General features: G+C 41.1%; 6 protein-coding genes across 7 annotated transcripts; 4 read left to right on the top strand and 2 right to left on the bottom strand.

Moving 5' to 3' along the window:
- Positions 1-18819: 18819 nt before the first annotated feature.
- zranb1b (zinc finger, RAN-binding domain containing 1b) lies at positions 18820-36409 on the bottom strand. The gene is made up of 10 exons (XM_041049997.1): positions 36056-36409; positions 33766-34832; positions 28417-28604; positions 26958-27111; positions 25932-26003; positions 24012-24210; positions 22975-23095; positions 22438-22567; positions 20898-21127; positions 18820-20714 (listed from the first exon to the last, which is right to left on the bottom strand). Exons 2-10 carry the CDS (start codon positions 34736-34738, stop codon positions 20496-20498), a joined length of 2286 nt encoding a protein of 761 aa, XP_040905931.1. The 5' UTR covers positions 34739-34832; positions 36056-36409; the 3' UTR covers positions 18820-20495.
- An 866-nt stretch (positions 36410-37275) lies between these two features.
- abraxas2 (abraxas 2, BRISC complex subunit) lies at positions 37276-45106 on the bottom strand. 2 transcript variants are annotated; one of them, XM_041049986.1, is made up of 9 exons: positions 44981-45106; positions 43512-43602; positions 43067-43103; positions 42495-42561; positions 41894-42084; positions 41691-41813; positions 41160-41244; positions 40920-41037; positions 37276-40637 (listed from the first exon to the last, which is right to left on the bottom strand). In XM_041049986.1, the coding sequence occupies exons 1-9, from the start codon at positions 45050-45052 to the stop codon at positions 40054-40056; spliced, it is 1368 nt and encodes a 455-aa protein (XP_040905920.1). In that variant the 5' UTR covers positions 45053-45106; the 3' UTR covers positions 37276-40053. The 2 variants fall into 2 exon arrangements, with proteins under 2 accessions (XP_040905920.1, XP_040905921.1); XM_041049987.1 differs by having other exon boundaries at positions 41691-41810.
- Positions 44967-49651, top strand: eef1akmt2 (EEF1A lysine methyltransferase 2). Its single transcript, XM_041049988.1, has 6 exons — positions 44967-45265; positions 45932-45997; positions 46185-46299; positions 46472-46579; positions 48145-48361; positions 49145-49651. Exons 1-6 carry the CDS (start codon positions 45156-45158, stop codon positions 49240-49242), a joined length of 714 nt encoding a protein of 237 aa, XP_040905922.1. The 5' UTR covers positions 44967-45155; the 3' UTR covers positions 49243-49651.
- Positions 49652-52257: 2606 nt separating this feature from the next.
- On the top strand, positions 52258-77192 carry LOC121189539 (protein FAM53B-like). The gene is made up of 5 exons (XM_041049745.1): positions 52258-52432; positions 63939-64229; positions 66665-66719; positions 68818-69692; positions 75957-77192. The coding sequence occupies exons 2-5, from the start codon at positions 64149-64151 to the stop codon at positions 76308-76310; spliced, it is 1365 nt and encodes a 454-aa protein (XP_040905679.1). The 5' UTR covers positions 52258-52432; positions 63939-64148; the 3' UTR covers positions 76311-77192.
- A 28992-nt stretch (positions 77193-106184) lies between these two features.
- Positions 106185-108795, top strand: nkx1.2la (NK1 transcription factor related 2-like,a). Its single transcript, XM_041050280.1, has 2 exons — positions 106185-106401; positions 107704-108795. The coding sequence occupies exons 1-2, from the start codon at positions 106185-106187 to the stop codon at positions 108315-108317; spliced, it is 831 nt and encodes a 276-aa protein (XP_040906214.1). The 3' UTR covers positions 108318-108795.
- A 9448-nt stretch (positions 108796-118243) lies between these two features.
- Positions 118244-134066, top strand: LOC121190112 (carbohydrate sulfotransferase 15-like). The gene is made up of 8 exons (XM_041050700.1): positions 118244-118474; positions 127601-128270; positions 129341-129680; positions 130891-131034; positions 131904-132060; positions 132278-132434; positions 133339-133486; positions 133645-134066. The coding sequence occupies exons 2-8, from the start codon at positions 127797-127799 to the stop codon at positions 133833-133835; spliced, it is 1611 nt and encodes a 536-aa protein (XP_040906634.1). The 5' UTR covers positions 118244-118474; positions 127601-127796; the 3' UTR covers positions 133836-134066.
- Positions 134067-139800: the final 5734 nt, after the last annotated feature.

Below are 139800 nucleotides of genomic sequence, written 5' to 3'. Positions count from 1 at the left end.
CATCATCTCTTTATTTCTATCCTCTTGCCCCATTTGTTATTTTGATCCTCATCATCTCTTTATTTCTATCCTCTTGCCCCGTTTGTTATTTTGATCCTCATCATCTCTTTATTTCTATCCTCTTTCCCCGTTTGTTATTTTCATCCTCAACCTCATGCCCTCTTAGCTAGTTCCATCTTCATGCCCTCTTTGCTAGTTTCATCCTCATGCCCTGTTTGTTATTTTCATCCTCAACCTCATGCCCTTTTTGCTAGTTCCATCCTCATGCCCTCTTTGCTAGTTTCATCCTCATGCCCTGTTTGTTATTTTAATCCTCATCATCTCTTTATTTCTATCCTCTTGCCCCGTTTGTTATTTTCATCCTCAACCTCATGCCCTCTTTGCTAGTTCCATCCTCATACCCCCTTTGCTAGTTCCATAGCATGCCCTGTTTGCTACTTCCATCCTTATGCCCTGTTTGCTAGTTCCATCTTCATGCCCCCGTTTTTTATTTTCATCATCATGCCCCCATCTTTCTTAATGCTGTGTTGTGCCATGACAGGTTTTCCTCTAGTTGTTGAACACGTCCAACATGACCACTCATTATTCAGGCATATCTATAAACACATCTATATATCTATAGCTATTTAAACAGGGCTTTGTCTCTGCCTCTTGTAGTTTTTTTTTTATTTTGCTGCTGTAATTTGTTGGTTGTTTCCAACCATCGCCCACACATTTCTCCATTTAACATGGTAGCCCGTTAGATCCTTATCCGTCCGTTGTCCATTTTGTTGATTTTCCTGCCAATTTAAATGTGATGTAGTCATTTTAATTTCTCCGTCCAAGATGTCGCCACCTGTCCACTCGTCATCATTTCATTTATTGTTCGTCCATTTTGATGATTTTCCCGCCAATTTACATCTGATGAAGACATTTTAATCTCCACCTGTCCGCTCGTTGTCATTTTATTTGCTCGTCCATTTTGATGAATTTCCTGCCAATTTACATCTGATGAAGACATTTTAATTTCTCTGTCCAAGACATCTCCACCTTTCCGCTCGTCGTCATTTTATTTATTGTTCGTCCATTTTGATGAATTTCCTGCCAATTTACATCTGATGAAGACATTTCTCCGTCCAAGATGTCTCCACCTTCACATCTGATGAAGACTTTTCTCCGCCCAAGATGTCTCCACCTTCACATCTGATGAAGACATTTCTCCGCCCAAGGTGTCTCCACCTTTACATCTGATGAAGACATTTCTCCGTCCAAGATGTCTCTACTTGTCTGCACGTTGTCCAGTTTTATGATTTTCCTGCCAATCTACAAAGTTATGTGCTGTCGCTGTTGGTGATGTGTTTTCTGTTGCTACCATGTCATGAAGATATTTTAGTTTCTCCAACATGGCCACCTCCGCATCACTGTGTATTGTGTTGGATGTCTCAGCTGGTCTGTCTCTATGTGGGTCGGTCTCTGTCTGTCTCTATGTGAGTCTGTCTGTCTCTGTGTGGGTCTTTAACGTGTGAAGAAGACGAAGGCAGAGCTAGACCGAGTCCTCCCTGATGAAGGCAACGCCACCCTGCACCTCTGCACCATGTGATTGATCTCTGCGGATACTTACCAGTGTGTTCTGTCAGATACATCATCCACTTCAGCCAAATCTGTCTGTGCTCTGTATTTATGCTAATTGGTTTTCTTGTTTTGCAGAACCCCCAACACCAGACACAACAGTCAGAGATTCTAAGACCAGGTCGAAGGTTGTGAAGGGCAGAGACCTTTGTTGTCTAACTAATGACATCGTACTCAGGTGATCCTTAGCTTTGATTGTCTTGGTGTAGTTTTCAGCCAGTCTCTGATGGACGGGGGTGGCGTGTCATGTATGGGCGTAGTGGCCCGTTGTGGAATATATCTTATTGTGCTTTGTGGATGTATAATTGCAGGATGCATGAGCCAGATGGTGCCAGGTGATGACGAAGGCTGCCGTAGGTTCTGAGGTTTCCTGTGCCGCTTTAGAATTTAGCGTGGGACGCTGTGACCCAGAGGAGCTGAGTCCCACTGACTACAGTCACCTGAGTTCACAGTGAGACAGGTGAGAATGGTGTAGTCTGGTTCTGAGCTGTAAATTAAAGACTAAATATGGTCCAGGCTTCAGTGCCTCGGTCCTCCAGAGGACTCTCCAGCTCAGGAGCTGGGCCTCAGTCATAATGAGGATCAGTCAAATTAAAAAAAAAAACAAAAACAAACACACCTTGAAATACACAGTACAAGTTAGCTTGGTGATGCACACCTGTTAACCCTGTGAGACCTGAACTATGAAAGAATGGTCAGAAAATTCTAATTTTTCAAATATGAACTCTTTATTTGTCCCTTTGACAAAATGTAAAAAAAAAAAATTTAAAAAAAAAAATTCTAAGTATATTTTTTGTTTGTATCACACATGTCAAAACATTTAGAAAAGTGAGGAGTGTCTACCAGGAGTCAGTATACGAGCATAAGAGTTCATCTAAAAGGGTTAAATGCAAAGTTTATGCTTGATGGTGATGCAATGAGTCCCAGAAATGTGGGTATCATATATGATACGTACGGGCTCACAGGGTTAAAGGTGGACCGCCGCCATAACACACTGTCAAACCTCCTCCACATTTTACCCCAGTACACGTTATTACTGCGTCCTGGGTTTCTGTCGGTATTTTCCAACCCCACTGGTCAGAATTTCAGGTGAAAATGTTCTTTACAAATAGTTTGAATTTTGAGTCGAGGACAAGTTGGCTGCATTAAATAAATGATGTTTAATATTTAATCCTTATCTCCTATATAAGTGCATTGCATTTTATTTATTTATTTTTTGTTTTGTTTTTACTGACGTATTGAAACTGATACCATTGCTGTTTTTAAGACCGGATGGTATACCTTATTACTGCCCAACACTACTGTCAGGTGTGTTAACCTGGTTAACTCAGGGTAACGTGGTGGAGTAGGTACTCAGCAAAGAGAGAGTGTGTGAGGGAGAGAGTGAGATAAAATACCACACACCCCCCCATCATGAACTTCAGTCAGGACCAAACCTGAAAACATCAGAGGCTCCAGACTCGACTCACACTAACTCTGTTTTCTTCTTCTTTTTCAGGTAGATCTACGAACTGTAAGTCTGCTTTTTCTTTAATATGTTGTTTGGATGTTCGCCGAACCGTCACTGCTGTCAGCCACCGTGCCTCTGCCTCTTGTATTTTTTATTTTTCTACTGTGCTTTGTTATTTTGATCCTCATGCCCTCTTTGTTATTTTGATCCTCATGACCCCTTAGTTATTTCCATCCTCATGCCCTGTTTATTTTCGTCCCTGTGCCGTGTTTTTTAGTTCCATCCTCATACTTGTGCCCTGTTTGTTATTTTCATCTCTTGCCCATTTTTCTAGTTCCATCCTCATGCCCTGCTTGTTATATTCATCCTCATGCCCCGTTTGTTATTTTCATCCTCATCTTCATGCCCCGTTTGTTATTTTCATCTCTTATCTATAGCTATTTAAAACGGGGCTTTGTCTTTGCCTCTTGTAGCTGGTCTGTCTCTGTGTCTCTATGTGGGTCTGTCTTTTTGAGTCTGTCTCTATGTGAGTCTGTCTCTATGTGGGTCTTGGACGTGTGAAGAAGACGAAGGCCGAGCTGGACCGAGTCCTCCCGGATGAAGGCGACGCCACCCCCACCTCTGCACCATGTGATTGATCTCTGTGGATACTGACCAGTGTGTTCTGTCAGATAGATCATCCACTTCAGCCAAATCTGTGTGTGCTCTGCATTTATGCTAATTGATTTTTTTGTTTTGCAGACCCCCCCAACACCAGACACGACAGTCAGAGACTCTAAGACCAGGTCGAAGGTTGTGAAGGGCAGAGACCTTTGTTGTCTAACTAATGACATCGTACTCAGGTGATCCTTAGCTTTGATTGTCTTGGTGTAGTTTTCAGCCAGTCTCTGATGGACGGGGGTGGCGTGTCATGTATGGGCGTAGTGGCCCGTTGTGGAATATATCTTATTGTGCTTTGTGGATGTATAATTGCAGGATGCATGAGCCAGATGGTGCCAGGTGATGACGAAGGCTGCCGTAGGTTCTGAGGTTTCCTGTGCCGCTTTAGAATTTAGCGTGGGACGCTGTGACCCAGAGGAGCTGAGTCCCACTGACTACAGTCACCTGAGTTCACAGTGAGACAGGTGAGAATGGTGTAGTCTGGTTCTGAGCTGTAAATTAAAGACTAAATATGGTCCAGGCTTCAGTGCCTCGGTCCTCCAGAGGACTCTCCAGCTCAGGAGCTGGGCCTCAGTCATAATGAGGATCAGTCAAATTAAAAAAAAAAACAAAAACAAACACACCTTGAAATACACAGTACAAGTTAGCTTGGTGATGCACACCTGTTAACCCTGTGAGACCTGAACTATGAAAGAATGGTCAGAAAATTCTAATTTTTCAAATATGAACTCTTTATTTGTCCCTTTGACAAAATGTAAAAAAAAAAAATTTAAAAAAAAAAATTCTAAGTATATTTTTTGTTTGTATCACACATGTCAAAACATTTAGAAAAGTGAGGAGTGTCTACCAGGAGTCAGTATACGAGCATAAGAGTTCATCTAAAAGGGTTAAATGCAAAGTTTATGCTTGATGGTGATGCAATGAGTCCCAGAAATGTGGGTATCATATATGATACGTACGGGCTCACAGGGTTAAAGGTGGACCGCCGCCATAACACACTGTCAAACCTCCTCCACATTTTACCCCAGTACACGTTATTACTGCGTCCTGGGTTTCTGTCGGTATTTTCCAACCCCACTGGTCAGAATTTCAGGTGAAAATGTTCTTTACAAATAGTTTGAATTTTGAGTCGAGGACAAGTTGGCTGCATTAAATAAATGATGTTTAATATTTAATCCTTATCTCCTATATAAGTGCATTGCATTTTATTTATTTATTTTTTGTTTTGTTTTTACTGACGTATTGAAACTGATACCATTGCTATTTTTAAGACCGGATGGTATACCTTATTACTGCCCAACACTACTGTCAGGTGTGTTAACCTGGTTAACTCAGGGTAACGTGGTGGAGTAGGTACTCAGCAAAGAGAGAGTGTGTGAGGGAGAGAGTGAGATAAAATACCACACACCCCCCCATCATGAACTTCAGTCAGGACCAAACCTGAAAACATCAGAGGCTCCAGACTCGACTCACACTAACTCTGTTTTCTTCTTCTTTTTCAGGTAGATCTACGAACTGTAAGTCTGCTTTTTCTTTAATATGTTGTTTGGATGTTCGCCGAACCGTCACTGCTGTCAGCCACCGTGCCTCTGCCTCTTGTATTTTTTATTTTTCTACTGTGCTTTGTTATTTTGATCCTCATGCCCTCTTTGTTATTTTGATCCTCATGACCCCTTAGTTATTTCCATCCTCATGCCCTGTTTATTTTCGTCCCTGTGCCGTGTTTTTTAGTTCCATCCTCATACTTGTGCCCTGTTTGTTATTTTCATCTCTTGCCCATTTTTCTAGTTCCATCCTCATGCCCTGCTTGTTATATTCATCCTCATGCCCCGTTTGTTATTTTCATCCTCATCTTCATGCCCCGTTTGTTATTTTCATCTCTTATCTATAGCTATTTAAAACGGGGCTTTGTCTTTGCCTCTTGTAGCTGGTCTGTCTCTGTGTCTCTATGTGGGTCTGTCTTTTTGAGTCTGTCTCTATGTGAGTCTGTCTCTATGTGGGTCTTGGACGTGTGAAGAAGACGAAGGCCGAGCTGGACCGAGTCCTCCCGGATGAAGGCGACGCCACCCCCACCTCTGCACCATGTGATTGATCTCTGTGGATACTGACCAGTGTGTTCTGTCAGATAGATCATCCACTTCAGCCAAATCTGTGTGTGCTCTGCATTTATGCTAATTGATTTTTTTGTTTTGCAGACCCCCCCAACACCAGACACGACAGTCAGAGACTCTAAGACCAGGTCGAAGGTTGTGAAGGGCAGAGACCTTTGTTGTCTAACTAATGACATCGTACTCAGGTGATCCTTAGCTTTGATTGTCTTGGTGTAGTTTTCAGCCAGTCTCTGATGGACGGGGGTGGCGTGTCATGTATGGGCGTTATGGCATGTTGTGCAATATATCTTATTGTGCTTTGTGGATGTATAATTGCAGGATGCACGAGCCAGATGGTGCCAGGCGGTGACGAAGGCTGCTGTAGGTTCCGAGGTTTCCTGTGCCACTGTAGAATTCAGCGTGGGACGCTGTGACCCAGAGGAGCTGAGTCCCACTGACTACAGTCACCTGAGTTCACAGTGAGACAGGTGAGAATGGTGTAGTCTGGTTCTGAACTGTAAATTAAAAACTAAATATGGTCCAGGCTTCAGTGCCTCGGTCCTCCAAAGGACTCTCCAGCTCAGGAGCCGGGTCTCAGTCATAATGAGGATCAGTCAAATAAAAAAAAAAAACAACAACAACAAACAAACAAACACACCTTCAAATACACAGTACAAGTTAGCTTGGTGATGCACACCTGTTAAAGGTGGACCGCCGCCATAACACACTGTCAAACCTCCTCCACATTTTACCCCAGTATACGTTATTACTGCGACCTGGGTTTCCGTTAAAATCTGTCGGTATTTTCCAACCCCACTGGTCAGAATTTCAGGTGAAAATATTCTTTACAAATAGTTTAAAGGTGCCCTGTTTATTTTCGTCCGTGCCGTGTTTTTTAGTTCCATCTTCATACTTGTGCCCTGTTTTCATTTTCATCTCTTGCCCATTTTGCTAGTTCCATCCTCATGCCCTGTTTGTTATATTCATCCTCATGCCCAGTTTGTTTTTTTCATCCTCATTCCCCGTTTGTTATTTTCATCCTCATCTTCATGCCCCGTTTGTTATTTTTATCTCTTATCTATAGCTATTTAAAACAGGGCTTTGTCTTTGCCTCTTGTAGCTGGTCTGTCTCTGTGTCTCTATGTGGGTCTGTCTGTCTTTTTGAGTCTGTCTCTATGTGATTCTGTCTCTGTGTGGGTCTTTGACGTGTGAAGAAGACGAAGGCTGAGCTGGACCGAGTCCTCCCTGATGAAGGCGACGCCACCCCCACCTCTGCACCATGTGATTGATCTCTGCGGATACTGACCAGTGTGTTCTGTCAGATACATCATCCACTTCAGCCAAATCTGTCTGTGCTCTGCATTTATGCTAATTGATTTTTCTTGTTTTGCAGACCCCAACACCAGACACGACAGTCAGAGACTCTAAGACCAGGTCGAAGGTTGTGAAGGGCAGAGACTTTTGTTGTCTAACTAATGACATCGTACTCAGGTGATCCTTAGCTTTGATTGTCTTGGTGTAGTTTTCAGCCATAACCCTGAGAGCCCAAGCTTAAACCTGACGTTAGCTGGCTAATCACAGGTCCTGCCTTATGGTCCAGGCCTCAGGTCTGCATTCAGACTAATTGACTTTTCTCTTTGATTTAACAGAGAAACGGCTCCTCTAGTGAAGAAGGCAGGAGAAGGACAGGGATGCCGACTTGACCTCGTCCAGGTTCACATGGAACTAATTCAGAGAGGTCAGTGACACCTGTCGGTCTGCTGAAGTAGCTACTAGTTAGCTTCAAAATGAGAGCGTTCAGGTAGAGTTGGGCGGTATCCAAACTTTCACACCGTCAAACCTCCTCCACATTTTACCCTGGTATACGTTATTACTGCGACCTGGGTGTCCGTTAAAATCTGCCGGTATTTTCTAACCCCGCCGGTCAGAATGTCAGGTGAAAATATTCCTTACAAATACAGTTTGAATTTTTCGTCAAAGATATTACAAGTGTGGACGAGTCGGCTGCATTAAATAAATGATGTTTAATATTTAAGCCTTATCTCCTATATAAGTGTTTTGCATTTTTATTTTTTAAACTGACTAACGTGGTGGAGTAGGTGCTCAGTAAAGAGAGAGTGTGTGAGTGAGAGTGTGAGATAAAATACCACACACACCCCCCATCATGAACTTCAGTCAGGACAAGACCAAACCTGAAAACATCAGGGGTTCCAGACTCGACTCACAACTCTGCTTTCTTCTTTTTTTTTCAGGTAGATCTACGAACTGTAAGTCTGCCTTTTCTTTAATATATGGTTTTATTTTGCTACTGTGCTTTATTTTGATCCTCATGCCCTCTTTGTTATTTTGACCCTCATGCCCTCTTTATTTTGACCCTCATGCCCTGTTTGTTATTTTGATCCTCATGCCCTCTGTTAAGCAAGAGAGCGGCAATCAAAAGTAAGATCTGAACTCATGTTGAAGGTTTGCTTTAGTCTGTTTGCATTTTACTTATTGCTAATGATTGGGGTTTTTTTCCTCTGTTTTAGTCATATGTCCAACCTTAAGGAAGGCTGGAAAGGGAGTGTTGTGGCCTGAACTGATCCACCAAGCCCTGGACACCGCCTAGATCTCCGGACCTCACCTCTGAAGGCCTGTTGCAGCCCACATCGCGCAAGTCTGCAAGCTGCTCTTCAAACTACAGGGCACAACCAGGAAGTGAGTCTGCTGCATCTAGGAGGTGGATGGGCTGATTTTCTGCGTAGTGAAGCTCAAGTGCTGATTAAGCACAGACTGTGACCATTTATTAACTCTGTTGCTGGAACCGAAGTTTTACCAGCTCTTCACTTGTGATGCCTCAAGAGGAGACGGTTTCAGGAAAAGTGCAAATGAAACTTTGTAAATGTGTTTCTGATGTTGCTTTCTCAAGCAGTTATTCAGCCCATGGATGATGTTTTATGAATGCATTTAAAATCTGTATTAGCATCTGAGATACATTTGTGATCACATTTTTTGATATTGAGTAAAATCATTGTTCAGTTAAGTTTTCCATCAGTAAATGGTGGAGGTACACAGGCACGTCTGATGTAGATCGATTGGGAATCCTCCAAAGTAAGAGTTGATTTTTCAATAGTATTCAGCCTGTGTCCTGATCATAGTTGCATTGCTGTCCATCATCACCAGCCAAATTTTGATTGAAGCTTTATTGTACAGGAAGAGTCAGTTGGACTGGCTCTGGCTCGTCTTGCTCTGCCAGGTTTCGTTTCTAGGGGAGACTGGAGTAGGACCTTTCTGGGTTGAAGTAGGTATGGTGAGGAAAAGTTTTTGCGATTCTTATGTTCTTTGGCGTCGGCACATAGGGAGGCCTCCCGGCAGGGGAATTTTTCCCACCCCTGTAAAGCGCTACGTACGGTCAATCGCGGACAAGATTCACTGCAGTATCAAGGCATGTGGGGTTATTTGGGTCAGGTTTAAGTGTAGGTAGGTTTGAACCTTTTTTTTTCCTTAAATTGCATGGTGGACAGGGTAAGGGAAGGAAGCCTGGCAGAGTGACGACTCAGATAGCTCAGACGTCTGTAAAGATCCACCCAGTTTGGGTATATTTGCTTCATTTTCCATCTAGTGGTGATGATGAACGCAGTGACCACTGTGAAAACCTAACAGATGTGTCAGGTTTACCAGGTTGAACAACGATGAGTAATTTGCTTCTACTGAGCTATGTGCTATTGACATACTTGAAATGAGACATTGTCATGGGCTGAATTGAAGAGAAAGTCTTTAGGATAACAGGCTTTGTCTTGAAGTAGAATTGCTAATCTTTATAAGTCTGAACAGAGTGACAGCCATTTCAGAAGGCAAACCTAAAAAGATGTTAACAGATAATAGAAAAATCTTTTAATTTGTTTCAAAAACCATGTCAAAGACACTAGAAGGGAAGACACAGTTAAGGCCTCGTTCCAATTCTTGAAGGAACAGAGTTAGGAAGACACGATGAAGTTTGGACAAACCATAAATTCTGCTTAAATGACTTTGTAGCTGCTGTAGCTCGATTATGAGTGAACTGAGGCCTTATTCTGTGGATGAACTTCCAGTGATGGTGTTACTCTCTTTATCCATGCCATTTACTTTTACATTGTCTGTTGCACACATTGCTCCGCTATTGTCAGTTTTAGGTCTTTTAGCACTTATTTTATATACTTGTCATGTTATTTATTTTAGTTGAACTTTACGTATTTATGTGTATGGGTTTTTTAATCTTTTGTTTTCATAGTTACCCTTTTTCTAAAATTTTTGTTTTTGTGAATTTATTTAACTTTGTCACTTGGATGAAGTAGTGCTTGATGCTTTGTGTTTATTTTTTTAATTTCTTGCTTTACATTAGGACTTTTCTGTCTCTGAGCCCAAAACATGGAGCTGTCAACCTGTTGATATGGTTTGTCTGGTATAAAGTGCAGTAGAAGACAATAGTATCTTCTCAGACAGTCTCCATGTACATCAGGACATTGGACTTGCTAATTACTGCTGAGCCTCTGTGGAAGGGTTTGCAAAGATCACAAGACCACTGCAGAACATGCTGAGGAGGGGTTCTACAGGCAATACTGAACTGGAATGTGTCACAACAGTCTGTGAAAGCAGCAGACACCAGAGTCAGGGGAAATTAGTCAGAGGAAGTGAGAGAATGGCAACCAAAGGTAAGATCTGAGGTCACATTGGAAGTTTGCTTTTTTCCTGTTTTCTTTTTACTTATTGCTGATGATTGTTTTTTTTCCTCTGTTTTAGTCATATGTCCAACCTTAAGGAAGGCTGGAAGGGGAACGTTGTGGCCTGACCTGATCCACCAAGCCCTGGACACCACCTAGAACTCCAGACCTCACCTCTGAAGGCCTGTTGCAGCCCACATCGCACAAGTCTGCAAGCTGTTCTTCAAACTACAAGACACAACCAGGAAGTGAGTCTGCTGCATCTAGGAGGTGGACGGGCTGATTTTCTGCATAGGTGAAGCTCAAGTGCTGATTAAGCACAGACTGTGACCATTTATTAACTCTGTTGCTGGAACTGAAGTTTTACCAGCTCTTTACTTGTGATGCCTCAAGAGGACACAGTCTCAGGGAAAGTGCAAATGAAATTTTGTAAACTTTGTATCTTTGTAAATGTGTTTCTGATGTTGGCTGTCTGAAGCAGTTATTCAGCCCATGGATGATGTTTTATAAATGCATTTAAAATCTGTATTGGCATCTGAGATACATTTGTGATCACATTTTTTGATATTGAGTAAAATTATTGTTCAGTTAAGTTTTCCATCAGTAAATGGTGGAGGTACACAGGCACGTCTGATGTAGATCGATTGGGAATCCTCCAAAGTAAGAGTTGATTTTTCAATAGTATTCAGCCTGTGTCCTGATCATAGTTGCATTGCTGTCCATCATCACCAGCCAAATTTTGATTGAAGCTTTATTGTACAGGGAGAGTCAGTTGGACTTTGAGGTCAAACACTGGCTCGTCTTGCTCTGCCAGGTTTCGTTCCAAGGGGAGACTGGAGTAGGACCTTTCTGGGTTGAAGTAGGTATGGTGAGGAAAAGTTTTGCGATTCTTATGTTCTTTGGCGTCGGCACATAGGGAGGCCTCCCGGCAGGGGAATTTTTCCCACCCCTGTAAAGCGCTACGTACGGTCAATCGCGGACAAGATTCACTGCAGTATCAAGGCATGTGGGGTTATTTGGGTCAGGTTTAAGTGTAGGTAGGTTTGAACCTTTTTTTTTCCTTAAATTGCATGGTGGACAGGGTAAGGGAAGGAAGCCTGGCAGAGTGACGACTCAGATAGCTCAGACGTCTGTAAAGATCCACCCAGTTTGGGTATATTTGCTTCATTTTCCATCTAGTGGTGATGATGAACGCAGTGACCACTGTGAAAACCTAACAGATGTGTCAGGTTTACCAGGTTGAACAACGATGAGTAATTTGCTTCTACTGAGCTATGTGCTATTGACATACTTGAAATGAGACATTGTCATGGGCTGAATTGAAGAGAAAGTCTTTAGGATAACAGGCTTTGTCTTGAAGTAGAATTGCTAATCTTTATAAGTCTGAACAGAGTGACAGCCATTTCAGAAGGCAAACCTAAAAAGATGTTAACAGATAATAGAAAAATCTTTTAATTTGTTTCAAAAACCATGTCAAAGACACTAGAAGGGAAGACACAGTTAAGGCCTCGTTCCAGTTCTTGAAGGAACAGAGTGAGGAAGACATGATGAAGTTTGGACAAACCATAAATTCTGCTTAAATGACTTTGTAGCTGCTGTAGTTCGATTATGAGTGAACTGAGGCCTTATTCTGGGGATGAACTTCCAGTGATGGTGTTACTCTCTTTATCCATGCCATTTACTTTTACATTGTCTGTTGCACACATTGCTCCGCTATTGTCAGTTTTAGGTCTTTTAGCACTTATTTTATATACTTGTCATGTTATTTATTTTTGTTTTTGTGAATTTATTTAACTTTGTCACTTGGATGAAGTAGTGCTTGATGCTTTGTGTTTATTTTTTTAATTTCTTGCTTTACATTAGGACTTTTCTGTCTCTGAGCCCAAAACATGGAGCTGTCAACCTGTTGATATGATTAGTCCGGTATAAAGTGCAGTAGAAGACAATAGTATCTTCTCAGACTGTCTCCATGTACATCAGGACATTGGACTTGCTAATTACTGCTGAACCTCTGTGGAAGGGTTTGCAAAGATCACAAGACCACTGCAGAACATGCTGAGGAGGAGTTCTACAGGCAATACTGAACTGGAATGTGTCACAACAGTCTGTGAAAGCAGCAGACACCAGAGTCAGGGGAAATTAGTCAGAGGAAGTGAGAGAACGGCAACCAAAGGTAAGATCTGAAGCCACATTGGAAGTTTGCTTTTTTCCTGTTTTCTTTTTACTTATTGCTGATGATTGTTTTTTTTCCTCTGTTTTAGTCATATGTCCAACCTTAAGGAAGGCTGGAAGGGGAACGTTGTGGCCTGACCTGATCCACCAAGCCCTGGACACCACCTAGATCTCCAGACCTCACCTCTGAAGGCCTGTTGCAGCCCACATCGCACAAGTCTGCAAGCTGTTCTTCAAACTACAAGACACAACCAGGAAGTGAGTCTGCTGCGTCTAGGAGGTGGACGGGCTGATTTTCTGCATAGTGAAGCTCAAGTGCTGATTAAGCACAGACTGTGACCATTTATTAACTCTGTTGCTGGAACTGAAGTTTTACCAGCTCTTCACTTGTGATGCCTCAAGAGGACACAGTCTCAGGGAACGTGCAAATGAAATTTTGTAAACTTTGTATCTTTGTAAATGTGTTTCTGATGTTGGCTGTCTGAAGCAGTTATTCAGCCCATGGATGATGTTTTATAAATGCATTTAAAATCTGTATTGGCATCTGAGATACATTTGTGATCACATTTTTTGATATTGAGTAAAATCATTGTTCAGTTAAGTTTTCCATCAGTAAATGGTGGAGGTACACAGGCACGTCTGATGTAGATCGATTGGGAATCCTCCAAAGTAAGAGTTGATTTTTTTCAATAGTATTCAGCCTGTGTCCTGATCATAGTTGCATTGCTGTCCATCATCACCAGCCAAATTTTGATTGAAGCTTTATTGTACAGGGAGAGTCAGTTGGACTTTGAGGTCAAACACTGGCTCGTCTTGCTCTGCCAGGTTTCGTTCCAAGGGGAGACTGGAGTAGGACCTTTCTGGGTTGAAGTAGGTATGGTGAGGAAAAGTTTTGCGATTCTTATGTTCTTTGGCGTCGGCACATAGGGAGGCCTCCCGGCAGGGGAATTTTTCCCACCCCTGTAAAGCGCTACGTACGGTCAATCGCGGACAAGATTCACTGCAGTATCAAGGCATGTGGGGTTATTTGGGTCAGGTTTAAGTGTAGGTAGGTTTGAACCTTTTTTTTCCTTAAATTGCATGGTGGACAGGGTAAGGGAAGGAAGCCTGGCAGAGTGACGACTCAGATAGCTCAGACGTCTGTAAAGATCCACCCAGTTTGGGTAAATTTGCTTCATTTTCCATCTAGTGGTGATGATGAACGCAGTGACCACTGTGAAAACCTAACAGATGTGTCAGGTTTACCAGGTTGAACAACGATGAGTAATTTGCTTCTACTGAGCTATGTGCTATTGACATACTTGAAATGAGACATTGTCATGGGCTGAATTGAAGAGAAAGTCTTTAGGATAACAGGCTTTGTCTTGAAGTAGAAATGCTAATCCTTATAAGTCTGAACAGAATGACAACCATTTCAGAAGGCAAACCTAAAAAGATGTTAACAGATAATAGAAAAATCTTTTAATTTGTTTCAAAAACCATGTCAAAGACACTAGAAGGGAAGACACAGTTAAGGCCTCGTTCCAGTTCTTGAAGGAACAGAGTGAGGAAGACATGATGAAGTTTGGACAAACCATAAATTCTGTTTAAATGACTTTGTAGCCGCTGTAGTTCGATTATGAGTGAACTGAGGCCTTATTCTGTGGATGAACTTCCAGTGATGGTGTTACTCTCTTTATCCATGCTATTTACTTTTACATTGTCTGTTGCACACATTGCTCCGTTATTGTCAGCTTTAGGTCTTTTAGCACTTATTTCATATACTTGTCATGTTATTTATTTTAGTTTAACTTTACGTATTTATGTGTATGGGTTTTTTAATCTTTTGTTTTCATAGTTATCCTTTTTCTAAAATTTTTGTTTTTGTGAATTTATTTAACTTTGTCACTTGGATGAAGTAGTGTTTGATGCTTTGTGTTTATTTTTTTAATTTCTTGCTTTACATTAGGACTTTTCTGTCTCTGAGCCCAAAACATGGAGCTGTCAACCTGTTGATATGGTTTGTCTGGTATAAAGTGCAGTAGAAGACAATAGTATCTTCTCAGACAGTCTCCATGTACATCAGGACATTGGACTTGCTAATTACTGCTGAGCCTCTGTGGAAGGGTTTGCAAAGATCACAAGACCACTGCAGAACATGCTGAGGAGGAGTTCTACAGGCAATACTGAACTGGAATGTGTCACAACAGTCTGTGAAAGCAGCAGACACCAGAGTCAGGGGAAATTAGTCAGAGGAAGTGAGAGAATGGCAACCAAAAGTAAGATCTGAAGTCACATCTGAAGTTTGCTTTTTTCCTGTTTTCTTTTTACTTATTACTGATGATTGTTTTTTTTCCTCTGTTTTAGTCATATGTCCAACCTTAAGGAAGGCTGGAAGGGGAACGTTGTGGCCTGACCTGATCCACCAAGCCCTGGACACCACCTAGATCTCCAGACCTCACCTCTGAAGGCCTGTTGCAGCCCACATCGCACAAGTCTGCAAGCTGTTCTTCAAACTACAAGACACAACCAGGAAGTGAGTCTGCTGCATCTAGGAGGTGGACGGGCTGATTTTCTGCATAGTGAAGCTCAAGTGCTGATTAAGCACAGACTGTGACCGTTTATTAACTCTGTTGCTGGAACCGAAGTTTTACCAGCTCTTCACTTGTGATGCCTCAAGAGGACACAGTCTCAGAGAAAGTGCAAATGAAATCTTGTAAACTTTATATCTTTGTAAATGTGTTTCGGATGTTGGCTGTCTGAAGCAGTTATTCAGCCCATGGATGATGTTTTATAAATGCATTTAAATCTGTATTGGCATCTGAGATACATTTGTGATCACATTTTTTGATATTGAGTAAAATCATTGTTCAGTTAAGTTTTCCATCAGTAAATGGTGGAGATACACAGGCACGTCTGATGTAGATCGATTGGGAATCCTCCAAAGTAAGAGTTGATTTTTCAATAGTATTCAGCCTGTGTCCGGATCATAGTTGCATTGCTGTCCATCATCACCAGCCAAATTTTGATTGAAGCTTTATTGTACAGGGAGAGTCAGTTGGACTTTGAGGTCAAACACTGGCTCGTCTTGCTCTGCCAGGTTTCGTTCCTAGGGGAGACTGGAGTAGGACCTTTCTGGGTTGAAGTAGGTATGGTGAGGAAAAGTTTTTGCGATTCTTATGTTCTTTGGCGTCGGCACATAGGGAGGCCTCCCGGCAGGGGAATTTTTCCCACCCCTGTAAAGCGCTACGTACGGTCAATCGCGGACAAGATTCACTGCAGTATCAAGGCATGTGGGGTTATTTGGGTCAGGTTTAAGTGTAGGTAGGTTTGAACCTTTTTTTTTCCTTAAATTGCATGGTGGACAGGGTAAGGGAAGGAAGCCTGGCAGAGAGACGACTCAGATAGCTCAGACGTCTGTAAAGATCCACCCAGTTTGGGTAAATTTGCTTCATTTTCCATCTAGTGGTGATGATGAACACAGTGACCACTGTGAAAACAATAATGAGTAATTTGCTCCTACTGAGCTACATGCTATTGACATACTTGAAATGAGACATTGTCATGGGCTGAATTGAAGAGAAAGTCTTTAGGATAACAGACTTTGTCTTGAAGTAGAATTGCTAATCTTTATAAGTCTGAACAGAGTTACAGCCTGACATATTTGAAGTTGAACACCTGAATCCAAACCCTGGATAAAGTTTCTGAACATGTGGTGCTATCTCTGTATCTTAACGGAAATGGTATCCTTAAAAAAAGAAAAAAAAAACAACCCACAAAAACAAAGAAAGAAGTCAAAGATTTCTTTGTCCCCTTTCTCCTATGTTTATTTAATTTTGTCACTTGGATGAAGAAAATCTTGTATTTTACAGTGTTTAATTCGTTGTATTTTCTTTTATTTAGTACTCACATTTTGGCAGTAATTTGGTGTCATTAATAGAATCCAGTTAGCTAGAACTTCTCCATTATATAGTGAATATGATCAAATTGAGTCAATTCATATGAATTTCAAATCTATATTGGCATCTGAATTATGTGTATGTTTAACAGAAGAAACCATAGCAAATTATTGTTCTAACTTTAGGTTCTTATGATGTAGGATATTCTGCTGTCTCCAAGGTTACCATTGTACCACTGTTCTTGTGTTCTCTTCTGATTGTTTGCTGATACTCTGTCATTTACACTCTGTCTCTGGTCTGTCTGTGTTGAATTGCAATAAGTATGTTCAAGATATAACTGAATGTGATGTAATTAGAGACCCAAAGAAATTTGTTCATATTTTATTAAATTTTACTTAAATGTTTTGAGTTTGAGTTGAACTTGACTGTGAGAGACCTGTTGTTGTGAAGCCAGAAAGACTTTTATCACCGAAACAACATGGCCGAAACAGGATGTTGTGATGACACAAGCGAAAACCGCGGCCAGTAAATTGCAGTAAATCTGAGAAATACACACGGATAGCAATTTGCAAAACATGTAATGTAAAAATTTCAGGAGGGGGTGCATCTGCAAAGAATTTCTCCATGTTGGGTTTATCACCTGAAATCCAAAAATCTCGATCGCTATGCTGAATATGAGGAATGCAGCACAGATAAGGAAAATCCCTCCAAGCACGTCCACTCCGTCTGTGGCGGACGATTTTGAAAGAGCGAGGAAGTTTAAAACTTAAAGCGCTGCAATTCTTGGTGCATTCGTTGTTGTTAAAGGCCTACGGTTAACATATGGGCTATGGTGGTCTTTGTTTTGATACACTATTATGTTGTAGTCCTACAGCAAAGATTTTGAATTAAGAATGCACTTGACTTATATGCACTTTGTGTTTTTATGAGAGAACATATTTAATTTTACAATCTTGTTTAAATTGATTTATTCTTTGTAACATTCATGTTAATTTATGTAATTGCAATGCCTTGCAATTTTCTTGACGTTAGTACACAATCATAAATGCAATGGTACTAATAATTGGCATAATTTCTTTCAATTTTTTGGTTTTCGGCCTTGGTTTCCTCATTTTCAGTTTTTGGTTTCAGCCAAAAACTGAAAATGAGGTGCATCCCTAGTTTTTACTTAATCGGTAGAATTTACGGTTTTGGAATGGTCTGCTTTTTACTGACAACAGTAACTCTCAACTGCTCCATTGACTCCAATGTAAGAGGATTTTTGGAGAAAAGCAGAAAATACCCTTTTTTAAACTTATTGTATTTGCCACATTTTTGACACTAGAACCAAAAAAAATACATCACTGTGTTCCTTAAGGCCTTGTGGCTTTGACAGTGAAGTTTGTTTGGCCATATCATGTTTGGTTTTTGAGTAAATAGCAGGTGTTTGACAGGCCCGAATCAACCGATATTGAGCCCGTCGGAGCAGCTGTGAGCTGTAATAACTCTCTCTTTGTCTTTGTAATTAGAACTATAGCAAAGCTATAGGGGTCAAGACGCACACTGACACACAGACTCATACAGACACACAATAGTGTCAATACTACTAGCACACCGCACCACTCTCGACATTTCCCGCAGGTGAATTGTCTGGTATTAATTTTGTCACTGCTGTTATTCCTTGGCTTGGAAATACATTTCCCTTAATGCTTGTGTGTTAGGGATTCAGCCAATATTTGTTTACATTTTGGGAACTTGGCATCATCAAAAGTATATCGAATTAGCTTTTAGTGGTTCCTGTATGCAGTGTTCCCATGGATGTAAAGACAGCTATCTCTGGATTACTTCGATTAATGACCATTTATTTGGGACGGACATTAGAGACAATGATATCCTTGGAAAGTTGAAATGTGGCTGAACTCTGTTTGAAGAAATCTAGCAACTGGACCTAGAGTGATTGATTTTTGATTTGATTTTTTTTTTTTTTTTTTTTTTTTTTTTTTTTTCATAGTACTTGAGCTTAAATGATTAGTTGATTTTGGTAATGATAAATCAATGAGTCATTTTTAAAATTTTTACTGCGAGTAAAATTTTCATACTAATTAACCTTCAGTTGACTTGTTTGTACTAAAAAGTGTCACAAATTTTAAGTCCACTAGGGGGTGCTACAAACAAACAAACGTGAAGTTAGCAAGGTGCTTGTGTTGTGTCAAGTGACTTATCTGAAAACATGTAAAAGCAGAATTAACTGACTGTGAAATAACAATTAATAACCAAAAATATCAGACCAGGAAACAGTTTAGTTGAGACATTCAAAAAGGTTTTCCTTTATTTATTTTTTCCTTATTTTACCTGTTCTTTGCGTTACACTCTGTATAGTGAAATCAGGCCTAAATCCACAAACCATCATAGTCACAACTGCAACTATTGCATAAATACAAAGCAACATACAGGTGATGCTCAAAACGTGTATGATGCGAATGAAACACGAAAGAGGTTACAGTACGCAATGGCAAGAAAAAAACAAACATTCACAGCAAAAAAGGAACAAAAACTTTTTTTTGTTTTTTTTTCTGTCAGCTTTGGTTTTATATGTTGCAGTCTCTCACAACAACCTTAATCAAAAACTTAAAGATGTTTTCACATAATGACAACAAACAGGCGATACAGAGTAGGTGAGCTTATGTGTACCGTGAGGGTGACCGTGACAACAAATGCTATAAGGAAAGAAGGGACAAAGAGGAAGCAGGAGACAACAATGAGACAAGCGTGACTCTGTGTTTATGTTTGACATTGAATGTGTCTCACTTGTCTGCCCCCCCCAAAAAAAAAAACACAAAAGCACCAGATTTTAGGCATCCAAATGAGGTACTAAATCGCACGCAACGTAAGTAAACTTTTCACTGATGGTCATAAGTTGGTTCTTTCCTCACAGCAACAGTGTTTCTGTGCAACATGTCTTCATCAAGATTGAAAGAATAATTATCGAAACCACAAAAAGGAGAAAATAAAATATACAGAAAGCTCTTATTAGCTCAAATAAGTTTTCAAACAATAAATATGTAGAGTAAGTTCAGAGAAGAAAAAACATATGCACGCGCACACACTCACATACACGCAACTTCTCAGTTCAGTCAGTCCGGAAAAAAAAGGTAAACCAAAGATCCAACATGAATGTTTGTGTGCTAAACCTTAGTGAGTGTAGAGTTGACTTGTAAAGGGAAAAATCTCCCTTTTCAAGAGCTTCATATAATGACCTTAATTCAAGCAATGATACTTTATTTATATAGAAATGTTTTAATAAATGTGCAGTGCTTAGTAATAAGGATTAAAGTCATTTATTATTACACAATCTCTGGTTCTCTAAAGATAACGATATTTATTGGCTTTGTCCCTGCCCATTCAAAAACAAAATGCTAAACAAGCCAACTCTTTTACAACTGGAAAAAACATCATTAAATCAATTTGGAAGTGTGCTTTTGTCAGTGCCCATACTGAACGGATAAAAAGTGTTGATTTGAATCAATGCTGGTATATTTCCTTATACTCTTTTTTTTCTTTAAACAACCACATGCATTTACATCTATTGATAAAGATTCCTTTTTTCCTTTACATTTTGAAACTCAAAACAAATCAAAAAAGGTCATTTGCATTCGTAAACCTTTATTCTCTCCCCAAATCTGTGTTTTGCAGCAGTGGAGTTTGTCAGTTTGTCTCAGGTACTTCTGAGTAAAGTGTTGAATGTGTTTTATGTCTTATGTGTGCCAGAAGAGTAGCAGTGTCTTTTGTCAGGTGAAAGGTGGGTGGGGGCTTGTGGTTCCCTGTCCTCTCCTGAAGGCTTTCACAGTTTGTCCGTGTCAGGAAAGGAATAAAAAAACAAAAAACAAAAGCAAATCAATAATAAAGAAAAACTGTAAGAGAGAGGAGGGGGAGGAGTCCTGCCCCCCCCTGCAGACCACCTCCCCCTGCTTCAGTTTTGTCACTCGTCCTCATCATCCTCCTCCTCTTCGCCATCAGACAAAGAAGCGCAGGGTCGGATCTGCCGGTAGCCGTCCAGCCACTTCTCAACCATCTGAGTGACAAGTGGGTGGTTGCGGCGGCGCGAGCTTTTCTGAAGAGCCACCAGGACTCCGCCCTCGGTCACACAGCAGTCCAACCACTCCCGCAGCAGCTTCTCCTGCTGCTCTTCATTTCCCATCTGAGGGAACGGGAGGAAAAAAAATTTAGACATATCACTAGTCTAAATTCAGGATGTAATATACTCTCTTTGACTAGTATTGACACAGGCAACGTTCTTACTCATAACAAAAAACATCAATCATAGGCTCAATTTTAAAAAGACAAATAAGAAATCTATAGACACAGCAGGGGAGGTACTTACTTCCTGCGCTGAGAGGAAGTGAATGTGAAGCAGCTTCCTCTCGCTGTCGACCAGCGGCAGGAACGTGACCGTCACATCATCGTCTGTGTTGAGGTTGGCGCCCGCGCCGCGATTGTCGAAGCCGTCGTTCTCCATGGCCACCAGTGCTGAGAAGTGGCCCCGCGTGTAACCCAGAGCGATAGGGCTCTTCCAGCAGAAACTCTGCTCCCACAAAAGGGGCAAGTACACACCTGGAAGGAGAGGAGGAGAGAGACAAAGAGAATTTGTTTATTTTCTCAAAGATGAATATAGGTAAAGGAAAAAGATGTCCACTGTTGATTTACAACAAAAAAGAAGGAAAAGCTGCTTTCACCAGGTCTTTGTAGAATTTATCACATGAAGTGGAACCAACATTATGAGTTAAAGGGCTTGGGAACAGACATTATTTAGAGGCGCACACCTCTGTTTGTTTCTGGTAATTTAGACTATAAAACAATTGCAGTGAGCAAACAGGGCAAAAAAAAGGCCTCAAAAAAAAAAAAAAAATAGTCAGAAGTTTAACTGTTATATCCTGAACTTTTGTACCCAGGAAGCGAGAAGTTTTTTTGCTGATATCTCCTTAAAGTCTTTGATGATTGAGTCGCTTGATCAAGGTGGAAGAAGAAGAAGAAGAAGGCAGCTGTACAAGCTGTACTTAGTTACTTTCCACCACTGGCAATGTCCTACCATGTTGTCAGTGCTAACTACAGAATGAGATACCTGTTATACACACAACAATGCAGAAAGCACAATACACAAATACAGTGTCTCGTATTTCTTGAGGTCCATAATATACAGAGCAGGTCCAACACCTCCTGAATACCTCTGTAACTGACACCACAATTGAAAAGCCTCTGTAAAGCTACTCTTCTCTCCCAGTAACCATTGTGTTTTTACTGGGTTCACTTGGTCACCACTTTAACTGAGCTCCCCTCCCCTCTCTATAGGCGCCCATATGCACGCCTCCCTCAGTGTGTTTTACATTTGCTCCTGGCAACAGTAAATCACTGATCCATCAGACAGGCTTTACCACAAGCAGTTGGCCCTCGCGGAGCGCTTTCATCATCCCCCGTACAGCATCACTCAGCAGGCAAATTGAATCCAGATTGTTTTTACTGCTAGCAATAAAGGTGGACCATAGGATTGTTTGACTCAGGGTTCTGATGGTTTACATATGTTCAAATGTGTCTAGATGTGTGTGTGGAACATTTTCCTGCACCACAACACACTCCTATGTGCTCCTATGACAAAGAGGGTGTTTTGTTTTGCTGTTAATGTTATTTTGAGTCCCACGGTACGAAAATACCCCTTTAATGAAAGACACTAGACTGATGCATGTTGTAAATAGCAATTACTGACAGATCAGAGGGGCAGTTATGTCAGCTATGTCAGCTATGCAGACACATGTAGGCCGGAGCTATTTCACAAAGGAAGTCTAGTCCTTCTACGCCCACTGGAACAGAGCTGCACTCAACGTTTAATGATAACTGGTCAACACAACATCAGTTAACTCACTGCTCACCTTGAAAACGGGTGTACCCGAGTGTTTCGCCACGGAAACTTTTGTAATACTTCACTCCGTAGACGATAATAGGCCTACGAAGTATGTGTGCAAGAACGAAAATGTGGGTCTGCTCCAAGCTGGATCCTGGCTGTAAAAGAAAACACGACACAAAGGGAAAAACAGTTAGAAAGCCAAGGCCGACGACACTACAAAAACCATGATTCTCGAATGCTGCACATTCCCTCTGCCAAGTTGCAGCAGCATACTCCAAGCATTCAAACAAGAAAAACACTCAACAATTACTGCACTTTCACACCCAGATATAATAACAACCCGCCCAGATGCTTAGTCTGTGAGGTCACACAGAGCAGTGAGAAGCATAGAAATGCTGATGACAGCCAGGATGCACTTTCAGACGGCATTACAGATTAAGTACAGTGTGGTAAGAGCAGTAAAGCTTCTTGCATAATTTATACATCATTAGTGTGTCACATTTTAAGCACATCAAGCTCCTATCCTCGATTTTAATGAGTGTTTGCTTTTGTGTGTGCATACCTGACTAGCTAAGGAAAGGATGAAAGCCCAGTCTTCCTGCCACTGTTCCTCCCGAAGTGAAAAGTGCAGGCCGAAGCTTTGGGAATACCATGACTCCCACTCCTTCCAGCGCGTGTAAAACCTACAGACCACACACACAGGCATACACACACATATATAAATTCTGTTTTGTTTATGACATTATTTGACCTCTCTGTGCGGAAAGCCACGTGACTGCTATTCACTTTATTCCTCCATCTCTGTTGAGGTTTAGGTTGGATGGCAATTACTCATTATATCTAAACAGTAATTTTCTCACAGAAAAACCCACAGTTCCTTAGAAACAGACATGAGTCACACTGGGCTGTTTTGTTCATGTAGAATAAGAACCTAGGCCTTAAATTGTTTCAACTTTAAACTGGAGCAAGAGTTCCCAGTTCAAAGTCTGACATGTCTGTATGAGCCGACAATCCCAGCTTTTATATTCTCGGTATATATTCTGACCTCTAAACCACATGTCCCTATTTCAGACATAGTCATGTAATGCCAAAGGAAAACAAAATGTAACATGAGACTGTTGAATATCCTGTTTCAGCTGTTTTGGTGTCCTTGAGCAAGACTTAAACTTAACCTGCTCACTTCTTGTAAACATTTCTTTGTGAAACACTCAGCTAAATGCTACAGTATAAGGATAAACATGGCATGGATGTTTTGTTATTGGAACCTAATGCTTCACTGGTCAAGAATGTAGTGTAAAAATAGATTGTGTTTATTCAGTCTGCAACACGTTTATAAAAAATGCACCATATTCACCTTGTTTGGCCAAATTAAGATGCAAGCTGATTAAAATCATTCTCCTAAAAGCAGCAAACGAGCTGAAATTCCTCCCAATACTTTTCTATTATTAACATGTGTTGCATCATTCACTCTGCTAAACACAGTTTGAATATGCCTGAGACTAGATGCAAATCAGCATGCTACACTGCTGACAGATTGTGTTTTAAAGGACTGTAACACACTATAATCTGTAGTGTTAGTCCCCAGTCTGCAGGCCTTACCAGTGAGAACAGTCGTGCAGGCTGTCGTGGAGGGTCTTGCGGAGCACAGAGTCCTTGTCGTAGATCCCCCATGTAGCCTGCAGCACGGAGTCCAGCAGACAATCCCCGGCTGTGCGGTTCCACAGGGCATACAACCGACTGTCTAACCTAGTCCCAAGCTCCAGGGACCAGTTGATAATGGGAGACTCCTCTTCAAGTTCTGAACAAGAGAAGGAGGAAAAGTTGAGTGCTGTATCTCTCTATGCCTTAAAACCTGTCATTTGTACTAAATATTTGACCTCAAAGAGAACACACACTGTACTAAAAACTCAACAGTGAGGACTGTCTGGGGTTGTACAGAGGTTGTGTTTTTTTTTTCAAGGTGGCAAGACAGGTGATGGCATTTGAAAGGACTGTTTGGGAGAGTATTAATGGTTACTTGCACCTGTCAAAATAGATATGACTTAACAGCATCTAAATAGATCTGCATGTACACCACAAAACCTGATGACTGTGATAAGTCAGGAGAAGATATACATATACACATACGTCTGACTGTTCGTGTAAATATTTATAGCAGAAACATGTTGCAGAGTGCAAGTGAAAGCATCAACTGTTGCCTTGTGAAGACAGTCTCTTTAAACTGCACTGCTGCTTGCAACTGAACAGACAGAACACTGTCTGATCTTTTCTTCTGTTTAGTGTTATTGTGATGCAAGTGGCCAATCACAAAACAGTACGTTGTTTTTAAAATGCAAGGGAAGTCAGTGATGGTTCAGTGCCTTGAAACTGAAATTGACTGAATATTTTTGTACCAGTATTGGTGTATTTAAATGTATTTACAGTCAGTTGTTAATAGAAACACAACCACTTTAACAGATTTTTGGGGGGCTGGAGTTTTTGGACTGGTGGGGCACTGAAACAAATGAGCTCTGTAGTGGAAGAACAAACAGTCTTTTCCTACCGTGACCATGTGTTTGAAATTTACAAATTACCTTTTGTTTAGCTGTGGAAAGTGATTTATTTTGTAGCTGAGCTTTGTAGTTTGTAGAAACAAAAACAAAACAAGATCATATGGTTATGTTCAATTTAAATCACACTATGTTTTGAATTATTTTGGACACAACCATGCTCAAACCTCTAGCAATTAGCTTTCCTTTCATTATACTACATTGCTGATACATGTGTGATACTTTCTCTGACTGTTTTTTTTCCTGCAAATGCATACACATCATGCACGATTAAGAAAGGAAAGGGTTTACATGGTCAGGTAATCAGGTTTTAAGCAGTGTTAGCTGGTCTTGTCTTAACAAGGAGACAAGGTTTTCTGTTCACCTGGGCATTTCATGTTTCTGCCAAAACTCCTTACTTAAGTACAAGCAAACACACAAATTATCTTGAAGGTGAAATGAGGATTTCTGTCTCTCTTTTGCCTTGAAAAGTAGTCCCAAATATCTGACACACTGGGCTGATTAAACAGGACACACAAACAAGCAGAATCAAAGAGAGAAAGTGTTGCAGAAAAGTGATGCCTTTTAAATGTGTGTTTATATTTGCGTGTGTGTGTGTGTGGGCTGAGGGGAAGTACAATCATTCAGTGGGGATCAGAGAAATCCCTAAAACTCAATTAGGCTGATTAGGGTAGACGCAACTGGTACACACGATAAAGACAGGCCTCCTGGCAGAGTGACAAGCAGGCAGGCAAAACGCTGCGTTGGCAAGCTGTAAAATACAAGTAATATAACACTACCAGTACTCGGCAGCCTTCCCGTTATAGTGTACAGTTTGTGAGGGGGCTCCCTGTGTTTGCCAAGCTGCCAGACCATCGTTGTCATCATTCTCTCTTTCTCTCTCACAGTAGTTGCGTAAGTATGTAAGCACAGCATGAGATAGGTGTTACTGCAACACTAAGTCGTGAAGCTGATAGAGAAAAGATTTCACCTTTTTGTACGTCTCGGTCCAGCACCTCGTCAAACAGTTTTTCCTGGACTGCTGGGGGCAAGTCTTCGATGTCTGAAATAAAAAAGCAACAGTAAACAAAGAGAACTGAATGAGAGAAATAAAAAAAAAGGTGTTATTAGAGGAGACACAGAGCACACAGGTGCAGGGAAAGCCAAGTCTTGCTTTTAACCGTATTTTATCTGATGAATGCTTTCATCTCTACTAGCTGTAACGCTTTATTGGAATGACTGAAAAGGACAACTAGAATTTTTTTTCTGTCGTGGCTCGTTTTAACTCAAGCCACCATGTTTTGTTCTTTCCACAATAGCCTCTGGCTTTCACTGCATGCTCCAAGCTCCTGTCAACACAGTAGCTCATTCTTTAGCTAAAATAAATGAATGCATTGACTTTGTGGAACTGAACAGAATGACTTTCTATAGTGGCCAGAAGCCAAGGTCTGCATTGTCCTGAACACTCAGCATAACAAAAAAAAAAAACAACTTTAGCTTAGCTACCAGCAACAGACTGAACCATAATAGCTATTCCACACAATGGAATTCAATAGAAATAGCATTAAATGCATGCAATTTTACAGAAAGACATTGTCAAAAATGCTAAATATAGCATTGTGATGAACAAGAGACATGCACTGTTGGCGGGCTGGTATACTGAGTATGTAAGAACAATGCTCAAACAGTGAGCCAGAAGTAGCCTACATCTTCTGGCAGCTGGAAACAGACAACCGTAGCATTATGTCCCCTCAGCATCCGAACAACAAGCAATTTCATACGCCACAAGTAAACAAAACAAGCATTCTATCACACACTTGGCAAGCCGGAGGGGATGACTAGACTGAGTTTCTTCAGCTACAGAGTTTTAACTTCCCTTTTTACCAAACGCTGAAAGTAAACTCTGCCAGCTTCTGGAATTCATGGTATGACATCCATCAATTTGTGAGTGCGCAGCCTGTGGTGGTTTTGGTCCTACTTGTTTGTTTGTTTGTTTGTTTGCTGATGAGCTGCTGACCTGCAGGCAGGGTGAAGGTCACCAAATCAGTGAGGAAATAGCAGGTGAAGTCTCCCTTGCGCTGGTGAAGAGAGGCCGCTACCTCACGACGGATCTGCTCCGTTAACTCAGGACATACCATGGCTGGAATACACTTTGCTGCCTGTTGGGACACCTGCAGAAAGGAAGGAAGAATAATATAGATATAAGAGAGTATATAAGAGGTTGACAAGTGAGCAAGACCAAATCTGACAATTGCAGAGGGTGGTATTTCATAAGTAACCACAAAACCAAATAGCAGTGTGGTGCAAAACCAGCTTTTGGGGTAGTTTAGCTACATTCTGTGCAAGTGGTGACAAGGTGAGATCTGATTAAAGGTGTTATTTGTACAACTGAAAAATAAAGAAATAATCTTTGACAAAATAACTTTATCTAAAACATTTAAATAAAAAGGCAGTAGTAGTGGAGGTAGAGGTTACACCAGGGCATGTTTAAAGCATAGAAGAAATCAATACCAGAGGTCAAGGGACTGTTCAGTGGAATGACGGAAATTCTGTAAAGGTATTGTACAGTGGGGAACATGAGAATTTATTTAGCTGAAGAGATGTTTTCTACAAGTAAAGCTGATACTCGAGCGTAGTTGAAGCCATTACTTGTTTTGTGTGTTTAGGTAGGTGACTGTGGTCTGAGCTAATTTTACTTTCACTAATCTAATCTAAGTTGCCTCTGGGGCAAGAGGATGAAAAGAGAGGTTTCTGTGTTCCTGCGTTCAAGCAGTTGTCAGCTTTGAAGAATATTCGGGGCATGATCCAGTGCTTGCTCACTGACCCCCTCAGAAAAGAAACCGGGACAGTGACTGATTGTGGGAGGAGAGGTGTGCATACAGATAATCTGGGATCACAGTGCTGACGGCAAGCGAGCAGCTATCAACCTCAGTACATGCACAATGCAGACACACACATATTAGCTCAGTGAGCCTTCTGGTTATACAGCCACACCAGGTAACTCATATTTATAACAAAAGACCAGATATAAAAATCACTAACATAGGACGGCAATTTCATCTAAATCTGGTTTTCTGTAAGGCTGACAGAAAAGGAGGCACAGAGACACGAGTGTGTGGCTGAATTCCAGCCTCTTTTCTCTCTGCAAACCCTTTGCCCTTGTGATTCCTCTTGGCTGATCTCATTGGATGTTGAGATTAACAGACTTCACTAGAAAAAGCCGCATCAACTCTGACTCATAAACAAACACTGCTGCAGTGATACCATGATTTAAGGGTGCAACTTCCACCAAATACCCTCCAATTTTTATACTGTTGTTGTTTTTTAACATTTTGAACTTTTTTTTTTTTTTTTACAGTTAATATATGACTCAAACCTGGCCATGCAGTCACTCTTAAATAAAAATGACTATATAGTCCCTTGCAAGATATAACATGACTAATGAGAAAATCTGTATCAGTTGCACAATGACTGACCTCTGTGAGTAACACAGCCAGCATATCCTGTCTCTGAAAGCGGATGGCTAGGTGAACCAGCGTGAAGCCATCATCAAATGCTGAGGGCCGATTTAATAGGCGCACTTCATCTGATGTTAGCTGTCGTGCAATGTCACCTCCCGATGACTTGTAGGCCTCCACAGCCGCCAGGTCGCCCTCCACCACACCTGTCAGACAAAGAGGGAGAAGGGAGAGGTCACATTAATAAGGAACATTAAAGTGAAGATGTCTTCTTTAGATACTTTTAAGTAGAAGAAATTTACCATGGTAGAATCAACTAGACAGAGTACAGTTTGAACAAAGAGAGTATTTTGCTTTTAATTATAAGCCAGCACAAGCTCACAATTGAAAAGAGTGTTACTTTTCACTTTTCAAACATAGATTTAACTGTGTAAGGATTGATATAAATCAACAGTGGCAAATATGTTGAGCAGTGACATTAGAATCACATCATGACTTGGTGCGGATACAAAACTGACTTATCTTCAGAACAATCTTGTGCAGGGGACATTCTGTGCTCAACTAAAAAGTATAAAATATTAGAGATCAAAATGTGCTTTATGTGTCACACCCGGAACAGCTTTGAGGCTTCACCGTCTTTAAAGTCAAGAGGAAAAGACAATAGGGGGCCACTTTCTAATCATTCAGTTATTTTATGCCTTCTTTATCATCAGACTTAGATCTTACAGCGAGGGTTAAAGGATGTGCTGGCTCAGACAGATGCAGGTGTTTCCTTTGCTTTTTTGACACAAAGTGCAAATATGAACAACCACCATCTACTGCTAACTCTCAGGCGCAACGACTGGCCAACTCACCAAGACAGTCAAACTATACAAACACATCTGACTGTATGCAGCAGAAAACAGACACTAGTATACACTCTTTTGCTTTGAAGTTATTATGAGAAGTAATAGTCAGAGTGATCCAGCACTAAAACCTGCTCCCTGATAAACAAACTAGTTAGCCGTAAACTTTGACATTTTTAGAGCACATCTGATGCTCAGAAAAGCAAATAATTTCACATCAGTTCTGTGTTTTAATGTAGGAGGGAGTGAGAAAAAAAGGCGAGTTAATGTGAATGTAGTGTGAGTGCGGAATAATGAACTGTCCTGAGAGGCTAGAGGATGGGGGTATTTTTAGTTATCTTTATGTGGATGGTTGTATGATCAGCTCAACACAAAAAAGTTGTATGTCTTAACTTTCAGCACCAACAGCAACACAGTGAGATAAAGCCAAAGTTATTAGCTTTTTGAGGAGAAAAAACTATTTGGACAAGTGTGTTGATATAACAGAATAAAATCAAATCAAACCAGAAAATGTACCTTCATTTCAACGCTACACGGCAAAATTCCTCTTTCCATTTCTAGCATGTACAGTAAATGCCCGTGTAGTAGTCTCTCGTACATTTGACAGCATTAAACACTGTTGAGCTTTTGTTCTCATGTCAAAGGACCACACACAATGCTCAGCTGCATAATCTGTGTGTGTGAGTGAGACAGAGAGTGAGAGAGACATGGAGTGGGTGGAAGGACTCGCTGTGCCATGTGGAGCTGGCTAGCAGTGTGAGAGATGAAGAGAGAAACTACACAATGGTAGTGCAGTGTGAGAGGGATCACAACCACTTTCCACAAAACACTCCATTAGTGCGGGCGTGTCTGTAACCCTACAGTCAGTACTGTACTCACAGATCCTTTAGACAACACAAAAAGGTGCATAATCGCAAACAGGCGTACACTTCAAGACAGACTGGTGAAAGTGGTGCCAGTCTTTTTCCTCCACACAGTAAATGTTCTTTCCTTTCAATAATGTGGAAGGAAACAACTTTATCAAAGTAAAATGAACGACGGCCATCAGATAAATGTTGGTACTTTAAAGTCTGTTTGTGTGAACCAGCCACTTCAGTGGGTAATGCGCCACCATGTAAGGCTCTCTCTTAATTGCTTATTGGTTAAATAAGTGAATAAGACTGACAGATTTTGGGATGTTCAAAACAACCTGGAGTTTCTTTCATGCTCCAAAGGCGTATTCTGGCGGTGGCCTAAAAATGTTGGCTGAACTTCAGTGGGAAATTAGAGTTGGCATTTTTTTTTAATATTCTGGCAATTATAGACAAACGATTAATCAAAAAAATTACTGGTACATTAAGTCATTAGTTGCAGCCCTAGAACTTGTCTACCACATTTAGCTTTTAAAGTTAGCTAAAAGAAACAAGGTAAACCACACTGCTTACTGTCTTCTCCACATCAACATCTCCTTCACCTGCCTTCTTTTTTCCCGACTACAAAACTGAGCTTTTTACCAAGTCATTTGACCTTTAATTTCTTAAACCAAGCAAAATAATGTGCACATAAGGTGAGATAATTCGATCAGTTTCCATGAATGAATGAATAAATGTACATGTTTTGCTAGGATAACTTTATTTATCATAGCGTAGCAATCTGCCTCACTTTGTTGTGTTTCAGGATTCTGACACTCATTTCTAGAAATTTACTGAAACAAGGAAGCTTGCACTGGAGACAAGTGAAATCATCTCACCCTTTTGGCAGAACTGTTTAAAAAAGTAAGTACTGAAGACTAAATCTGGCTCATTATTAGTTGTGAGGATGGGTGCTACAGTAAACCCAGTCCCAACCTTTTATAGAAGCTCTCAAAAGAAAACAGGCTTCAGGGTTTTCCCAGTTTACAGTATACTATTTATTGTGTTGAGTCAGTATAAAACTTTGGAGGGAAATCACTCCTTGCCTAATTCTGACTTGACAAGTTTTTATATATTCAGGGTTGTTAATCTTAACCTTAACCTTATTTTGTTATTGTTTTTATAAACATTGACTGAAATAATGAACAATTTGAAGTATGTTTGCATCATTTATTGTTCTCCTGTTCATATCTGAAAGACAGACTTCTTTCACAGAGAATGTATAACTTTTTTTTTTTTTTTGTAATGAATCACTCAGCCCTGGTTAATTCTGTCACACAGGGACACAGGACAGGTTTGGTGTTTGCACATTTCCCCATGTTCACATGGGCTTCCTTTGACTGCTCGTGTTTCCTTTCACATTCTTAAGGCAGGAACATTGGAGACTTTGATGTGTATGAAGGTATTGATAAATGTGAGTGACTGTGAGTTTATCCTTGAAACATAGATGACTAACTACGCACATGATCAATATTTAGACTGGAAACACTGACCACTGTTTTCTAAATAAAACTTATTTTTGGATATATTGTAGAACTATGTTTATCCAAAACTATTACTACGTTTGAGTAATATATTATTTTTAGGCAGGAGAGGATAGCATGGTGAACACACCTGCCCATAACACTGTTCCTGAAAGAAACCTTTGCAGAACAGCAGAGAGGGTCAACATACAATGTCAGTGTTTGCCCTCAAAAGCAACATCATGAAAGCCACTCCTCTGAAAACAGATGAACAATCACAAATCTGTTTATAGCCCCATAAACAGGATAATAATGTAATGCCTTGGCACTGGGTTGAAAGGAGCAATGACCACACAAACACTACACATGTAAGCAACATCAGTTGAGTTTAGGTAGTTGGCCTTGGGTTATCCACAATGTGGGGGTAAAGGTCATTGCTGTTGACCAAGAGTTCTTTATTTTTGACTTCTGCTGCATGCGTCATGCTATTTTTAGTGCAGCAAGTCCCTTAGGAAACAGGAGCTTCTATCAGAACTTTGGGGCCACTGTTTACAAACACTGATGTCTCTACGTCGATGACAAGGAAACCTACCTAGCAACAGAAGACAGACTCACTTGCCTTTCCTCAACACAAGTAAGCTATGCATGCGTCGTCCTCTGAGACTGCAGCTGGGTCATACCTCATTCACTCACTATTCCCTACACATTAACATTTGGTGGTTTACTACACAGTGAGAATTACACAGAGATGTTAAATATCATCATCTTGTTTCACTGCTGACAGATGTGGTGAGACATTAATGTAACTTACATGTCTGTCACACTAGGGACACTACATTTTTGTTCCATTGTGGGAATATCTGAGGGCAAAAAAATTCAGAATCTCAAATTTTCTACAGTTGAAACAATTAGTTGATTAATATGTTAGTCAACAGGAAACAACTTAAATTGTTGAATAATCATCTAAGTCATTCATCAAGCAAAAATACCAAAAAGATTTTTGTTTTAGCTCTTCAAATGTGAATATTTTATGTTTGTTGTTTTCTATGATAATGAACTGAATATTTCTGCTTAAGCAATATACATATGGTCACTTGTGCTCAAGGAAACTATAATGGGAATTCTCCCCAAATCTTAACTGATTAATCAACCAAATAAAAGGCATAATGATCATGAAAATAATTGTTAGCTGAAGACCTAAAATCTTCCAGAGTAGATGTAACAAACTTGGTGGCAAATGGGAAGTGATTTCAGACGTGGCTTGGATTTAATTTCCTTCAAGGGACAATGGAGAAATGAGGAGGCACTTCCAATCAGATAAGGAGAGTGAACACTTGAATATGCTAAAAGAAATCACACCCACTCACATCAAACATTCTGAACAGATGAGACTTGGCCTCAAGGGGACAAGCTGCACAGACATGAGGGAATTCACCATGTCACATGCAGTAAGAGACCCCGTGTAGGACCAGAAGCAAACCAACTACAGTGAAATTTCTTTGACAATCAGACCCAATGATTCCTCTCCTTTGAGGAATGTAACAGCATGAAAAACTGTGTAACTATTAATCACTACAAGAGCGTCACTGGGATATCAAATACACCGGTGCCTGTAAAAAATTGTGATGAGTGTAACACTGAAAAATTATATGTCAAACAGACAGATATGGAAAAAGGACTGGAGGAAGGACTGAGTAGGTGTGCAGAACAAACTCTATGTAGCCATGGCAAAGGCAGGAGAAAGAGTGAGATAGTGGTGTGAGAGAGAGAAAAAAAAAAGCAATCACTAGTTGTTCTTAAAATGCTCATCCTCCCTCCCACTCCACATTCACCAGTCTACAGTGTGGGTGGCCGGACACTTGCTGCTTGTGTAGGGAAGTTTTACTCTCGCTGAATGCAGAGGATTTCTAAGCACATATAGCATATCAGCATTTGTAGGATGTGACTCAGAATCATCTGGAGTTAGATATAGAAACTGGATCGCACCAAATTACCTTGCAGATGGTAAAACTATATCATTCAGTCTGACAAATTCTGGGAAATCCCATTTCACAGTGTTACCTTGGCTTTCATCATTCAGTTGAGTCATTGCCCACCTCATAATACAACAAAATACAAGGACAACAAGCAATGTAAGCTTCAATAAAATCATATATTCCTGAAACTCACCAACACAGGCATTGAGGAAGAGCCAATCAGTCCTTCTCATCCTGTTCTTAATCTGTTTCAGTTTTTTGAAATCCACCTCCAGCTCCTCTTTGCTTCCAATTCCAGCCCCTGACGCCAATTCAATCCTCTGAAAGTCCATGTTCATCTCTGACTCCCGTTTCGAAGTTGGGGGAGACCTCCTTTGGCTGCTGCTACAACCTCCCACCCCACCTACCACACTCCCTACTCCTTGCCCTACAACATGCCCAACAACACCCCTCCTGTTGTCCCTGTCCTGTTCATTAAGTTTTGAGGAAGGCTGTTGGCTCTCAGGCTCTGATGCCAGTTCAATGGGTTCGGTTAGCAGACTATTTGGCCTGGGGTGGTCGCACACCACACACTTTTGTGCCTTGGCCCAGTTCTCATAAGTGCAGGCAGTGCAGGTCCAGTGCTGCGAGTGAGTGTTGAGCCTATTACGGTCATTGTATTCCTCACAGGGGTCTGTCGTGGTGACCAGGGGAGTAGGGCGGCATCCAGATCCTGAGGTCTGGGGTGACTCTGTGGGGCTGCGTGGCTGCTGGGTATGATGTCCTTGATGGGTTGCATGTTGCCCATGCTGTTGTTGTTGAACTTGCTGCCTCTGGCACAGGCACTGGGTGCAACGGATGGCCCGAGGCCAGTTCAGATAGGTGCACATGTGGCATGACCACTTGCTACTAGTCTCAGGAACATCAGCAATGCGGACACGGGGTCGGGCACTGGAGTCTGGGCAAATAAGTAAGCTGGAGCCCCCCTGGGGAGGGCTGTTGCTGAGATCTGCAGGGTCCCATTGGTGCAGACTGGCATCCAGAGCAGGGCTGCTCTTGAAGGGCTCCTCAGTAATGATGGCACCCCCACTGGGCTTCTGAGCGCGGCACATGGTGCACTTGATGGCTGACGGCCAGTTCTCGTATGTGCAGTATTCACAGGCCCACTTGGCAACCAGCTCGGTCATCGTCGCGCTGCCGCTGAGGGAGGTTGCCTGCCGTTCAGAGGGGCTCTCAGCTCGGCAGATCCACTCTTAAGGAGATCACACAGCAAGCAGTACACTAGGGTACAAAGAAAAGAAAAAAAGCACAGGGCATCTTAGCGAAACAATTTTATGTTATGCAAAACATATTGAACTCGACTACACTACATAAAACACAAAACAAAATTTCTTATGAAGGTGTGAGTGTCTGCGCTCTTAACTTTTTAAAAAGTTTCTAGTGGTATATTTCGCCAATAATGAGTTATTACATAGAACGCAGACAAAGCGTCTTTATTACAGCCACCTGTGCCACTCAGCCCTTGGGTCATTCACTGTCAGTCACTTGCAAAAATCTACTTTGCTCTTGATCTGTGTCCGATCTGTAGCAAAAACAAACAAAAAAAACAAACAAACAAACAAAGGCAGCAATGTTTAAAAGACCCACAAAGTGCCGAAAGTGCCAGGACGACGAGTGCAACTCTGAACCTCCGCGCTTATGTGAAAACCTGACACTGGCTTTAAACACATACAGTAAGTTACATACACCGGGCAAATGTGCCCTACAGCCGAGCAGGGTAACAAGAGACAAGGGCAGATGAAACCAGACACCCAGCAGGGAGGCGCGTGACTGGTTAAGACACTTACTGATGCACAGAAACCGAATTCGCCCCCAAAGCCTATTACCTTCATATGAAACTGAATAATCCAAACTGTTATGCGCCCGTTGTTAAATTCTTAACATTATTTACCAAAGACAATAAGATAAAGTTGTTGTTAGCCCGCTGGGGCAGCTCAGGGAAGGGTCGGTGGTACAGTGTTTACACCACGCCTCCAAGTTTACCAACACACCGTGAGAAATTCAACACATTTGCGAGAAGAGAGCTGCGGGTTGTGCTAACAAGACTTTTATTTCAAAACATATGGACCTTGCCCATTCTTGACAGCTAAGGTAGTCACATTCAAGCAGTTTATACTTGTGACAAATCGTTTCGTGCATAAAATCCATACATTCAGGAATTCGGCTGAAGTTGACTTTGTCATGTGTGCAATTGCAGCCATCATTACTTAACTAACAAAACAGCTACTACAGCTGTAGTATGTGTAAACAGAGCCACGGAGCGAGCTAGCTGTTAAGTTATCTTACATGAAAATTAGGCAGCGTTCGTTCGCTTGGCAGCCAGGAATTACAGTCAAGCTAGCTGGCTGTTCGCTAACATTACGGGATAATGTTCTGACTGTCTCTGCCTGTAATCGTTTGAGAGGCCCTTATCAACTCTACCAGAGGGTCGTAGAAAGCCTTACCTTTGCTTTGCTGTGTTTACACTCCTTAGTTTCACACCGCAGCCAAAACAAATGGAGCTTCCCCAAGCTTCCCCCCCACCCGACCATAGAAACCCACTCCAATCCGAACTCAGTCTTCTCTCACTTGGCCGACACCAGCTGCATATTTACTTCTTTGGGGCGCCGTTTAGTTGGCAGTTGAAGGTCCATACATACCATGGAGAAAGAACCCCCCCCCCCCCCCCAGTCCCGTCCATCGGTCGACTGCTTTGACGCTTTAAATCATTTTTTATCTTCTTCCCAGTTTCCAAACACTAAGCAGACGGGTTTTAATGGCGACACAGGGAAAGAGAAGCAGCCGAGATAGGGCTGAAAAATACACTACGAGGGAGAGCAGAGAGCTCCGGGCCGTGTTACAGTTAGAGGCAGGATCAGGATCTACCACCTGAATCTGCCAGCCACGCTGATTGGTTGATTTTTGTGTATCCCCTGACACCGACCAATCAGATTCTACGTCTCTCACTCCAGCCGTTAAAAGGCTCCGTGAGATCAAAACAGGCTCGAATGTCATAGTAATAATAACTCCGTTCAGAGATGATTTTCATTTAGTCGATGAGCCCAGTTAGTTACAGTAAAAACATGTTTGTTTTTAAGTCGAGCATCGTAATTTGTTGCATCTCTGGCAAGCACCCACGTGGTATCCCTTCAAAGGGGATAAGGGGATGATGTCATCGTAAAAATACTGCAGCAAGCAGTCTGCAGTAATGCATGACAGCTGGAGCAACACTTCTCAGCGCTGAGATATTGAATTATTGTTATTATAATTGGTGTTGACTGGCATCTACACAATTCGAAGTCCAAAATAAATTTGCACCAGAATTAGCGCTTTACTTGGCCATTTGTTCATTAGAGAAAATGTATGCACGTATGCAACTCGTTGACGGGAAAGGCCGTCCTACTCTAATGTGATGTCACTGACATGAGCACCAGTAGGTTTTGCGCATAGAGATACACATGCTAAATAAATGTGTGAGTTATATTTTGCAAAGGTCTTGGACAGAAACTAAAACATTCTAGCGATTAGTTTGCAAAACAAATTTTGTTCAAATAATTGAAAAAAAAGTAAATAAAAATATGGATCTATCCATATTCATTTTTAAAGCGAGCAAAAAGCTCACTAGCACTTTTCAAGTGGTACTCAATATACCGCAATAAGAAAGCAAAGGCACATCATATCACATATGCATGTTTCATTTATTATCCCCCAGTTTAAGAACCATATTCTCTGTGCTCATCCAACCAAGTCCTTTGTCTACTTTTGTCAAGTACACAAATCCAGATAAAAGCCAAGAAGATCTAAGCTGTGCACTGGACTTTGTGCTTCAGGGAGGTGTTGATGTTGCAATGGCCCACATGGGGAAGGAAGGGAAGGGTCACCCCATACAGTAAGAGTACATATTTGTATTATGTTGGAGCTTGAAAGGTATAGGATCCTAACAATGGTAGTCCTCTCACACTTTATACCAGTGGTCCTCAGTGCCATAACCCTGCTGGTTTTCATTCTGGCCCTCAAGTCAGGGTTACACCTGGGAAAGCCAGAAAGTAAGACTTAAAAAAACAATCATCTAGGGCCTGAGGACCAGGATTAAGAGTGAGGACCAACACTGAGAATTGCTGCTCTATACCACAACACTCAACTGAGACAAGCTTATACAGTAAGTGCTGTTTAAATGCTACCCCCCCCCCCCCTCCCTTGTCTACTATACATTCATTATTTAGTTCCTTACAGTATTCCAGTACTCAAAGGAAACCATACTCCTAACAAGCTGATTCTGTCATTTTTTTTAACATTGTGTGATTGTGTTATTCTGGGTGATTATTAAGTAACATTTTGAGTGCCAGTTCCCGATCAGTGATGCATTGGCATTACACATCAGGGCAAATCAAATGACCCTAAGGCAAAAAACATGACGTACAAACAGGCTGTGTAAATAAAGCAGAGCTTGTTCACAAGGCAAAGCTTCTCCCACCACAAAATATCTTAATATCCACACTGCGTGCAACCTGCTGATCACGATGTTAGACACCCTCCATGTGAAGTGCAAGCATCTGCCCATGCTGAATATAACAAATGTCTAAAACTGACCAGTTCATGCAAGGAGGGTGCCCTACATCCAGCACCGAATCAATCCACATTTCAGTTGTTTTCAAATGTGCCAGATGTTTAAAAAAAAAGTCATCTGCTTGTCAGTTATGCTCATCCTACCAACTTTGCCTTGCAGGGCATTCAGTCACTAAACAGATTCCCTCTGACTTTACAGTTATAGTTCCAGTTTCAAATAATAAAGCAAGCAAAGTCACAGTTGCAACCATGAGATCCAGGTCCAATTTGAAGCGGTCAGTAAAATAAAAAAGGGAAAATAACTTCAGGAAGTAGTGATGATTGTTTCAGGTAAACAAAACACAACACCATAGAAAGGAAAAGAAGAGGGAGGCATATAACTGCATGATTAAAAAAAAAAGCTGGAAGTCAATTATTGCAAACACAACACAGTTTGTTATAATTTTAGCTCTCAAGAGAGATCTGTAAATGTGTTCTGTGTGCAGAGAGAACCTGCCCTGTGGAAGGCACTGTATACTAAAGCAAGTTCATGATGTTTTCATCACATTATCCAGGTCCATACACACAACATTGACCCAACCAGGCCAAAATACATGAGGTCTGCTGTCAACTATGCTGAGACAGGAAGGTGGTTGCTCCCTGTCTGTTCCCAAGGTTACAATTCAAACACTACAGGGGGTGTCAGCCTTCCGTTATGACTTTAATAGAGAACAAATCAGTGAGAAGTGTGCTTGAAGTGGTTATGATTAAGGTCAGTAGTATTAGACAACCAGCACTGTGAAGTGGAAGTAGCAGCCAGGTTTTTAAATGAAGAAGAACAGACAGATGCAGTTTTTTAGTGGTAGCTCTCTGTGTTGCAGCAGCAGCAGGAGGGAACTTTAAGCATCTGGTTAGTAAAGCTACAGTACATCTTGTTTGCCCTGTGAACCCCGTACAACGCACAAAAGCTGAGCTGAGTTTGGCTCAGGGTGGTCAAAGAGGACTACTCAAGTGGCACAACATGACAGCATTGGTATAGCACAATAATAAAGAAATCTTAAGTTTTGTTAAGTGCAGCAAAGCGCATACAATTTCAGTGTTATCCAAGAAGAACTAGACATTGTCAATCAAATTAGATTAACTGTTAATCTGACAAAATATATATATATATATATATATGTATATATAAAGCACCCATTATTGAAGTGGCAGAGTAAATTTTGTTTGAAATCTATTCTTCATCATTTAAATAGGCAACTGTATGATTAAAGACTGAAACATGAAAAATAAAATGTAATAAGTCCAAAATCAGATGACAGAAATGTGTACATATATATTTCTTTCTTCAAATTAAAAAAAAAAGTTAACAACCATTTGCCTAATTCATTTAAAAAATTGTTTGAAGGCCGCAGAATATTTTCCCTTTGCTTTTCTTAGGTGGTTTGTTTAAAAGATGGCCAAAAAAAAAAAATAGTGCAAGAGGTAATGCAAAAGTGGGTGCTCAGAGTTTGCGATGCAAATGTGAAACAAAAAGATACAGAAAGTGCGGAGTAGGGCCTGTCTTTTTGGGAGCCGGCTTGCCAACCAGTTGGCATACCCACCTCCGACCCTGAAACCAGACAACACACTGAAGGACCCAGACTGACCCCATTCCAAAAAGAAAAAAATGAAAACAGATGACTTTTCCCCCCCCGTGAGACACACCTGTTAAGCCTGCAAAGCCTAGCAAGGTTTCCCCATAAAATGGAGATCAGACTAAGACAAGAAATACACACAGCGGGACATCACCTGCGCATGCCTTTCACTTTCAGGACTGGCACTTCTTTTGTCTATAATTGTCTATCTTTGATTGCTTGAGATGTCCACCTCTCAAGGTGTGTCACTTATGTGTGTCCCTTCCACACCCTGTGGCATGTTTCTATGTGGTCTGTGAGCCACGAGCGTCCCCATCAGGACTGAGGGCAGCTGGTCGGCCTTGAGTTAAAACACTGGCAGCGACCATTGGCAGATGAGCGGCTTCGCTCACTAAGTTCTCATATTCGCTACTGTCTTCATCTTCTTCGTCGTCGTCGTCGTCATCCTCGTCATCTTCCTGCCCTGCAGCTTGTCTATCTAATGAGTCAGAGCTTGATCCGTCACCATTGCCAAGGTATGGGGTGCTGGGAGTGGTAACAGGATTGGAGCTGGCGCCAAGGCCAAGGCCCAGCCCGAGGCCAAGGCCCAGGCCTATCCCCAGTGGGCCAGGAGTAGGGTGTCCTGGAGAGCCCACAGCTTGGGGCCGGGGCAGTAGAGCAGCACTGGTAGGTGGCGAAGAAGAGGAGGGCAGAGAGTCATCCTGGGTCAAGAGGTCAGCATAAGATGGTGGGTTAGGTGAGGTACTGGGCCGCTCCGGGGCAGAGGGTGCGTGGAAGGTTATCCTGCTGGACAGAAGTGAAGCCTCAGAAGGTTCTGTGTTCTCCTCTGGAGTGGAATGGGAATCTGCATTCTGGGCCTCACGGAGCCCTGCGGAACAAAGAGAAAGATTTAACTGGTTTAAAAAATAAACATAAAATCAGAGAAAATCAATTCTGACTGGTTTAATGATCAAATACTTTTTTAAAAAGGCCGGAGGCACAGGGAGCTACTCAGGAGAACTGAAATGCAATGTACTCTTAGCATACATGTTCTTGTTTTTGCTGTTTACCATCAATCATAAGCCATTTTATTTTTCAAAATTTTAAATCAGCATGCATTTGAAATTTGACGACACAATTCCAGTTCACAGAATCCAAAACAGGTACGTACTCCTCTCTTCTTCTGCCGTTTTGCGTTTCCTGAGAGCAATTTGTTGTTTGAGTTTGTTAACGTCCTCTTGAATTTTTTCCTTCACACGTTCACTTTGTTCTACTTCCCCACACACAGCCTAAAAACAAGACAAGCAGGTGAAGAACTCGCACAAAGGGGACAAACAAAAAAACGTCCTCTTAGTCATTTGGTGAGCAAAATCTTAGGCAAAATACACAAGCTACCCGTTGTCTGGCTCACCTGCACTTTATCTTGTAGTGCACTGTAGACTTGGAATATTGTGCGGATATCCTTCATCACACCATCTTTGTCAAAGAATTCAGCCCTGGAGACATATTTACAAATAAACATATCCATCATAAATCACATAGTACATGCTCGCCTAATTCAGATCATACATCACAAAAGCAGTAGAACAGTAAAGGTGTAGTGGTTAAATTGTGAATGCCTGATGTATTAAAGCTAAATCACACAATAATCCACTGGCTGTCACACATAAATATCAGCTGAATGAGAGGTGTCTGTGGCAGAGAATCAGCTCCCACTGATTAGTTAAGGCACCAGCGTGGGGGGTGGGAGGGAGCTGCATATGCTATGCAGTCAAGGTGAAGTCGTAGTATGCTGTCAGAAGAAAACAGGTGGCTGCTGCAGCTCCACGCATATCAGAGGAGACATACGGCTGTCTAACCCCTCTCTGAGCCAAAAATAGGAGTCATGCAGTGACATGGGTGCAGTGCAATAAAAACAAAAAGGTGGTAGTCCAAACCTTACCCATGCTCTTTGATGACCTTAGCGTAGTTGAGTGAGGTGTTGGGCACTGAGGAGACTTTGTATTCCTGCTGGCTTGTATTGCCAAGGTTTGGGATTGTGAGGGTGATCCTCTGGTTGTACCTACTGGGTGGAGATGATCAGTTACTACTATGATGCTACATACAGCTATTTACAACCCAAATGTTTGATTTGATCATTATTACCTGCGGTTAGGCCTGAAGAGCACATACTCCAGTGCGTGCGTGGAGCTGTTGGCGGTGGAGATGAAGCTGAAAAGAAGGAAGACGAGGTCGGGCACACCAAGCAGCTGAGTCAGCTGTTTGTGGATGATCTGTTCCCTGAACGACATCTGCTGCTGCGTGTTCCTTCGGAACCGGTACCAACCAATGACGTTCTACATGACCGAATAAAGAAATCTTTTTAAATGTCTACACTAGCCACTGAAACACAATATACAGTATATGGAAAAAAAACCTGCCCACATCATTATGAAAGCTGTGTAACCACCTACTGAAATGCTTCAATATGGAAAGGTAACATATCAATTTCAATACAATGGCAGATTTTGTTGAACAATATTATATTTGATGTCAATTTTTAACTGCTGAAATCAGGACTTTGAAGGTAATTTCCACAAGGCTAAACTCAATTTACACTTTGAAATGCAAAATTCATGTCTGATTTCTTAGGATTAATTTTTGTGCTGCTTTGATTTAAAGGTAACTATATGGCAACGCCAAAAGCTTACAGAACACCAGTCACAATGTATGTTGAAATGACAATTTTAAAAAAAGATTCACTCACTTTCCGCCTATCTTTAAGAATGCTGTTGAGACTTTCTTCACTGACTTTGCCTGCGTAGTCATAAAAGCTGAAGAGAGGAGAAAAAAAACAAGTAAGTTCAAACTGATTCATCATGTTCCTACTCTTCCTGCCTGAAACCTACTTCTGTTAGCCAGTCTTGTCAAATGGGGCCATCTGCTGTCCAATGTCAAATTAATTCAGCCTGTGCTGAAATGGATATAAGGTAACTGAGTTATCCATGCAAATAGTCAACTTATTAAAGTGACCTAACACAAAGATGCCACAGGCTACTCTGCTACTCTTTTTACTGTATAGTAAATGAATGCTCAGAGATCTCAATTACTCTGAACTGCCACATCAACCTACCTTACCTTCTTATGCATGTGTTACAAATAAATTTTCTGTGAGGATTTCCTAAATGAGACAGTCAAGGCCAATTCTGTTGGTTGACCAGTTTGTCTCCTTAAAGCAGCTACTACAATAGTGCACAAATTCTGGTACATTATACCATGTGCACCAATGATGACTGATGATAATAAAAGCTGTTTGAGAATAAGTAGTTCATATCTTACCTAAACAACTGTGCACAAGGGTCATGATTATGGATTTCTGTTGGGAACAAATAGTGATAGTTTCAGTTACAAAGCATTGCAAATGTAAATATGTAAAGGCATAATCCAAAGGTAAATCAAAGTGTGGCCCAACAACCAAAATTCCCAATACAGGACTGCAACTTGCTGCCATTTACACTGGTATCTTTCTAATATTCATGAAGGCATCTGCAATTTTTATGGGCAAAAAATTACTGTTTTGACCCTTAAGGCCACACAAACAGTAAACTCACAAAGCAGAAATACTTCTGTTACGTGTCAAAATGCCTTCAATGAAAAGGCCTATGACTTTGTGATCTTGTGAAGTTCCTAACTGTCTGTCTGTCGTCACAGACTGTTATTAATCGGTTACTACTTCTTGCTCAAGATGCCACAAAGTTTGTGTTTTGTCTATTTCAGGGCTTACCTACTACTTGGAGCAATTCTGCACTGCTGATCTGTGTGTCACTGATGCTGACAGTCTCTTCTTGTCTTACTTCTCCTAACAGGAAGCCCTCCTGTGCAAATTTATAAAAGAACTGTGGTTAGGACACTAATGTACACCTGAAACAATTACTATGTGAAACAATTACAGTTGATAAACAGAAAATTAACCAACAACAAATTTTCTAATCAGTTACCTGTTTCAAGCAACAAAAAAGCCCAATATATTTCAGTTATAACTTTCAAATTCGAAAATGTGAATTTTTGCTTTGATCTGTTTTATAAACTGTGATATAAACTGGTTATGGACGTTGGTCAAACAAAACACGCACTTTGGGGATGTCACCTTGGGTTCTGGGAAATTGTGATTTTCACTGTTTTGGGAAATTTTATAGACTAAATGATTTATGGTTAATCAAAACGTGCAGATATTTGTCTTTTATTCTGTAGTCGCACCAAAAGAATAAATGTCAGTTTCCACAAATATGTATAACATAGAACAACAAATCAGCTTTCTGTGCTGGGAGTCAATTAAATCGTTGAGTGACAAGTGACAACAGCTGGTAAACAGCACTGCCTTGCCTCTTCGACTTATGTGAGGACTCAGGAATGCAGGCAAACTTGTAAGCAGCAACTACGCACCTGCTCAGGTCGTAGACCTTAAAGTCTTGTGATGAGGAAAACATGTAAACAGCCCTGACGTTAGCTTAGTTTGCTCTAACGCTTGCGTAAAAAGGTTTCTTTGCATTAACTACAAAGCATTTCTCCTTCGTTGAGCCTTTACAGCGAGCAAGCTAAAGCCAAAACAAAGAGAAATATTGTTATAGACGACAGTCACTTTTTTGGACTAGGATGACTTCAATGCAATTCATACTAACTAGGTGGCTAAGAAGCTAATCTAGCAATGCGGAAACGGGGAAAACAAAAAGGGTTAATGTTAATGTTGAAGATTTACTGCACTGGAGTCATATTTTGATTAAACACTACAATGCTATCAGATATCAGGTCGAGGGGACTGTAGATATTAACAGCACCGATACACTAAGTCACTTGACTTGGTAGCTTAGCTAACATGCTAAGTAGCTAACCACTGAGTATTTCCTGGATCTCAAACTTTCCCAGCAACGTTCCCATTTTGATACGACAGGTCGTCATTTACATGGCTCTTTGGGGCTAGTGTTATAACTTGGTACTTAACACCTGTGCAGCTGTAATACATTGGGTCATCTTAAAATGACCAATCCTGTCTTTATGTTTCTGTACCTACAGTCTGATTACACCCTATTCGCCGGTGGATAGACGGGACCAGTACTAGCTAGCCAGCAACAGGATGATGACACTGGAAAACAACACAAACTAATGACGCTGGTGAACGATCAGACACATCGCCGAGCTACGCGCAATTTAGCAACCACAGCACAATATTTTCTCAACATAATTCCAAATACTTACATGATCTGAGTTGCTGTTGGCGCTGTGATAACACACAGAACTAAAAGTATAACCTGAAATGGATGCCGCCATGATGGAAACATCCCTATCAATCCCGATGCCCCCCGCGGTTGCAGGCACGCTCCTCAAACGCAAGATCTTCTGGGAAGTGTAGGCGGGGACTTGACCAGCAAGCATGGAGGACTCCACAGAAGGCACACATGGCTGTGGAAAGACCTCAGACACGGAGGAAGACAGATGCGCAGATAGCGATTTCGGACCTTCAAAACTCGGAACGAAAGAATAGTGAGTGTTGTGATCCGCTGCTAACGTTAGCTTATGATGTTTGTGATTCTCGTCAGGCTCTACAGCTACGAGACAGCAACAATGCTAACTCCAGCCCTTCCGAAATATGATTTAGTTTAGTTTTTTTTTTTTTATCTAAGCCACCACACCAGCATTTTGGTGTAGGATAATTTCTTTAAGCAAAAAAAAAAAAAAAACATAAATTAGCAGCGCCAGCTTCTCAGATGTGAGGATTTGATCCTTTTCTTGGCCATTCATGACTGAATATCTTTAGGTATTGGATTCTTGGCCAGACACCACAAGACACATAAAAACTTAACAGGCTTTTCCCCCTCTAATCTCTTTTGTGGCCCACGATAGAGAAATGTGTGGCTCCCATCAGTTTAGGGAAGAGATAACATTAGGGTGCCTGTAACTGTTTGTCTGCAACTGTTTTGGGGTGAGGTTTGTTGTCATCCTGAATAAGGAAGAGCAGCAGGCTTCATGGGAGCTTGCAAGAAAAACACAGATTTCATAAGACATTAGCAGTTTATAAAAACCTAACATCAGGCTGCTTGCTCACGTATGTGTTTATTTTCTGCACTGCACAATATTTCTAGCATAGCACTGTGTCATCTTTGTCTAATATATTTATAATTAATCGTCAGTGACTGTTTTTAACTGCAGTTGGGAAGAATGCTACCACAAAGAACTTGAGACATTCAGAGACATTGGGGATGTTGGTGAGATATGGTAAGCATACAGAGTTCTGACGCACTGATATGTTCATTGCCAGAATTAGCCCAACATTTACACTAGTGCTTACAGATGACATTATTATTTATAAGACCACAATTTGATGATTCATAAAAGGGGATTTGTTCAATCTCTCTTAGTCAATCTTTCTCTCTGTCTTATCTTGTTTTCCTGTCTTTGTAAGGTTTGGAGAGGAAAGCATGAGCCGTGTGCTGCGATGGATGGACAGAGCTAAGATCCCAGAAGATGCTTCCATTCTGGACATTGGCACTGGAAATGGAGCCTTTTTAGTTGAACTGGTGTGAACAGAGTGAAAATAAATTTTGACACTATTATGATTTTATTTTAAGGGGTACTTCACCAAGGTCTACTTTGACGACCTTGTTAACAAACTACTTTAAGTTTTCTCAGACATTTCTGTAACAGTTGATAAACTGTGTTCTTCATTTTCTGTGTCTTCTTTGCATCAAGGCTAAACACGGATACAGGAATCTGGTGGGTATAGATTATTCTCCAGCATCTGTAGAATTGGCCAGAAATGTTCTGCAGGCGGAGGACTTGATGGATGTCACTGTAAAGGTGGGTTTAGTCATTTCTATCATTAAAACTATATATTACTGTACAGTTAAGTTACAACAGTACTATAATACATGTAGCAACCATTGGAGCTACAGGTGTGCATGTTTATTGTTTTAAGAAGTGACTGACAGTTGTAAATGGACACACTTTCTAACCAGGATTTGAAGAGTAATGGGTCATGCAGCACATTTTGTGTTTTTTATATGACAGTGCCCAACAGTACATTGATAATGATGGCGTTTCCACTTTTAACTGATCACTTATATTCTATATGAGTATTTGTGGGACTAGGTGAATAGCACAAATCAACATGTTTTTGCAAAAATTAAATTCACTCCATTTGTGCTGCATTTTTTTTTTCATTTATCTGGTGGATTTAATGCCATGCACAAATCACCCATTGATACAAAATGAATCCCATTCATTCCTAAATGCCAAGGATACAATATATAGCTTTCAGCATACTGTGAGCCACCCTGGGCTTGGGAAGGTTACTTGCCTGTGTTTACCATGTGGGAGAGTTGGACAGTAAGAAGGCCTGAAAGTGATGGAAGTCTGCCCACCATTCAGATTAACCCACCCCAAACCCCAAATGAATTGGCAAGATTTAACACACCTTCTAACATATATATGCAAGAAAAACAGGTTAGAAATGCTGGCTAGTCAATAAGGGATGTGATGAGTGAGTTTCCCCTTCCTGTGTGCATAATACAGTTGCATATATGTTATATGCATAACACACCTATGACGGTGTGTGTTTTGCTTGGGCAGAATGCCTGCCATTGAGGTCAATATTGACCTTAGCCGGACAGGGAAAGCACAGTGGTTATATGAGTGTGTGTGTGTGAGAGAGAGAGACTGAGAAATGGTATGTTGGCATCTTGTTGATATTTTTTTTTTTTCAGTACTGCAGAATGCCAAAATAATTTGCGTGAATGTGCTTGTGTTTGTGTGTATATGTAGCCACATGATAAAAAAGCTTCCTTGTCAGGCCTTACCTCAAAGGTCATTTCTAATCTCAAATCTATGCCAAGCCCCGTCTCCATTTCCATTAGTCACTGTCTACTCCTGCTTTGACACTTCCCCTCCATGCATTTCTTCAGCGTCTTTCCAGTTTTTTTAAGCTCATACTCAAATTGAACTCAGGTCAGTTGCAACAATATATGAACATTTCTGTCTCCAGTGAATCACTGTTGATCCTCCTTCATAAATCTCAAATTTTGTGGCCAACGGTTTGTGAGTATGTGGCTCTTGAGCTCACCCAAGAGACCTGGTGTTCTGCCCTCTGTCCAGATAAAGGGCTCCTTTCACTAGTGATATGGTAGGTCAGCAACCTTCTCAGAATTAACTACTGTCATGTCAGCAGCTGGAATTTAGTTTTAAAGTGAACCAGTGAGGTATAACACGTTTCATCTTGGTTGATGCCGAAAGATTTCTACTGCAGGTAACTATATAGCTTGCCCTACATAGTTTGTCCTACCCTATAGTTTTGACAAATTAAACATTAGGCATCATAACCTCACATCAAACCTTTCCTTACCCCCTCACTCTTGTCTTTATTTTAGGAGATGGATTTCTTAAACTGTCAAGGGGAGCTAAAGGACTTTGACGTCTGCATTGACAAAGGAACATTTGATGCTATAAGTCTGAACCCACACAACACCGAGGAGGGCAAAAAACTCTATGTCCAAGCTTTAAAAGATACTCTTAAGGACAAAGGATTCTTTGCTATCACTTCCTGTAACTGGACAAAAGAGCAGCTGCTAGACAGATTCAGTGAAGGTGAGGAGAAATCAACCACTGTCTTTTGTTTTGTGATTATGTTTAATAATTTATTTGGACAAATTCTGTTTCAGAACTTGCTTGTTGGTGAGATGTTCTCCTAACTGTCCTAAACAACACAAAAGCACTTTGTTTTCACCATACAAATGGACTGCTCTAATTAAAAATGTCAATGGAAATTATGCCAAGTCATTAATATCTTATTTATATTTGATTCTGCTTTGATCCTGAACTTAAATATATGGCATATTTGTTAATATAATTAAATGCATGTTTGCAGTGTTGTAAAAAAAGGGTAAAACACTGGTGATCCTTTAGGTGTGCATCAGTGTGATTTATAGCTGTTTTTCTGACATGTAAGATCTTTATACATGTGGAGTTTTTTTTTGTTGTCTGACCCTCAGTCAAAACACAGACACAGTTCCACAACCAAGACAGTTACCTGGCAGGTTGTTAAGCTGCAGGCAACAACAGCCTTGTAAAGTCAGAATTTCGGCAACCTTCCATTAACTGTCACTCGTCTCAATGTAGTCACTCTGGAGAGCCTGCAGGGGGCCAAAGGGCCGTGAGATCTCATCTGTCACACTGACAGCCTGTCTTTACTAGGCCCCAGAAAGCACCACAGATGGTGAATGGATGGTTCTTCACTCATAGTTCTTCACCCTAATGCTCTGTATCTAAAGTCCACAAGAAGTAGGGATCTGTGTTTAAGACAACATGTTGGTGTTGTGGTAGTTTGCACATGTCTTAACCTGCATGTCTGTTCTCTGCGTTGCCTCACAGGATTCGAGTTTGTTCAGGAGTTGCCTACACCCAGTTTCCAATTTGGAGGCAAGACGGGCAACAGTGTGACAGCACTCATTTTCAAGCGACAACATTGATTCACATGACCCCAGAGGATATCTGGGGTATGTTTTTATTGTGTTTTTTTGTACCATCAGTTCTGTAGGCTCTTTTCTGTTTATCACAGAAATTCATACTGTCTGTGTACATTAAGGCATTTTTTATACAAGATCTGTTTATGGAGGATTCTTATTAAAAAAAAAAACTTTGTGTAATGACACAGTGCACTTGAGTGGGTCGGTTGTCTTGAGATAAATAAATCAGGTTTTGTTGTGGTTCAGTTGTATTAATTTTATACTGATCCACGGTGCTGGAGACATCTGTTAAATATGTTTATGTAAAATTATTCTGTAATGTTTGTAATACAGTCATGCAGGCAATTAAGATTATATGCTTCATCCATTTTCTGTTTCAAGATTGTTTATATACATTAAAAATGTTGTTGCATGTTGGAATTCACTGAGCAGTGTCTCACATAGGATTCCAGAAATAGTACTGAAGTCATTTTATATCAAATGACCTTTGCTTTCAAAACTGTTTTAGCGCATATGCAGAAATACCTGTTAACACCTAACAAAGGCATACTCTGTTACTGAATATTATTAATCTCACTTTGGCGGTGTTTCAAAATTGCATGATGTAAACTAATTTAAAAAGATGGATAACACAAACAGCTGATACTGAGATAACCTACAATTTGATTTTATAGATAATAAGAAATGCTTTCACGTGAAACCTTTTGCTTCTGATTAACATGAGTTCTCTCTGGCCCTTGATGCAATGTAGGCTCCCATGTCTTGTAGCATCAGGAGCCTTTCATATGTGAACTCTTCACCCTTGTGCACCCACTGACAATTATTTGACTGTAACATTTCTTTCCTCAGGATATTTGTGGTAATACGTCAGCCAAACAATGATTCTGGCTTTGTGTGTTTGATTTGATTAACGCAGACCCAGGGGCTAAAAACAGGGGGGCAAAAAAAATATAATTTGTACTGAACATGTTTCCCTATTTCATAAATTATCTTATAACCACTCAAATGACTTCACAAGGATCCTGTTGGGTGTCCTGACCCACAGATTTGACAACCAGTCTGTCTTACCAGGTAGTTAATTGCATCCATCTTTCATGTCATGTGAAAAATAGCCCCTACCTAATTGGCTAAACTGGAAACCAGCAGAGCCTGGGGTCCCGAGGACCATGATTAAGAACTTCTGACATAATGAATAAACACGAGGCCATGGCTTCTGTGAGCAGAGGAGCTAGTCTGCCATTTCCTTTCTCAATGGCATCATTAATAACCGCCAAACTCTGGATCCTAATTGCAAGCTGGGCCAGTGGCCCAATGGGAGCTCTCGATGTTGAGGCACCCTGTTGAGTAAACACATGCAAGCTTTACAAGAATTACTGCCTGGAATTTTACAAGGCTCTGGATATCCTGCCTGGATCTGCATATTATGCCCAAGTTTACAACTCTCAGAGATTTTCCCATGAAGTGAAATCTCCTCCATTGAGCTCCAGCTCAGTTCAATGCCCTCCCCTTTACTTTTATCAGCTTTCACCGTCTTTAAAATGAGGGTCAAGAAGTGATCTCACCGCCCTGAATATACAGTGGCCCACTCATTTCCCTTGCACAGGTGCTGTTGCTGAAAAACCAACTACAACACAATCCTGTTTGCCTTGGTAGAATTGTGTTTTTTGTTTTGATCCCTGTACTATTACAACAATTCAATTTTCAGAAAACTCTCTTTCCTAGAAGTATTTTATTACTTGGTATTTATAAAGATCATGCATAGGCATTAAGAAATGACAGTGTCCTGCAGATATTGGTATGCAAAATCTGCTTGAATAACGTGCTGCGAACAGTGTGTGCTGACAGTTGCATCTTTGTTATTTTGAAAGTGGATAAATTTTGACCTTGTGTCTGAGACATGCACCACAACATACTGTAGACTTATTCAGGAAGTCAAACTGGCTTTCCTATTGAAAAATATCCATTTTAATCAAAAGGGAAGTTGGAACTATTTCATTCTTTTAAAGTATTTTATTATTGTCCACCATGAAGTAAAATAAAACATAAAACTTTGGATCTTACTGGGTTGAACTGAGCCATACAGAACATTTACCACTGTCAGCACTTTCATGGCTTTCGGGCTGGCACACGTTTGAAGCTGCACTTTTATTCCACTCGTAATGTTAACCCAGAAGGTTTTAAACTTGATGCCATAGCCCACTGGCTGCCGTACCGGCATGAATACCATGCTTTCATTTTAACCTCTCAAGTGTGATACTGCAAATATTTATGTTTTTTTCACTCCATCTCCCTGGAAACACGTTTGAAGGTCTCGTAATAGGATTTTCGTGGATTGATTGAATTACTCCGCCATGTAGCAGCGGAGTTTTCCATGGCAGGAGAGCCAATGTGGAAGTGGGAGAGACTTCCACTCTTTCAAAGCCCTTCATACTTTTTCACACTCTGCCTTTTCAGTAAGAACCACCATGTCTATGTTACTGCACAGTGCACAAGTCCATTAAGGCCTTAAAGTTAATTTTGATCGATTGGGTGTTTTTTATGGGTCATTGTTCTAAATCTAACAGAGAAAGTTAAGAGCAAGAAGCATTGTCATTGAATACTGGGAACTTTTTTTGGCTAGTTAATTAGAGTAATTTTAGCTTTTCCGTGTAGAACTGACATGTCAACAACTATTTGCATCATTAACATCAATGAAAAGCGTAGTAATAAAAAGGAGCACATGAGTATTGTAAATGCCTTTGGGAGGATCGCAGTGGAACATACCAACTCGGAAGGGGTGTTATTTGTAAGTAAAACTTCTTGTTGTGTGTAATGATACACTGAATAGTTTTTTTTTCGGTGTTTTCAATTAATAATTAAATCAGGAGGATTTATCTGTTCACTGACCAGGTGTTCTCCTCGGTAAACAAATCTGCCAGTCGGCCAGTTTCCTCCTCGTCTCCCTCCTCCCTCCCTCTCCCCGTAGAGGTGGTTTGTCTGTACGCGGATATTGTTACAATCACCGCTGAAGGCTGAAAGCAGCAGCGAAGCTCTCAGCTGCTCGCAGTCCTGCTCAGTCCTGCGCTGGTGACGCCGAACTGGCGGCTGCTACTACGAGAAACCTTTGTGATTTTTTTTTTTTTTTTTTTAAAATGTGTGTCTGATTTTCCCTTGTTGAAGATGACCTAACTTCGAAAGAGCCTCTGCTGGCCAGGTAGTAGGGCATTTGTTCAGATTCGTGATAACTGTAACTGTGTTCAGGCATGCAACATCATGTTTCTAATTCCACTCGTGTGAAGTTTACTTTGTCTGCTCATGCTGGGTTTCCTCCGTGACTGAAACATCTGATGACAACATTGTTAGGATGAATTACTTGTTGAATTACTTTTGAATCAAGTTAGGCACAAAAAAAGAAGAGCTCAGCTTGCGGCATGTTGCACTCTTTGCGGATGTTAAATTATTGACTCTGTTATTACAACAGTTATTACAACGTTTCTGGACCAAATCAGCTGTTGTTGAATTCACAAGTGAGTTTCAGCATCTGAATATGTGAGAATCTGCTGTATTTGCTCGCCCAGTCAGACCAACCTGTTGCTGCATGAAACGTTTCTGCTTAATAACTTGCTTTGCTTGCTGCACACAAGCTCTATGTGCCAAACTCCCCTCCATCTATCAGTCTGATGAAGTTCAGGCTGTTGTCAGATATACAGTACCTGTAAGTGGGGAGGCAGTGTGGTTGCGCTGCAGCTCATGCTGACACACAGCTCCTCACCACAGTCTGTGAGAGGAGATTGAGAGGCGCTTGAGTGCTTTGAGTCTTAAGGCCTGGTTGCATATCTCTCACCAATCTCCACCACACATTTAGGGTTTTGTTTCCTCTTGAGATAGTGATCCGCAATAAGTAATTCTGTGCTTTTCAGAGCATCTGTTTTTATGCTGAAGAGGTTGAAACTATGAGCCGCTTTGTTCTTCCTCAATTTCGTTTCTGTTGTCACAGCTAAGATATAATGCTGCACATCCTTAGAGTCCAAATATACACTGTTATTGTTTGTTGTTATGACTACGGGACAGAGAGTCACATACAATGAATTTATGTTATGACATATTAATGAAACTGAGCTTAGTCACACTGATAAGAACTGATAAGATCATCTGTAAAACAAATTCATTACATCCAGGCATACAGAAGAGTATGCCCTCTCTGTGCCTAATATGTTTTATTGTCAAGTGGATAAATTCAATTCTCTTCTTACAATATCTATTTATATGTGGTTGTATTGGTGGCTATGTGACTTAATCACAGGGCAGGGTTCATGCTCATTTTGCAACTACTTTATTGCCTGCTTAGTTCAAAATGAAAGCCAATTCCCCTCTGAAAATGGAGCACCATGGCTGCAAAGTCTTAAACTGCTTACTTATCAGTGTTGTTTCCTTTCCTTTGTGGGTTAGGTGGTAAATGTTGGTGCTTATGTTTTGCCCTTTCTAATATTGGCTGGCAGTCGGTTGATCTTTGTGGACACCATAAACACAGCACCATGAAGAACTGGTTTGGTACCAGGGTACCCTAATTGAAAATACCTGGAAATGTGTCTCGCTACAGCCATAGCAGTGGTTGTCCTTGACTCGCAGGGACGGATGGCTAGTTTGGTTAACTAAACAGGAAATGTCAGGAGTTGCCTCAAGACTCCTGCTGAGAAAAGGTTCTCACAAATGCAAAGTGTATCTGAAACTCAAGTTGGAAGGGAAGCAGAAAGCTGGGCAAAGATTTCACTACAAGTCAGCTCTAGTGTCTAATTACAAAGGGGATGTTGATAAGGGTGTCTCACAAATAAGATAAGATAGACTTTATTCATCCCACAACGGGGAAATTCAATAATAAATACTGGTTAGGCTCAGAGGAAACCTGTTCTGAGCACTTCGATTCTGCTTTTCCAGTTTTGGGAACATTATGATGACTATACCTTGCTTTGATTTCCAAAATAAACCAGCGCTGGAATGTCACAGTTTGGTGTGAACAAGCATTTATAACTATCAAATTCATCATGTGAACCTTCAAATGTGGTGTTTACAGTACCTGTTGATTTTGTCAAGCAAGGACTGGCTTGAAAATGTTCTATACTGGTACCAATATCTAAGTTTCTGTAGCTGTACAAAAACAATATGTCTTTTAATACCTTACTTATTTTTTGAAAACCTTCATCATTTAGTAAAATGAGCCGAGCTTTAAACTGATTATGCATTAGTGTCTAATACCATAACATAAACAAGAACTTTGAATAAATACATTCTAATATTAGCAAAATTATTATTTAAATATGGAAATATCTGACTGCTGACTCGCAAACCAATATCTAACTAAACAGGAAGAAGCGAGTAACATTTTCATCAGTTGCTGATAATCACTTTTTCATTTTTTTTTTCTCTTTTTAGTGAAGCACAACTTGATGCACTGCAATTGTACTCGACAACAGCTCTGGCATTGTTAGTCTGTACACTTGTTTTGGACATAATTTATGGAAGCAATTAAGGCCGGTGGGTTTTTAAAGGGGATCGCTCTGCGCTCCAGTGTGTGCTTAAGACGCACACATTTGCAGTGTCTTTGTGTTGCAGGCAAAAGGCCCTATTAGAGCTCCATTCTGTCAGTGCGCAGCTGTGTGCCTGTGTGCTGAGCGAGCCACTGGTCCATTCTCCGTCTGTGTGTACAACTCTCACTCAGTCCACGCACTGACGCACATGCTGCCACTTTCCTCCCTCCGCCAGTTTCTCTGTTTTTGCCTTCTGTGTATTTCAGTCTCACTTTTTTCCTGTTTTTCACTGCTGTTTGTCTTTCTGTTCCTCTAATACTGTGGCTCTCTTTCTTTCACTCGTTCTCTGGCCTGAGGCATTATGCAAAGCTATCAGAAAAGGATTGTTAGCCATGCCTGTCTGTGCCTCCATGCTACTCTCTATTCATTTCAGAAGCTTCCCTTTCTTCTCTGTGACCTGCAGTCATAACTGCTGCTGCCTCAAACGCACTGAAACTCGTACCACTTGGCTTCAGGGAGTTTAAAAACAACTACCTTGTTTGTTTCTCAGACTATTTGTTTAAATGTTGTTATTCCTCGTTTTGTATATTCCTTCCTCATTAACATGATAGATTTGTAAGTCTGGCGTCTCGGCTCCCACAGAGCCAAAGACCTGCAGCTGAAAAGAAAAGAGGCATTCTCACATACACCAGAGGAGCACTCCCCCAACCCCCCAAGACAGGCACCAGACTCTACTTAGAGATGAAAAGCATTCTGGGATGCAATAGGAATGCTCCCATCAACATATCCAACTGTGATAGTTAGGAATCATCTTCTGTATTTTTTTGTTTTGTGTTTTGTTTTTGTTGTTGTCTCTGGTGTGCTTTTTGACTTTCAAATGAGGGACTATACCCTTGGGGTCTTTTATCTCTGTCTGGCAAAATAGGCACTTCACTTGCATAGATTTGCTCTGCAGTTTGTTTGCTCATCCCGTGTCTGTTGGTTGCATGCAAAAGTTGTTTCGTGTTTGTGTATGTGTGTGTGTATTAGTCCAGATGAGCTAATGCTTTCTTTTGTTTCCTTGTGGCATCATAATACCTCTGTTATGAGTGACAGTGGTTGGCATTCTTCTGTTTTTTTTTTCCCTCAGCTGCTTTGGATTGGCTTCTCCTCAAAATGTCAGCCATCACATAGCTCCTGTCTGAATCATGTGGTGTGGACCACCAGTCTGGTGAAACAATCCCCCAATTGCGTCCCTAGAAAAAAGAGAAATGAAAGCTTGTGTTGCTGTTTGGCTCAGACAGCCTAATTTGTTGTATTTTTAGAATTGGTTTTCCATAGTTGTGACAACCATCCAGTTTCCCCTCGACAATATAGGACTTTTACAGTTAACCACAAAATCTTTTCTTTATACAAACCTGACACTTAATGTGTTAAATCCTACAAAAGTGTCTCTTTGTGCAAGCCTAGGCTTGAGAACAGAGCCAGTGTATCAATTCTGCCTGCACAAAGAAAACCAATTATCATAGCGAAATATGTCATAACTCTCGGCTATAGTGTTCTGTGTTATATTCTAATTGGTTTTCAGGAGTTGGGTTTGAATCCGTCAAAATGTTCTCGGCTCTGTTCGTACCAGGCATTATCATGCATCTCAGGTGATCCCATCACACGTGGATCGCTCTAAGTCCGTCAGTTCACACTTGGCATTCGAGTGGATCTCACCTCTCTGCTCTGTATGTAAATAAACATGTACATCAGTTCCGTTTGCAAAGACCAAATATGTTTTTTTTAACTGGAGGGAGGCAGCAATGCACTTCCCAAGCCTATTCTCCCTGCAAGTAAAAAGGGGAAGAAGAAATTAAAAAAAAAACACAAACTGGGTCTATTCCTTGGTGTGTTCCAGGCAAACCAGATCACCCAAGATGTTTGATGCACTTGTGATATATCTCAATGGGTCCTTTAACACTTTCAGACTTTTGAAAATGCAAATACATACTCATTTACATCAGCTGAGTAGGCAATCCTTCTGTGTCACCCGAGACACATTCACATACATGCTCCTAAAAGAATGTGGCCATATGTCACCCAGACCACCTCCGAAAGTGGTCGGAGAAACCTGATCTTAATGCATCCTGGATGCATTCACACCTGTACTTGGAGCTGTCCGCTTGTGATCAGATCACCTGTGACGTACGCCTGCAGGTCATTCCAACAGCACAAGGCTGAACACCAGCAAGCAGCTAGCCACTTAGCATACTGGCAGAGGACCAGGATTTAGGATGGTGCAGATGGAGATCTGACAGAAGTTCTGCAATAGAATAGTTTTTGCCAGCCTTTAGTTTGTGTGTGAGTAAATTTCTACCCTTATTGCAACTCATAGTGTGATAAAAGTAAAAGAGGGATGCTGTTGCTGCTTGCCCAGCATATGGACCATATCACTACACAGCGGTGGTGGTGTAAAATTTATTCCAACAAGACTTTGGTTTTTGAGCTAGAGTCTCCCAGCAGTGATTAGATACAAATTCTCCCCCACAATTTGATTTGATATTGTTTGATACGCATAAATAATTCCCACAAGTATAACAGTGCCATAAATATAAAATGTAAAACACAACAAACTCTCTTTCTTCCTGTTCAGTTCTACAGAATGGAGAACTCAAAAAACTGTTTTTTACACTATTTTTAGCTGTGGAAACAGTAGTGAACAGTGAAAACACCCAAAATGGTACACCTTCATTTGGCTTTCAAATCTTGAATTGGTGCAATTCAAGGGTTTGCACCCTACTACATATACATGCTTAGCAGTCAGAGGGTCCATATGGCGAGCTGAGACCCCTCATGAATGAATGGACCGAAGGAATGCTGCTCATAGTTTTCTTTCTGACATTTTCCCACCCATACACGCTCTCAAGTCACCCATAAGACACCTCCACAACTTGAACGTGGTAGTAGATCATTCCAGACCAACTCAGCTAGGACCTCCCATTTCATGTCATGGCCAATGAAAAGTATGAAATATTAGATATTTTCAAAAAATTATTAGATGATGGTGTAATATAATATTTTCTATGTATCCGCAAGGAACATTAGCACTTTCCCATTAAAAAAAACTGAAATTGAAATAAAGTGGGTTTTTAATTTCTCAAGCCATATTTAGCAAGATCTGTGGCACTCAGTTTTTTTTATGCAGGACCAAATAACTTCTGCATGTGATAGAACTACATTAATAGTACACAGAATCAAAAATTTGGTTGCAATTTCTATTAATGTGATTATTGTAAAACAGTCAGCAACAGCTATTTCCATTAATGCATGTTGCAAATTATCCTTTGGGTCTCGTGGACGTTCAGTACAAATTTCAACCCAATCAGTGAAAAATAAGAGATTAAAAAGTGAGGCTAAGAATACAAAGAATTGCAAAAATTATGAAATTTAGCCCTGAGTGCCAAACTTTAAAAATTCATTACTTAAAAAGTATCTGGAGTAGAGCTGTGTGATTTTTCAAGGTCCCATGAATTTAATAAAGGTTTTTACATGATTTTGTTTTTCCAAAATCCATGAACTCCACGAACTGGGAAAAGTTCTGAATTCTGGGTGAGGTGGCATGGAATGACCGTATTATGCAACGGCAGTAATGTCACTTTATTGGTTGTATGTATAACATCACTAGCTTACACAACATAGGAGTGGTTCCTCTTATTGAGCTGAGCAATTGCAGGGGATTGCTAGCAGCACTGGAGGCTCCCATGTAATGTATCCCTGATGGATTAGGGCTCTGGTTAGTGTGCAAAGAACAGAACAGGTACTCATGGATAATGGAAGAAACCACAGGCGGAAAGGCAAGGATTGTTGGGTTTGGGGGGGGGGGCGGGGGGGGGGGGGTGGGTGGGTAGTGTAATTAGAGGGGCACCTGATGTATGGAGAGTCGTGGCATGCGAGGGTCATTCCAGGGGGCAAGAGGCCCCATACCTTCCTTAACTCAAACTGAAATACCTGATGCTATGCCTGTCAAACTTCTTAAGATTTCAGCTAACTAAGTCCTGGTCCGAGACACAGGCTTTGAACCTGAATAAATTTCAGGCTGCATAAATAGAGAAGCTGTGTTGTGTTTTCAGGTTGCATGCCACCTTGCAGCTTAGTTAACTGGCCTTGCTCAACAGTCCAGTTTCCTATAACAAACACACTCACTGATAAAGGCATGATGATCTGTCCTGATATTATTCTTTACTAGCAGGGTGATGTCTGCCTTTCTTTGTATCAACAGTTGTCACTGTTATCCTCTGTTTTGTGTTTGGTTGCTATGGCTACCCATTAAATTCCTTGAAGCATTGTACTACTTAGCAACTGTTTTATGAAGTAAGTCAGAGAGAAACTGGTCCAATATAATAGCAGACATGTTAAGTTAGCCCTATTGTAAAACTATCACATGTAAGTAGAAGTGTTGGGAGCGAGACAAGTCACTACTTACTTCATGATGCATCTTACTTACAGTAAATATTAAACTAAAATTATGGTGTGAAATCATGTTTGTTGCACCAGTACGTTCTTCCTTTTTTTTTTAAGCAGGAGGGGTCAGTGAGGTATTACAAGTGAACGTGACTCTGTGTCACAATGCTTTAAGAGTATCACTCGGGTTTTTCTTTCACCGTGTATTTGGTAATAAGGTCCATGAGTTCCACACCCAATCGAGCAGTTACATGTGACCACAAGGGAAGCAGCACCCGTATACTGCAAAGGGAAGTGTGCTTTTGTATGGGTGTTAGGCTAGCATGTCTTCACGCCAACTACGCAGTGAGAAGAACACCAGTGTTAACTGGACTGTCAGGTTGCCTTTTGACAAACAGCTCAACAAGTTCTTTGAATTATGACTGCAGAGTTGTTGTTATAGGTAACAGCTCCTGTTCCAAAGTAAAAAAAATAAAGCAAATGATCTTTTGAAATTGCTCATTAAGTAGGAACTGGCTGTGTTTATGCAATGGTTGATGGTCACTGTCGTTAGAGAAACGATCAAGGGAATCTGCAGAAGGAGGCCAGAACCAGAAAGACTACTGACAATGCATAAAGTTTGACTGAATGAGCACTTCATTGTTTATGCACTTCTGAAGATCTAGTGGTGTGATGGCGTGTTGTTTTTGGCCAGTGTTCCCCTGCCAGTGGGTACTAGGGTGATGGCCAGAGGATTCAGTGGTATGTCTTGACCTCCCTAGGACCATTTTTACGACCTCGGGCGCATTATATGAAAGAGGGGTGGCTGTGTGTTCACCCTGACAGACTTTCACAAAAGAATGGCATTTACTTTTATTCACCCCCAACTGCAAAAACCTGAGTGTGCAAAACTTTTCTTCTTGATGTTTTAATTTTGTTTCCCATGGATAAATTGATTACGTAAAACAAATGTCAGCGTCCAGCTTCTTGCACCATAAAATATGTTATAGCAATGGCGGTCTGATTAGAGAAGACAACTTTTTTTTTTTTTTTTCATAATAAGAATCTGAAGGTTTTCACTTGTGTCATCCACCCATGCAGTGTTTTGTTTGGTCCACATCATTTCATTAGTATGAAATGAGTTGCTTTCTTTCAGCTGCAGCCACCGATCAAAGTCTTGACACCAGACGCGCTCTGCACAAGTATGCAGTAACCAGAGCCAATTGGTGATGGACACCAAACACCCCGTCACAGAACTTTAAGGGGCCCCAAATAGGCTTCTATTCATCTGCCTGTACAAATCACAGCCTGGGCAAAGAGCCATATTATCTTAGCTGCCCTTTCTAGTGCCCTCCTGAGTCACTGGCTATTGTGAGCCAAGAGCTGCTGTCTGCACCCCAGCGTACACAAATCTGACCAGAATTACCATCAGATTTTAGTCCAGTGTGGAGGTCAGATTTAGTTACATGGACCTACAAAGTTTTGTAAGGCCCAAACAATAGCAATGTTTCCATTTAATTAGAAAGCTTTCCTTCAGTTTAGTTCTGATCAAATGTTATATGACTTATTGCACAATTACAGAAACCACATTTGACATAACACTGCAAAGATATATAATGCTCCCTCTTGTCTAGAAAGGCTCAGTAGACATTTGCTTTGGGCAGGCATTATTAAAAGTAGGATGACTATGATTACATGGGTCTGTGTTACTCCTGATCACTACTTGCTGGGCTGTCATTGATTTGTGCTGCTGATTTATCAAAGTGGAAAAGCACCGCAGCTGTCGTGGAAATGTCGCATTTCTTGTAATTGAACTAATGTGAAGGCAGAAGTAGCACATTCAGTTGTAGGATCATGCATCATTTGATATTTAAGGGCCTTGTTTGAATTATTGTTCACAACGTTGGGAACTATTGAGAGGAAGTGAATCAAATCATCATTTAAACCACTCCCTTTTGTTTGCTGATTGGTACGGCTTCAGATACCAGTATCAAATTATTTTTCAGCGAAAGATGTAAAACTGAGCTTGAAAGATTTAGGCTGGACTGAGTGTGACTCATCAAACTTATACATGAGGAGACTTGCAAATTGATTTCTGCCTAGATTTTCTGTGGTGTGACAGCAAGTCAAACAATAAAGGTTTTTCATACAGTGAGATGTAGACAACGAGGAGACTCACTTTAAGCAGTGAATGTCTTATCTGATCAGTAGGCTCTGCACAAGTGCTCCACAGTTCTCTCTCCATTAAGCTCTGGTTTCCCCATCATGAGGAGCCGGTTCATTAAGTAAGCATGGATTCAGGGTTGAATTCACACTCGGTCTGCCCTCTCCCATGACCCCACTTGCCAGTCACTACACGTGCACACAAGTGCAGGTTAGCATAAACAGACATGCATGTACAGACACACATACACACACACTCTCGTTCTCACTGTCGATGAGAACCCCGGTGGAACATGTCACACTTCCTAACTGCATCAGTAAGACAGCACACAGTAACAGCCTTTACACACAACCGTCATGCTCCTCAACTCCCACTCCTCCACACACATGAACCCTGTTTCATTGCCGCGCCCATTACTCAGTGTCGGTTCTAATCAGTAAAGTAATCTGCAAAACTGATCAAGAAGAACATTCCCTTCTCCTCTGACTCCCACCACCAATACCAGCCCCTCTTGCCTGCGGAGGCCCAGTTGTGCTCCAATGACTCTCCAGGATAAATGGAGATAATGGGAGTCATATGCTAGCAGTTGGTTTGGGGCAGGCCTACATGAAACATTTAAAGTCTTCATGTAGTCATGGGGCTGGGGAAGAGAGAAGAAATAGAGATGACATAGTGAAGCAAAAAAAAAAAAAAACATGGCTAGACTGGGATAAAATTGCTTTATCAACCCCCCATCTTTTCTTTTATATGTCCCTTTTTACTACCCACAAGTTAGTGTCCAACAAAACTCCTTTAAAACCCAGTGCTGGATTGCATCCTTCTCTCTAACGGATGTTATATAAGTGCAACAACCCTTACTTAACATGAAACCACATGTTATACAGGCAGGATAACATAGTAGGCCTGGAAGATCCATTAGCCTCATGTGTTGCTCCACAGCAGAAAGCTGCCATTAGCCAGCAGTTGATTGGGGGATCTGAACCATGCTGGTACTCTCTAATTCAATGTGTCAGTGTGTTTGGTGGTTGGCTAATGAAGGAGAGAGGCTCAAACCCAAGGTCACTGCAGTTATTCCTGTAAGCCCCCCCCCCCTCCCTTCAAATGGTGAAGAAAGCGTAACGGAACCTGCCCATAATTTACTGAGATCTTTCCCATGCATTAAGTAGCATCAGAAAGCCTGAGTAGAGTGGACATGACAAGGCATGTTTGTCTAAAAGAAAAAAAGAAGCATGTATGCCATCTGCCTTACATATAACTCCCTCCAAGCATTTTAAGAGTTAGTGTTTACTGTAGCAGCTTCTGTCTGCGCTTTACCATCTGCGGATGCAGACTTTCGATGAGGCAACCGCAGCTCCATATATGTTCCTTTTCTAGTCTTGTTTCTTAGCCACATCCATAGTCATGTGATGTGGGTGATGTCCTTTCCCAGATGAGCTAAACTTTGCTTTCTGTTACAGCATGTTTAGATAGTAACTCTGTAGGTGTGTATATGAGCAGTTCAGTAAGTGTCAGGGTGTTAAATGGTGAATTACATAAATTAGCACTTCTTCTCAAGTGTCTGCTGTGAAATTATGCTGCTCATCAGGTTTGTGCTGGTAAAAACTGGTTCCTGAGCAGTTAGACTAAAACATTAGCCAATTTTTTTTATATTTTTTTTAAAAAGGAGACCTGTAGGTTTTCAGTATGTCTGGTGTGTTCTGTTTATCACTTCAAGACTACTGAAATGTAACTGATACCGCACATAATAAACAATGACCTGCTTCAGTTATGGCTGAATCAAAGTAATGCTGTATTTGCCTTAGAAAAAAAAAATGTCATCACTTCGGCAGTTTGACTGCCTCCTATTTGTGTTTGTGAGAGACAAATCTTTTTTTGAGCTCATAGGCTAAAGTTGTAAAATTAGAACTGTGTTTAAATTCATGGAGTGCTTGTTTCATTTAAAGATCCCCTCCAGACATGTTTTAAGACATATAAAAATGTCTGCTTGGAATAATTATGTGTGTCTGATATGCTTTTTCCACAAAAGAGTTCAAAATTCTCCTTCTTTCTCAATGAAGGCTCAGGAATCCTTGAATATGAAACTAACAGTCACCTCACAAGTTTAACTACTAGACATAGATGTCTCTTCCCCCCCAAAAAGTCCATTCTTAGTAGATGTGCACTTTTTTCCACATTGTGCTTGTCGAAGTTTCATGCTGAGTCACAATTGGCTTGCAAACTCAATGCAATGTTACAGATATCCTGCTTGTATTTGCATGCATTAAACTCAAATTTAAGCTGGCCACTGAGCAACTTACCCTTCTGAGTAAATGGCCATGAAAACGAAGTCTTCTAGCGTCAAAGTCTGCACAGACTTCATTCTGCACAATGAAACTCAAACATTCAAGCAAAGTAACAATAAGCAAAACACATTTTTGACACGAGAGAGACTTTAAATGAGGTGGATTATATTATTTACATGCGTTGTTCATCTGGTCTAGTTCAAAAAGCCTGGCACAGTAATGTGATGTTCTGTTTTGGTGAGATAACACTGTGTTCTACATGTAAACCTTAGAAGAAAACGCTGAGTGTCAGGACTTAAATGATTATTTATATTTGTCTTTTCCCTTATCTCTATGTTAACACAGGCATCGGCTGAAGTGTGAGAAACACCCTCCTACCTCCAGTACCACCACCACCATCATCTTCAGCACTTCAGGGCTCCTTTGCAGATGGGAGGTCACCAACCGGTCGCCCGTTTCGCCCAAATGCACTATCTGCCCTCCATTCTTATCTAAGATGGCTGCCCGTGGCCTTCTTCTGCACCCAAACAGACTGGAGCAGAGCTGCGTGCTACCATGGTGATCATTTTATCGAAAACACTGGAAAAGAAGAAGGGTGTCAATGATGTAAGGTCCAAGAACATCGAGAGACGGCTGGTGAGAGAAACGTAACCTTTTGAGCCTCAAACAAAGATAAACCAGTTGTTAACTATTGTTGCAGTTAAGGATCTGCAGTGTTTGGCAGTAGTTGGCAAAATAAATAGGATAGTGATTATATTACATCAGTTCATAACCACATGCCACAGAAGCCACTGGTCACGTATACTCACTTGCACAATGCAAGTGAGCACGCCAGACCATAATCTGGTAGCCTAATTGTACTGAGTAATTTTACATTTAGCTGTCTTTAGAAGTCATTAATGTCACAGTGACAGAGCTTTTTTTTTTACTTAATTGGCTGCCTTACCCACAGCCAGATGAGCAGATATCAATCAAAATTTCATCTCACAATGATTGGGGGGTGGGGAGGGGGGACTAGCCTAACAGAAAATTTAATAACTGTAAAGGACATCCTATCAACTCCAAACCAAGTTTTTGTAAATCAGAAAGTGAAACAATAGTTTAAGAAGGTTAATGTTCCTTTAATATTTAGTGTCAACTGCGTGTTGCAACAAGCAACTTTTAATGACCTGAGAAGTAGCATGTGAGTGTATTGCATTTTTGGGAGGTCATTCTTTGACTACACTTTGGTTTCAGTTTAACTTCCTAGATGGAAAAAAAGGAGTATTTACAATTTATTTTGATCACCACTCCATTAAGATAGCACAGCAGAAGAGCTCTGTAGAATTTGTAATCCGATCAAACCTTTCATTGTTCCTGCTGTTTTCTTGGCACCTCAATAAAATCTTCAGTTTTGTTTCAGTTTGTCTCTGCAAAATCTAAACACTGCTTCAGCCTCTAAAATGCGGGTGTATCAGAAAAATTCTTGAATGCAGATAAACATCACAAGATGCCTTTGGTGTAAAATGTCCAGGAAGCTTTGAGCTGATTGTTTTTAGCATGCAGACCAACCAACCATGCAAATGCATTTCTTTCATTTTCCTTGTATCCTTATAACATTTCTCTTTTTTTTTTTTTTTTAACCCTGAGAGCTTAATTAGGTCTCAACATCCCTTCAGTACTATTGTAGATCTTGGCTGAAAACTAAATCAGTCAATGTATGATGGATTTTTCGCAACTTACGTGTTGATTTGCCATGTTTAATATTACCTTTTCACTCGTGAAAGGCCACAGGTTTGAGTGTATTAGTTATTTCAGTTGATTGCCTTCTGCAACATAATAGTCTTTAATTTTGGATTCTGTGCCTTGTATCTTAGAAAACATTTTTTATGTTGTGGTAATAACCTCGAGGTGAGTCAGAGCAACGTATTGTGGCATTTGCCTTTTGTCTTTTGTGCAGACAGGCACCACCCTGTTGTAAGAAGTGAACTGTGAGAGAGGATAAGTGTCTGATTTGACGATAGGCGTGTAAATACAGAATTGTTTTCTTCCCCTAAATAATCTTTTGTTCTGTTTTGAATAAGGCTCCCTACAATGTAAAATTATCATCCAGCTATGTATCACCTTATAACTTAAAGTAGCTTTTGAGCCAAATCTGTAATGAGTTTTGTGAGCCTGGCCTTGAGTGAACACTATGGTAATAGTGAAGAATTGTGTTGTATTACACTTATAATACACAGTTGTCCATAAGTCCAACAGAAGTGGAGCAAAATGAATCCAATATATTCATTGTCCTTTTTTCTCTGTTTTGCTCTCCACCAACTCCTAAGGACAGTATCTGTTGCTCTTTGGCTGCTAAAAGTTGCAGTATATTTACCAGCTAGTCATTAACTTTGATTGTGGAGCTGTTTTGTGCAGAGCAGGTAGCTCACAGTTGGTTTATCAGAGCAACGTTGGGGAAAACATCAGTTTGCTTCTGGAAATGAGGTTGACGAGAGCAATGAGAGTGAACCAAGACAGTAAAGTTGCAGGGTGTAAAACTAAACATCAAGCTGAAAGAAGCTGTAAATCCTCATAGAGCTGCGGGGAACCGCAGAGTTGGGTGCTAATTCTCTGTGGGTTCATCACTATGGGCGACACCTTTCACACTACATAGTCATTTGATCTATGGTTAATATAAAGATATCGATTGGTATAAATCGGTTAATCGGTTTTATATTATGTAGGTAAATTTGCCTATACCCTGTATAACAGTGAATTAGATTTTATATGCTCATTATAAGTTTATAAAATAAACTTATAAAGTAATTAGTAATTGTACAGTAGCAGTCAATTAAATGTAGTGGAGTATATTTCCCTTTTAAATATAGTGGAGTGGAATTTTAAATTGCAGGATAAAAGGCAATACTCAACTAAAATACAAGTACCTCAGAGCTGCACTCAAGTAAATGTGCTTATTTGGTTTCGACCTCTGATTAAGTATGCTCCAGGTCTACAGGGGTATTAAACGAGCAGAACTGATATCGATAAACTTTTTGGTTTATTTTGTATCTCCCTGACTGTTGGCCCCTCTTATTGCCCATCCTTTACAGCGTGAGCTCCACACCATGAGCAGAGGGACCACCCTCTTCTCCTGTGGGACTGTGGGTGAGTTATCTCCATTCATGTCTCTCTGTTTGTCTTCCCATCTTTGCTTCCTCTTTTCGTGCAATAAAAACTCTCATGTGTCTGTCCTTTGCATTTACTCAAGATCTGGACAGTGAACAAATTGAGGTGGAGTCCTTTTTGTTAAAAAATAATTTCACAAATGTAATAGGATAATGGATTGCCCCTCTAATCCCTTGATAAATACATCCATCAAGGTCAACGACCCCCACTATAACCGTCTCATTGTTTATCCCCTCTGTCGCACTTGGTCTCTCACTTCTCCCTTTCTCCGTCTGTCACTCATCCCCCTCTCATGATCAGGGTGCACCTGCCTCCACACAACGTTGCACACCACTCTCATGGGAGTGAACTGTAATTGAATATTCTGTTGCCTATGTCAACAATTTCCCTTTGGCTCTGTTAGTGTTGCAGTAATTACCCCCTGTGTTAAAAGACATGCTACTGTAAATACAATCCCCCACTACTCACTATCCTCTTTTTCTTTTGGGAGGGTGGAGCATTCTGTGACGTCTATGGGAGGAACGTGGCTTACTGCTCCCACTCTTAATGTTGACATTAACATTGCCTAGCATGTCTTGTTAGTTCAACCAGCACTTTGTCTCATGCTTTCAAAGGGTGGCCTTTTGAAGTTCATCCCTTTCTCCCTTTGTCAAGTTGTTTTCCTAACATTCCTGTCAGGTCGTCACTGTAGCCCCCATGCATTGTTTGTCCGCCCAAAACAATGATTTCCGTCCACCAGACTCCGAGAGAGCATGCCAGAATTAGAGACAAGCATCCCGAAAGGATGGGATTTGGATCAGCAAGGGGTCCTTTTTGCCAAAAGCTTCAATAGATTCACAACTTAACCAATAAGCTTCGTAGCTCAAGCCACTACAGCTCTTTACTGTAGGTGTATTATCTCCCACAAGCGTGTGATGGACTCTTTTGTGCGGATGGTGAAACAGCTGGCAAGTCATACTGCTTTCCGAAGCATATCCTGTTAACCACTTGACTGATGGGAATGTCTTGCCAACTGTTTCACTGGCTGATCTGAAATATGCGTTTTATTTTTTTGGAATCAGCGTTCTTGCAGGTCCAGGTTTGAAATAGTCAGGAATGTTGCTTCTTCTGCTTATCTGTCCTCAGGATACCTGAAAAAAAAACCAGATTTATAAAAAGCATCTTAAGGAACAGTCATATTTCTACAGCAATTTTAGTTTTCTGCCAGCAATGCAGACAGAAAGATTCTAAGGCTAAGAGCATGGTGCAGTTACAACTTTTTCAACTTTCAGCTGAGGTTTCTCTACATGTCTTCTAGCTGTTTATGTGAAAAATAATTAGACGTAGCACATAGTGATCTTGCTGAGTCATACTGTTGGCTACTAAACCATACAGTAGATCATAATGAGCACAGAGTTCTTCGTAAACACCACCCAGCTTCTTCAGACTTACAAAAAACAGTGGTGTTTTAAAATTCACTGAGAATTAAATGTCATTTTTAAATTTTGCTGTTCCTGAAAAAAATTACTTCTACCTTCTTTTTCATCTTGCTGTCAATTTTGTTTTTGTTTTTTAAACTTTCTGTACAGTTACAAATGAACTGTACTAGTTGCAGCTGCAGTGTTATTTCCTCAAGGCTTAATCCTTTCATTCATGTTAAAACAAATGTCTGATAACAAATCAGTATTACTAAATTATATTATTATTATTAAATTATATCTTTTAAAATGCACCAAAGCTCATGATGCATCATTCTGTTTTGTGCTTAGTGGTGTGTATCTGCCCTAAATGACCTTAAGTGTATGTTCATTTTCTTCTCAGTTAAATAACTCCCAACGGCAGTGAGCAGACAATAATCTCCCTTTTTTCCAAACATCTTGTCCTTACAGCACCCATTCCGTCTTGCCTTAAGCTTATTTCCTGTTTGTTTGTGCCTTCATGTCAGTTAAGAACTTAATGTTCCTTTCAGATATTATTGCCTGTCTTTTATGCTAGAATACATTATGCTGTAATTACCAGAATGTAAGGTCTATATAGATCTAGAAAGGTCTGCTATTGAGGTTTGTGAGAGTAAGAATGTATGTTTTGAACATTCCAGAGGCAGATAGGTGGCTGGACCTAGGGCGAAGCTGTGCCATCCAGCAGAGAGCTCCCTGCCAGTCTGGTGCCAGTCTGGAGAGGCTGTGGGATGCAATGCCTGAGCCGGGGAGCCGGCACTGGGCCAAGGAGCCTGGCGGCACCGCAGCAATCACCAGTCTGATAAGAGATCTCAGCCTCAGCAATGGCAGCATGACCAGCACCCACTCCCACCCCACATCCACCACTGCACACTACATCACTACAGCCACCAGCCAAGCTCCTACGGCACCCCCGAGCAAACGTCAGTGTCGCTCCCTGTCGTTCTCTGATGAATCCAGTGGGATCCGACCATCTTGGAGGCCCCAAGGCTCCCGAGTGTGGACAACAGTGGAGAAACGAAGGTGCCACAGTGGGGGAAGTGTTCGAGGAGGAGGGGGGTTCTCTGGTGGCCATTTTCCCACCATGCAACGTAGCTCCAGCTTCAGTTTGCCCTCGCGCACCAGCATCCCTTCAGATGGAGCCCTGGACTTGCCTTTCTTCAACCAGCGACTGCCTCTCCACCCTCAGTTCACTGCCTCTCCAGTCTCCCCTACCTCTCCCTCCTCGCATCATCACCACTCCCGCCATCACCACTTCCTCAGGCCTCTCTCCCTCTCCCACGAGCAGATCAGCCTGCCAGAGCTCCAGAGGGAAGAGGCGTCGGAGGCCAGCTCTCCAGACTCCACCCCAGAACTGGGGAGGCGAGCTGGCCAGAGAGCCGGTGGCAAAGGGTGCCTGTCTCGGAGCAGGTCCCAGCCCTGCGTGCTAAACGACAAAAAGATTGGTATGAAGCGCAGGAGACCAGAAGATGCCCAGGAGCAGCGGCCCTCCCTGGACCTGGCAAAGATGACTCAGGTTAGCTGACTATGTGGAACACATATTGACAGGCACAGACAAGCACACATACCCATATTCATGTGAATGCGTCTTATTCAAATTTGACTCATTTCACGGAGTTGAAGATCACTTGCGTTCACTGGTTAAACATAAATCAGCATCAGCTTATTTCTAATGTTGCTTGACTGCTGCCAAATTGGCTGTATTGCATTTAGTTAAATCCTGAACCAAACACACTTACCACACAGACAAATACCTGTTTGTTCTTAGACCAAGTGGAAGTTCAAGAGATTCTCACGTAACTGGGCCTTTCTCCCTTTGAGCCTGATCAGGAACTGGATTAAATCAAGCTGAATTAAGTTTTCTGGGTTGTTGGTCCGAGGCTTCAGGGCAAAGTGATCTCAGGCCTCCCTCCCTCCAGCTCAGGGAGTGGCACTTACTCAAGGAGCATTCCTCATGTTCGGTCACGCTGCCTAGCTCTGGCTCCAGTTTGTCATCTCATTTACTCTGCTGGGTAAACAGCCCATCCAAAGGTTGGACCCCTCACCACGCATTTGCTTCCTCTCTGCAACTCTCCGCTGTATTTTCATCTTTCATTCATTGTACATCTTCATCCCTTTCTTGTGCCTTCAGTCAGGCACGTAGAGCAGCCACAGGTGATTAATAGTGGGGATATTTGGATTCACAGTGCTCTGGGTTGCTTTCCCCACGACAAGAGTTTGTTTGTTCTTATGTAAGGTCAGAGGAAGCAGTGGAGGAGCCAGAGAGTATAAATGACCCCCGGACAAACCCAAACCAAGAATAGAACCGTAGAAGTATTTTAATGACATGTAGGGTTTTGATGCTTGGCAGTGCTCTGATGTTTTTACAGAGCCCAGAAAAATCTTGATTCTTGATCGTTGTATCACATCCTGCTTCATTATTCATTTGAATGCTCTAGAAATTCTGCATGGAAGCTACAGCACCAACAGCGGCCATTGACTCCAAACTAACTTGTCCTGTAAACCCTGCACTTATATCATTCAACTGATATGCAAAAATCTGCCTTCAACATACCTCCTGTCCAGGAAATACTGTCTTTTTCCCTTTCTCTTATTATAAAGTACCATCAATTTATCCCTCTCCCCCTCCCTTCCTTTTCCCAAAGATTTGTGTTCCCAGCCTTTCACCCTCAGGACCTAGCCAGGGTTGGATCAACAAAGCTTTGGTAATGGAGCCTAGCGAGCATGTTTCCTCTAGTCATGCCAGCTGCTAAGAGGGGAAAATCAAGCACGGTGATCACACATAATGCGCACAGATACACAAACACGCACATGGAGTCAGTTTTACGTTACCTCTGGTTGCAGCAATGTAGGATCCACAGACTGCATCTACAAAGGATCACGCGTCAATAGATGATTGTGGAAGTAGGATCTGTTCTCTGCGATAAACTGTCGGAGCCTATTGTTTCTCACCTCAGTTTTCTTTTTCAGTTCTTTTTTTTATCTTGTTTGTTATTGAATTGACATGCATGATTGCATGCACTCTCTTTCATGCCTTGAGTGAGGAACAGAAGCAGTAACCCAGCACACGGTATCATTTTAACACATTTACTCTTTTGCTTCTCTTTTTCTTCCTATGCAGCGCAGATGTAAGTTGAGGCTGGTCTCTTTGTAACCACTACACTTGAAACGCTGCATCTAGTGTTCCCATGAACAAGCAGGGCTGTGTTATGTCACTCTGAATGAAATAACCCAAAATTCCTAAAAGCACCCATAGAAGATTCACATGGTTGACATAGGTCTATGAGGTGTTTTTTTTCTCTGTGAGAACCAAAAAAAAGGTGAAGCTCGTAGCTGGCAAACTGTCTGGAAAAGAAAGTGATAATGTGGAAACGAGAGGCTGGTTACAACTTGTGTTAGTTCTAATGACGAATGAACTTGAGAATCACTGTCAGTGCTGGGAATAGTTCTGATTTTACCTCCTCTTATGGGAATTTGGGGGGTTTTTTTGTTTTTTTGCATGATTTCTAAGAAGGATTTGTTCCTGCAGTTGTAAATGTTAGAATCACACCATACTGTATATCTGGCATTTGACAATTTAACTTCAGCTGTTTGAGGGCAGACTTGATGCATGAACTGACCACTGTGGGATTTCAGCAGCCCACTCCTTCCCAAGAAGTATGTGAGTCTCATCACAACGCTCTCAGGCTGAAAAGGCGTCCCACTCGGCCCTGCCTTAGGGTGCCAATTGAGACTTACTACTTCTTGTCACTCCTACACACACTTGCCACTATACTTCCTCCATTTTATAGCTGTGTGGATGAGTGATACAGTCTAAAGTCCAGGTTAAAGAGAAAAAGTATTCAGCGTACATGTATCAGGACAAACTTTGTTTTTTTCCAGTGACATTTGCTGGACAGATCAGACTTTTATTTTCTTAATTTGCCAGACAATAAAAGCAAAAAGTTGTTGTTAAGTCTGCTGGAGGTTCAGGGGGGCAGAGGATTGTGAGGTTCAACACACAAGTCCCCAGTGTGTGTTGTCAGTGGAACATGGTGTAATTTGGCCTCTGGATTCCTCGACCACGTCAATGAAGGAGGGTGTGAATTCTAGGGATGCATGTCATGCTAATCGGCTATAACTCGACTACCATAGGGATTTACGTCCAGTCACCCCAAAATTCCTCGAATATAATCCCTGTCAGCAATGTATATCAGTTCACTCCGCTGTCCGCTGTCTCATTTTTATCCCTGGCTGCCCTCCCACCTTGGCCCTTCATTGTTTTTTCCTCTGCATAGTGGCCGTACCGAGCTGCCAGTCTGGGAATGTTATCTTTTGATTCTAGGTCGCTTGCTGATTGATTGTTGATGCAGCTCACGCGTTGCTTTTGAGGAAAAGACCTGCTTGAGACCCGCCTGGCCGGTTTCACTGGGACGTGTGTCGTCTTCGCTGTCCCAGTTGACAACTTCACTTGGGTCGTTGTACATTTTGAAGAAAAAATTACAGCCTGTCTTCGGCTTGGCCATGTTAGCAGTAGAGGTGGTAAAAGGGGGCGTGCTGAGAAAGTGCTTGAAAGTGTGAGTGTGTGCGGTTGCCTGTGCATTCAGGAGAGAAGAAGCAGGGCAAAGAAAGGGGCTATTATTTCTGCAGGGAAGCTGGCGGACGAACTCCTCACTCCTCTCTATTAATATCTTCTTACTGGCCCAAGCTTGAGCTGCTCCGCTCTTCCCCTCCTCTCTCCATCTCACTCCATTCCTGGGATGGCAGACATCGTGATCATAGCTGAGCGTGAAGCCCCGCAGGCCTGTGGGAACACCTAGGTGGGCGTCGCGGGGTGCGGTGCTCTTCATGTATAACGACATGTTGGGACTCGTCCCAAAGATCAGTCACACAAATTACCTCTGCTTGTTCAACCTTTGCTCAAACCTAACATTTATCTATTTTTCATCTTATGTCAGGGTACTTTTACGTATCTGCCGTGCATTCTGTCTGTGGTACAGTGAATACCAGACGAAAGCCTTCACACACAGACACCAACACAGATAACTGATGCAGAGGTGTGCAACTATGTGGTCTGGCTGTCAGGAATGAGTCAAGTTCTCTTGCCTTGCACCTCTGCTCTCTCTTTTATTTTACATTTGTTTGCCGTTGGAGGTCTGTTTGCCCGTCTTCCTCAGAGCAGTGTGTTGCTGGATGTTGTTTATCTGACCTCAATTCAGCATTTCCAAAGATGTGTACTCACATTTTGAACCTGCAGTTTAAAGTAAAGTGCCTGCATAAGTCTTTCTGTTGTAGTTTCTGTGTACACCTCTCTGTATATATGTGCTCATTTATGCCTTCAGGACCTTTGTCATAGTACTTAGCAGGGTTTTGTTTGTTGTTTGCCCTATTTATCAGGAGAATATTTGCCTAACCTCTTGGCTTGTACTTGTGCTTCTGCCAGGTCAGCTGTCTTTCAAACCCATATTGTAGATAACTTAAATACAGTGGAAGCTTTGGTTGTTTTGATCGTGGTAAGAAATAAAGGATAATACCTGCCAAATTATCAGTTGGGTGTATGAAAGTAGTATTTTATTGTAAGACTTTGGTGAATAATTTTATAAAATGGAAAAAATAGGCTTGTAGTTATAATGTAATCCAATAGATTAATTTCATTATATCAGTTTTGATGCTATTTATGGCCTGTATTTTAGCAGAAATTGCTTTTTTTATATTTGCCTTCTGTCTTTGCCTCTCTTTGTTTCATCTCTACTAGCAGACTCCACCTATCCCAAGTTTCAAACTACGTATACGCGATACCCACAGAAATGATGTATGCACATACTGGATGAGACGTGGAGGACAAATGCCATGTAATATGGAAGACAACTTTCGATCATGAATGTAGTATCGCTATTTCAGACAGTTTTGTAGACTGCCTTCTTTATTAAAACAATGTGACACAGTGAGTCCTCTCGGTCCTCTGTTTGGCTGTGTTGTAAACAGATACAGGAGCTGTGGGACCTGTGCTATTACAGCACACTTGTCACGTAACCTGAAAACTAAAAAAGGAGCACTCCACCAAGTTTACGCATGAAGTTCAGTTTATTTTCTAATAATCTCTGTGGCTTTGGAGGAGCTTTTCTAAGTTTAAAAAAAAAAACCTGTGAGCATTTAATTAAATGTTCTATCAATTGCAGTATCCAGTTTTCCTGGGGTTTGATGCTTAATACTAATGACTAAAAGTCAGGATTTGATCTGTTTGACCATTCTTTCTTAAATGCTTATTGTGAGTACCTTAGCTTTGTGGAAATGTAACGCTAAAGCGTTGGTGTATCCCTTTAAGGATTACAACTATAACGTGTTAATTTTTTAGTCTGAAAATAATTAGATCAAGAAAACCCAACTCCTAGTAATAGCAGTGGGTTATGTGAGACGTGACGGCATGAGGTTAGCGAGCATGCGTGTGTGTGTGGTAATGGTGAACATTTTGTGTGTGTGTATGTATGGATGTGTTCCATCTGGGTGGGTGTAGGCTCAAGTGAAAGAAAGAAAGAAAAAAAAAACTCAGGCAAGATTGGGTACACAGCAGACATCTTACCCTTGTCCCCCAACCTACTACCACACCCACCTAAATCCCAGTCAGCCTCAGTAGATTTTATAGAAAGCATATTGTGAAGAAACTGCCTCTGCCCCCTCCTTTCTTTCTTCCTTTCGTCTCCTCCTCTGCTGTGATAATTAGTAGTAGGGTAATACCGGGGTTTGAACAGAGAAAGCAAGGGTTCAGAAATCCCCTTTTCCACTCCAGTGGGGTAACTACAGCAAAGACCTCCCACTCCTCACACAATCACCTCAAGCATTTGCAGATGAAAGCTGTGTTTTAGTAGCTAACACATAAAGTTAATGCAGCAAAAGTGAACAAAGCTTTAACTCAGAATTCTGCGTTATAGTTTTCTTTTAAACTGTGCTAAATCAGGGAAGGAAAACAAAAAAAAAAAGTGAGCCTAGACATAAGAAAGGGAGACTCCCAGCTCATTGTAACAGGAAAAGCAATGTCCTAACACATGCTAGGGAACATTAGAGGTGTCCGTCATGTAAGCCGAGGCTCTATAGAGAAAACCTCATCTCTATTCACCTCCATGCCTCCAACATCTGCTGCCGGGGCACTCCAGAGATCATTAACCCCTTCACTGCGCTGCATGGCTGCGTGTCTTTGTTGCAGAGAGAATTCAGGATGGAAACAGAGCATGAAAGCAAAACGGGAGACAGCTTCTTAGTGAATTAAATCCCTTAAAGGTCAAGTTTTGAGAGCAAAATCCCGACCACATGTAATTGTACATATGCTGTTCCTCAGAGTACAGAACTACAAAACATCATAACAACTATGAATCACAATGTCCTCCACTATACAGGGTTGGGTTTCCAGTCATGCCGTGTGTGTGTCACAGTGGCTTCCACAGTGATAAATAGGCCCAGGGCACAGTTTGAAACAAGATACCTTTTGTGGTTTGCAACTTGCCTCAGTGTTTTGTCTGTTTTTCTCAAACAACCCAGAAAGTTTTATTTTCTGTGTACGTTCTTCGATGGTTTGTGTGTGTGTGTGTACTCATCTGCTTGTGTGTTTACATGTTCACATGCCATCGATGAAAGGGAAGGCGTGCTCTTGGCAGCCCAAGCCGAAACCGAATCTCAGACTGACATTCTGGAAAACCCTGAGTTCGAATTCCCCCTGACAAATCCTGCTACTTTTATTGCCAGAATGGGAACATGAGCTAAGGTGCAAACCAACATTTATTTGTTTCTCTGTGTCTCCTCTGTTCAGAAACGTCAGACTTTTCAGAGCTTGAGCTGCCCCGGATTCTCAGCCACTGACAGCTGCCAATCAAGCCTGCCGCCGCCCTCCTGTGAGACCTCCAGCCAGCCAGATTCAGACTTCACCGCTGTGTCTGAGCTGGGACTGGAGTCACGGCAGAAAGGGGCAGGAGATGATGAGGAGGAGGATTCCTCCTACGAAGAGCTTGATAGCGATTCAGCTTGTAGCGTGGACTCGCGGCCCGGGTCTCCTGTTGGCATCATGGGCGGTAAACACACCCTCTGGAAGGGTGATTGTGGGACACAGATGGACATTTTCCAGCTGGGGGAAGAGCTTGATCTTGACCAGATTGAAAGAAACTGAACATTTTATAGGATATTTTAGAAGACTGTGTCTGGAGTGTTGTAAAAGGTTAATGGACATTGATGATGTACCAAAAGATGGTGATTAAGACGTGCTATGAGAAACAGAGCGGAGGAGTTTTCTGAAAGGGAAAGACGAAGAAAGATGAGGGAAGTGATAAAGATGATAAAGGATTAAGTATGTTGGCTTCTTAATGACACATTTGCCTTGAACATTCTTACTGTTTGAATCAAAAAGCAGTGACCTTAGGTGTTTTTTTTTCTTGTGGGGTATACAGCTTAACTCAGGAGTGGGAAAGTGAGGGTTAGTCTTAAGTAAACCTCCCAGCCCCCACTGTCTTTTCAACCTGATGACCTTTCCAAAGTCAGCTAACCTTAGCTTTGTAGTACTGTAGCAGTAGCTGGGCTCTCCTGTATTTAGCTCAAGTTTGTTTTTCAGAGAAAGTAGGGGAAGGATGGGGTGAAACAGAGAGGGGTAAACAACAGGAAGAGGTATCTTCTCACAGACTTGCCCTTGACCTTCTTCTGCATCTTTTGTGCACACATAAAAAAAATCAAGGTTTTTTTTTTTTTTTTTTGCTGAATGTAGACTCAATAAGCTTTATGAGGAGTATGAAAAACAACAGTGCCTTTTTTTGGATGCTTGCTCTCCCACTTCTCTTCAAGAAACTAGCCTCAATCGAAGCCACCATTTCTGACCTTTTTTGTAGTTTCTTAATATGCAAATTGTATATTTGAATTAAACACTGAATCTCACATTTTCAGTTCTAATAACAATGTATATTTTTCTAAATAACTGTTTTTTATGAGCTGTTTTTGACGGAGCAAGAATGCGAGGCCTTTCTTCTAACAGAATGGACATGAAATAAATTTACAGCCTGCACTCATACGTCTGGTTTAATTTCATCTTATTAATCACTGCTTTGTACAAGAAGCAAGATTGCTGTGGAAGACAGATTTCAGTTTGGCAGATCAAAAGTCTAAATAAGCTGCAAAGTTTCCAGATACTCTTTAGAAGTTGTTCTTGCTCCCCCACACTCACTTCCTGTATCACATTTCAGAACCATTTTATTGAAGCGTACTCATTCCACACTTCATTGTTTTGAACATGAATTGATCCATTTTGAGTAAATTAATGTTCTATTTTTTATCAGTGTCCACCTAAAGATATTTCAGTAAGTTAGGTAAACATCTGTGTAATGCCCTTATGTTGTCCACCAGTCCCAAACAAAATGGCAGGAAGTCTAGACGGGGAACATCACTGGCCAGTAACCCAGCAGTGACCAGAGGAGGTGATGTCAGGAAAAAATGTCCCTGGACCTGCGAGGCAGACAGACACGTCGGCCAGGCAAGTTTGTTCCTCCCTGGGATTTCCTATCATGCCTCTCTTATGTCTGTCCAAGTTGCTAAAGCAAACTCAAAGCACCTGCCACCTTTTTTTCCCTTTTTTTTTTTTAATAAGACTTACTTATGTGGGGGTCTCTCTCTTTAAACTGCATTACAGGCTTGCATCGTCATTATTACTGGCCACCGGGGAGGCTGATTGCTGAAATAAAGTGAGAGGACAGATTGTTTTTCCAACACAGAGAGGAAAGCCCTGGCTGCATAACAGTGTTTACGTCCAAAACAGGATGTTCCAGCCCGTTGCAGCCTTTCCTTCAGTCGTAGCCTTGAAGGAAGGTGAACCCTGACATCCCAGCTCAGAGGTGTTGGCTTACACAAACACACACAACCGAACACATACAACACGCACTCTCATTCAAAGGCTCTGAAATAGATACTGAGTGTGATATGCTCATATACGCAGAAAAATCTGTCACCCAGCCTGGAAACCTGGATTAGCTATTACTTTTCCTTCTTTATCCTTCCCAGTGGGTGAGAGTTTGTGTCTCTGTCTCTAGTTGTTGCGAGAATAGGGATGAGTCGGTGAATGGAAGGCAGAGGGCTCAAATTTAGAGGATGGAAAACAAAAACGGGCGCAAGCTGGTGAAAGGCTCAGACATCTGTTCACACGTCACTTCTTTAACTTGACACAAAAGGCTGGAAACACAAAATCCCGTTGCTATCAACAGCAGTCTGGCTGCTCGCTGCTCCCAAAGGTCAGTAAACCACACACACACACACACACACACACACACATTTCCTCTCTGGCAGGAAGTGGCAGGCTAAGCGGGGGAGAGAGTTAATATCTGAGGTAAAAGCGCTATAAATAGGGAGCATTGTAGTTGCGGCTGGCAAATGTAGACACAGGAGAGAGGCAGAGAGGAAAGGCCACATTACACAAATTTACAGCATCCCGGACTGCTCGGCCTCGATTACATGTGAGAAAACATTGGCTGCGTTTTCAGAGAAAGCTGTGTTTTACGCTGTCAGCAAAATCACTTCAACTGTCCTCTGCGAACTTCAGAGGAGGTCAGAATAATGACATCACTTTTTTTTTCAGCCTTTTAAGGCGTAGGAATCTAGTGTTTATGTCTAGCTGTGTGGGAATCATGCTTAGCTTTAGAAGAATGTTTCTTTATTCTCTTATGAGATGCTGATCCGTTTGAGGCCTCTTCTCCTACGCTAGTTGAACTTTTGTGTGTGTATTTGTGTTTGGGGTGAAGATTGCTCTTTTTTGTTGTTCAGAGAAAAATTAACATAGTGCAAATGTGTAGTCAAAAATAGAACAACTACATAACAGGGGAGACAAGATGTGTGAATACAGTATGTCAGGCTAAGAAACACAGGAAAAAAGAGCAAATAAAGAACCAAAGAAATGAAAAACAGAAATAGGTAACATGCAAAAGCAAGATATCACAGGAAGACATAGTGACTATGATACCCTTCTTATATGAGTAAGAAAGGTATCGTGTATAGATCAAGGGGTTGCTGTGGGCGGATTGAAACCTAAAGTCTTTATACTACTCACACTATGTTTTGTTTGGAGGTGGTGATATCAAGGTTGATTCGGGTAATTTTAATTTGCACAATTCATGCATTTTTCTTGTGTTTTAACCTGCATGTGGTAAAGTAACTATCAGAGAATATAAAGAAAGAAATACTCAGTGTTAAATTATGTGGTGATGGTGGTGGTGGTAAATTATTTGGTGGTAATGCATGACTTTCTGCTGTATGATAATATATTAGGTGCTTTTGAAAATACAAAGCATTAGTATTGGAGTCTGTGTTGTTATAGATAATAGTGATTCTGGCACTGACATTATTTGGTATTGGATTAAAACCAGATTTTGTGGTATTGTGTATCCTTATCAGGTAGTTACATAAGTTTTATATATGATCTGAGAATTACAGTACATGAATATTCTGTACATTAGATATATTGCGTAAGAAGTTGAGTGAATTGATAAATTAGTTAGTCAATAGTAAATTTAAAATGTAATAAACAAAAGAAAAAGTTGAACAATGTGAAAATGATATGAAAGCTGCTCTGAAGTAGCCATTGCTCCTTTGTTGACGATTCATGAGACAAAAATGCTGAGAACTGCTCCTCCAGTTTACTGAAGGTACACGTTGTGCTTTAGGTTGGACAAATTAATCTTCCTGTCCAGGACAGCTGCGTTTATCTGGGTATATATGTATGCCTGTAAGTGCATATGTGCGTTAGTAGACACCTATCGTGGTTAGACAGGTGGCTGGCAGTGTCACATGTCACTGATTGACTAGTTCTCCACGCAAAGGTGACAGGGTGCAACCCAACACTTTGTCACCATGGTTCCCATGAATGCTGTGCCCTCCCCTCCACTTCTGCATCTCAGTGTGATTTACATCTTCATAATACGCTGTAATGACTGGTTTTGTTAGACGCCAGCCACCCAAGAGTACCTGGAAATCCCTGTAGTACAGGCCTGGATCTTTTTTTTTTTTAAAAGCTCACTCTGACGTTACATAAGTAAATCACATATGTTTAAGTTGCTAGCCCTGTATGCTCACAGCACTCTAACAGCTATTCTAGTAGAAACTAGGCATTAAATCCTGTGAAGAGCTGAAATGTCTTGAGGAGTCTTCAGTCTTCAGTTGGCTTAATGGTCTGAAAAACAATCAAATAACAATAAACATAAAAGTTAATAATGGAGCGAATAAGGGAAAGTATTAGCCAGTAGAACAGCGGACATTCATGCTTTTTAACTAACCTGCCATAAACACTTTAAAACATTTGCTTGAGGGTGTGTAGTGTAATTAGTAACTGTACTAAGAGCAGGTTTTTCCTTGCAGCTGTTAGTTAGAGGAAGAGAGAGCGAGATAGCGATGGGCAGCTGATAGGCGTCACCTGAACAGTACATGTTGTTGACTTGACCGAGATAAACCCTGGAAAACCCAGACTTCACGTTGTAGCACAGCTCGTAAATCTCGCCCAGTTTATGGGGAGCAGATGGTGACATTGTTCGGTGTTGATGTGCTTTGCCGTATTCACAGCAGCTCTTTCAAATCAAGTGTTTCTCAAAGGACTGATGCTGCCAGCCCCGTCAAGAGCTCTCGTATTACAAGAAAAAGGAGTGCCATTGAGCCACAGACTATTTGACAACACATATGCTGCCAAGCATTTATTCCATTTTGGAAATGTGTTGCCATGCCACCCAAACATTTCCCATTCAGTTTGTGTATTATAGAATATTAGAGAGAGGAAAGTGGGAGAAGGGCAGTTTTACTCAGTGGAAGGACACGTGCTGAGAGAGAGGAAACACATGCCCCTTTTTTTTCTATGAATCTTTTTTTTTTTGTGAGCAAAAGGGTAGTACGCACAGGAGACTGGCTGTTGGCTTGCTACATACACAGTGATGACTGAGTGCCAAACAATGGAGGACTGAAATAGACATGTTGTTGCAGCGGCTGGTCCACATCCATCTATCACACCAGTCACATCTGGGTCGACTAGTGCTGCCTTCCTCCTGCCCCAAATCCAGACTGGCTGCTTCTCATGAGTCAAGACAAAACACCAGCCATGTGCTGGAAATTCAAGTCAGTAAATATCTGCTGAAAATAATTAACAACTCCTCAGGGAGAAACATAAAACAAATGAACAGAACTGCTCTGTGACAAATACGGCTTTGATTTGTCTGTCAGTGAACAGTAAATAGAAAATTGCCCTTTCAATAAAATTGCAATACATATGGTACACAGAATTAAATCCCTGGATCATGAAAAAAAGGAGTGTAGACACTCTATGACACACAGTATCACTATACTGTGTAAAAACCTTGATTTATAATCTGGCTTCCGATGCTCAGCGGGCCCTGTCAGTTTAAATTGCTGATGTTTGTTTTCCAGCTCCATTTTGTCATGTCAGTGACCAAAGCAGACAGGGTTGAGTCAGGACACTAAAGTTGTAATCAAACTGAAATCAGCGATTACTCATGAGTGACTACTAGATACAACTTCAGGAGCGAGAACACAGCCAGCACAGCTGCAGCCTGCTAGCTTACCTTTGACCTTGGGTATAAAGGTAGCTGGGTTGGGGTACTGGCTTGGTCTCTTGCTTGGTCATGGCTAATAGAAGTTGAATTGGTGCGACTACCACCTGGGGTGATAATGGATGTGAAATGACCCCTGGTTTGACAGCAGAATTTTGTTTAACAAGAATTGTTCACATGCATTTGTGAGATAATAATTCAGTTAATTATAATAAGTTAAAGTTTTGGCTGCGGGTTGTGTAAATACAAAGACCACTGGTTTAGTGATCAGCAAATGAATATATTTTAATGGATAAAAGAAAAAAACTGATCAATTTATTCAGAGTCTGTGTTGGTTATGAAAAGACTCCATGCAGGAAAAACACCTGGCTGTTATCACATTTTAAGACATGTCTCCTGGATAATAACACTTTGAGTTTGACTTCTAAGTTTAGGTGAATGATGAGAACTAAATAAATCCCAAACGGGTGCATCTGGCAGGATGGGATGGGAATTATGTGTGATCTACTTGTGCAAAATATAATTTTGTACATTTTACACACATGTGCAGTCACAGTCTGTAAACACGGGTTTCCTGATGCCTCACCCTTACGGTTTGTGTTGCCACGTGTCTGTGAAACCCAGTATGAACTTGTACATGGAGCCTCTGCTCTTATTCTCAGATACCATTTCACAGTCTGTCTTCGTCAGGGAAACTTCACACAGAAGAGACGGCCCCTCCTGTAGCCATCTCTCACTCAGAATACATTGCACAGTGTAACCATGAGATACAGTAAATATATCAGGGAGAAAAGTAATCAGGAGATATGTAGCCACAGTTTTGAGTGACATGCCATCAACAGGTACAATACCAGACCTATTTGAACTGATAACAAATCAGAGATGTGGGTTTCAGTTCAGAGGACTAGAACCAGGATAGGAACCTCGCACTCCTTGCCAAAACTTACATCTCTGTCATGGTAATTCTAAATTTTGAGCAAAGTATTGTCATGACCGGTAGTCATAATAGACAAAAACATAAGATTAAAACTGAGACTGACAAATACTGAAATTTATTTTAATATTCAACATTCAACGTGTGAATGATTTGCATAGGTGGTGGTGTTTCTACTGACATAATTTTGCAGAGTAGCTTGCAGATAGTTACCTTCCTGTTTCTCAAAACAGTGCAAGCAATGAGCAAAAGGCACATTTGCATGACATATATTGATGTTTGCTTGGATATTAGTAAATAAAAAAGAAATAAAAAAAGAAAACAAATGTGTACGTGACTTGAAATGAACTTATTACAGGTAACCTATAGATTCCAGTTCTGTAGAAGTATTTTGTGTAGATTGCACTGTCAGACTGAGAATAACATGTCTGACGTCCATCAGATCTACTCTACCACCCTTCAGCTGGGTCCTGGGGTGCACACAGGAAAGGCGCCTGCCACGGTCACACATCTGTAAACATGGGCAGACGGGTAGGCAGCAGTCGCCGATGTTATCGCCACAGACATTAGCTGCTGGGCAGACAGCAAATGGACATGAAAATGCTAATTAGCCTGAAATGAAGTCCCTGGATAAACTGGTTGGTAAATTTTTGGCTAATCAATTAGAACAACTCCCATATTTGACTTAGCAAAGTGCTCACAAAGCAACTGTGGCTGCGTGACAAATGTTTGATAAATGTTTTCACTTTGTTTCCCAAAATCTGAAGGGAGGAGGAACAAACAGGATCTTGGTATGCCATCAAATCCTGTGGGAGAAGATATTCTTGATGCGGCTGCTTTCAGTGTTTCAGGTTCCCACCAAGTACTGACAGATTACTAATCTGCGTGAGCCAGTGTTGCTGCTTTGGTGTGGGTCTCTGTCAAGGATAGGCACAGATAGTCCTGTTTGATCTAGCTGGGAAGAGAGAAAATTAGAGTGCTTAGAAAATCCTCGGTAAAGCATCAGCAGCTTGCCATTTTTTTTTTTTTTTTTACATTTCTTTTTGTGGAAGTAATACATCATGTGTTATACTCATTTTCACTTTTCCCAGCCATGCAAAGCTGCCTTCAAGGTTATAGTAAATAAGGTTTCTTTCAGTCTGTTCTTTGGAAAGAGGGAAAGGCTATACCTGTTACTGGCAAAGACAGGGAGGCATACTGTATGTGTACATTCATCTGTCTGTAACATTTTTTCTTCTTTGTGGAGAGCTTTAACTTTCTTTCTGTCTGTTGTCAGGTCCTGTCTGTGTTCTCATGTTTTCACTTCTTACATCCCCGGTCTTAGTGATGCACACAGAAACACAAACTGACTCGGCTATTGTGTAAAAGCTCCGCAGGATGATCAAGTGCAAACGGTGGGTTTCTTTATAAAGTACGTTGTATTGTCATAAAGATATGAGTAGATCAGAGAGACAGAGAGGACAATAGAGCTCTATGGATAAGCAAAGACGCAGCTGGTGTCTGTTATTTCTGCCTCCCTGCAGGTTTGCATGTCTGTGACAAAAGAGAAAGGCCTCTTCCCATGTTTGCACAGTGTGTGCTTTCCAAGTGTGCGCCCTGCTTCTGTACTGTTTGTGTACAGTCTGTGTACGCCTTTCAGCGATCAAACAGTGCGGTCAGTGTGTAGGAGTCAGTCAGTGTTTGTGTGCCGCACTGAATGATTCAGTTGATGCACTTCACGCCAGTCTGAGATTTAGATGTTTCCTCCTGTTCTGGCTTTTTGTTTTTGTGTTATCGCTCCTCCCTTCCTTTGACATACACTCATAATCGGTAAGATGAAGGGACAGGAGCAGTGCAATGGGAGGATGGACCAGAGATGGGGGGTCTCTTCTTCTTCTTCTTCTTTTTTCCTCTTTCTCTGTACTCCATCACTGAGCTGTCTGATCCCTCCTCTCTGGAGCACGTGGCAGTTCTCTCCCAGGGTTAGGGAGCAAAGTCCATTCTGAGGGGAGGAAGTCGAAGTGTCACCGGTGCTCCAATTTATCAGCTTCCCTTTAAGATTTACAGCCCTATCTCCGACTACTCCTCTGCACGAGAATCCACAGGCTGCTATGGAGAGTGAGGCGCACACACGCACACACACACAGAGGGATGTACGTGTACACGTGCATAGACAGTGACATGCGCGCATACCACAGGCACTCTATCATATCGGCGTACATACATGTGAGCACTCACTCAGCATAGTTCTGTCTGTGAGAAAAGAGGAAACGGAGGGAGAAGAAGATGAGTTGTGAAATGTAGAGGAGAGTTGAATCAAGGATTCAACCAAGACTGTAGCAATGTAACACAAATGGCCAAGACTTAAACAAATTCTCTTCTTCAAATTTACAATGTTACAAGCCTGACCGCAGTATTTTTCACCGAGCATGAGTGTGAGAAAGCCACTCAGGCCACAAAACATTTTTCAACCTTTGTCCTTCAGCACAGGCTGGATGGTTTGTCAGCTGGAGTAAATCTGGGTAAATTCAGCACAATGTAGTTTACAAAGGCCTTGTAAGGAGTTTGGGTTTGGAAAGCCCCATAGCATGCTATTCATTTTCCCTCCCCTGCGCTCGCCAGCCCACTCCACCCGGCTATTATGGCGGGGTTGTTCTCCAGGGACCCCCAACACAGACGCTAGTTTAGAAACCCCAAGCATGCCTGACCGCCTGCATTTCAGCGAGGAATAAATGGGAAGGAAAGGATGAAGAAAAGGAGAGAACAGCCTTGTTCCAGGCTGCATCTTCCTGAGTCTGTGATTTCCCTCCACTGTGAATGTAAACAAACAATGACATGAAAGAGGAAAACACCGGCAGATTGGAGAAAAATACAAGAGGAGCCGAGGGAGGAGAGAAGAAACAGTCAGCAGGCAAAACATATCTTGGCATGAGTCGTGAGATACAAGTCACCAGCTCATTTACTGGTACTGCTGCCAGACACTGAGACAAAAAACACATGCAGGCAACAAAAGCTGGCTGCCAGACACACTGGCACAGAGAGGACTGTCCATGAAGCCTATGACACACATCAATTAAATCCCGGGTGCACAACAGCTGCAGGACAAAGATTTTTGATTTAGGATTGATTTAGGAGATCAAAACTAATATTTACATTATACTTTATTAAAACACTAATCACTTGCAAAACACAAGGAAAAATCAATGAGTGATGTTCTGTCTCCTGCCATAAGAAGATGAATTTTTCACTTATTTTAAAAATAAAACTAAAAATGTTAAGTTGTTTCAGAAATCAAAATTTAGGTTCACGTCTTACCATGTAGATCACAAATGTTTCCAGTTTTGTAAAATATGTATGAAAAAAAAAACTTGAGACATATATTTCATCAGAGTGAACCTTTGAGTCTGACTTATTATATAAATTACATTATCAAATGAAGAAATTCCTTCTGAATCGCAATGGCAGCATAGCAACACACAACAGTGGGAATTTGGTAATAAAAACACTGTAAATATAGAAGATACCCACTCACATTGTGTAACAAGCCAGACAGCAAAAACCTCATTAGATTAGATTTAGATTAACATTAGAATGACTGTGGATTTTTGTGCCCCATCATTTAAACTGCAGTTGATGGACATGTGGGTATTGTGTAAAGATAGACATAAAGACGTGAGCATGCCCTTTAAAAGGTTAAGGCAAATGGCTCAGCAATATCTGATGCTGGAGTTTCCCAAAGGGACTTGAACACATCCAGGAGGGAGAGATTTTAATGTGGTCCCTGCTCACATTTGCATTGCCAGGTGATGAAAACATTTGAAAGAAAACATGAAGAAGACAGCATTTTTGTGATGGTTTACCAACCTCAAACATGGTTCCATCACTGACTTGATTTACAGGCAGAGCTGGCAAGAAATTAATCTCTAATAAAAACGCTTGCATGGATGGTAGATAATCAGTCCACAAACTTGTGGTCTGCTGCGGAAAATAGTTTGTGGTAGTGTAAAGTATGTACATGAGTTGTTGTTCATGGGCAACAACATTTTAAAGCACTGGTTTGGTGCTTTTCATCTTATGAACACTATACATAACTACAGCTTTTAGGACTGTTTAACTTTAAATCACTGAATCGTGATAAATCTCAAGGAATAATCATGATGTGAATTGCTTTTCTAGGATGACAGCTAAATTACAGTTACTACACATGGGTGTTTGATGAATACTGCTATACCAGTTAATCACACTGACTTAAAATCTCTACTCTGACGTCAGTACGTGTGTCGTCGCTATTAACAATGAAAGTTATTGTCAGCTAATGACAGCTTATGACATCCAGGCCTGGTGGTATAACAAAATGTTACATAACCTGAACCTGTGCAGAACAAAGTGGTACCATGTGAAAAGGCCCGTGTTCGTGGGTGGACCTGTGCAGCGAACAGGGCGTCAGGGACAGATTGATTGGGTGTCAGGAGAGTAAGAGGAAGGAACTTTATGAGCTTTGAGCTCCAGTTTCTGTTTTCAGCATTAGTCACTCTGTCTCTCTCTCTGTTTCCCACTAACTTCTCTTCTTTCTCTCATCATAACTCTAGTGATAAAAACATGGAAGGTCTCAGTGTTGATTGAGTAAAACCTCATGTGTTAAGTATCTGTGTGCCTGTGATAACCAGACAAATCTTTTTAAGAATCAAAGGGTACTTATGTTTGTTTGGAAAATTGGTTCGCTTTTCACGTGAAGTGTGCCATAATTGGGTTTTCCCATTTTTCTTCACAGTCCCAGACATCCTGCTTGACCTCTGTGGAGTGAGATTATCAGTTTTGCTTTCCTGTTCTCTAATATCCTCCGCTGGGGAAGAATGGCAAACATATATTCACCAGTCTAAGCCCATATGGAGTCATCTGCAGCTCTTGGTAGACGCAAATGCTCCCTGCAGAAAAAAAAGAGGTTTCATTTAAAGCAATTTCCCTCTTTTCTTTCCTTTTATTCACTCCATTTTATCTTCCCCTGGTGCATACCATGGAAGCTATAGTGGTGTTTCCAGCTGCCAAAACCGGCCACAAAGTGCTTTCAAATCTGTGTCATATGGCCTGTCTCTGCTTTGCTCTCCCCGTGGCCTCACCACTTAAAAAAGTGCGACCACAGTAACATAAGGGCGGAATGCAGTGGATGTTTAACAACAGTGTGTACACTTTTTGTTTAAAGAGATGAATGTATAAACACAGTTGATCTGCTTTCTGATCTTTACATGTCTGTAATTTAGCTGTATGCAAATATTTACTGGAAGCTTCCTTCTATTCAGAGGATTTCATCTTCAGGACGTTAGGTAAAAATCCTCCCATGCATCATATGTTGGAGGGCAGCCAGTCATTGAAACAATTGTTGTGGCAGGTGATCCTGTAAAGATATGCGCCTATAGAACAGCATATTTATGTACAGATACAGGCAGTCTGTCTTTCAGTGTATTTAATTTAAGGAACTCAGACAAGCTTAAACCTGCATTAATTGTTTGCTTGTTTTTTGGCCAACTGGGAGCAAAGTTATAAAGACAACACTGGTGTATTATATATTTTCATCTTTCAAAGTTGTCATGGAGAATGTGTTAGCATGCAGTTGCCTATTTCAACATCTGGTGCAGCTAAATGCTCCACTGAGCTCACAAGCTCGTTGCAAACCTTGTCCGTCTTCTGTCTGGTGCCAGGTAGATAGTGTACTCTTGGTTTATCAGAACTTTTTTTTTTTTTAACCACAATCAGCTGAAAGACCCTGAAATGCTCTGTATAGTTGAGGTGACCTGAAGTTTCGATAATAATAATAATTTTCATCACCACAACTGCCACCTTTCACATTGCACATAATCATCTGAATAATTGTAAATGTAAGAATATTAATTAGTTTAGCTTTACAGTTGCCATAGTAAATCCACAGATGAATGACAACGATGATACGTCCCTGGAGTTTCTCTGTTTTCGTTCTCCTTTGTCAGTTTTTATCTACGATTCCTTTACTGGATGGGCTCCAGACTTGTGACACAGCTTGTTTTTCTGGATGACTTTTGCTTTCCTTGTAAGTGCTGCCATCACTGCTCTCTTTGTTTTGTTTGGACTTACCTGAACACTGTCTAGTTACTGGCATAAAGGCCTTTGGATTACTGAGGGTGTTTGTCCAACAGAGAGTTTCAGACAGGGAAAAGCACTCAGTGCTGACATGGAAATTGTGGGTTTATGAGAGAGGGAGTGATCCGGGATGCAAAACAAACATCACTCTTCCTTCTTTTGTGAAATCCAAAAGGGAAGTTCCCCTGCATAGTGATAACTTTAAACTATCATTCGTTAGTCAGATCATATCAAAGCAATCCTAAATTTGTTTTTCTGATAAATACAGTACTGATGATGAGGGGTTGAAAGTAAACAGGTTGCTCTTACTTGGCCTACTTTAAACACTTCAGACACGTCCTGCCTTCCTCGTCCACAGTTTGGTGTAAGGTTTCTGCCTTCCATCTGTCTGGCTGCACGTCTCCCCTGCCCCCTGGCTTTTTTTTTTTCCACTAATGGTTGTGTTCAGTAGAAATCTACATGTACAAGGGATGTCTTTCCAACTCATGCTCTCAATTAACCTGGTTTGACACAAACAAATGTCATAATTCTGTTAGAATAACCCAGTTAAGCTAATGCTTGATCATGAGAAACAGAGTTAAGACGCCTGACTTTCTCTGGTGGTTAAACAAGTTACAGAGAAAGTGTAATGGCTATTACAAATATTTGGCATCATTACTCCTGTGTTAGAAAGTCTGGGAGTATTGTTTTGAGTTTATGTATTTACTTATTCATGTAGTGATTGTGTGAAATCAAAATGTGCAGATGATAATTATTTCTATTGTTATAAATAATTATGTAAAAGACACATCCTTAAACATGCACATGAATACACTGTGCAAAAGTAGGTCGATGTTTACTACAGTTCCAAGGGGTTATCTGTAATGCAGGAAGTGTGTGTGTGTAATGAAGGAAGCCTAACTAAAAGATAAACACACCACACCTCGTACTGTCTTGTCCTGTCAGATCCTGTCTCACTCTGTCTGACTGCTACTGCCGCTGCTGCCTCCGGGTCAACAGGAGTGGCAGCTGCATATACCTGACTTTTTAGATCGCTACAAGGCCTAACTTATATTGACCCAAAATCATCAAATCTGTTGCAGCACTATTCTCTGAAGGGAATGGTATATCCATGTGCAAACTGCTAAGAAAAAACACGAAACTAGGTGTGTTCAGTGCACACATCTCAGTTTCAGTGGAACAGCTTGTGCTCACAGAAGAAAGATGCACTGACTAACTGACACTCCTTAAGCATACTCATACCTATAAACACATTATATCATGATTCTTTGCAAAGCATTTCCTTAATGAGACTATGTATCGGGTCAGCTTCAGTCCCATGTATGTCCAAATAAAAAGGGCTTTAATGTTCTGTGTGTTAAACAGAAATGCACAGAAGGAAACTGAGAAAGACAGTGTGTTTACTTTATCAGCACGTTACGGCACAACTCGAACAAAAGGCCCTGTTTTTTGCCACACAATACTCCTTGCAGGTTATTTCTGGTGCCCCGACGGTGGCGAAGGATGAAAGGCCAGCAGGCCAGCCACAAAAGAAAGAATTTGGTTCCTGTTGTGGTCTTAGGGGGTCATGGGCGAGTAGATGTGGGGGTGGGGTGTCTGACTTTTCACATTGGGTGGCCCCTTGGGGGGCATGAGTCAAAGTCTGTCGTGGGTGAAGGGGTGTAGGGAGGGGGAAGTGGGTGTTTCTAGACCAGAGCTGGATGGATCAGAAGGATGTTACGTTATGAGAAGAAGACGGTACAAAGGATGCCACCTCGATATAACTTTGCCAAAGATAAGAGTGTTTTTAGGAATGTGGAAAGTCAAGCTCGACAAAGCAAGATGTTTAAAACTGGCACAAAAATGATGGTGGAAACAGGGTTTGCTAAAGCCTCCTTCTCATGCTTTCACAGCCGCAGTCACCAACACTGAGTCCTGACAATTTCCCTGCAGGGACATCATGACCTCTGCTAGTACAATAAAACAAACACTAGACATTAGAGACACATGACACGTAATGCCCTGTGGTAACATTGTGTTTGCTACTTGTATTTGTGTACAGTAGTTTGTGTGCATCAGTGCATGAGAGAGATTATACTGAATGTTTGCTTTGTGAAAGTCACATAGTAGAGGTAACACGTCTTCGATATTACACACATCTAAGCGTGACTGTGTGGCACCTGGAGTGTTTTTCTAGGAGTTAGTTGTGTGCACATTCTCCACTTTTGGCAGGCTCCCATAACTGCCATCAACACTACTGCAGAATCTAGTTCTACCACTGTCTGTCTGTCTGGCTGCCTGTGTTCACTACAGCCACAGGGTTGTCATTATTAGCAGCTGATTACTGTCGGCATAGGAATCTCTTTCTTTTCACTGACTTAAAGATTTTGATCTGATGACAGCATAGGGAGCTAAACTGACGGCAACCAAAACACAAAACAGTTCAAACAAGACAAACAAAGGCATAGAAAGCATCCCACTCAATGTGCACAGAACAACCCATTCACTCAGGGAAGTGTCACAGACCTACCTTTTGAGTCTCCTTTGTGTTCCTATTTTCGGAGCTACTGTTCAGTGATTACACGTATTCAGAAATGTTGTGGTGTGCGAATGGAGAAAAATGTTTTGCGATGAGGACAATAGTGGCGGAAAACAAAAACAAACCATTCGTGTTTTCACTTTCTGAGTTTTCTTAACATTCCTCACCCTCCCTCTCTCTCTCTCCGTGTGGTTGCGTGTGTGCAGGCTAATTGGCAGAGTGGTCTGGGACCCTGTGGCTGTTTGCCTGAAAGGCTGGCACAACAACACAGGAAGTTGGTACTTATCTGGAAGGGATGTGGCGGAGGACACAGCAGACAAGTCAAGAACTATACAAGATTTCTCCTAAAATATATATGAATTAAGGCCCCGTCTTTGTTTTTTTCTAAATCAAATGAACTGTACTGTGAATTTACACCACATACATCAGCATAGTGTTAAATTTACACTTTAAGCGTTTGCCAGGGAACAACCCATTACATTTTCCACTGTTAATGAGTTTCAGTGTCATTTTATTTCATGTTGTCTGCTCACTCACAGAGCAGACACAGATCCTGGTCAAGAGTTCAACACTCTCTGAAAGTATGAAATTAAATGAGCCAATAATCTAGTTAACTCCTCTGTGTTGAGGGTAAGCTCCAGGTGATGCTGAAACATGATTAAAGAAGAATTAAGCAATCATCACTGGAAATGGTTTAACAGGCTATAAATCACATTGATATGATCTTTAATTGTTGGAATAACTTCCTACGCACGTGGCTCGTAATTCTGTTTTAAATGTTAGCAACAAGTTGAGATTGTTCCCAACCAGGCCTGCTGTTTGTGTGAATCAGACGAGTACTGACCCATGGTTGTGCCTTTACCGCTAAATCTGAACTCCGTGCGATCTCCTCTCAGATAAGAAAACCTGCTGAATCGCTTCGCCTTGTGCAACTTTTTGTAGATGAGCCTGGGAAACATAAACAGACAGATGGATTCTCTTGATGTCACTCTAAACAATGAGATGTAGAATTGTTGATGGGAAAAACAGTTTTCCCATTTAGCCATGCATGAGATCCACATGAAATATTGTGAGCATTGTATTGTGCTTCAGTTTTTGGATCTCAGCACTGTGAATGGGTATCCATCCAACCACTCTTTACATGCTTTACAACCTGTACAGCATACAACATCCTCTTTGCTTGGACTCCTGATTTGAATAAGAAAAAAACCTTGCAAAAAAAATTGGAAGGACAGAAGAAAGAAATAGGTAGAGTAGAGAGAGAAAAAGAGAATCAGCAGGGGCTACATGTTATTTCAGATTCTCTCTTCCTGTTTACATTATATACACAAACAGTGCAGGACCACTAAGACCCCCTCCTCCCAAACCAAACTGTTTCCCCCAGATTCACATTTGGACAATAACTTTAATTCAGAATGACACTGAGACCGAGGTCAGTCCATCCCAAAGCTCCCTGAGCATCAGGTAATCTGATACAGAGAGGGAATAGCAGATGTCTTTGCCTTAAGAACTCCCAAACAGTCCCCCAAGATCTACTTTCACTAGGCAAAGTGGTTACACCATTAACTTGAGAAGCTGTGTAATGGTGCTAATATGAGCTGATAGTTTCTGCATGTTGGGAGAATTAAACTGAATAAGCGAGTTGCTGACTTGGTGAAACAGTCTGAGCTAATCAGCCTGTCTGTTCCTCCAGGGTTTGTAAACACACTGAAGGTAATTGAGAGAGTAGAACAGTGTTGGGAAATACAGCAAGGAATAAACAGGTTTGACTACGGCAGTACGTAACTATTCATGCACAGAGCCAAAGCTTTAGCATCTGGCCTTGAACAAATAGAAAACACATTACGAACTATGTTCAAGTGCAATGTTAATGTGCACAGAAATACATAAATTTACAGTTAATGTAATGTCCCTTCCTGAAATGCCATTCGATTACACTGTGCTCCTGTTAAAATCTATCTAGATGCCTATCTGGCAGAAGAACAGGAAATTTGAGAAGCTATAACCAAACCAATAAGCTCAGCGATGATTATTTAACACCCTGGCTGAGAGGCAGCTGTCAGGGATATGTAGTCAAACTCTCCCCATGGCTTTGAACCTGGGCAGACCCTTCATGGGGGAAGATAGATGAAGCCGGGCGGAGAGCTACACAGCTCTGACTTCAGCATGCAACCCAGTGTCACGCCAAGATGAGGGTGTGTGCATGTGTGTAGACAGCTTTGGCAACAATATGGCAGTTAACCTTCATTCAGCTACCAGCTGAAATGACACAGAACAACATGGCTAATGTTTAACAAACACACATGACAGGGTGTGAATATGTGTGTGTTTGTATCCTTTGATAACCTCTTCCTGACCTTTCTATCATGGGCTCATCTTCAACAGTCCTGCTGGTCAGGGCCACTAATCATTTCACAGACTGTTGCACAACACCTTTCATCAGCTTGAGGGAACAAACTGTACTGCCAGTGACGCTCATGCTTAATAAAGGCATCCAGTAGCCTCCCTGTGCCACACACACACACACACACATAGGCACACACATGCAAACCATCACACGTTTAGGCAATATTTGGGCTTGGTGAGTTTTATCGTTCCAAGTAACACCGGGCATGTAAAGGCTGAATCCAGTGACCAAAATGATAAAGCCACGTAATAAAAATTATATAATCTGTGGGAAAACACTCCAGGCAACACAGACTGTAACACCTTGTCACCGAGCAGAGCCAGCAGATGGCACCATTTCACTTTTATATGTTCAGTGGTGATGGATTCACATGACCGAACAGCCAGATTTTAGTTGTATTGTGACAGATTTTTCAGAGTTTCCTTTGGTATGTTTTTTTTTTTTTTGGTATGCTGCACTAAAAATATATAACTAAAAATGTCACTGATTGAACTTGATTATCTATCACTTTATTAATTCTGTTATATTGCAATCATAAAAGACACACAGATCTCCAGAGAGATCGTCCCAAACATCTTATAAACAGAGGTTAATCATCAATCAGAGACAGCGGTGTAACTTAGAGAAAGTAATCTTCAGTAATCTTCATCTGGTTAAAATTAAAGCTTCCTTAAAGTCCTACAGAGCATGTTTATTTTATTCCCATCTGTTTTATAATCTTGTTTTCTTTTTTTTTTGTCTTATCATGTCCCATATATTTTTTAACAGTGTAATTTTTGTATTATTTAGATGGCAGTGATCATTTATCCTTTTTCAACTTCTTCTTGCATATACATTTTATTGTTTTTGTTTGTAATTAGTTTTTAACGCTTGCAAATAAATGCAAGTCAGGCTCCTTTGAGGGACGTTCAGGGTGAGATCTCTGAGCTCACAGCTCCCTCTTCTGACACAGTAAAAATCTCAAACAGCAGCTCACTTCCACTGTGTGAGAAGAAAATGAATGTGCTGTGACTTTTCTTACAAATCTTGCAATAATGTGAAATGAAAAGTTTTAAAGTGGGTCAGGAGAGAGAAAATTATTGTGGACTCACTGGAAAACTAAGGAGTTAGAACAGTGGCACTAAAATGACTCTACAGTCTGACAGATGGACCAAATTAGTAATAAGTGCTTTTCTAACATTAGTCTCCACAAGCAAGTTGTGTTAAAATGATTGAGAGCAGCAATAATTTTTGTCTCTAGAAAACTGCTGGTGGTCGCCATGAGAGGAACACCGATGAGTTAAAGTCTGAAATTGCTTATTTGATGTTAAACAACAGACAGGAAGGGAAAGTACCGCTCTCGCACAGTGAGCGGACAGCCGAATTAACTACTTTCTAGTGACTTTACATATGTTTATTTTCTGCAGTGGATATGTTGGTAACATAACATTCATTCACCCATTGATAGGTCATGTGGACGTGACTACACAGGACCTTTAAAGGGCTTAGTTCACCAAACCAAAACTATATAATGTTTAAATTATACAATCTGGATAAATCAGGCCTTTAAAGTGTCTGGACTGAACTGTCCTTTGTGGTCCTCATGTGTGTATTTATAAATGTTTGAAATCCCCTTTTCACGCTGCACTGATTTTAATGGGGTTTGGATGAAGTCAACAAAACATTATACCATATGTGTTCAAAAGTATGATTCAGCATCCTGTCATGTTGTGTTAACTCAGACAAACTGAACCAAGCAGGATTTAGACTTGGCAGTTTTATCTAAAAACCACCCCCCTAGACAATGAACAGGAAACTACTGGCGAAATCCACACCAACCCATCCTTTTTAATTAAGGGCGTGGGAAATGATTGATCAATAACTTAATGTTTTGGATTAATAGTGGGATGGGGATGGGAGGAAAATGGAGTTACCGCCCCCTGAGAGTGCTCTCTGTGTCCCAGAGGTCTTATCATTTGCCCTCCTTGTCCCTTATACTGCCCTATTTGCTGCTGACTGTCACCCAGCCAGATAGATAGAGGTCTAATAGAGAGGCCTGCTCTGTTAAGTGATTGAGCTGTAAATACAGATTGACCCGAACCAAGACTCTCATCATCTGTAAACTCATTCAACACTCTGCGTCCTCTCCCTTGACGTCTGGGAGAGTCTGAATCATTTCCATCACTGAGCAGGGGGCATCTCTGATCATGAGATAGAGAGACGGAAGAGAGTGAGCCACACAGCTCACAGTGTATATAGATGTGTGTGTGTGTGTCTGTGTGCGTAAATGAGTATGCGAGAGGGTGCTGAAGCGTCAAACGACGGCCCCCGAGATGATCTTTCCATCAGCCCCACGGAAAGCAGAGATTGTCCCAGACAGAATTTATGGAGATGGCCATAAAACGCGAAGACTTCAGTAATGGGATATGTCGATAAAACCCACAGCGGCGCAATCTACGGCAGTTTACTGAGGAGATGAGTGGCCCGGCTGTTAGACAACTCAAATCTAATTTTCTGAATAAAGCCCTGTAAGTCAACAACCCTAAAGGTTCCACAAATCATAATATGGGACAGATTCATCAAGACCGTATTTATTGTTATGGCACAGTGCCACTGCAGCATTAATCCTATGACTATGTGAGCCCTAATGACAAAAATTAGCTATTTTCCTACAGAGAAGAACATACAAGGTTTTTTTTCTAGCTCTGCAATTACTCAAGACTTTAAATTTTAATGTCACAGTTAATTCTAACTCAGTGAAATTAAGATAATTAAAAGCAGAACTCAAGTCTCAGTGGAGGCATGTAGTTTTCACTGTAATTGCTGTTTTTTTTTTTGTTTTGTTTTTTTGAGGGGGTGGATACTGTGGGATAATGGAAGACAATCCCATGAGAAAATAATTGATCCTTTAAATAATAAAAATACCCAGTTGTATTTTGGGTGTATCTTTAATTGTGGTTCTGTAATTAAGGATTGGATTTTTTAGTGTTAGGGAGACGTTTTCAGAAAAATAAGAATCACTTCCCAATAAGAACGTCCCTTCTCCCTCAGTGGTTTCTGGCTCCTGTGCTCCTGTAGTATAATTATGAGCATGTGGGAAAAATGTGATGTTGATGACAGTGAACCTGAGCTGACACGTCAGTCATACGCAGAAAGACATACACAGTGACCTCAAATAGAGTTATTCCTTATTCTGTACTGCAGGTGTGAAATCAATAAGGTTAAAGTGATTGCAGTCCATTTTAATTTCAGGGAATGTCTGGTCATACCTCATTAAGATCAGATAATGATCCACAGCTCCTGTGGCAGATGATCCTCAGTTCAGCTTTCCAGATTTACTGCTGAGAGCTAATTTTGAGTATTTAGTGAAGAATTCTTAATATGAATCGACTTCTGAAAATCTGTAAACTCTTTAACCTCTCTTGATCTCTCCAACAGCATTTATTATTGCAGTCTGTCTGTATTTCATTTTATTTTATTTTAATCAGAACTGTAAGAACTCCAGAGACTCATTCAGTTATTACATATTAAAAGGTACCGATGTTGATCATCAGTGTCAAAATACATTCTGTATTTGTATACTTAAACTTGTGGATTTCTTTATGGACTTGAGTTTGTTACGTACATTCTGTTTTATTTTGAAGACCTGCTACTGGTACCTGTTCCTGGTTTTGTTTTGCATTTCCTGTTCTTTAGGTTGAAAGTGATATTACTCTGGTTTTGGTTTCTTGAGTTTTGGTTTCAGCATTTTCTGTTTTTTTTTTTTTTTTTTGTAGCACTAGCCCTTGTGTGTCTGCTCCTATTTCACTTCCTGTCTCTGTCTTGTTTCCAGCCTTTGCCGATTGTCTGTCCTGCTCTAATGTGAATCACCTGTTGCTAATTTACTCCAGTGTATAAGTGTTGTTGCTCCCTTGTCTCTTTGACAGTTTGTTTGTGGAAAAGGCGGTGTTTCTGCCCTGGGCTGTCCCAGTTGTGTTTTTGCTTGGTTTGTATGTGCAGTTGTCATCCCTGTGCTTGTCCCTATGGCTGTGTTTGTTCCTGAGCTCTTGTCTTCTGTGTTGATCTTCATCCCCTTTTGGATTTTAATCTGTGTCTAGTTTGCCCCCCACACACACACTTTTGAGTTTTTGCTTTGAGTTTGTGTTTCTGCTGTTTCCCTCATGTTCTTAGCTACAGCTGCCAACATTACACTGTAAGGATAATTTTATTTGCCTGAAAGACACACAAGTACAATTTAATTTTTGTCATTAACCCCCCAACACACACACACACACACACACACACACACATTTTCTTCCTTTCCGCTAGACTCAGTCCTTTGATTGCTGATGCTCCACATGGGCAGTGGTGCCTGCAGAGCCAGACACCCAGGAGAGACACCTTATGAAAGCAAGCAACTCCTCCCTCTTGGGGAAGGAGAGGACCCACACCGTTTTACTAGCACAGAAGGGCAATAAGTGCTAAAGGAAAACAATTATACCCCAATCATTTCTGATTTTTTGGCAGTCACGGGCCAAAGCAGTCTGAGGATGAAGGTTACAGGGCAGTAGAGAGCAACCACGGACACTGACTAACGTGCTGAACATGTTAACCTTAAAAGTCAAACTTACAAACAGAAATATTTGGAACTAGTGAAGAATGTGATGTTTAAGATATTAAATTTCTGTGTTTTTGCCAGTGTTACCTGCCAAGAAAAAGATCTAGCAGAATTAAAAACATGTGTTGCTCTGCAGGGGAACAAAATGTCTTCAAATATATAAAAATGGATGATTAAATGTTGCCCGTAGAAAGGTGAATGTGACATATTAATTTAGGTGTTTGTTCCCTTTTTAAGTTGTTGTTATAGGTTTGGAGTACACTTGTCTTGAATATGCTTCCTTAAAGGGTTAGTTCACTCAAAGTACAAAAACGGGAACGTATTTTCTGCTTTTCATCCACCAATGATTCATCAGCAACATGTCCTTCCTGATTGTGTCTCCGTTACTCTGGAGCGTTCACATACCTCAAATTTTCAATGGAAATACATTGTACTGGAGAAATGGTCTCCATGAAAGATGTTCATGATGAGGTCTGGATTTTCCAGCATAACCAGGATGTTGTGTTTGGAAAGAGAGGGAAAACACCACAAACAAAGTTCCACATATCTCCGTTGTTTTTTGGGGCTGGCAGCAGAAATGTTGGAGGTTAATGTCTCACCAACCAGGAAACTACAACTAAAATGTATTTGCCTGTTTGCAGTCCAGTAGGGGACTGTATGTTTTATATTTTAAGGGAATTTACCCCTGCTTAGTTGCTCTTTCACATGTGCCAGTGGTTGAAATCTATGTAGTTTATGGCTACATTTTTTTTTGGCTTTGGATCTCAGAGTCTGCATCAAGGTTGAAATTACATTCCTGTTTATTGTGCAGGATTAAATCACAACACAGCTGACCTGTCTCATGAACATATTTAGGTCTTTATTTGAGTCAGTGGTCGTGCTCAGTGTCAGGAGTGAAGCAGCTCTGGGGAAGCTTGAGCCTGGATCAACAGTAATCCTCCTCTCATTGAGGTCACGGTCTAGTTATGGGAGGCAAAGGTTCCCTCCGCTGTTTGCAGCCCAACTTCCATTAGCAATCTGTTAGCCGCAGTCCATTGAGAGGGATGACTGGAGCACACAAACATACAAAGACATACACTCACACACACATACACACACACACAAATGCTCACGGCACAGACCTTGTTTGATGAAAAAGAACAATTAAGGGAGAAATGAGGGAGAATCATCAGGGGAAATGGCTGATGAAGACTTTATTGATTAGAGTAGCTCCACTGATCCAGCTCTCACTGTAGCAATTACCACCAGCCGCCTGCCGCCAGTGGGGGCCTCATGGTGCAGGGCCCCATTTGAAGACCATGACGTGAAAGACAGGAACTGAGGAAGCGTTTTTGGATTTAAAAAACAAAAACAAACTGTAAGCTAGAACATTAGCCTGTGCCAAACTTTACATTAAACTGAAACAGAGGAATGTCACTAATTCTTCTTAAAAAAAAATTAATACTTCTTTTTTTGCACTAAAGAAAAACTATGTCTTTTAAAATGGAAAATTCTGTTATTTAACCCCAAACAGCAATAGAACACTGTTTAGAAAGAGCAGAGGTGACATATATAATAGAGACAAAATGGTTATAACTGCACATCTGTGCTCAAAAGATGTGTTTACTGACAAATGTTTATTGAGTAGAATCTGCTCTTCATTATCATAATTAATATTTTATTTCACCATTTACCAAAACCCTTGGCCCTGTTCACATGCAGCAGAGCAGGTTGAGCTCTGCTTTTGACAGTGCAGAATAAAGCAGCATCTTCCTCTTTTTGTCTCTCTCTCACACACACACACACACATACAAACCTACAAACACCAATGATTAATTCAAATCCCTTGTGAATAAAGCAATAAAGCCTAATGGGGGCACATCTGAGTAAACATGCCTACATACCTACAGCAGAGGCCAGTCTGATCACTTCCATTTGTTTGTTTGCTCAGCTAAGACAGCTTGGTATTTGTATTTAAATCAGACTGTTGTCTCTTCAAAGACCAAAGACGCTGTTGGGCGCTTGATGTGTATGTTGACTTATCACTGCAGTTGTTTAGATTGCAGACACTCGCATCCCTGGGCGGCTTGAAGTGGCATCTTCTCTTAGCATGGTGATGAATTGTACGTTGTGTAAATCTGACTGCTGCATGCCAACAAGACAACAAGAGAGGTAATGGGTTACATCTCATCATGCCTCATGATATTGTCATCATGCACTGTGAGGCAAGTGCATGTGCTGGGTTAAAACAAGCATCTTCAATGCTGTGGCCGAGACACCAAGTTCAGAGGTCAGATGAGATCACCTTGGGGGAACCTTCATCTAATTAGAGGTGAAAGGCCGAGATTTAATCTGAAATGGGACCTGGAGCTGCTCTGTGAACAGTGTGATGGTGTTCACAAAGCATCTCCTCCTGGCCGTTGACATCAGACTGACCCATAAACAAGCTAGTAAATTAAAGTTAAGATAAAGAGCATTTTTTGAGTTTTGTAAAACTAACCTAAATTAACATTTTAAAATAAAATTAAATCAGAAAAAAAAAATGTTGTTAGTTCTAACTTCTTTCAAAGAAAAACAACGATTAGCTGAGTGGGAGGTTTTATGGTCACAGAAAACAAAACAAAACAAAAAAACACATACATGTATTGCAAATGTATAACAACATGTTTTTTAGTAACTTCATGAAATGCCAGCTCTACTGAACCAGAAATTTAAAAAATGTCAACTTAATATTTACATTAAAACTAAAACTAATACATTTATGCTCGTAATTTACCAATGCTGAGTTGACAGTTTCCCAAAACTGCAAGAAATCTTGTCCAGCATTAGAAGGACCACCTCTATGGTATGGCGGAAAAACCACCAGTCCTCCCAGTAATATCTACCACTACAGAGCCTCTGTTCTTTCAATCTGCAGCACACTAACTACAGCCTCACAGTTTCACAACCTCGTGGACTATTTGGCAAGGGCAGAGAAACAAAAAAGAGATAACGGTCAATGGAGAAATATAAAGGGACAAACACAATCTGTTTCTGCACTAGATGGAGATGAATGGAGCATAATCCGTTGCCTTCCATCACACCTACCCAGCCTGCACCATGGCTGCTCCCTGCTTAACCACAATGATGATTAATCCTACACCCACTATTTATATTTCCTAATTGTAATTAGCACGAATTATCAATTACGGTTAGTGCCTAATTGCCCTTCATAAAGACAGCTCTCCAGGTTTAAACGGGTCCATTTAAATAATGTAACTAATAGCTCTTGCCTTTACGTTTGCGGATACATCTTCATTGTTCCACGCGTGAACCGTGATGGTTGCTCGTAATTTAACGGGGCAATCGGGAGAAGGAGTGCAGGTGGCACTATGGGACTAATTATTGTTAATGAATTATGATGTGACCTTCTCAGAACAATGGCTAATCAATGCTCACGTTGAGTGACAGTACGCTCTGTGCAGATGCCAGGGACCACAGAGTCATTACTGGCAGGCCTCAGCCTTGTGGAAAACAGGCAGCTGCAGCTCTTTCCGTCCATTTTCTCTTGGTCTTTCTCATTATGTTCACTCTCCTCTACTCACCACAACACTCACATCCCTGTGGCTGTAATTGCATGTTTTGTGTGGACAAGTCAAGCCCACCAAAATACCTGTGTAGCCTACTTTACAGCCTGAACAGTCTGAAAGTTTAGCCCAAACATTAGGCAATTTAGTATTTAAGGATCTTGCTGTTAATTATACTATTAACAGAGAGACTGAGCTTAAGGAATGGAATGAGATCTAATGCTCTGATCCATGGTCGGTCACCCAGAGCTATCTCATAACTGAGGATCATTTTCATTGATTTTTGAATCCATGTATACCTGCAAAGCCATGTGAATGCCTGAGGAAACCAGTGCATATTGTGTGTGTCATTAATGAGACAGGATTCAGGACAAATTACTGTTTTCCTTCCACATGGACTCTAAACAAAAATGACATGGAAACAGAAAATGACTAAAGCTTTGCCCTCCACTTCTCCTAAGTTTGGTTGCATTAATGTCAGACTGAATTTGAAGTTTCATTTGTTTAAGAAGCATATCTGTGATTTTCTGAGCAGGAAAAAAAAACAAACAGATTCCAAGCAGCTTTAAAGACATGAGATAAACTTTGGACTAAACACCTCCAGTCTGTATGTGGAAGAAAGTTTGCCAACATCGCCGCACTGTACTGGACCGTTAGATGAGAACATCAGCGTTTGAACTGACCTTTACCTTGTTGTGACAGGGGTGCAGTATGACTGACAGTGTCCCTCAGCATAATTTACCCCCACCCCACATCGCCCTCCATCTCCTCTGTGATGCAGTTGACCCCTTTACAAATCACCCCCAACTTTACACATCTGCTGCCTGTCAGCATCTGCCAGGCGCACTCACCCGTCCCGCCCGTAATGAAAAACTCTCATTACTCGCCTCCACCCAACAGGTATACAGGCCGTTAGGACAATTACTGGGCAATGCCACTGACCTTGTTGTCAGAGAGTCAAACAAACACAGAGGTCTAACTGAAAGGAGGACTGGCAGCAAAACCCACAGGCATGCAGTGGAGAGACTTGGCGAAATGAGAGAAGCTTTATGCCCGTTAAGGAAGATTGTACCGTATTGATCTATACTGGCACATATCAATGCCAAATGCCTCTGAGTGCAGATAAAGTAGATACGTAGGTAGTAGCAGAATTCAGTACACTGAGATAACTAACACTAAATGGTCAGGTTAAAAGACAAACACAAAAGTAATGTTACATGTTGGACAAACTGCGAGTTTTGCATGTTGTAGCCCATTAACCACCAGTTTATCCTGACAGTTCTTCAAATAATACCATAAATTGTGAGGTTGATTTCATGTCAGTGAAGTAGGAAAATTAACTTGTAGAGGCTTTAAAGCTGTTTGAGTTGTGTGATACATCAGGGATCACTTAGGAGTATTTGTTGTTTGTCAAAGTTACATTGATCAGTTGCAGGTGTTGCCTGCCAAAAACAAGCTATGCTGTGAAAAGAATGATGTGGATTTGGAAAAGAGCATTCAGAATAATTCCTGCTAGCAAAGGTGTTATTTCACTGGAAAAATGAAAACTTAGACCTACTAGTGGCACCAGAGAAAAAGTCAGAGGATCACCAAAGTTACTGGGATTCATCACAGGTCACGTCCGGTTGTAGATCTTTGTTGGAATCATCCCCCATCTCTCCTCTCATTTCCTGTCATCTGTCAGCTGTCAAGTCTGTAATAAAGGCCTTAAATGCTTAGTTAGTTATTATTATTATATTATTCTTCAACAACATTTCTGAATTTTAGAAACCACAACAACTACAAAGTTTAGGAATCTGATACTGAGGCTCTAACAACCTCCCTTAGTGGTCCAACAGACACTTTCTGGTCCTTTGTTTGAGTCCCACTTTACAAGAGAGTTGGGGAGACAGTGGAGGACTTTAGAGAAAACAATAGACACTACAGGCTGTGAGCTCATAATGCCGCTCCTGCCATTAGACAAATTATCTGACGTTTAGCAGACTGGGGGCAGGCTCCCTGTGAAGTGATGACTTTATTGACCCTGGAGGGGGGTCTTGGATGGAAGTGTGTCTCTTTGGCTCCCTGCGGTGTCCGACAGGGAACACTCCTCCTCTCTGAAGTCTTGCTCTGGCCTGTACAGACTCAGAGCTGAGCCAGCTGCTGTTCCCGCTGTCTGAAGTCTACCTGAGGGCCTCTTTGTCCCCGGGGCTGGTCCCTTTGTCCTGCTGACCCACACAAACAGATGTCCAGCCACTGGGCTTTCTCGTAGGAAGTTGTAAACCTCCAGTGTGCAGTGGGCCCTATTCATATGGAGGCACTACAGTAATGGCTGTGCAAGTGCCATACACATGCAAATGTCGACATGCAGACACCCTGTTGGGTCGGCTTTAACAAATGTTTGACTATGTAACTCCTGCAGACCATGCCAGTCCACCAGACTATGTCTGGGTAGCAATGAAACCTCCATGTAGCAGAGTAATCACCCTGAACTGTGTAAGTAACACAGGAAATTGTGTAGGGAGGAATTTGAGAGACCTTTAACAGTGTGTAAACGTGATCAGATCCCCCATGTCACTAAAACTGGACAGAGCTAAAAACAGAGAGGTGGCTCCTTTGCCTTCTGCCTGTCTCACACACACACAATGTAGACCTCACAGGTTTAGAGGGTAAAATATGTTAATGCATAAACAAGTGGAGCAAAGCGCTAACACCATGCTACACCTGGCAGAGGAAAAACGACAATTTTATCACCAATTTCAACCTTTTCGAATTCTACAAAAAACACAAACCATTAATTTAAAATAATTAATAGGAAAAGCAGTAATTGAAAATGAACATTATTTGGGTCATTCAAGGACTGAGGAGTTAAAGGAAGCTTCAAACAAGCCCTCCTGTGCTGTTACAGTTACTGGTTTGGCCTTCCAGTATCCAAAATGACTGTCTGTAGCCATCAGGGTTTATCTGTATTGGACACCTGCTGAGAATATTGATCCTGTGCTGGTTTCACCATTTTAGCCATCACCAGGCATCAAGCTTTAAACAACCCTATGTCACTTTATATTGAATACTAATGGTAAAGACTAGGGAGCCGATTGATTGTAAATATAAATCTATCACCTTAGGTGAGAAAACAATCAGCCGTATTCATTGTATGGCTGCAATTTAGCTTTGAATGCTTTAAAGATGCACCAAGAATAGTGATTCATCAGGGATCCTTTAAGTCTGTTCAAAACCAACATTCTCATTTAGTTTTCTCTAATAAGCCAATAGTAGTTACTGTCATTTAGCATAGGCTATTACCATACTAGTGCAACAAGAACACTCGCCATTCCAAGCATCATTTCTGTCATTAAACTGTATGAAACGTGCTGCAGTGTACTGCAATGCAGTGTAAATGACACTAGAAATTCTATACTGGGAATATTATCATCATGAAAATAAAAACAACAACAACATATTATGAAATTTATAGCAGAATACTCCTGCAATTACGAATAGGCAAAACAAAAGGGATGGAGGAGTATAATCATTATTACTTCAGACCTGTATTTATATACATATTTTTAATTATGCCAATTTAAGCTGCCACAGCATCACATCAGTTAGTGAAACTAAATTTCTTCACAGTATCTGGAAACAATCCTCATCTGTGTACTCCTAAAATATTATATCAACACCTAAACGCCACCTGGATACATTATATGTAGATATCAAGGTGTTTGATTTTCTTTTTTCAGTTACTGCCCATCTACTAACATCTGTGCTCACTGATTACCGATGCATGGAGAGAGTGACATTTCAATGCGTTTATATTTTTATTATTTATTTTAATATGAAAAACGTTATGATTTGTACTTATAGGATGCGTGGTGCTACAACATTTCAATAAATAGTCGGCAGCAGTTTATAAGCAGAAACCGTTTGGCCTCGATTAGGAGAAAGTTTTTCTTTTGCTCAGGGGACACGAAAATCCCCTTCCTGACAGAAACGCCTCTAAAAGTGTCCAATTTACTGAGACAGGGCGATCTCTGATATGGATCAAGTGCCATCTGTGCCCAATTTACTTTCAGGTCGTGGATTATTGAATTTAATGATATGGGTGATTATCGACGAATGCTTTGAGCCCATTAGGTGGTCGTGTGAAACACTAATAGTGTTTGTGTCACGTGTCTGGCTGAGAGAGTGGGGGGACAGACGCTTTAAAGACCGCGCTCCGGTCATCTCACTCACGCTGCAAGACTGACAGACGGAAGCAGAGGAGCGAAGTCCACACTTGGAGGGATCATCACCACTAATCCGGTTTGATAAAGCTTGAAGACAAGAAGTAGGCTAAACTATGAGAAGTTCCTCTCCTCACGCGTAATTACGCACGTCAGTCATTTTCCTTCTTTAAAGGTCTTTCTGTATAAAGGATGCTGGACCCCAAGGACTGTGGAGTGACAATGATGTCCAGTCATAAGATTTCCTTTTCTATAATTGATATATTGGATCCCAACAAATTCAACAGCAAAAGGGTAAACGAACTTTCCAAAGCCAAGGAGAAGTTTCCTGTGCCAAACGCCGAGGGAACAAGTTTAGAGTCGGACATCACTGCAGGTGGAGATCTCAGAGTTGAGCGCACGAAAACAGGTAAAGAAAACAAACAATTTAAGAATTATTATTCGGCCTATACATCAACCATTTACGTGTAATATATTGTTTTGGATTTATTTCAATGGACATGCCAACTATTTCAGAACATCCAGACTTATCAAGAAATACGTATCAATATATCGTCAAACACTGTTAAAAAGAGAGCATTAATAAAATAAATATTTTGTGGGGATTTTACAAAAAAAAAAAAAAATTGTTGGGTCGAGACTTAACATCAGCAAATGAGACACTATTTTCTATCAGATTTATTGTCATCTCTGTATGACCTTCCCTTAATTTCCAAGGCTACGCTTCCTTTCAAGGAAGCCACAAAGGCTTGCTCCCAGAGCCCCAGCGTGTGATTGGCACTGGGACAGGCAGGCTAGATAATTGTTTAAATCGTCCCATTGAGGATGCCTCTGCGAGCTTTGATCGATATCCCATTACTGCATCCTGCATATCTCCCTCTAGCACCTTGCAGGTACAAACTTCACACCCCATCCATGTCTGATCCTAAATATCGTTCGATTAAAACTTCCCTTTAAATAGATGACATTTATCGATCCACCTGCAAATATGAAACTCCATTAGCACGTCATGGCTGAGGTGGCGGAGCTGGATTTAGACGGGATTTCTTTCCGCAACATGACATTTGAGGCGCTGTGTGGTTTATAAATTATTTAAGGATTAGTGACCAAGTCTCCCCCTCCTCCGAGTCTTTGCTCCGTTCCGCTCGAAGGACCTCAGGATCCTAATCAAACACTTCACAGATGTCAACCATAGGCCGCCTGTGTTTGGTATTCAAGCTGCAGTTCAAACTGGACAAAGATGGACATCATTGCACGATGAAGATAAATTTCTTAATCAGGTGTGGGGCTATCAGCTTTTAGATTTGACACAAGACCTCTGTCTTCAGCAGCTGCAGCACCACGCTCAGTTCAGCCAATTTCCTGTTAGGCCTATTATTAAAAACAAGGCACACAATTTAGGAAATTTATTAAGACGGGACCATCACTACCTCCTTTCTTCACCTTGAAAATTCGGCCTATTACACATTTTCACAAACGACCAGTAAAGCCGAAATGTTGCTGTCAAAAGCTGCTGCCACCGTTAAACAAATAAATTTCAGTGAAAAGGCGTTTGCCACTAAAAGATGAATCGACGACGCACAGGGCCTATACCTTCACCCTTAATGGCTTCTCCAACAACTTCAATTTGACCTGGAAATCAAACGATCCGGTAGATGCTGACATTAGGCGCTTGCTGCAGGATGTGAACTAACTCCTTTTTTATTTACAGGGGAAGAGACGAGAGATGAACGCACTGCAGCCTCTAGGCACCATACAGTTGTTGTTGATCCCCTTCTGCTCTCCCCGCCGGCTGACACGGAGCACTGTCTCACAGAGGAAAAGGACAATGGAGAGTCAGCTGTCACCCTACAGGTCCCCTCCTATGAGGCACCAAAGCGCCGGCGTCCGGACCAGGCCTGCGCCAAACCACGACGCGCCAGAACGGCGTTCACTTACGAGCAACTGGTGGCTCTGGAAAACAAGTTCCGCGCAACTCGGTACCTGTCTGTGTGTGAGAGACTAAACCTGGCCTTGTCCTTGAGTCTGACCGAAACCCAGGTGAAAATTTGGTTCCAGAACAGGAGGACCAAGTGGAAAAAGCAGAACCCAGGGGCGGACAGCACCTTGCAGCCCGGCTCCAACTCCCTCGTCAATGTCAGCCCAAACCAGACCACCTGTGCGTCCAGCCCGGGCAGCTTCCACCAAACTTTCCCGAACTTCAGCTCTGGGAATGTGATCTTCCACACGGCCGGTGCTGTTCCGCTTTCATCCACTGGGGGGCTCCTGCATCCCTTCATGTCCAGTGGATTCGTCCAGCCGACGTATTTTAATCCACATCTATGAAAGAAGCCAAGACTGACATGTTGCAGCTGGTGATACTTCTGGGCAATTTTTTTACTGAGACAAAGTGACTGTAATCAGCTGAACTTTTACTGCCCTGGAACACTGTAACTGTTGCATTGATGCCATATCATGTTCTACAAAGCGAGGAGGGGAAAAAAGGCACCTGTTTGTACAAGGTTTCTTGTTTCCATTACGATGTTGTCCAACTGGTTTATTTTGAAGGGAGTTCAAACCTTATTAAAGTCCAAGTGTGTTATTGACTGTCTTTCCAGTACTTCAATATGATAACAAAAGGCCAAATGAGTGATCTGTGACCGAGCCCTACAATTATCTAAGCATTTAACAGTGTTCCTTATAGTTCTGTAAAACCTGCACCTCTATGCACAGATTGTCTGTCACTGTTTGCTGAAACACCTGCTCACACTGTCGTTTTCTGCATCGGTGTGTCTCCAAACTGTGCCATATTGCAACCATCCAATACCCAGCTGTGTTTCTACCTCTCAGAGGCTTGCACAGACTCACCTCTGTTGCCGTTAGTACAACACCATCAGTGTAACTTAATTAAAAAAACAAAAACAAAACATCTGTGTGTGGCTCATGTATTGCAAAGTAAAACATTTCAAATGAAGATGAATTGCGAGACATTTTGTGTCCCTCTTAACTTTAATTTGGCAAATAGAGCCAAAAGTAATGGGTTGATAATAAAGGTGGATCATGTCCTTGTTAAAGTGGCTCTTGGAAATGACTCATGCTGCTATATCCTGGGCATCAAGGCTGTACCTTTACTGAAAGTAAATCCAGAAAACTCATTAATTACTGTATGACCTGAGACTGGTGCCTCTATCGGAGCAGGTTCAATATTTAAATCTTAACAGTGACACGTTCTAGAACAAATTAATTCAACTTTAAAGCAGCTCTAATACATTCAATACAGTGGTGGAAAATCATTAGATACACACTCTCAACTACAGTAATGAGGCAGGCTGTCATAAACGAACCTACACACAACACACTTTCCCGAATGTTCACCAAGAAAACACACAAAGAGCACAAATTCAATTCAAAACAGAAACACACAAAACAAACTGAAGCATGACACAGGATATTAACACAGACATAAAGATTTAATAACATTTATGACTGCAGGTAACTGACCATCGTTCACCGATAGCCAATTAGAACCTGATAAATTTGTGACCCTTGATCTATAGCTATGGATCAAGGGTCACAAGTTTATGTGAGCCATTATACATTATGGGTGCCATTATACTGTATGTATATTTAATAATATAATCTAATAAGTGAATTTTTGTTTGAATGCAGGACTCTTTACTATAACTGCTTCCACCACTGGTTTTACTGTACACTGAGTCTAAATTCACTTACACACTACAACCACACGGTGTCAGTATTTCATTTCTTTCTTGCAACATGATCCCAGTTCACAGTGTGTGGGGACACTAGAATCATGATTGTACACTAACTCACACCCTGAGCTACTTATTGAAATTCAGGACATGTTATGATCACCTGTCTCATCTGTCTCATTCATGCATTTTATGTAGTGATTTTAAAAACGAAGAATCTACCTCTTATTTGTTTTATTTGTTATCGTGATGTTTTTTGCTTTAACATGGTGGTCTTATTCGTGTTGTGAATCTTGATTATTTTTGTCATATTCCAATCATTCACCGCTGCTTTGGTAACAGTATGTGACTGAAAGACAGTATAGGAGTGAGAAATGGCAAATTTGTAGAGGAGCATTTTCAGGAGGCTTCATATTATTTACTGAAAGAGAAATGAGAGGAATAGAACAATGCAGCTGCAGTTAATTTCATACCTCAATTAAATTCACTGCACCACAAGTATAACTGATTCTGGGGAATACACTCTTCTATTACACTTCATTTGGATGCTTTTCTGCCTTGATGCGTAGCAGGTGTGCACGACTGATGTAATGTATCTCACACTGAGCTGAAAGAAGAACCACTGAGTTGAAAGAAGCCAACAGAGCAGGACAGACGAAAGAAATATTTGATACAGCAGCTACAGCCGGGGTGATGAAGTGCAGTCCCACAGGAGAGGACTGGGTTCAAATCTCCTGTCGAGCCAGTGTCATTAGTTGACATCTTTCAGAGGTGTGTTGTGCTGTCACGACTTTGATCTACAATACACTGGTTGAATAAGAGGCTTCTTGTCTATACCTGCAGACAGTGAGTGCTCTGCTGGAGGAAGAGACAGGAGGAGAGCAAACTGAGAATGGTTGGTAGGCAATTTTCCCCTGACATCAGTTTGATGGTGAGAGGGATGACAAACATCCTTCAATTAGACAGAATTCTCTCACTGCTGTCAAAACCTGGCCAACGTCAACCTGTCGCTAAGGTGCTGGTGTTAGCGGTGCAGCAATTTTAGTGTTTTCTGTCGTCTTAGTTCTTCTTTTTTCTCCCCCTCTTTCACATGCGCATACCTTTGCTCACACACACACACATACAACACACATTAATAAAAATTCTGTGTCCTTCCATTTAGGTTTGTTTGTTTGGACCAGTGCAAATGAATGCCCCCTCCTTTTGGTTCAGTGATATATTTCATTCCAACAAGGCCTGGCATGCAGCCGAAGAATCTGACAGTTTTGATCAATACTCTGGGAAATCAGGCATGAGGAACCCATCCCATATTTTGGCTTGAGGCAACTGTTATACGACAATGTGATGAATAATTTTGTGAGGTATCTGAGGGGGGTCATTTAGGCCTGGGCGAAGAGGGCGCGTGTTTAAAATTCATGCTGGAGAATGCTCTGGGACAAGGTCAGATGTTAATAGTAACAGCGCTTTCATGCCTGTGCATATGTGTGCATGTGTGTGTGCAGTGTTATGGGGAGAAAATTCCATCCACAGCCCCTGTTCACTGTACTTATCTTTTGCAGTGAAACGAGTAGGAGGCTTGAATAAATAAAATGGAGCTGAGGATTTTCCTTGTGTGTGTGTGTGCTATCTTCAGCCTCGGTGGTCCACAGGGACCGGCATCGTTTCCACTGAGGTTCACAGGTCAGATGGGAAGAGCCTGTGGTGGGTGAAAAGAGAAAGAGAAAGAGAAAAATACAGAGGTTTCCAGGTAGAATATAGCCGTATGTACACACTGAAAATGGCCAGTACACAGCATACTTTCTTTTATCTCTTGATATTTTCCTTACTTGTACATAAATCAGCAATTAGTCCCTGACTCAGCTACCAGAAAATAGACTTGCTAATTTAATCCTTAAAAAAAGGTCAAGTGCCTTAATGGTTTCTTTTTGAATTTATTATGTAAACTACCTAAAACCTGCATCAACACTGACACCTTATCACCCTACGGTGAACATGTGAGCAAATAGTAGACTATTTATGCATCCAGCAGGTACGGAGCATTGTTATTATTCATTTGGAGTCATGTTCGTGTCCGCTGGATCAAGGGAAGCCCAATATTCACCCTTCTTTTAACTCTTTTTTGGTCTGCACGAGCTCCAGAGGAAATACCTGGCTCTCTAGGCTGACTCTGTCTGCCAGTAATCCTGGGCATGTAGTGTACAGTGGGTTTATCTGAGGTTTTTCCTTGAAAGCAGCTGACTGTTGGTAGCGACACCAATAAGAACAGTGAGACTGAACCAAAATAACAAAGCTGAAAAGCTGTAAAGCCAAAACAACAAGCTGAAAAACACTAAAATTGTCCATAGACCTGAGAGTCCTGTGATAACATTCTGTAGATTTGTCACCGTGAGCTTCCTCTTTCACATACGAGTCATCAAGAGACATATATATGTAACATTGTGCACAACATGTTTTAAATCAGGAAAGAACAGCTGCAAGTACATTTAAGTAGAGTGTGGAAGTTTATTCTTGACATTGGAAACAAGGTGCAAACTTCCCAGCTTTATCCAGGCTTTGAACTGCGACTCATTGCAACTCATTAGAAAATAATGGAAACTCATTTGTTGTTGCGCATTTGTTGTCATGACCTTAACAGTCAGACAACTGAACAAACTGTCTGGGGAATTCAGTTGGCTGCAATCTGCAACCTCAACACTAGATGCCACTAAATCGCACCCTTCAAAGCAGAGGTGAGGATTCACCAAGTTGGTTTTATTTATAAGCCACAGCAGCAACAGTTCAGGTATTTGCATCTACACAGACCATGCTACTGCTGCAGTGGTTTTCAGAGTAAAGTGTGTGAGCTACCTCTCTTTTGTGAACTTTATTCATTTTTGCTATGGTTTAAAGATTAAGACCTCACTCCTGAAGACAGCCCCAGCTTTTTTACTCCTAATGTTTACCTGCAGCTGGTTGTCTGTGAGCTCTGGCTTCTGTAAATTTTATTGTATCTTACCAACTCCCCCAACCCATGAATCAAGAGGTGTAATACAGGAAAATCAAGAACTTATGTGTATCTGTTAACATGGCTCCCTTGTTTTGAGTAACATGCAGGCCAAGAAACAGAGAGTGATGTGAACAAAAGCTTGTCCTGGAGACTTTGTACAAATCCTGCTTTTGCTTGAATTGTTGGAGTTTGTATCTCAACTGCATCCTCCAGCGCAGCAGGGACCCCAGCCAAGGCAGGAGGAGATAAAACTGATTTCTTCAGCACCAAGCAGCAGTCAGTTGGCAGAAGGAGCCAGCTCGTAATGGTCTTTTAATCAGCTACAGAAAGTGAAAGTCAGGTTGTGGTTTAAGGGGGGTGGGGTGGGGGGGGTTTGTTGGCTGGTATGCGGGGGTCCTCTGCGATTTAGGGCTTTGACTGTCAGACATAACTGTACTGTACTACTTCTTCATCTCTGGGTCAGTTCCATGACAGTAAGAGGAAGTCATAAAAACTTAAACAGCCCTATTACCAAGAACAAAACTTGTTGAACATCTTTGCCCAGTTGTTTAAAGCTGCATGCAGAATATTGACATTATAATCGTTACACCAGCTGTTTCCTTTGGTTAAACCCTGTTTAAATCCTTGAAGCCAAAATACAAATTACCCAAATGTCAGACAGCTACTGTGCTTGGGAAGGAAGAGAATGCAAAATACTTGACAATCCAAATGCTCCCTTCTGTTTGCCTGCAGTCTGTCATCATCTCAGCTGTCTTCACCAGATGTTACCAGCCATTAGGAAAAAATGTAATGAAATCTACGAGTGTGAAAAGTAAGTAAGTATCCTCTTTTCTGTTTTCCTCATTAAATGTTTGGTGTAACAGATTCTGTTCTGACAGATCTTTGTCTTTGTATTTGCCAGAGGGAGTACAGTGTGTTCAGATTTCCAGAAAATGTCAATATTTTGTCTCTTTCAGTCCGAGTTTGCCCTCCTTCATTGATTTGTTCCTTTTATCATCAGCAATGTGGTTTTGATAAAGCTATTTCTATGTTTCTAGTGCTTTGTAAAATGAAAACGTTCCCTGTGAGAGGCAGAAAATTCAAATTAGCAAAACAATTAAAGCAGCCCAACTGAGCTGCAGAAAGAGGAATTATGATTTAGAGTTAAACTTCAGGCTTAATCTTACTTCAGGGGAAATGTTTGGATAACTTCCCATTTTGGGTTTTGCTCAAGACGGTCCGGAAATGGCATGCCAGTGTGTGAGCGATGTCTTGGATAAATCTCTGGCAGCCTATTCCGATTAAGTTCATCTGGTCCATCTTTTCCCTTTCCTCACAAATCTTTTGACTTTATGTGTACTAATCCTTGCACACAGACCGACGTGGACACGCTGATGTGATTACAAGACCACTGGCACAGGAGTCAAGCGGTGGATGAAAACTGATTTTCCAGGGAAACAGCTTTACGGTTTGGGAAATGAGTGTAATGTGATTTAATCGTGACTGAGATGAGGGGAGATTCCAGATTCTTGAATCAACTTGAACTCGGAGCTGAACTGACATGAGTGTTTCAAATTGAAGCTCTTAGAGGAGGCTGTTCTTAACTGTCCTAACAGCGCAGGGAGCTTTCTTATAAAATTATTCTTCCGTCTGATCAGCTTGGATGAGTAACAGAGATGTCATTAGTTAAATCCTCTGGTGAAGTCACTGTTAAAAAAAAAAGAAGACAAATGTTCAGAGATAAATTTTATATGAAGACTTTTATAATGTTATTCAGTGATGATAAATATTGAATATCCTTAAAAAAAATAGAGGCTCAAGCAGAATCTGGGAATTGATGAGCCCTCTGGTCAAAACAATGCAGCAATGGTTAAGACTTCTGCAGTAATTGGTGAAACTTCCTCTCGCTTCCCTGACGATCACTGTTTAATATTCTCTTCACCTCTCCTCTCCCCGAACACTGCAACGCTGCAGCTTTACCAGATGTGTTGTTTCACTGATCTGATGCATTCAAAGGTCAGCTGCACTAATAACACAAAAGGGAAGAGTGCTGTTAATTACAGTCTGTCTCAAAGTCAAAGACCGTAGTGCTGGAAAAGAGTTCGTCCTTCACATACACACATACACAAAGAGGATCATTAGAGGACATTATCTCGCAAGGGCTGCTAAGTGAACTAATGGCAGTCTAATGAACTCTTTTGCTGCTGTTACATTTGGAAAAGAGATGCAACAGTCTGTCTGTCAGCCCCTCACCTCTCATGGACAGAATCTGCAAAGCACAATTCCTCAATCAGAAGTTAAGAGACCTGAGCCTCTGTACACTGATGAAATCCCGATGCCTCTGTGCTGGATAGTAAACACACCAAGAAGAGCTGACATCTATGTATTTGACTGAGAAAGTTAATGCAGGAAAGGCAGAATTGGAGGCAGCGTGCAGATAAGAAAGGCTCAGCTTTTTCAATGAGCCTTGCTTTCCTTGAAGGATCTCAAATAACAGTATGAAAAAGATTTTTTACTTAGTGGAATATTTCTATAGGCCTTTGACAAAACTGTCAACTTTTGTCATTGAAGACAGAGGAAGCTTGCATGCCTGTGTCTGTGTGGGGGAGTGAAGAAGTGCTTCACATGACATTAATAATATCAGGATCATTTGCATGAAATTATGCCACAAATAATGTAATGCTAATCTAACTATGACTCAGTAGGAATAAAAAAAAAAAAACTCTCAAACAGCAGAGGTAAAACACTAAAAGCAAGAGAGGGAAAAGTCACGATTCCTAGTTCAAAGGGTGAGTTTTAAACAATTACAACAGCTAACATGTACAGAACACTGATGTTTTTTCACCTTTTTGAGTTGACATAGCGAACCTGTAAGTAAACAGTTGCTAAGTTACACATCCAGCAGTTACACTGCAACATTATCATTCATTTGGAGTCATGTTTCGGTTCACTCGCTGAATGTAAGTCCAATGTAAGTCTCTTTTAGCTCTGCTTTGGATCTCCACCAACTGCTGATGAAATATCTGGATCTTTGCCTGCTGGTTGGTGCCTAGCAGGTAGTGCACAGTGGGTTTCTTCAGGTTTTTTGCTGAAAAAATCTGAGAGTGAGAGAGAATGACTTGAAACCAAATGTGATCAACATGAACAACGGGCTGAAACTAAATGTAAAGTTCCATAAAGCTGAGGAGATCCAGAGGATAATTCTCCGCAGGTTCATCTCTATCATCTCTCTATTATTATTTAATGGTAACACTCAGTAGTTGTTGGAATATTTTAGTTCGGACCAAAGTGGGAGACCAACTGACTGACACTGCCATGCCTAGAGAGATAACCTCATTTACTGGTGTGTTTGAAAATGTGTACAACAATCAACATAAATAGCATCTGATACAATCAAACTGATTCAGGTAACTCTGCTGGGGAATCTGTCAGTTAGACTCCATTCATACACATAGCTTGTGCATCCCTGTGAGATGTGAATAAATCGCAATCAATTTAACAGGAATTAACAGCAATTACACGCAGAGTCTCATGCATATGGATATGCTCTGAAGGGGAGGCAGTTTATTCAAATGAGACTTTATCTTCATAGAGCAGCGTCAGTTTCCCAGGGCAGACTCTTTCACTTGTCAGAAATGAACCATGTCACCTCTTCAGAGCTGTAACCGGTGGGAGGGCCAAAATGAACATCACGACAGCCCCCGACATTTCATTTCATTCCTCTCATTTTTTTTTTCTGTTTATTCCCTGCAAGAAGCAGACGTCATGATGAATGTAGAGGAAGTTGTCTCTCGACAACAGAATTAATTTCCTTCCTGTAAAGAGGAGGAAATGTGTTGGTGATTTGAGAAACCTGTATCTTGTGTGGTGTACAGTGAACTGAAAGGCTTTTATATGCTCCTGATAGTTTTTGTGTGTGTGCATTAATGTGGATCAAAAGAGTAACTGGCAATGCCCTTTGCATTTGTGTTTTTTTAGGGAGGATTTAATGGTAATGTTGATAAACTTCCAGAGGCTGTTGTCATGCAGCTTTAAGTAGAATCAAAGAATGATGTTGTGTAGAAGAGATGTTGCATTGATAACAAAGCTGATCATATCAATTCATCCACCAATAGCATCCTCAGTTGACCAGAAAACAGAAACCATGCCTGTGATGTCTTTTAGTAAAGACAGCACAGACACCACCCTACCTTTACATGGTACAACTTTAACTTTAACCGATTCATGCCTCTTCTGAGAAATTTCTTAGAACTGTAATACACCACTCTCTAAAAGTAGACAAGGCAGGATGTGGGAGAATTATTCCACCAAAAAAACATTCAAATATTACAACTCATTCTGAACATTTCTTATGAGATGATTTTTCCTTCCTTTACTGGTCTTTCCTTCTGAATCCTGAGAATCCCAACTTTTCAAAGTGGACAAAATTGGATAAATATGTGGTTTTGTAATTTACCGACAAAATTATGGAGACCATTATCCAGCATTAATGTGGACCTGCATTTCAGTTTCATTTCAGCAGAATTTGTGGTTTTTGTCAGTAGGCCTAATGTGTCGTTGTGAAACATCCACACTGACTCCCACTCTTACAGAATGAGTCATGACAACTAATGAAGAAAAAATTTCTCCATCAATTGAAGAGAACATTATGACCACATTTAGAGCCCAGTGATAATCACCTGTTGCGCACATGACAGCTGTTCCTGTAACAATAAAATAAAGATTTTACATGACCAAGAAATGTCCCTGATTGCACAATATGGCTCACAAACAACATCAGCATTTCTGTCATAACAGCGATTTGTCCTGTAGAATAACATGCAATTTAGAAATTATAAAAAGTAAATAAAAACATACAATGAAAGGTGGTGAATGTTATACTATGGCTTCAAAGACACCAGTTCTTCAAATTGCTCAAGACTGCACAATGTTTTACTTTAATGCCTTCTCATCTTTGTATCAGAATGGACAAGTGGTGAGCATCGAAACAGAGATTAAATAATAACATGGGGATCATTTCAAGGCCAGAGTGCTACTATGTATTCACAGAGTCTGGTCTGTGAAAATGAAACCGCTGTGATGCAGCCAAATTAAATAAAACGGACGATTTGCAGCAAATGGAGCGAATGTTATGTATGTTACTGATTTCAGGGGGAGCTTCATGAGGACACAGGGGGCATTGTGCAGGAATATTTGGTCTTAAACACTAGAGATGATATTGCAGCTTCGATAAGCGAGTTTCCAACATTAAAGATCAACGCGTGAAAGAAAAAAACAGAAATGAATTTTAAGTCACAGATTTTGATACAGGGATTCCAGATGGTTACTTCTGCTGATTCTTGAATTAGGATAACTTCTTAATAAACTAAGGCAGGTAAACCTTTGAGGAGGTGGCAGAAGTGACCCGCATCTATTGATTTTTAAAGTAATTCAGGCCACCATTCATCATAACTGCACGTCAAACCTAATCAATATACGTATTTCGCAGCTGAAAAGTAGATCAGATTGGTTGTGCGGTTTCCTGCGCGGCTCCACATGCGCACCTCTCCTCCCCTCCTCCTCCTCCGCCTCCTTCTGTTGCGCGCGGGGGGGAGTTCAGTCAAATGGAGACTCCGGAAAGTCTCGCACATCCGCGACGAAACGCGGGCGGCGTTTGTTAAAAAATGAACGATGTTCACGCTGAGGATATGTTCACTCATCACTGAGTTCACTTGACGCCTCGCGCAGACACCTGTCAGGTCGTTTTGATCACCTTAACTGGCGGCCGGCATGGCTCGTGAGCGGCTACACGAGAGACGCCCGGATTGAAACGACTCAACTCCAGCGTGAGTATCTGTGTTCAGAAAGAAAATTGAATTACGAAAAGATTTTTAGGAAAGAGGATTTTGTTAGATTTTTTTTAGATCAGTCCCCAGCTGAGCGCCGTTTGTGGTCAATTATGTAAAAGTTTGTTTTCCCGGAATTGAATATTTTTGAATGTTTGGTCACAAATTCGCCTTCTTATCAGTCTTTATCGTTAATGTTAAAGGAAAAGTTGTGGTATTCTGTTGTCAGATAACTTGGCAGTAGGGCAGTAGAACTGTGTCTACGAATAGACAGCTTGCATGTGCAGAGGCACCCAGTAATAGCCTCAACTTAACCGAAACATTAAAAAATAAAATCAAAACACCGTTTGCAGATTCTTTAATTAGTGTCCAGAAATTTGCTATAAAGCGTCCCCAAAGCCATACTGTGTGTTTGAGACTTTGCGTTCCTCAAAAGTAACATCCTCCTGGTTAAATTTTCTCCCCCACTGAACAGCTGCAGAATATCTCAGTGTCATGTCTCTGGGGAGGGGGGTAAAAGACTCTACCAGAGACTGAGCCACAAACATGACTGTGTTATGAGTCAAAGATAAACCGCTGTGGACATTTGTATACATGCTCCCAATGTCTTATGCTTATCTACTATTTATTATTCTGTTTATTGTGACATAACAAGCCAGAACCTTCTCTGTCAACATCTGACTATTTGAGAGATTCCCCTGGCTAATTTCTTCCATTATGCCTAAATGGTTCCTTTCATGCACCTCAGCAAACAAGCCATGAAGTGATTTGTGTATTCTTTGTTTTTCCAGCTCATTGCAGAGGTTTAGTTGGAAGTCTGCTGTGAGATCTGATGATGTGTGAGATGTTTGTACACTCACTGTTTCTGTTTGACATTTAGTTCATTCTCCTCCCCATGCTCTCTAGTCTGTTAAACAGGCTGCAGCTCAGCTCAGAGTGCAGAGCAGAGGTCCTGACAGGTAGGCACTTGACCTTTGGACAAACTCGCCTCTGTGGATGCTCAGTGCAGCTTCTAAATTGCTAAAGTTGTCTTTTATTGTGAATTAGATGGAGGCAGTTTGTAAGTTGTTGCACCTCTCTTTGCCCACATAAGTCTGCACACACCCAAGACAAATCCTCACTCAGGCTGCTGCACCCAGCCCTACAGTCTGTCTGGTCTGCTGGGCAGGAAGGTTTTAGGTTGCCCCCGGAGTTTGCGGAACAAATGTCTGGAGCTGCTGAGATGTCAAAGTCATGCTTCCTTTGGCAAGGGCCGATGTTCGAAAAGGCTTAGGTAATGCTAAAAGTATGAGAGCGGAGAGAGGGAGAGTGAGAGAGCTGTACCATATCAGATTGTTTAGACTGGACTCAGGGGGTCCACCACAAATGGAAGAAAAGGATTCTGTAACGGAGAGCATTAGGAATGTGGGAGGATTGCATGATACTAAAGTGTTTTGGCAACAGCGCAGAGCTTCTATTTCAAGAGTTGGTCGTTTTTAACCTGAGATGACAACAAGCCTCAGTAATGCAACACCGGCTATGCATTATTTCCAGCACAAAAACTGTTTTTGAAAGGATGGTTCGGTGCAGTCAAACTTTTATCTGCATGTCACTCTCCTGTCGTTGTGCTTGAGTTGCCCTGCTGTCGAGTAATTTTCCTGATGGATGATGTCTTTCCCTTGGATTTTTCTTTGTTTGTTTTTCTTTTCCATCCAGTGATATTTTGTTTGAACATCATGTTTTCTACAGTTGTACCAGAAATCTTTCTCCTCCACTGCAGATGATTTTAAAATGTGTTCTGTCATATTTTTTTTTCTCCTTTAAGACTAAGTTGCATGGTTGAATTGGCATTTATCACAACAGAAGAAATTATATCTGTGATGTGTGGTAAAATTACTCAATTAAATTTATCCATTCTGACACTTAATAAACGTTGTCATACCAGTGTAGAGTGAGCACTCGGGCCATTTTGTCTCATACTGCCTCAAAATTAAGGAGTAACAACAATTTCACATTTTGCAACAATTTAAACACTAAAAGTGTTTTTTTTTTTTTTTGTAGTTGTATGCTTACAGATTTCACCTCCAAATGGCTTAAAGTAAATAGTAAAGGTTCACGAAATACAACAAGTCAAAAATAACACTTTAATTAGATGCATATGTGCTGTAGCCCGGAATGTGATCCAGTACAAATATTTTCTCACATGTATTAAAGCATTATAACGTGGGATCAGGCAGTGCTCCAAATGAAATGTAGGCACACAGGTCATGAGTGTCTCATTAAATGTATTTGTTATGTTCATGACACGTAATAATTACAGTATAACTGTAAAGGTTTAAAAATTAGAATCATGTTTTCACATGTGTGCCTCTTAAACTTTTTTCGGTTCACACAGAGTATATGAACAGCTTTTGGTTCACTAGGGTTAATAAAGAAATCCAATAAGTGCGATCAAGCTGCTACATGTCATGGGGCAGTGTTTTGTGTGTGCAAACAGGATCTACAGTCGTAGGTCTCAATGCACAATTGAAAGCAGTGACAGTTGAATAGCGCTGACAGGTTCTGTCTTCAAGAGTTTTTTTTCATCAACATAATCAGCAGCCAAAGGCACTGCTGGTCCTGCACACTGCTCCAGGGGATACGTATGTCAGGTTCAGGAGGAACATCAACCGTTGGCTGCTGACCAAAGCCCAGCTTTCCTCCCACTGATTTGGCGAATCAATGGAAAAAACGTTTCTAAGTACCACAATTACTCCAAAGTGAGTATTTCACAATAAGGTCCAGTAAAAACAGAATTCTTGAACAGTCATATGAGTATTTTCATACCATTAATCTGTGCAAGAACTCAGCTAAGGTAATCTTACGCCCACACACCTGGAAACCTGTGGCGTATGTGTAGCAAGTTTAATCAGAATGATCATGCTGGAACATGATGTCCACTGTAACTATCCAATTCTAATAATAATACATCTTTGCAGTTTACAGATTGGCGTCCTGCTTCACCTTTGACCTATCATTCTTGCTGTAGATTTCCTGTGCAGTTAGGGAGTTTTGATTTTACATCACGCTAAAGTGGTTTGCACAATCTGTGTGGTTGTCTGACCACAAAGCAGTGAAAATAAAACCCCAGTTTTAAAACATGGAATTACCCTTTAAATCACTGAGGCTGCACTGCTCAACAAGGCTGACCTCAGATCCACCTCCCGTCTTCAGACCGGCCTCTTCCTCATCCCTCGCTCTCTTTAAACAGTAGGCCAAATGTTTCACATGTTTTCGGCTTCTTATTAATGTCACGTTGGTTTTAAAGTGCTGCTAAAGCAAACAAGCTGCTGCTATAAGGAAAATATGTGCATGCAAATATATACACTGATATGCATTTGCAAACACACAGTTTAACTGAGAATCACATCTGTACTCCAGATGTCAAGGTGGACTGCGGTGACCTGTCTGATCATGTCAGACACCTTTGTTAAACAAGAGGTTCAACATTTCTGGTGCTTTTCTTAGTACGTGTCTGTTTACTTTAGACTGTACTGTTGCTTCAGCAGCCTGCTCATTTTTTGAGATTAAGGAGTCAGATTCCTGTGAAGGCAAACATCATTCTCCAGTGATGAAAAAATCAACTCGCTCATCTTCTCTCTTAGTGGAAAGGGAAAAGGAAAGGGAGGACTAGTCCAGCATGATGAGACGGATGAAGCCCACTTCCTGAGATGTTTGTGCTCTCAAGGAGCTTTTACATTTCCTGCCAAGATTTCATCCAAAATCTAACTATGAGAAGGGCCAGAGAAAGAAAAAAAACCTGATCTCTGTGTACCTCCCAGTGGAGAGTAATTTTTATTTTCTGTTCTTCATATTACTTCTACTTCTGATTTCTCTTTCCTCCACACAGAGCAAGTTTTACTATTATCGCAGTTTGGTATCCCATCCATCTTTGTTTGACCTCCCCATCAGCAGGGAGGCCGTCTTATTTCCTTTTGTGGCATTGGTTTCTCTTGTGCCTCCCATTTCCCAGCGCTGGGATTCAGCCAAGTCCCAGTAACAGAGTGTACTGTACAAGGTCAGGATGTGTTTACATAGTTATAAACATGAAGACACAATTAAAACATGTTTCAGGAGAGGCGAGAATATGTGCTTGCTCTGAATACTGGCTCTTGGAACTGATTGTCTCCCCTCTTTGACTGATTTGGTGGTGAATCCTCTCAAGGTGTTCTTCATATTTGTGCAAGCTCTATTTCATGCTAAGATTTCATAACATTCATGCTCAACAGAGGTGTACATCTGCATACGGCATGCAGCATTTTGTCTGTGGAAGAGCTCTGCGGGGATGCTGATTTTCATTTGCTGTTTAGCTGGTACCCTTGCAGTGGAGGCTGATTGGCATCATTTTGTCACGAAGGGCGGATAGAGGGGGATAAATTAGAGGGTGCAAGACAGGGAAGCAGCGTGTAATGAGCATGCTTTTGTGTGTATGTTGTACATCAAGTGTGCATGAATGTGTATGTGTGTAGGGTTTTACGCTCCCATGTGATGACATGACCTGCGCCCAATCAGGCAGACGCATAAAAGTCTACTCTTCTCTCTGATAGAAGAAGAACCACATGGAAGCACAGAGCAGGAACGAGACACATGTCTGTAGTTTGACAGTAGTAATTGTTAATATTTATCAGCAGCTCAGAAAGTTGAATTCCAAATTTGACACACAGCTGTGGGATCTGTGCAGCCGGAGCTAATTAAAAATAATGAGCTTCATGGTTTGTCCATGTAACAGCCACACGCTTCTGATATGTCGGGTCTGTGTCAGAGCTGAACATACTGTTTTGACAAATCAGTAAACAATGTATTTCACTGTAGCCTCTGTGAGGAAGTAAAGAAACTAAATTTCTCAGTTGCAAAAGTGGCCTGTTCTACAGAGAGCGTAATAATATAGACAGCATTTGTTTGGACATGCTAGCGACCTGAATAGCAATTTTGGTGTGTGAAATTTACATGTGTTTGCGCCCCCCCCCCCCTCCCCAGAGGATGAAGCCTTTGGTGATCCTCTGACTTTACCTCTATTGGCAGTATGACATCTGTGGTTCAGATTGAAATATCTTGACATCTATTGGACAAATTGTCATGAAGTTTGGAACAGATATTGAAGGTCACTGAAGGATCTACTCTAGACTCCCTCGAGTTTTCCTCTAGCACCACCAACAGGTCAAATATAGCATAAGCATAAACATAAAGTATTAGCATGCCATGTTAAAACTGAGCTCAAAGTAGCACTGGGCCTAATTATAGCCAGAAATATATAAGCAAAATAAAGTGGCTGCACTTAGTAGACTATATAGCCTATGGTCTGAGTCTGTGAGAGATATATATATATATATATATATATATATATATATATATATATATATATATATATATATATATATATATATATATATATATATATATATATATATATATATATATATATATATATATATCACAGATCACAGATATATAATTATGATTAAACAAGATAGCAAAAAGGAGAGATGAGGGATTTACAAGTGTATTAACTATCCAAAAAGAAGATATTGCATCCTTGACCTCATGGGTGGTGTGAGGAGAGACTCCATGAGTCAATTAAATCAAATGGTTTTACCCACTTTGCCTGAATGGATTAAATACATTTCATGGAAAATCTGCTCAATAGTTTATTGGTTGAACAAGAGGAAGTGTCCAAAATGGAAGGAGTTCATCCTGTGGGATCATAGATGTCCATCTCTTTCAACCCCATGGCAATCTGTCCATTAATTTCTGACATTTCTTTACAACAAATGGGAAATCTTGGACTCACAGTGCCACTAACAGAAAGGTCAGGAGCTCAGTAGAAATATTAGCTTTAATTCTCTAGTGTCTGTGGATATCCAAGCCAGCAGGAAATCTTGCCAGCAAGTGTTGTAATATCTTGATTTGATCCAGAGTGTGGGATGGACTAAATAACTCCCTGACCAACATCACCACTCCTCAGGGTTTGAAATCACTGTTAAGGTGAGAAGAATGAGACGTGTGTGTGTGTGTGTGTGTGTGTGTGTGTGTGTGTGTGTGTGTGTGTGTGTGTGTGTGTGTGTGTGTGTGAATACAGAATGTAGCCAGTCTAAAAGTTAGTGTGGGAATCTTGGAGAATATAGAGTAATACAGAATATAGAGGATAAAGCCAGTAGGCAAAAAAAGGAACACAACACACTAAGATAGATGGTGATATGTAGTAGCTGGGTATATTTTTGATGTATGTAGCTTATATTTACTGCACTTTGTGAGGTGGTGGGTGAAATTATATCATGGCTCCCCACTTCAGAAAAAACAGCCTTAAGTCTGCAAGATTTCAGACAATCTGACAAACAACATCAACCCAATACATTGCTACCAACAACATGAGTAATATCCCACTCCGGCTGTGATACCAGATCAGTCTTGACATTTTGTGCACTTAGGACAACAAAGGCATCTAATGCGATGATGAATGTGGGTTTTTATTTTGAGTCAGCATGATCTTGATGGTGGGGTTTCACCTCAGTCAATCCCACCTGCTGTTTGTTTCCCACCGTAGATCGATTTTTAGACCAAAGAGGTCCAAAGGCTGTCTTTTCTGCTCATTCTCACACTGTTTTTTTTTTTTCATCTCTGCTGCTTCCCTTTCCCACTCTATGCTTTACCCTTGGCTCCCACTGTCCTCTTGATGCTCTGTCACATTTCCAAATCTCTCTCTTCTCTCACACTTTGAAATTTTGGTCTACCCAGACATTAATCTTTAATGCGAATAATACATTAATAGTTACAGAGAGCAGAGCAGATAACAATTAGCTGAATGTGTAGAAATAGAGATATTCAGAGACAGGAATTAAATAAGACCAGAGAGTTGTATGCATTAAGGTGATACTTTTCAAAACACAGCCAGAAAAGGATTTACACATCATTAAAAATCATCCAGACAACATCAAAACATGGAAACACGTGACATATAAAGGAAAGGCAGGAATCAGGATTGGAATCAAAAGCAGCATCATTCACAAAAAACTTAAACTGTCAATTACTGTAGATGTCAGAGTTGCATTTAGTGAGTGGTGTCATTGGCATTTTAAAAAACCTCCTCCATCTGCTAATATTTAATTAATCTAGGCACATAACACCTCAGGAAGGATCAAAAATAAGTCATTTGCCCAATCCCAGCGTCTATCCATGCAGGCTCGCAGATAATGCCATGCATTCCTGATAAATCTGTAAGGGCTCAGCTGTCCCATTATGAAATCTGAAAGTGTGTGAGGGCTTTCTTGTGGACTTTTCCAGCCCTTTGTGCACATTTTCAGCAAGTCCACACCGATGCAAACTGTTCTCAAGTAACCCACAATCAACCAAAAAAATTGGTCCTATGTGATGTCCCGACTTCTACTTTCTCATATACATCTAGCTACAAAAAGGCTGCATCTTACTCTTCTCATTATGCAGCATGGTAGTCTTGATAGAACTTGTCTTTCAGGCTCTTCCTGCCTACCGTGCCTCCAGTTTGCAGTGCAGGATCTCTATTAAAAATCTGTAGTTTCAAAGACCAGGTTGAGATAACCCTGATAACATCGCTATGACTCCCTCCGACACGATTTGCCTGTTTTCACTGGCTGGGTAATAATCCCCACAACGACTAAACCGCGCTTGTGTTGCGTAAAATCAGTGGGTGGCCCCTCTAATCTGATTTGATCCAACAGCATTACAACTGTTTCTCATATAAACACAGCATGAACAACTAAATTCCCTTTGCCCTGTCGACCATTTTGATGTCACAAGGCGCTGTCCCCTCCTCTTATTATCAATTGCACTCATGCAATTACATCTCAGTGACTTCAAAAATGCCTGTGAGCTCTCTGTACTTAAGGGGTGTGAAAATTTGAGTTCTGGTCACCTTCTAAAACAGAGTCGCTCTCACTGAACATAGCATGAAAACCTCTTCAGGCATGTACAGTGTATAGTTCGCAGCGTGGTGTAATGTTTTTATGTTATCAGTAACAGCTACAGCATGTTAAAGGAGAGCCTTGCCCTACAGTTATGATGGCAACCTGCCAATCACTTCTGCGGTTGACGGCACTATCTGTACAATATCTGAATATTTGTGAGCTGGCTGAAGTTTCTAATTTTCTTACAGTGATGACATTTCATTGTTGCTAGGATTCCTTTCACAAAATGAACTGATGTTGTCTGGGATGACTGAGGAGGAGCGGGGTTTCTTCATACTCTGAATTTGCACCTTAATGATGTAAGTGAGGCACATGATGTTTTTTGTGGCTGTACTTTAACAGGCCCCTGTTGTGCAGTAAGAAAGAAAACACTGCAAAATTACAGACTGCTTCATGAAGTTCGCTGGAGCTGGTGCCGGATTTCATTTCCTGGTCCAGTGGGATTGTTAAATCTCACAAACTCTGCAACAAAAGAAAGATAAATACATTACTGGCTGTGTTTTAAAAACGTTTTACACCTCAATATCTGGAATTTACTTGGACTGGACCCTTGAAATAATAATGCTACTTTCTTATAATACATGTGGTGGGGAAAGAAAACAACGAGTGCTTTTGCCCCACTGTGTGTCCACCTGCATCAATACCTAACTTCACTCTCAGTGTGAAAAACCTCAATTTTGAGAATTACATTTTCAGCTTAACAAAATAAGACTCTCAGCACGCTTGCAGCACACAGAGAATAATCGTGTATTTTTAGTTTTGAATTACAGAGTAACTATTATTATGACCTTGAAAGTCTCTTAGTAGAGCTTGTCTTTGCATGTGCTATATAGCCTTCATCATAAAGCTGGGGTTCTCCATCCAGTGGACCACACACACTCTGCAGCTGGCCTCAAACCTTTTATTTCCTTAAACATTTTTTCATGCTATAGAAGGGAGCATAGTTTGAAATTCATATACTGATGCCTGAGAAGGGGAATAAAGCTCCCTCAAATACCCTAATATTAAAAGTGCTCCTACCACCTTCCTTGGAATTATGGGAGATGACTGAAATACTTCAAAGGAAACTGAACTGCTGCACTTTTGGTGAAAAGAAAACTGAAGTCATAGTAAAAAAAAAAAAAAACCAAGCCCCATGCATTGTGTTTTAACAACTGTTTCTGATTTATAGGAGGCCGTGCTGAAGACTGGAGAGTGTGTAAGAAATGAAGACAAATAATGACCTGCAGATTAAAAACTATGATGAATGGACACACCAGGACACATAACCTCCTGTAGGTGAAGCCTGAACTTTTTTTTTTTTTTTTGAGAGAGAGAATAATTTCCCAGCTCCTCTTTCTACATGCCTGCTCTGACTCTATGTCAGTATGTCACTATCAGACTGCAAATATGAGAACAACACCCAAAGGGACCACAGTTGCAGCCTCCATGGCCTGCCGATGCCTGAGAGCTATGAGCAAAGGCCTGTCAGGACGTTTTTTCATTTCAGGCCCTCAAATGCCCCTGAAAATCTGGATGTCAAGTGGGTTCCCCTGTTGCCGCTGGCTAACCTGCGGAGCATCTCCAAAGTCAGACTGGTCAGTTTCCTCCTGGGGTTGACAATGACGTTTCTCGTCATGGCTTCTTACATCCTGTCGTGGGACAAGAAAAGTCTTTTGTTCACCCCCGCACCCTATCAGCTCAGACCTGTGGTCGTCTCAACAAGCACAGCAGCAGCTGAAGTTTCCTCAGAAAAGAATTTAATGGACATGAAACTGCTGGCGAAGATCATTGGCTCCAAACTGGAATACACACCCAGGAAGGTGCCTGACGAAAAGGACGTCGTTGAAACTGACTCCCATGTAAGTGTGTGGAAAAAACAGCCTGACTCATTTTTGCTGTACATCAGCAGACCAGCAATGATAAAGGCTGTTTTTGTTACAGTTCCAGGCTGCCATGATGCAATGTTTTCACCCTAAATGACAAAAATATACTGGCAAGTGATGATTCAGTCTACACTGGAAAATGTTAATAAGTGGCCACTATTATTGCTTTCTTTTTTTGTGGACAAATATGAGTTATAGGAGAGCAAGAAATAACAAACACTGTAAAATCAGCCCTGCAGTAAACACCTGTTTGGTGAAGCTCATAATGACCAGTGTTTGTTGAGTCAGTCAGAGGTGTTGATTCAGCTTAATGTTTTTAGAGCCAACGTTTGTAGAGCTGGTAAGTAAATATCAGGTTTCATGTCTCACTAACTGTTGCTAAAGACCTACTGACTGCTGTTACTTCTGTCTGTGCTAATGAACTATAATTCTCCTGTGTCTGGTGCATGTTCTCATCATACCACGTTACTGTACATAATTTTGCAGTGTTTATGGAACTGCAACTCTGGCAGCTACGCTGTAAATGACAATTGCAGGGGTAGTAACACAAGTGAGTCAGTAAGCTGATTATCAATTATGGGTGTGTGTCAGCCTTAGACACGCAGAGTGAATATCTGAGTTTTCAAAGCAACATAATGCAACTCACTGTCAAACAATGAGGCCATGCAGGCGATGATGCATAACTTGCGAAGCTGTAGAAACATGTCATGCATGTTTTGATCATTTTTATGTTGTGAGAACATGTATCCATTGACATGCAGTGAAAAATCACATGAACTGAAACTGAAACAAATGCTGGTCTCTGTGAAAGTAGAAGCTACCATGTTTTACCAGCCTCCTTTCAAGCCCAGGGATACTAAAGGAGTACACTGCTGAGGGACTTATTTTGTAGCTGCAAGCTTCTCAAGAATGACAAATGTTACCTCTGACAGTTTCAGCACAAATGAAACATGATATCCGTCTCCACATCATGATTTACAGATGGCCTACAGTGTGTTATGCAGTATTTCAGTTATTTTGTCCATGCCTTGTGTTCTTCTCTGCAGTTGTTTTCTGTAATTCCTCGCCATTTCCTGCCCAGCATCAAGAGCCCTTGCTGGTATGAGGAGTTCTCCGGTGAACTCAACACTGATCCGTACAAGAGGAACCTCTTTACTCTGCGCTCAAAGAGCTTCAAGACTGTGTGTGACCACCTGAGGACCGACTTCCACCAGCATTTATACCACAGAGATGGCAAGCAGTTTCGCCTGCGCTGCTTGCCGTACTTCTACATTATCGGCCAACCAAAGTGTGGCACAACAGACTTGTTTCACAGATTGCTGCTGCACCCAGAGGTCAAGTTCAACACCATGAAGGAGCCACACTGGTGGACCAGGAAACGCTTTGGTAAGTCATCAGGCATCAGGAGATGGCTGGTATTTTATATTGTTTTTATTAACTTTTCTTTGAACTTTAAGCTGACTAGGACTCACTCAGGAACATAGATTAGATGTATCTTGAAGGAACAGTTAATCACTTTGGGAAATGTACTTTTTCGCTTTCTTGCAAAGAGTTAGATCAATACCATATGAAAACCATATGAAGCTAAAACAGTACTTAGCCTGTGGGTGGGGGGGTAGGGAGGATGCTGGACTATATTTTGACCGCAGAAAGTGATTTCCGCAAGTCTTGTAGTCACCATGAGGTTGCTAGTCAACCAGCGGAGAGTGCAGGAAGTCCCTGATCCCAGCCAAGAAGTTGTTTGGCAACAGCAACCATAGCAACCTGTAAAACCAACAATTTGTTTTTCACTCTCCTGTTTTTGTGCTTTTTAAACAAATGAGGTGTACTGTAATGTGTCAAATAGTGAGATTTTAGCAGGAATGGCAGGAGTTCCCTCTGACGTTTTCAACAAAAATGGTACAGAAAATGGAAAATGGTCTATGTGCTGGATGTGTCCTTAGTGGCAGACTGTTTTCAGTCTTTATGCTAAGCTAAGCTAAGCATAAGGACAGATACAAGAGTGGTATCAATCTTCTCATCTAACTCTAGGCAAGAAAGTGAATACGCATATTCACAAAACAGTGAACAGTAATTAATATTGTTGTTCTTAGTAGACAAACCCATTACTTCTAAACCTCTAAGTTGAATGAAAATCTACATACAACCCATAATATGTAGCAGATGAAATGACCTGACCATCATGTTTTTTAGAAGTGATGACATGACCTCATTGTGTTTTTTGGTAAAATTTCCAAATGTTTGAGCTAAACTACTACTACTGACTGTAACTGAGGACCCTCTGCAGCTGCTTTGTGTTCTGATAAAAGGCTCCATTAATTCTCTTCCCTGGAGGGCTTGCGCTGTGAGCTGCCTGCAGGAAGCGCAGTCTTTATATTTGCGTGTATGTAATTGCTGTATGTTTGTTGTTTGTGTGTTGTTTATGTACTTTGAAATGGATTCAGATTCTTTGATTTGATTATTTATTTATTTATTTAGTTATCTATTGCTTGTTTGTTCAGCGTAATTCAAAACTTACACAATCCATTAAATTACTTTCATGGGAAAGAATCAATGAGATATAAATGAAGTTGTTTTGGTGTACCTCTGCATTCAGGTTATATCCGTTTCAAAGATGGCTTCCAGGAAAGTTTTCCTGTTGAAGACTACCTGGATCTGTTTGACTTGGCAGCCCACAACATCCAAGCAAGAATCAGTGGAAATTCATCTGGAGACCACAGCCAACTCCAGCTCATTACAGGTGAACACATGTCAGAGTGTGTGTGTGTGTGTGTGTGTGTGTGGGTGCGGGTGTGGGTATGGTTTGATATTATTAGTGTCAATTGGGCATCAGATAGAAGAATCCCCTGTTTTTATAGTTTTCATTTGCTATTTTCTGAAGACCTTTGAACAGCCAAACAATTGGAGCCTGACCATGGTTCAGATTACAGGTCTGCTTTGTCTCCTCTTCCTCACTCACTTTGGCTCTGACCTCAGTAGCACTACTGTGCTCATGTGAAGAGCCAGAGGGGAATACCATTCACGTTATTCTAGATAGTGTGTCATCTAAAAAGAACAGTACAGTGTGTTTAGCAGTGCACGCAGAAACCCGAACACCTTTGTGTGCTGTCGTACATCTGAGATTATTGAAATCTTTGTTCACCCGGGCCTGGCTCTGAGAAGTCGAGAATAACCGCTAATAAACATGGAGGTGAAAATTATATTCACAGAGTGGAGCGGTATTGATAATTTGAAGGGCAATCTTGGTTTTCTAAAGTGATCTTTTTTCTTTGAAGTCTTGCAGTCAGGGAGGCTCTGCTTAATTGGCTTTGGTTGCTGAAGTGGAAAAAACTTCCCATTTGGATTTTGCATGGGTACTGATAATAAATTACACAGTTCATTTTTAAAATCTAAAACGTTAACACTGTGCTGTTTCAAAGCAGTTCAAGCACGGATTTGTGAGGCCTAATGTTCCTAGATAAGGAAAGTATCCACAACATGTCTTGAATATTTTGACCTGAATTTCTGCTCAACTTTGCCACATTATGCCTGAGTCTCTGCACTGCTTGCTGCATTTTAAATGAACTCTTGTTACCCAAGGTGATGCTAAGACTGTCAATGTCTTGACAGGTGAAGCCAGTGCATCCACTATGTGGGACAACCAAGCCTGGAGCTACCTCCACGATGGCAGGGAGGATACAGGGCCCCCGTTCCTGGCCCAGGATTTCATCCATGCCATCCAGCCTAGTGCAAAAATCATCATCATGCTTAGAGATCCAGTAGAGAGGTACTGCAGAGCAATCCATCTGCACACATCTGCCTTTATAGATGTGATTTTCAGTGGTGGAACAATGTCAAGCAGTTTTGGTTGCTTCTAAAGGGGTTTTCCAGTAATTTATCATTGTTCAAAGCATATTTGTTTTAAATCAGAGCTCTGTGATACATCTAGCAAAATCTCATTTCATAAATCCAACTGGCTTACAACTCTATCACTGTGTTCCCAGGCTTTACTCTGACTACCTGTATTTTAAGATGGCCAACAAGTCAGCAGAGGACTTCCATGTGAAGGTCGTAGAGTCTGTGCAGCTGTTTCAGTCTTGCCTGTCTGAGAGTTCACTTCGTTCTTGCGCCTACAACACCAGCCTCTCCAACGCCATGCCGGTTAGCTGAAATAATGTTCTCTCTATTAACTCTCTGAATACCAGTTACCATGAAAATGGCTGCAGTTTTTTTTTTTTAAACTATATTTAATAACAAAAAACACAAAATTTATATTTGGGAATTTCTGCCTGTCCTCCAAGTGGTTGTAAATAGATGTAACTGCACTTTTCCGTTCTGTGCGGGGAAAAATATCACCAACTAACTGCCCAGTGTCACTTCAGACCCTTCAGCATATATCCTGTCAGGCAGTGTTCCCTCAGGAATAGCCTGAGTTATGAGCTCTGTCGGCTGGACACCCCTAATCACAACATGCAGGTGACAGCACTGTTATCTGGGAGATTTACTACAGTAAAAGCAGTAGTCGGTTCGGCCTGAAACCACTGGGAGAAAAACAGAATCAGTCTCAAATCTAACAAAAAATATTCAGAAAAACACACTGAGCTTCTTTGTTTGCACGTCTCTTCTGTTACAGATAAGATGATGATGAGGGGGTTTCAAAATACGTTAAAGCTTGTGCCAGTCTGCTTTTGAGCCAGAGGACAGTGTCTTAGTCTCAGTAGGTGGTGTTGTACTGTGGTGCCCTCTGGAGGACGCAAAGTGTCTGTGCATCTGGAGTAGTTTAGTTTATTCATTTTTCTCGATCAGCAGTTGCAATAACTCAAAATAGTAATACAAAAAATGAAATAAAATAAGTAAGTAAATACTAAGGCGCTCTTAACTTTGCCGTTCAAAGAAAAAAAATTGTGGATTTGTTGGAAATGATTTCACTTGCTTTATCCTTTTGATTTCCATTTGTTGTTTACATAATGTTGTCCACCATCCGTATGTCTGCTATTGACTTGTACAAAAAAGTCTCACCACAAGAGAGTCAGGGTATTGACTTTGTCTGATGTTTGCCCTACAGGTGAGGCTAAATTTGGGGATGTACATCGTCTTCTTACTGGACTGGCTGACAGTTTTCCATAGGGAGCAGATTCTAGTTCTGCGACTAGAAGACTATGCAGCCAACCTCAAAGTGACAATAAAGAAAGTCTTTGATTTTCTGAGTCTAGGTGCGTATCCGAAAAGCTCTTTGTACATTAAAATATTTTAAATATCAGGGGAAAAAGAACATGTATTTTGTCATCCTGGCTGCGTATTTTTCTGGTTGTTTCAGCCTTGAGCTTTCACTTCTGTATCCTTGTCATCTTGTCTCCCACCTTCTGTGCAGGCCCTCTGTCGGAGAAGGTGGAGGCAGCACTGACCAAACGGCCCATGTCTAACACCCGGCGGGTGGCAGACAGGAACCTGGGTCCTATGCTTCCAGCCACCAGAAACCTCCTCAGGGAATTTCACCAGCCCTTCAACTGTAAACTTGCCAGTATGCTGGACAACAAGGCCTTTCTCTGGAGCAACACCTGAAAGGGACATGAGCACGGACAAAATGTGGATGGATGCGAATTAACGACCAGAACCAGAAGCTAAAGTAGGAGTACCTTTTGAAATGAGTTTGAAGTATAAGAACTAGTTGTACTGTATATGGAATTATATGAGGTGTATGGGCTTTGTTTGTGATATTTATTTGCTTTTGAAAGAATGTGAGCAGCTCATCAAATCAAGATGATAATAAAAGAATCTGACTTTGTGTTTCAATTTGATGCTTTTGCAGTGTTGAAAAAACATTTTACCACTGCCAACTAAAAGTCCATAAAACACAGTTACAGTCACAGTTACGTCTTAATAAATTTTTTATTTCATTACTTCATATCATATGGTCATTAAACTGTGATTTGATTTTATACAGCAAAACAATTAGCCAGAAAGATACACACACAAAGAGAAAGGGATATAAAAAGGATGCATGTTATTCTAACGGTTTGTACATGTTTGTGCAGAAAATTGGCTTGAGGGAAGTATCAGCGAACAGTTTTTGAAAGCCAAGATATTTCAAAACAAACACTTTAAGTGCTGAAACCTCATGAACCTTTATGACCTGACAGTGGGTCAGTCAGTGCAAACTCACAACATAAACTGTTCAAAGTCTCAGAAGATAGCTTTAATTCTTGCAGAGAATTGTTGAGTGTTGAGCGAGTGCTGAGAGGACTACTTCATGGTCATTTAATCACTTTGGGAGATTGTGAGGAAATAATTGCTGAAGCGCTGCTGTCCCGAAATTTGCCTACACCCACCTGGACTGAGCTAGGGGGCAGAGCCAGAGTCATCTTCTTTGACTCAGCCTGCTTTGCTGGGGAAGAAGATGACTGTCACGCAGGTCGATGCTCCTCAGGTGTCCTGCATCATGAACAACTGTCCTTAGCATGTACGCCTTTGGGACTGTGTTCCAGAAGTGGTGGTGAACAGGACTGGAGCTCCACAGGGGACTTTCCTGTCCCTTTTTCTCTTTGCCTTGTACGCCTTGGGTTTCAGGTATGATACAAAGACCTGCCACCCACAGAAGTTCTCAGATGACAGTTGTGCAGTTGCTGAATGCATCATGGGGAGGATGAGAATACCACAGGGTGGTATAAGACAGTTTGCACTGGTGTGAGCTAAAACACCTGCAGCTCAACATCAGCAAAACAGAAGAGCTGGTGGTTGACTTCAGGAGATCCAGAACTCCTGCTACTCCTCTTTCTATATGGGATAGAAGGAGTATATATACCGGACTGGACCAGGAACTCTGTTGCTCTCTACAGTAAGAGTAAGGGTAGTCATGGCGCAGCAAGGTAAAAGTGCGGCTTTGGACTGGCCTGAGATCGGAGGGTAGTGGGTTCGATTCCTCAACCAAGCGCAAAAAACACGGATACGGTGGTGAAGGAGATGTGCCTCCCCTGCCTCTGTGGCCATGGCCTGGGCGCCTCACTAGGTAGCCCCCTGCCCCAGCGTCTCTAGTGTGTGTGCATGCTTGTGTGTGTGTTTCGTTCACTTGGTGTGGGTAAAATGGAGAGAGTAATTCAAAAAAAGAGCCAGGGTCAGAGGTTGAGCTGGACCTTCTGCATGCAGTCACAGAGAGGAGTGTTTACTAGTAGTATTTACTCTTCACTCATTTCCTTCCTTTACTAACTGAGAGTTGAGCAACTGTAACAAAGCAATATCCCCACAGGGATAAATAAAGTTTTCGGATTGTGATTGTGATTCTGATGTTCATGTTCAGAGATTAGTCACAAGAGGGCACTAAAACACAGATCATAACTCCAGTATGATCTACAATAGCAGTTCGTTGCACAGATATTCTGTAATACTGTGTTATTTCAGTGGTACATGCAGGATCCAGTCAAAATGTGTTTAAGCTTCTCCATATAGAATTAGAAGACATGTTTTCCTTTCTTAGTCATGGAAATGTTAAGGTGCGTCTTATCATAGTTGCTTGATCATTGTAATATTAAAAATATAAAATAAAATATAAAAGTGATGTATGGAACATCAAACAAACCAAATGTACCAAACCAAAAAAATCAAATCCAGGGCAGAGAGGGTGTTTAATAGTATAGGAGGCAGTCAGACCAGATGAACTCCATCTCACTGATGACACAACTCTGCCCTCCAGACGTCAGACTCAATCCCACAATCAATCCTCGGCAGGTAACCATAGTAATTATATGTATTTACAATCAGTCACAAATATTTGCACATAAACACAAAAATCAATTCCAAAGAGTGCTATGTGAAAACACCCTGTCTCGTCTACAGACGTACATCCATACATACATAAATGCACAGTTGAAATGTTGTAGATGTGCTAAATAGACATGACAATCTTGTGTGCAAGCACCCTGAAACAATTTTCAAGAAAGACATTTTTTTTTTTAATCTCTCTCAGTATTTCTGTCATTTCTACTGAGAGCAAAACAGATTGAATTCGTTTTTTGGCCTTAACCCAGAAAGTCATTCACATTCAGTTTCTTTTCCTTTTTTTTTTTTTTTTTTTTTTTTTGATTTTGTTTAATATGGAACGCTATTGCCAGATGTTGTTTTATTCAAATGCTGGCTGTCATTGCTTGTAAAGGATTGTTATGTTGTCATGAAATGTCAGTGCCACAGAAACTGTAACTTGCTGGAGAATTATTAAATCTGACTTTTATTTTATTTTATTTTATTTTAACAGAAGAGTTGCAGAGAGTTACAAAGCAGTACTGTGATAAATGCGGCGGAAACAAAACTACTTTAGCTTCATCCTTTCACCAGTACTCTTGTTTCTGTCATGGAAAAACAACACCGTATCTGGGTAAGTGACCTGACCTCACATTTCTTGACTTTGAGGAGTAATTTGCTTTCAGTTTAAATAAAGATTACTCTTTCATTTTGCCGCACCAAGTGAAAGACTGTCAGAGCTCTGCTTATGTAAACTGCTGCTTTACACGGACGAGTTACTTCTGTAAACACTGTCCTACAGTTGTGTCATTATTCACTGTCATTTGAGAAAATCACAACTCTTATCTGTGCCTCACTTGATGGGTTGACTACCCATTATATGTAATGCCATTCAGATTAGAGTGACATTTTCCCTCTGCCACTGTCAACATGCACTTATTGAGGAAAGAAAATCAAAGATCAGAGCCTGAGGAGGGCCTATCGAAGAGAATCACCGTGTTTAGTTCTATGATTATGTGCATTTACAATGTGATTGGTCTCATGGATGGCAGCAGAGTCTCTCAGGACTGAAGCACTGGTGCTTTTGTCAGAGAAAGGTAGTCAGGCATGGCTGATTGCCCTCTTCATGGGATATTGATGGTAATCCTCTTCAGGATTTTCAAAGGTGGAAGAAACCAATAAGGTGTCTTTTGACATTCCTTCATTTTGTCAAGGACGTAAGACGTTTGATTGCGTGCACATAAGACATCAGGACATCAGACTGTGCACATGGGCAAGTGTGAGTGTGTGTGTGTGTTGATGTACACTATTTTTGGAGCTAAAATAATGTGAGAGTCTGAGCACCCATGCCTTTTGCTTGCATCATCCATTTTCACACCCAGTTTCACAGTTTCAGCATTCACACCTGGAAACTGACGAGAAAAACCATCATCTACTATCCACTGAGCAGCTTCGCTTCAGCAGTCTGGTCCATCTAGAGGCCAGTGCTGAAGCCCAAAGGACTCTGGACAGCACGAGTCCTTTAGGATGAGGTAAACTCTTAAAGCAATATAAAGACAAAATATTTTCTATTTCAGATCTCCTGAAAATGTGCACCAATGCAACGTCATCGGTCAACTGTAGGTTCTGAAGTGGTAAGAAAAGTGACAAGAAGACATTTTTGGTGCTATGAATCTTCTACAGACCTTTTTTAGAGAAGACATTTAGACATGTTACAGCAGGAAAAGCACTGGTGTAAATAATAATGTTAAAAATGGCTAAATTCCATTTAGCTGCTTCAGTTTCAGGGTCCTGGTATTGTGTTTGCTGGCTCTCTGTCACACATTGACGTGGCTCACTGTGACACTTGAATAGAACAGAGCCATTGTTAATGTTATTAGTGACGTGCTTTTGTCAGGTCAAAATGTCGATGGCAAACAAGAACCTCATCTCTGGATCTTGTTGATGTCCTTTCTAGTCTGTTCCAATTGGTTGACAATGTTGGTTTCATACAAGCATTTACTGGTTTTAGTTGTTTTAAATCTTTAATTTTTTGACTATTTTGTGTTTGTTTCTTTCTTATTGTGAACTGATAGTTCTCTTCATTCAAGTTTTACTGATGGGTGAGTCTGCTTTGGTGTGTAGCATTTACTAACAATAACTGACAGGCTGGTTTTTAATTTATACTGTGTATCTTTATTAGCATATCTGATCTTCTGCTTAAAATGTTTGCTGCTTGGTTTTGTTTGGCACTTCTGTACGGCTCATCTGTGATGAACTGGGGTAAATTAGGCATGTTGGAGAGTAAAAAGGTAATTGAAGCTTTGGAGCATCCTCAACTCATTGATTAGTGGATCAGTGGAGAACACAATGAATAAAAATATTTTGCCAAGACCTAGAGCACCAGAAACTCAAAGCTACCGAGGGAGACACAGAGTTAATAGAAAGACGGAAAAGAGAAACATCCAAAAGGATATTATTAGAATAGCAATTTATTCTTCTTCAGCTAAATTCTGAATACTGATTTTTGTATAGGGCCATAGGCTTACTTTATAAATGACTTCTTGAATCAATTATTACTTGATGTTTAACAAACAAATTTAAAAACTGTTGAACATTTATGTGTTTTTGTGCACAACACTGGAAAATAACCGACCTATTACCAACTGTACAAAGAAGGAGAATCATACCAGTCTCATGTTTGTCTGTTAAATGTAAGGCTGCATCCAGCAGCTGGTAGCTTAGCTTAGCATAAATACTGAAAGCAGGACAAACAGCTCACCAGGACTCTTGTTGTCACTGTGAGACTGCCACACAACCAGCAGAGACTCTAGGAACTCACTCCCCCAGTCACAAAATAGTCCAGCACAGCTAACCTCCCATAAAACCACAGCTTGTTTTTAGCAAAATAAACAAATGATATATAAAAAAAGGCTGTCCTTTGGGTTTCAACCAAGCAACTTGTGATGGAAACAAGATGGAAAAAAAGAATCTGTGAAAAGCTTTATGATAGGTTCAACATGCACATGCTTTTACCAAAAATCCAAACTTTACAAGGCCTGTGTCCAGGATTAACTTCATACATGTAGACAACACTGATAACCCTAGAGCTACATCAGTGTTTAGTGAAAAACAACCCACTTGTCAACAGACAACAAAGTGAGAGCTTGACTGGAAAATAAGTATGGTACAGGACAGGTAGTAGGAAGAAACCACGTTGTTAACTTTTGCACCTTAATTTTCTGTTATTTACTTGTACATTCTGTTTGTTCTCCACTAAAAGTTGTAAGTAACAAATTTTGCATGTTGATGACTGTGGTATAAAAATAGGAAGTGAGTATTCACTTTTGAGGAAAACACATTAATGTGCTCTATCAATCATCTATGATTTTGTTGTGACATCAGCCGTACTGAGAACAGCAAACTGCACACATCTGGCACTGTGATTCAGATAGTACTCAGCCCAATTAATCCAATTATATGACGGTTCATCTGCACTCCGATCAGAGAATCCGACCTAATTCTGAATCATTCTCACAACACCACACACTTTCTCATATTCTTATGATAATTTGTTGAATTGGTCCATGATTATGACTTACGGTTACAATATGTCCTCTGGCATTACATTAATCCTTAAAAGACAGTTTTGAAATCTTTCTGATTTAATTGCAATGCGCAATAAAAAAGGCGGCTACTATTAAAAGAACTTTTCACCAGTTTCTATGTTAATGTTAGTCATATGTGTCGTAGATATGATGTGGAACAGAAGTTCACTTCTGTCAAGCTCTGATGTTAACAAACGTCACTGTGTGAC

The sequence above is a fragment of the Toxotes jaculatrix genome, chromosome 11, assembly GCF_017976425.1.
Source record: "Toxotes jaculatrix isolate fToxJac2 chromosome 11, fToxJac2.pri, whole genome shotgun sequence".
In the NCBI taxonomy this organism is placed as follows: domain Eukaryota; kingdom Metazoa; phylum Chordata; class Actinopteri; family Toxotidae; genus Toxotes; species Toxotes jaculatrix.
Note: the sequence above shows the minus strand (reverse complement) of the source record. Positions and strands in the feature narration are given on the sequence as shown.

Bases quoted from the DNA above. Each gene is read 5' to 3' on its own strand.
- zranb1b (XM_041049997.1), bottom strand. From the start codon at position 34,738: ATGACCGAGCTGGTTGCCAAGTGGGCCTGTGAATACTGCACATACGAG. The intron at 24,211-25,931 runs GTGAAATCTTTT...TCTCTTGTTCAG, and splicing joins GGACCGAGACGTACAAAAAG to AACTTGAAGAGGAGTCTCCC. The intron at 22,568-22,974 runs GTATGCACACAC...TTTCTTTTACAG, and splicing joins TCCTTTCCTTAGCTAGTCAG to CCAGGATCCAGCTTGGAGCA.
- abraxas2 (XM_041049986.1), bottom strand. From the start codon at position 45,052: ATGGCGGCATCCATTTCAGGTTATACTTTTAGTTCTGTGTGTTATCAC. The intron at 42,085-42,494 runs GTGAGTGAATCT...TCGGTCATGTAG, and splicing joins TTCTTAAAGATAGGCGGAAA to AACGTCATTGGTTGGTACCG. The intron at 41,038-41,159 runs GTGAGCCAGACA...TCTTGTTTTTAG, and splicing joins CACTACAAGATAAAGTGCAG to GCTGTGTGTGGGGAAGTAGA.
- eef1akmt2 (XM_041049988.1), top strand. From the start codon at position 45,156: ATGGAGGACTCCACAGAAGGCACACATGGCTGTGGAAAGACCTCAGAC. The intron at 46,300-46,471 runs GTGTGAACAGAG...CTTTGCATCAAG, and splicing joins GAGCCTTTTTAGTTGAACTG to GCTAAACACGGATACAGGAA. The intron at 46,580-48,144 runs GTGGGTTTAGTC...TCTTTATTTTAG, and splicing joins TGATGGATGTCACTGTAAAG to GAGATGGATTTCTTAAACTG.
- LOC121189539 (XM_041049745.1), top strand. From the start codon at position 64,149: ATGGTGATCATTTTATCGAAAACACTGGAAAAGAAGAAGGGTGTCAAT. The intron at 64,230-66,664 runs GTGAGAGAAACG...CATCCTTTACAG, and splicing joins AGAACATCGAGAGACGGCTG to CGTGAGCTCCACACCATGAG. The intron at 66,720-68,817 runs GTGAGTTATCTC...TGAACATTCCAG, and splicing joins CTTCTCCTGTGGGACTGTGG to AGGCAGATAGGTGGCTGGAC.
- nkx1.2la (XM_041050280.1), top strand. From the start codon at position 106,185: ATGCTGGACCCCAAGGACTGTGGAGTGACAATGATGTCCAGTCATAAG. The intron at 106,402-107,703 runs GTAAAGAAAACA...TTTTATTTACAG, and splicing joins AGTTGAGCGCACGAAAACAG to GGGAAGAGACGAGAGATGAA.
- LOC121190112 (XM_041050700.1), top strand. From the start codon at position 127,797: ATGTCACTATCAGACTGCAAATATGAGAACAACACCCAAAGGGACCAC. The intron at 128,271-129,340 runs GTAAGTGTGTGG...TCTTCTCTGCAG, and splicing joins TCGTTGAAACTGACTCCCAT to TTGTTTTCTGTAATTCCTCG. The intron at 132,061-132,277 runs GTACTGCAGAGC...CTGTGTTCCCAG, and splicing joins CTTAGAGATCCAGTAGAGAG to GCTTTACTCTGACTACCTGT.